This window comes from Genypterus blacodes, unplaced genomic scaffold, assembly GCF_046128005.1.
Source record: "Genypterus blacodes isolate CSIRO-AG114 ecotype Tasmania unplaced genomic scaffold, CSIRO-AGI_Gbla_v1 ptg000072l_1, whole genome shotgun sequence".
In the NCBI taxonomy this organism is placed as follows: Eukaryota; Metazoa; Chordata; class Actinopteri; order Ophidiiformes; family Ophidiidae; genus Genypterus; species Genypterus blacodes.
The window spans coordinates 1,761,819-1,885,069 of NW_027466882.1; the positions used below are offsets into that span (position 1 = coordinate 1,761,819).

General features: G+C 42.6%; 11 protein-coding genes and 1 long non-coding RNA gene across 12 annotated transcripts; all 12 read left to right on the plus strand.

The window, feature by feature from the left end:
• The first annotated feature begins 5,810 nt into the window (after positions 1 to 5,810).
• On the plus strand, positions 5,811 to 7,471 carry LOC143005817 (nuclear factor 7, brain-like). The gene has a single exon (XM_076157212.1). The coding sequence runs from the start codon at positions 5,875 to 5,877 to the stop codon at positions 7,306 to 7,308; it is 1,434 nt and encodes a 477-aa protein (XP_076013327.1). The 5' UTR covers positions 5,811 to 5,874; the 3' UTR covers positions 7,309 to 7,471.
• A 10,133-nt stretch (positions 7,472 to 17,604) lies between these two features.
• Positions 17,605 to 19,456, plus strand: LOC143005833 (zinc-binding protein A33-like). Its single transcript, XM_076157234.1, has one exon. It carries the CDS (start codon positions 17,694 to 17,696, stop codon positions 19,125 to 19,127), a length of 1,434 nt encoding a protein of 477 aa, XP_076013349.1. The 5' UTR covers positions 17,605 to 17,693; the 3' UTR covers positions 19,128 to 19,456.
• A 5,628-nt stretch (positions 19,457 to 25,084) lies between these two features.
• On the plus strand, positions 25,085 to 27,965 carry LOC143005799 (E3 ubiquitin-protein ligase TRIM35-like). The gene has a single exon (XM_076157186.1). It carries the CDS (start codon positions 25,215 to 25,217, stop codon positions 26,646 to 26,648), a length of 1,434 nt encoding a protein of 477 aa, XP_076013301.1. The 5' UTR covers positions 25,085 to 25,214; the 3' UTR covers positions 26,649 to 27,965.
• A 6,191-nt stretch (positions 27,966 to 34,156) lies between these two features.
• LOC143005822 (E3 ubiquitin-protein ligase TRIM35-like) lies at positions 34,157 to 35,897 on the plus strand. Its single transcript, XM_076157218.1, has one exon. The coding sequence runs from the start codon at positions 34,157 to 34,159 to the stop codon at positions 35,588 to 35,590; it is 1,434 nt and encodes a 477-aa protein (XP_076013333.1). The 3' UTR covers positions 35,591 to 35,897.
• A 10,121-nt stretch (positions 35,898 to 46,018) lies between these two features.
• On the plus strand, positions 46,019 to 48,709 carry LOC143005800 (E3 ubiquitin-protein ligase TRIM35-like). The gene has a single exon (XM_076157188.1). The coding sequence runs from the start codon at positions 46,175 to 46,177 to the stop codon at positions 47,606 to 47,608; it is 1,434 nt and encodes a 477-aa protein (XP_076013303.1). The 5' UTR covers positions 46,019 to 46,174; the 3' UTR covers positions 47,609 to 48,709.
• Positions 48,710 to 55,408: 6,699 nt separating this feature from the next.
• LOC143005789 (E3 ubiquitin-protein ligase TRIM35-like) lies at positions 55,409 to 57,374 on the plus strand. The gene has a single exon (XM_076157174.1). It carries the CDS (start codon positions 55,541 to 55,543, stop codon positions 56,972 to 56,974), a length of 1,434 nt encoding a protein of 477 aa, XP_076013289.1. The 5' UTR covers positions 55,409 to 55,540; the 3' UTR covers positions 56,975 to 57,374.
• Positions 57,375 to 62,012: 4,638 nt separating this feature from the next.
• LOC143005790 (zinc-binding protein A33-like) lies at positions 62,013 to 64,103 on the plus strand. The gene has a single exon (XM_076157175.1). The coding sequence runs from the start codon at positions 62,161 to 62,163 to the stop codon at positions 63,592 to 63,594; it is 1,434 nt and encodes a 477-aa protein (XP_076013290.1). The 5' UTR covers positions 62,013 to 62,160; the 3' UTR covers positions 63,595 to 64,103.
• Positions 64,104 to 72,401: 8,298 nt separating this feature from the next.
• Positions 72,402 to 113,369, plus strand: LOC143005706 (uncharacterized). The gene is made up of 2 exons (XR_012964084.1): positions 72,402 to 73,057; positions 112,403 to 113,369. It is a non-coding gene; the product is annotated as an uncharacterized LOC143005706 (long non-coding RNA).
• On the plus strand, positions 75,535 to 77,248 carry LOC143005797 (E3 ubiquitin-protein ligase TRIM35-like). Its single transcript, XM_076157182.1, has one exon. It carries the CDS (start codon positions 75,665 to 75,667, stop codon positions 77,093 to 77,095), a length of 1,431 nt encoding a protein of 476 aa, XP_076013297.1. The 5' UTR covers positions 75,535 to 75,664; the 3' UTR covers positions 77,096 to 77,248.
• Positions 93,314 to 95,414, plus strand: LOC143005809 (E3 ubiquitin-protein ligase TRIM35-like). Its single transcript, XM_076157196.1, has one exon. The coding sequence runs from the start codon at positions 93,470 to 93,472 to the stop codon at positions 94,901 to 94,903; it is 1,434 nt and encodes a 477-aa protein (XP_076013311.1). The 5' UTR covers positions 93,314 to 93,469; the 3' UTR covers positions 94,904 to 95,414.
• Positions 110,681 to 113,369, plus strand: LOC143005705 (E3 ubiquitin-protein ligase TRIM35-like). The gene has a single exon (XM_076157060.1). The coding sequence runs from the start codon at positions 110,837 to 110,839 to the stop codon at positions 112,268 to 112,270; it is 1,434 nt and encodes a 477-aa protein (XP_076013175.1). The 5' UTR covers positions 110,681 to 110,836; the 3' UTR covers positions 112,271 to 113,369.
• A 6,714-nt stretch (positions 113,370 to 120,083) lies between these two features.
• On the plus strand, positions 120,084 to 121,658 carry LOC143005821 (E3 ubiquitin-protein ligase TRIM35-like). Its single transcript, XM_076157217.1, has one exon. The coding sequence runs from the start codon at positions 120,201 to 120,203 to the stop codon at positions 121,632 to 121,634; it is 1,434 nt and encodes a 477-aa protein (XP_076013332.1). The 5' UTR covers positions 120,084 to 120,200; the 3' UTR covers positions 121,635 to 121,658.
• Positions 121,659 to 123,251: the final 1,593 nt, after the last annotated feature.

A 123,251-nucleotide genomic window follows, 5' to 3' on the forward strand; every position in this document is an offset into this window, starting at 1 on the left:
AGAAAGGTAGAGAACTCATTGCGCTCAATCGGCGGAGAATGAGCCACCTGAGGACCTGAATGAGAATGTACCTGTAGCTCCTTCAGAGACTCCAGAGGTTGCAATGGTCTCACAGCAGGACCAGAACCCCCAGCCAGTTTCTCGCCCCCATTCTCCTTCGCGTTACATGAGACGCCTGCCCCCTCCTCCAGGCTTCTACTTGCCAAAAGAGCATAGCTATGCACAGCAGCAAGTGTGGAGAACAGAGAAAGGAAAAGGAGGTGGAAATGGAGCCGTGAGAGCATCTTCCTTGGCTAACCAGGGGGAGGGTGAGACAGATGCACAATCTGAGGATATAAGGTTTCATGACGACAGATGTAGGGAACAAGGGGACTTTGCAGGGCATTTTCCTATAGATTCTTCTTCAGCTGAGCACTGAGTTTATTAGCTAAGGTCAAAATTGGCAAAACATTTACAATAGTATTTGGGGGGCCACAAATATGATAGTATTATATATACTATCATATATACTTTGTTTAATTTCTGTCAGGCTTACAGTGTGTACTGAAGCAAATGTGTTTCACATGGTTTGCCACATGAATCAGCTCACTAGCTGTTAGCAGTTGACATCATTTTAGCTTTAACACCAGTACATAAGATCATCTGGAGCAAGAAGAGCTCAGGCTTTGCTTCCATTGATAGAAAATAGAGAAACTATCATTGAAAACACAAATAAGCTTCTGTTTATGAACCACAGTCCTTTAAAGGAAACTTAAACATTATGTGTTTAACCTTTTTACTGCAGATGATATGATTATAATATGATTATTGATTTGAGTGATTAGATTTTCACTTTCCTATATTCAAAATAAACACGATTGTCTTAATATTGCACTTTATTCTGTATTTTAACACTAAATTCCTCTTATTGTGCAGCTACATGAAAGCATCAGTCTGCCGTCCATCTGCTGCCCTGTTGGTGCTTTACTCTGTGTGATTGCGCCCCCTGCTGGAGCTCCTTCTCTCTCTGCAGCGCCTTCTTTCCTGTCAGCTGCTCTGGAGGTGTGCTGCTCTGCTCCTCAGTGTTGTTCTTTGCTTTGGCTGATTTGTGGAGGTTTTCCCTGATTTCTTTCTACATCTGCATTTGCTGTCTGCACAGAGTCACAGCAGAGGAAACCGTCACTGCAGCTTTGACATTTTCATTCCAAATGTTAGTGAGACGTGCTGCCATGATGGATGCTTTAAAGGGAAATCAACAAACTAGAAGACTGACCTGTTGTTTCCTCTCATCAGGACCACGTCAATACATCCTGCTTCTTATACAGCTTCTTACCAAAGAAACTCATAATTCCACAGAGTATATTCAACATATTAACAATACTTTCATTTAAAATGAGTATCTGCTGAGGACAAATGTTCCTATTGGCGTCTCTCCGGCTGTCTGTGGCTGCAGGTCATGTGTGTGATGTAAACATGGGAAAGTGGGAGTAAAAACAAAGCAACATCTCCAGTGGAAAGTAGTTTGGAGGCGTCCAACAGTGTGGAAAGAGTCTCACCTGTACTGGTTCATTTCCTGCCTGCAGAGTGGGTCACCTTGCTGTTACACCAACATGCCTCAGGGTGTCGCCGCTGTGACTGAAATGAGTTTATGTGAATATTTATCTCTTAGTGGCACATTGTTCTATGTGAAAGGTCCTGAAGGTCATCAGAGCCAAAGAGGTTTGAGGCACAGAAGAGGCTCATTCCATCTGTAAACAAAATAATAAACTTTCATTATGCATCAACCCCACCATGGTTCAGAGCATGTAACACATGTCCCACACGGGCACTCTGGAGCTTTTAACCTTCAGATGCGTAAACAACTCAATAATACAAATAGTAAAAATAAAACAGTAAACTAGCGCTGTCTTGAAGTACCCCTCAAGTCTTTTGATTCAAAATGAAGATTTACCCACAAAGTCATGTATGTTATAGATTCAGGAACATTGTATCACTCTGAAAATGAAAGGATTGGGGGTCAATATTCATTGCTGCTCCCTGTTTTCCTATTATTAGGAACACATCCGGGCTGCCCGTTTCCCCAGCAGAGACTTGGAGGTCTTTGTCTTGGAGGTCGTCCCCCCTTGCCTCCTCTGCGGTGCGATGCAGGTGGTCTCCTCATCTTTGGAGCCTGTTGTTGTAATCGTTGCTATTGGGAATAGACATTGATGATGGGAGGGGGTTGGACAGGAGGTGGAGCAAAGGGTTGAGTGACAGGTGTCTCTTCACCTGACTGACTGTTCAGAACTGGGACTTGAAACTTTTTCTTATATTTGTTAGTCAGTTCACTAAGTTGTAGCTGAGCAAGTTTCCTTTGAATGTCTTTCTCCTGCGCCCTCATTCTCTCCTCGTCCTTTCTGTATTTTTCTATGGCATGTACCACATGGTCACAGAATTCTCTGTGCGACTTTGATGTCAGTCCCACAACGTCCTCCAATCTGCTTTTTACTGAGCTTGGCATGGCCTCTATCACTGATGTTCTGAACAGTGTGGTTAGTAGAGGGCTTCTCTCAGCTTCATCCTCAGTTTCCTGCCTCCATCAGATATTCTTTCCTCAGGGCCCCCCATAAGCCAGCTCCATATGGATTGAATTCAGTTCCATCGGCTAGTGGATCAATCATCCAGTGTGCGCCACTCATGCGCAAGACATTTTCCATCGTTGGTCATGGTCGGGCCCACAGTGCCTTAATGTCACCAAGAGCCAATATTTTGCCCACTGTCTCTTCTTCGAATGCTTTTATCCATTTGCTGGCCGCCTCATGGATGTTAGGAAGTCGAGCAATCAGCCCCTCAAGGTCGAGTGTTTGCCAAGGGATATACTGTCCCTGTGCCCCCTTTATCAATATTGGATATTGCCCAGGGTCATATCTGTCTGGAGGCCTTATTGCAGGTCTGTATCTAAGGTCATAATCGTTCTCTTTTCTTTTGGCCCCCTGTTGGCTTCCTGCAGCAAATGTAAGACTTCCTGCCACAATATCTCTCTTTTCTACTTCCAGAGGTCCTTCAGTCTAACTTCCTCGAGCTTCACTTCCTACTTTGCTCTGTCATATACTGTGTCTTCTCTTCTCCTCTAACATCTCTTCGCCCTTTTTCCAATTCTGTCTCTACTTCTATCTCTTGATACCTGATATGTTCCTGTTTTTTTCCACCTAGTTGGTCAAACTTCATCCAATATGCCTCTGCCTCTTCCTCTTTCAGAGCCTGGTTTCTCTCTGCAAAACAATCTAAGACTTTTGGTTTGACCTTTGTAACTTCCTTGTTCCTTTCTCTACTGTAAACTTTTGGAGTTGACTCTTTGTATTGGACAGGAGATGCTCTGTAAGGAGCTAAGTCAATGTCTCCTGAAACACTAGCTGTTTCTTTGTCTGCCTCGTCTGATTTCTCTCAACCTGTTCCTGTAATTTGTGCCTTCATCTTTGAACAATTTAATTGTCTCTTCCTCTTTCTCTCTCTTCTGTTGTCTTTTCTTGCCTTTGTCCGACGGTTTGTAGTCTTTTATTCTCAGTTGCATCTCTTCACATGCATTGACATCAAATGTGCCTCCAGCTGGCCAGGGACTGCACAGGTTTTGAGTTCGCTTTACCCATTTTTTCAGATGTTTTCTCTATGTCTTTTTGCTCAGGGGATATTTCATTCCCAAGAGGGTTACCGGTATCCCGTCCATTTCTGCTGTACGTATCAACAATTTCAATATTGTCTTTTGATGTTTTTAAACCTGGATAGGCTCAATTGCGTAGTTTTAGAACGGCAATAATTACAATTTGGTCTTATTCACTAAGTTAAGCAGCATACATGTTTCAAGCACAACTTATAGTAGTTATATGTCCTAAGTCACCTCTTCTTAAGCACTTATTCTGAATTCAGCATCTGGTAATACATTTAAATTAAACAATGCAACAATATATGCCAATACTGAATTGCAGCTCTCAGTTTATGTACAGAAAATGGTCAGACCTGACTCCAGAGAGTCTCAGATGGGGAGGAGGGAAGTCAGCCTCTCTCCTTTCTTCCTCTTTAGCAGGCCCGAGTGTGTGAGATCTAGGCACGCCCACTCGGTGGTATACGCCCCTCCTATGCTTCAGTCGGGCACAGGACAGCGCTGCGTACACATCTGTCTCAACACACTGGGTGAATATAGCAATACAGCAGAGAATATAGCAACAGTTAAGTTTCAGCTATTTTTCTACCCAGCAACAGCAGTGCTCCCGCAGCACACAACAAAACAACACTGCAACAGGTTTTTAACCGATTATGTTGCCAGAAGGAACATTCAACCATTAATTTTGCGGCTACTTTATGGTACAAGTTTTTACTAGTTGTACTTCTTCTACAATTTTCAGCTGCAAATTTCAGATTTTAATGTACTTCGTATTTGCAATGGAGCCCAAACTGGACACACACACGGCTCCCTATTGTTCTTGCAGTCACACACACAGGGACCACTTCCTCACTACACACATGCATTCAATTCTGTCAGCGCTGACCACACACATACCCACACACACTGCTATTGTCAATTTAAATATTGAAGGGACAGCAGTTGTAACAATTAACAACAGCTTATATGGCAATTCTAAGATTTCTAAGATTTCTGTTCTTTTGAATTACATTACATTACATTACATTACGATCATTTGGCAGACGCTTTCATCCAAAGCGACTTACATTACATTACATTACCAACCTTCGCAGAGGGGGGAGCAATTGAGGGTTCGGTGCCATGCTCAGGGGCACCTCGGCAGGGGCTCGAACCGGCGACCCTCCGGTTCTCAAGCGGAAGCTCTACCCACCTATCCCTCTATTTGTCCAAATTATTTGTTTACTCTGATCTATGTATCTCTGAATTAGTAACTTTAGTTAGGTCTCATTGAGAGGTGCGTGTCTCTCTCTTTCTCAGGGTCTCGGGAGACAAAACCCAAGCTCAAGTACTTAAACGGGACCTCTTATGCATTATCACTTACCTACTCTTATTGACCCCTAATTCTTCAACTTTTAACATCAACTTTTAGATTTTTGAAAATTACTTTAGTGCATTTAAAAAGTCAATTTCAATTATGCAGAAATATAGCAAGTTACCACATCTAAAATGCTCCAATTACTGTAGTTTTAATTCTGTAAGTTCACTTATATGTTCTAAAAGGTTTTCTGGCCTGGGTTGGCTGCTGACGTTCATAAATGGGCAAGTAGAGGCAAGGCAAGGCCTCTATGTTGAGGTCAGAGTTTGACGCTCGTATATCTAAAGCTAAAAGCAAATAAGATCAGAGGAGATTCATGTGGTTTATCTGGTGATCAGAGACACTTGGAGTCTAAAGTGCAGGATGATAAAAGCTAATTACATGAGCTGCAACTATGAGTGAGACTTTGATCATCTAATAAAGTCTGATGGTGTTTCTTATTCTGAGCCTCCTGACTTTCACTCACACATTCATGCAATTTACTCTTGTATGCTGAAAACATCAGATGCCAAATTTGGTTCAAGCAGAAATCTTCCACTTGCTGTTCATTTGTCAGTCTTCATCTCTCACAGTGATGAAGTCACCAGACAGAGAGGAGAGGTCTGCAGTGTTTGGGACCAGAAGTAAAAAGCTGAAGTCAATCCTGTCCACCCTGTCCCACAGCCTACAGGTCAGATCGTCCACGTGTTTTATTGGCTGCATTTGTAATGATTAATGATTAACTTGTGAAAGAGGAAGTGAGAATGAGAGTAGATTCATGCATTGTTGAACAGAGGATAGACGCCATTACAGGGAGTGAGATCTGCACTGAGAAACATCATCTGGTGGATTAAAAGAAGAAGATTTAGGGAACTTTGATTCATTGAGTGGATATTCAACAATAATTTGGGTGTGTGAGAAAATGGCAGAGAAAAATGCTCTTTTTGAACGTTTCCTGAGCTGTCATGTGTGTACAGAGACGTTCAGAGATCCTGTGACTCTGGGCTGCAACCACAGCTTCTGTTCCAGCTGCCTGGAACAATTCTGGAAACAAGCTCAAAACAAAAGCTGTCCGATTTGTAAAAGGAAATCATCAAAAGATACAATAGGAGTGAACTTTACTTTGAAGGAACTTGCCGACTCCTTTGTTGGGGAACTGAAGTTTGGGTCATCTGAGACTCAGAAAGAAGAGAAAGAGGAGGAAGAGGAGCTGGTGTGTAGGAAACATAAAGAAAAGCCCAAATTGTTCTGTAAGGACGAGCAGAGAGCTTTGTGTTCTGTCTGTGAGTTCTCACTCCATCAAAGTCACAATGTGGTTCCTATAGAACAAGCAGTCAGTGAGCTGAAGGACCAACTGGAATCTGACTTAGAGTCTCTGCAGGACAAGAAGAAGAAATACAAAGAAGCTAAAGAAACATACAATGAAATGTTTCAACACTCCAAGAAGCAGCTGATGTCCACAGAGAAGCAGATCAGAGCCCAGTTCAACAAGCTCCAGCAGCTCCTGAAAGAGGAAGAGGAGTCCAGACTGGCAGCTCTGAGGGAGGAAGAGGAGCAGAAGGGGAAGGTTATGGCCAGAGAGATGAAGATGATTGAGGAGAAGCTCTCCTCTCTCTCAGACAGTATCTGTGCTGTTGAAGAAGAGCTGCAGAAACACAACGTGTCCTTCCTCAGCAGTTACAAAGCCACTCAGAGCAGAACCAGATCCCAGTGCTCACTGTCAGATCCACAGCTGCTCTCAGGAGCCCTGATAGATGTGGCCAAACACCTGGGCAACCTGTCCTTCAGAGTCTGGGACAAGATGAAGGACAACATCACCTTCACTCCTGTCATTCTGGACCCAAACACTGCAAAAGGATCGCTCTATCTGTCTGATGACCTGACCAGTGTGAGACAGGGAGACACACACCAACAGCTTCCTGATAATCCAGAGAGAAACACTAAATATGCCAATGTTCTGGGCTCTGACGGCTTCAGCTCAGGGAAACACAGCTGGGAGGTGGAGGTGGGAGACCATCCTGCCTGGATTGTGGGTTTGGCTAAAGAGTCAGCTGACAGGAAGGGGGAGAGGTATCCTTCACCAAAATATGGACTCTGGTGTTTGCTGCATCGTAGTGGAAAATACACTGATGGACTTGGTGGGACAGTGAAAATGAAGAAGAGTCTCAAGAGGATCAGAGTCCAGCTGGACTATGACAGGGGGGAGGTGTCCTTCTACGACCCTGAAGACGCAACTCACATCTACACTTACAGAGACACTTTCACTGACAAACTGTTTCCACATTTCAGTGTTGGAGAAGCTGCTGATGCAAAGAGCAAAGAGCTCAAAATCTGTCAGACTCAGATTTCTCTGTGATTTTCTGTTTTGGTGGTGGAGTTAGACTTTTCATTATTCACTGTAGGAGAACTGAGATGAATGAAGTTTTATGACTTTGATCAACTTTATTCATGGGTTAAGTTTGTTTAAACATGAATGTCACGTTCTAAACTAAGATTATGTTTAAGGAAAAGGATTTTAAACTAATTAAGGATGAAATTATTTTAACATTGATATTGTTTTTCGTGTCTTATTTGTAGGTTTCAATCTGTGATCATTTGAGATTTAATCCAGAGAGAAACACTAAATATGTTGTGTTTTGCTGTCCAGGATGAAGATGTTGTGATGTAATCAGCTGTTTTCTGTTTACAGTGTGTGTGTGTGTGATGAGGCTGAGGTTCTCTCATGTTAGCTTGTGTTTCTCCATCCTGCAGCATTTAGAAAGGTTGAACGTCTGCTTGTTTCTCTGATGGAGGTTTATGATCCAGAGAAACATGAAGCACAAAGTCATGTGGAGGGTTGAGAGAAATACATTTGTCACCACTGTCACTGTTGAAATGTTTCATGGAAGTGAAATCATTTGATCTGTGCACAAATATTAAATCATCTCTTTCATCGTCTCTTTTCTGTGTGTATCCATAGTTACACAGTGCAACATGTTGTGCAAACGTATCTGCTGTAAACACACAGAGACGTTGACTTTCTATTGAAACTGTCATTTTATTGATAACACCTTAACACATTTTCTGTAAGTAGCAGAAACACGTGTAGCACGGAAGAGAACAGAGCAATAATCTGCAGAATCAGAGAACTAGAGGATGAATATGATCATACAGACCAAAGGGAGACAAAGGGGAAGAAGAGAGAGACACAGCAGAGAAACCAGAGAATCAGGCAATTCTGTAAATTCTGTCGATACAAAACTAAAATGAATCATATTCAGCTCAATACCTTTGCATAATGGTCTGGTAGATTTGTCTGTCTAATAACATCAGTCTGCTATTCAAATGTTGCTCTGATTGGTGCTTTACTCTGTGTGATTGCGCCCCCTGCTGGAGCTCCTTCCCTCCCTGCAGCGCCTTCATTCCTGTCAGCTGGATCAGAGTTCAACAAGTTCTCCTCCAACTCTCTCAGTGACGTTGAAGAAGCTGCTGCTCTGCACTGACATCATGGAGCCGTGTAGTAAAGCATGCTAAATAATCATCATCACATCCCCTCATAGTCATCTTCTAATCACTGTCATCTCATTATATCATCTAACCCTAACCAAAGTGGCAAAGGTGTGGTATACCAGCATTCAGTAGAAAAGGAAAACCAAACAGGAAAACACCAAAAACAAGTCGTCCTGTTGATGCAGAGAAAATGCAGCTATGATGGTATAGTTAGTTGCAGGTGTGTAATACTGTGTACGCCCTCGTTTTACATATGTGACTCTTATTATAGTGATGTTGAAGGCTAGTAAACACACTAAAGAAGAACAGAAAATCAACACCTTTGCACCGTACATGATACGTGATGATGACCTGAGTGGATCAAATCCATGGAGAAGATGAGCCAAAGGGAAAGTCCAAAACATTATAAATGTCAAGTTGATGAAGAAAATCAGCAGGGAACTAAAAATGATAATTCAAACAATGTTGGTCTGTGTTTCAGGTCACACATGCAGGATACAGATTGGGTGCACTCTCCTTTCAAACACACTGGTGGTGTTTTACATGGAGCAGTGTCCCAACCACAGACATTACATGAGCTGTACAATAGCAAAACCACAAAGAAAGAAAAGCAACAAAGAATCATTCACCACAATAAATAGATAAAAACAGAATCCAAATAAATATGAACCTGAGGACGAATCAACAAATCAACCAACCGCCCAGTCTCATACATCTTGGTCTGACCAATCAGGGCAAGACGACTGTGATGGCAGCCAATGGTGAGAAATGAAAGCGGAATTGAAATATCTGTTTTCAGCTCTGTGAAGTCCATGAGTTCATTCCCAACGACCCGGGCACAAGCACGTTACTGTGTATCACACAAAGTGTAACACAGGTCACAGAGCATGACAGTCCAAACACAAATCATGACAAATCATATCAAATCATGAGAACAGTTCAGTCCTGGGATGAAGGCAGAGGACTGATGTGTCCTCTGAAATAAAGCCTTCTGTTCCTAACCTTCCCCTCTAACATGACACATGCCTACCAAACTCAGAGCATGGATGTACTCTCACACACAAACACACACACACATAAGTATGCACACACCCACTGCACCATGTGAGGAGGGACTGTCCTTAAGTGAGGAACCAGATGACAAAGCAAACAGTCTCTTTCTGCTCTTTCAGACAAGCTCGAACATTTTGTTGCAGCTTTCTGTCAATTAAAAGAAAATCATAATGAAATTAGATTTTGAAATTATTTAAATGATTAGATTTGGGAATGTCTGATGTTTCCATTTCCATACATGCAATTTGTTGCGATTCCATTCTTCTAGATTTCAAACTTTGAATCACACCACAGTTTGAGAACCTCTGTTCTAAGACAATTGTACTGCAGTGCCGGGCAGTAAAATTAGATCAACTTATCTTCATAAATAAAAGACCAATGTATCATGTTTCAGCTTTTCAGTAATAATGAAGAAAACTTAAACGTTCAGAAACAATGAGATGGTAACAGGAAAGTCAACAGGTGGAACAGGACTTCTGTGTCATGTTCAAGGGACGCCTCAACAGTAGGACCTGTTCTGTTAGTCATTTTCAATGGAAGACAAACACACTGATTTAAGATCATACTGATATCCAACAGTTGTCTAGCAACAGCAGGAGCAGCCAACAGCCCCACCCAGGAGAAACAGGTTCCTTCAGTTCTACAAAGTCATTCCTTTTGAATAAGCAAAGCACAAACACACACACAAGCACTCACTCTCTAGAAAAAAACGCTTCTGTTCCTGAATTGAAGTGCATTTTGATACAAAATGTGAGTGTTGAGTGTTGGATATCAACATTTTGTAAATGTTTACACAAAAGACGCTTATTGAGCTGGTTTGGGTGGAGAATCAGCCATGTGGATAAATGTTATGAATAATGTAAAACACGAGTAGCTCTCTGAGGCAAAAAGGTTGGACACCCCTGCTCTACACTACAACTTTGGGAGGCAGTAGCTCAGTGGGTAGAGCTTCCGCTTGGGAACAGGAGGGTCACCGCTTCAAGTCCCTGCCGAGGTGCCCCTGAGCAAGGCACCGAACCCTCAATTGCTCCCCCCTCTGCGTAGGGTGTAATGTAAGTCGCTTTGGATAAAGGCATCTGCCAAATGATTGTAATGTAATGTACACTCACAACTCACATCCATGAAACACACCCCTTCCAAAGAAAAAACAAATGTTGACCATGAGTTTGGGTGCAGTAAAAGATAACAGACATGAAGCAAATTACAAAAACTGCCAATATAATTTTCCACTTAATAACCACACTAAAAAACAGCCACTGTTAATATTGGGACAAAATCATGCTTCCTTAAAAAGATAGAGGAAAACTTAAAAAAATATTCAACTCTATGTACCACTGGCATCAAATTTGAATTATATAAATGACATCATATAATAATAACATTAATATAGTAACGATAATAATAGATATGACATCAAACTTTACATACTGTATTTCCAGTGCACTGTTTTTGTCACTCGGGTGTGGACAGAGAAAGTTGGTGTGACAAAAAAAACTTGAGGGGAAGGGAGGTGGGAAGTACAACAGGAAGAAGGAATCACACTGAGGAGTGCTGAAAGCAAATTCAGAAGTTCCAATAAAATCTTGTAACGCAGACTTGAAAAGCAACATATATGGAATGAAAAAAAGTTTGAAGCATGTGCTGTAGATTTCCAGCTACAAACATTGCAGCTGAGCTTTGAAGGTTTGGAGTGAAAGTTATAACATGAGCATTGTGTATGTATTCAACCAACAGCAAGAAAAGGCAAAAGTCCAGCGAACAACCTTCAAATAAGCAACATCAGCTGTGCTAACCGCTGCCGTCATCTCGTTGTGGGAAACTAACAAACAAACAATTTCCAGGTGAACCTTTTTGAAACCATGATTGACATTTCTAATTTTGAAGAGGTTTTGTTTCTTTCTAAAGGTATAGGCTCATATTGACAAACTATGACAAACTACAATAAAAACATTCATATGTTAGAGTTGCATTTATTTATGCCACATATATATTTATCTATCAGGGCCAGTGTTATGTCTGTGTGTGAATGTGCTAAGTTTGGTTTAGTCCACACAGGTAAAGTCATGATAGCTGTGCAGCTGAGCCAAGCTGGAGAGGATTGTTAAGTGCACATTTTTTGCAGAGTTCCCACAGTGATTCACCCATTTTGGAGCTCAGAACATGAGGTTTGAACTTCTCAGTGGGAAGTTTCCGTGGGACGAACATCCAACTTATGAACCGATCTCATTTAGGCCTATATTACACACAATGGTATCACTGATTTTGTCGTAAATTACAGAATTTGATACTTCTTGCAATCCGTCTGAAGTTGACAATGGAAAGAACGTCTATAAAAGTCCAAATGCAGCTGATGGAACGTCAGTGTAGTTCGTGACACACTCACGTCAAAGTGAGGCTCTGTGGCTGCACAGCTCCACAATGTGATATGTTTAACACATTTTGAGATTCTAAATCATCTCAATTCTGGAATGAGATAATGAAAACCCCAGACTAGAGACATGAACACATACTGACACACGGCCCAACTGTGTGAACAAGCGTTCCGTTGTTTTGACTCTGTATTTAATAACAGTGTTTGTGAACTAACATATTACAAAATGAGAGTGAAACTAAACCACCACACAACCCTTTGACACCTTTACATGAAACTCTGCATCATGAGCCGTCATCTCTCTTTATAAACCCACAAAGTTCAAAGAAAAACAACTTCCGTTTAGTTCAATCTAATTACTCTACAGTTAGTATTCTCAGTGGCTCGGATGTTGTTTGTGTTTGTTGTCTGTGATCTCAGCTCCTTTAATAAGCAGAGAAGACAGTATTTTTACATCAAATCTTACATAGTACAGCTTTAGATTCAGTTTAGTCCCTTACATCACAGTACAGTGATCCGTGATTTTCACCAGGAAGTGCGCGATACAAGACATTTACAGGGTAAAATCTGAAAGTTGTGCTGTCACCACCATCTGCTGGTCACATTGTGATATTGCATAACTTCTGAATAAGAGGCTAGAGAAAGTGAAAGTGTATTTGTTGTCGCTGAACAGAGCCGAGACGCCATTACAGGGAGTGAGAGCTCACAAGACATTTGTGTTGAAGGACTTCAAAAACAAAGTTGGGACAACTTCAGTTTGGTGAGTTTTGCAGTAAATAGACAATCTGGATACCAGAGAAAATGGCAGAGAAAATTTTACTTGAAAGTTACCTGAGCTGTCATGTGTGTACAGAGACGTTCAGAGATCCTGTGACTCTGGGCTGCAACCACAGCTTCTGTTCCAGCTGCCTGGAACTATTCTGGAAACAAGCTCAAAACAAAAACTGTCCGATTTGTAAAAGGAAATCATCAAAAGCTAATCTCGGAGTGAACTTTACTTTGAAGGAACTTGCTGACTCCTTTGTTGGGAAACTGAAGTTAAGACCATCTGAGACTCAGAAAGAAGAGGAAGAGGAGGAAGAGGAGCTGGTGTGTAGGAAACAAAGAAAAGCCCAAATTGTTCTGTAAGGACGAGCAGAGAGCTTTGTGTTCTGTCTGTGAGTTCTCACTCCATCAAAGTCACAATGTGGTTCCTATAGAACAAGCAGTCAGTGAGCTGAAGGACCAACTGGAATCTGATTTAGAGTCTCTGCAGGACAAGAAGAAGAAATACAAAGAAGCTAAAGAAACATACAATGAAATGATTGAACACTCCAAGAAGCAGCTGATGTCCACAGAGAAGCAGCTCAGAGCCCAGTTCAACAAGCTCCAGCAGCTCCTGAAAGAGGAAGAGGAGTCCAGACTGGCAGCTCTGAGGGAGGAAGAGGAGCAGAAGGGGAAGGCTATGGCCAGAGAGATGAAGATGATTGAGGAGAAGCTCTCCTCTCTCTCAGACAGTATCTGTGCTGTTGAAGAAGAGCTGCAGAAACACAACGTGTCCTTCCTCAGCAGTTACAAAGCCACTCAGAGCAGAACCAGATCCCAGTGCTCACTGTCAGATCCACAGCTGCTCTCAGGAGCCCTGATAGATGTGGCCAAACACCTGGGCAACCTGTCCTTCAGAGTCTGGGACAAGATGAAGGACAACATTACCTTCACTCCTGTCATTCTGGACCCAAACACTGCAAACGGATGGCTATATCTGTCTGATGACCTGATCAGTGTGAGATATGGAGACACAAACCACCAACAGCTTCCTGAAAATCCAGAGAGAAACACTATATATGCCGATGTTCTGGGCTCTGAGGGCTTCAGCTCAGGGAAACACAGCTGGGAGGTGGAGGTGGTAGACCATCCTGCCTGGACTGTTGGTTTGGCTAAAGAGTCAGCTGACAGGGAGGGGGAGATGTATGCTTCACCAGAATATGGATTCTGGTGTTTGGATCATCGTAGTGGAAAATACACTGATGGACTTGGTGGAACAGTGAGAGTGAAGAAGAGTCTCCAGAGGATCAGAGTCACGCTGGACCATGACAGGGGGGAGGTGTCCTTCTACGACCCAGAAGACGCAACTCACATCTACACTTACAGAGACACTTTCACTGAGAAACTGTTTCCATATTTCAATGTTGGAGAAGTTGCTGATGCAAAGAGCAAAGAGCTCAAAATCTGTCAGGCTGAGATTTCTCTGTGATTTCACGTCACGTTATAAACTAATATTATGTTTAAAGAAAATGATTGTGGCAGTTTCCCCTGCCACTGGTAACGCACTACATTAGCACACCTCTCCATCATTCAATATACTGGCCACATGTTAGCCAGGTAGCATACTATAGTTAGTTTGGTGGGTGCACACACTGAGCTCCACGTTACATCTGAAGTTTCCTGTGCTAGTTACTTTCATACAGTTTGCAGAGTCACACACAAACACGGTTATTGTTTAGGGGTATCACTTTATTAGGTGAATATTGGAAAGGCCTAATTGTTTTCTTACCACAGTGCTTCCCGGTGCTGGGCAGGGATAAAGGACCCGAGCCTTGTTGTAGGCGGCCTTTTGTAATGCCTGAGTAGCCTGTAGGGAGCATGCTCAGTCCATCTTAGTGAACCCTAACCAATGTGGGGTTAAAAGGGGTTTGTAAGCTTATTTCTGGATTGAGTATGTGTGGTAAATAAGTGTGAACAGTATATAATGATTTCTGGTGTGGTAAATTACCTGTGGGGTTTATTGATTATGTGATTGATTCCAATTAAAGGTGGTACGGTCCAGTGGGACGGGCCAAGCCTTTAAATGGAGGAATTGTACACTGCCTCTGCAGTCAGAGAAGGGCTGTGGAGCTGTGTAGACTCAATGGTGGTTTGCGTGGTGCGTTGTAACTATTTGTTTTGTTTTCTTTTGTTTTGACGGATGAAATTTTGAGATACTTTTTGCTCACAAACTGCCTGGACTGTATTTGAAGGACAATAATCCACGTCATCTTTTGCTTCCAATGGACTCTGTTTTGGTGACTTTTTGGACATTTTAAGGTCAAACTACACCGTTTCCAGTTAGCCTCCAGGCTCACCACACTCGAGGGCGGAGTGTGACAATGATTTTAAAGAATTGAATTAGAAATGCAATTCTGTAAATACAAAACTGAAATGAATTATATTCAGCTCAATACCTTTGCATAATGGTCTGGTAGATTTGTCTGTCTAATAACATCAGTCTGCTATTCAAATGTTGCTCTGATTGGTGCTTTACTCTGTGTGATTGCGCCCCCTGCTGGAGCTCCTTCCCTCCCTGCAGCGCCTTCATTCCTGTCAGCTGGATCAGAGTTCAACAAGTTCTCCAACTCTCTCAGTGACGTTGAAGAAGCTGCTGCTCTGCACTGACAACATGGAGCCGTGTAGTAAAGCATGCTAAATAATCATCATCACCTCCCCTCATAGTCATCCTCTAATCACTGTCATCTTCATTATATCATCTAACCCTAACCAAAGTGGAAAGGTGTGGTATACCAGCATTCAGTAAAAAGGGAAAAACAAAAAGGAAAACACCAAAAACAAGTCGTCCTGTTGATGCAGACAAAATGCAGCTATGATGGTATAGTCAGTTGCAGTTGTGTAATACTGTGTACGCCCTCGTTTTAAATTTGTGACTTATCAGTAATAATGAAGAAAACTTAAACGTTCAGAAACAATGAGTTGGAAACAGGAAAGTCAGCAGGTGGAACAGGACTTCTGTGTCATGTTCAAGGGACGCCTCAACAGTAGGACCTGTTCTGTTAGTTATTTTCAATGGAAGACAAACACACTGATTTACAAACATACTGATATCCAACAGTTGTCTAGCAACAGCAGGAGCAACCAACAGCCCCACCCAGGAGAAACAGGTTCCTTCAGTTCTACAAAGTCATTCCTTTTGAATAAACAAAGCACAAACACACACACAAGCACTCACTCTCTAGAAAAAAACGCTTATGTTCCTGAATTGAAGTGCATTTTGATACAAAATGTGAGTGTTGAGTGTTGGATATCGACATTTTGTAATTGTTTACACAAAAGACGCTTATTCAGCTGGTTTTGGTGGAGAATCAGCCATGTGGATAAATGTTATGAATAATGTAAAACAGGGGTAGCTCTCCGACACTTTTATTTTGTCAAAGTAGCTCTCCGAGGCAAAAAGGTTGAAGACCCCTGCTCTGCACTCCTACTTTGGGAGGCAGTAGCTCAGTGGGTAGAGCTTCCGCTTTGGAAACAGAGGGTCACCGGTTCGAGTCCCTGCCGAGATGCCCCTGAGCAAGGCACCGAACACTCAATTGCTCCCCCCTCTGCGAAGGGTGGTAATGTAATGTAAATCGATTAGGATAAAAGCGTCTGCCAAATGATTGTAATGTAATGTAATGTACACTCAACAACTCACATCCATGAAACACACCCCTTCCAAAGAAAAAAGAAATGTTGACCATGAGTTTGGGTGCAGTAAAAGATAACATACATGAAGCAAATTACAAAAACTGCCAATATAATTTTCCACTTAATAACCACACTAAAAAAACAGCCACTGTTAATATTGGGACTAAAATCATGCTTCCTTAAAAAGATAGAGGAAAAACCAAAACAATTCTTCAACTCTAGGTACCACTGGCATCAAATTTGAATTATACAAATGACATCATATAATAATAACATTAATATAGTAACGATTATAATAGATTTGACATCAAACTTTACAAACTGTTCAGAACATGAGGTTTGAACTTCTCAGTGGGAAGTCTCCGTGTGACGAACATCCAGCTTATGAACCGATCTCATTTAGGCCGATATTACACACAATGGTTCATACTGATGAACGCCACACTTCAAAACATTGCGTGCCTAGATGCGTCTATGACTGATTTTGTCATAAATTACAGAATTTGATACTTCTTGCAATCCGTCTGAAGTTGACAATGGAAAGAACGTCTGTAAAAGTCCAAATGCAGCTGATGGAACGCCAGTGTAGTTAGTGACACACTCACGTCAAAGTGAGGCTCTGTGGCTGCACAGCTCCACAATGTGATATGTTTAACACATTTTGAGAGTCTAAATCATCTCAATTCTGGAATGAGATAATGAAAACCCCAGAGTAGAGACATGAACACATACTGACACACGGCCCAACTGTGTGAACAAGTGTTCCATTGTGTTGACTCTGTATTTAATAACAGTGTTTGTGAACTAATATATTACAAAATGAGAGTGAAACTAAACCACCACACAACCCTTTGACACCTTTACATGAAACTCTGCATCATGAGCCGTCATCTCTCTTTATAAACCCACAAAGTTCAAAGAAAAACAACTTCCATTTAGTTCAATCTAATTACTCTACAGTTAGTATTCTCAGTGGCTCGGATGTTGTTTGTGTTTGTTGTCTGTGATCTCAGCTCCTTTAATAAGCAGAGAAGACACCATTTTTACATACAAATCTTACATAGTACAGCTTTAAATTCAGTTTAGTCCCTTACATCACAGTACAGTGATCCGTGATTTTCACCGGGAAGTGCGCGATAGAAGACATTTACAGGGTAAAATCTGAAAGTTGTGCTGTCACCACCATCTGCTGGTCACATTGTTATATTGCATAACTTCTGAATAAGAGGCTAGAGAAAATGAAAGTGAATTTGTTGTCGCTGAACAGAGCCGAGACGCCATTACAGGGAGTGAGAGCTCACAAGACATTTGTGTTGTAGGACTTCAAAAAAGACTTGGGACAACTTCAATTTGGTGAGTTTTGCAGTAAATAGACAATCTGGATACCAGAGAAAATGGCAGAGAAAAATGCTCTTTTGGAAGGTTACCTGAGCTGTCATGTGTGTACAGAGACGTTCAGAGATCCTGTGACTCTGGGCTGCAACCACAGCTTCTGTTCCAGCTGCCTGGAACTATTCTGGAAACAAGCTCAAAACAAAAACTGTCCGATTTGTAAAAGGAAATCATCAAAAGATAATGCCAAAGTGAACTTTACTTTGAAGGAACTTGCTGACTCCTTTGTTGGGAAACTGAAGTTTGGACCATCTGAGACACAGAAAGAAGAGAACGAGGAGGAAGAGGGGCTGGTGTGTAGGAAACATAAAAAAAAGCCCAAATTGTTCTGTAAGGACGAGCAGAGAGCTTTGTGTTCTGTCTGTGAGTTCTCACTCCATCAAAGTCACAATGTGGTTCCTATAGAACAAGCAGTCAGTGAGCTGAAGGACCAACTGAAATCTGACTTAGAGTCTCTGCAGGACAAGAAGAAGAAATACAAAGAAGCTAAAGAAACATACAATAAAATGTTTCAACACTCCAAGAAGCAGCTGATGTCCACAGAGAAGCAGATCAGAGCCCAGTTCAACAAGCTCCAGCAGCTCCTGAAAGAGGAAGAGGAGTCCAGACTGGCAGCTCTGAGGGAGGAAGAGGAGCAGAAGAGGAAGGCTATGGCCAGAGAGATGAAAATGATTGAGGAGAAGCTCTCCTCTCTCTCAGACAGTATCTGTGCTGTTGAAGAAGAGCTGCAGAAACACAACGTGTCCTTCCTCAGCAGTTACAAAGCCACTCAGAGCAGAACCAGATCCCAGTGCTCACTGTCAGATCCACAGCTGCTCTCAGGAGCCCTGATAGATGTGGCCAAACACCTGGGCAACCTGTCCTTCAGAGTCTGGCACAAGATGAAGGACAACATCACCTTCACTCCTGTCATTCTGGACCCAAACACTGCAAAAGGATCGCTCTATCTGTCTGATGACCTGATCAGTGTGAGAAATGGAGACACACACCAACAGCTTCCTGATAATCCAGAGAGAAACACTAAATATGCCAATGTTCTGGGCTCTGAGGGCTTCAGCTCAGGGAAACACAGCTGGGAGGTGGAGGTGGGAGACCTTCCTCTCTGGACTATTGGTTTGGCTAAAGAGTCAGCTGACAGGAAGGGGAAGATGTATGTTACACCAAAATCTGGAGTCTGGTGTTTGTTTCATCGTAGTGGAAAATACACTGATGGACTTGGTGGGACAGTGAGAGTGAAGAAGAGTCTCCAGAGGATCAGAGTCCAGCTGGACTATTACAGAGGGGAGGTGTCCTTCTACAACCCTGAAGACGCAACTCACATCTACACTTACAGAGACACTTTCACTGAGAAACTGTTTCCATATTTCTATGTTGGAAAAGCTGCTGATGCGAAGAGCAAAGAGCTCAAAATCTGTCAGACTGAGATTCCTCTGTGATTTTCTGTTTTGGTGGTGGAGTTAGACTTTTCATTATTCACTGTAGGAGAACTGAGATGAATGAAGATGAATGACTTTGATCAACTTTATTCGTGGTTTAAACATGAATGTCACGTTATAAACTAAGATTATGTTTAGGAAAATGATGATAAACTAATGACTAAGGACTGTTGAATTAAGGATCAAATTATTCCAACATTGATTTTGTTTTTCGTGTCTTCTTTGTAGGTTTCAATCTGTGATCATTTGAGATTTAATCTAGAGAGAAACACTAAATATGTTGTGTTTTGCTGTCCAGGATGAAGATGTTGTGATGTAATCAGCTGTTTCCTGTTTACAGTGTGTGTGTGTGATGAGGTTGAGGTTCTCTCATGTTAGCTTGTGTTTCTCCATCCTGCAGCATTTAGAAAGGTTGAACGTCTGCTTGTTTCTCTGATGGAGGTTTATGATCCAGAGAAACATGAAGCACAAAGTCATGTGGAGGGTTGAGAGAAATACATTTGTCACCACTGTCACTGTTGAAATGTTTCATGGAAGAGAAATCATTTGATCTGTGCACAAATATTAAATCATCTCTTTCATCATCTCTTTTCTGTGTGTATCCGTAGTTACACGGTGCAACATGTTGTGCAAACGTATCTGCTGTAAACACACAGAGATGTTGACTTTCTATTGAAACTGTCATTTCATAGATAACACCTTAACACATTTTCTGTAAGTAGCAGAAACACGTGTAGCACGGAAGAGAACAGAGCAATAATCTGCAGAATCAGAGAACTAGAGGATGAATATGATCATACAGACCAAAGGGAGACAAAGGGGAAGAAGAGAGAGACACAGCAGAGAAACCAGAGAATCAGGCTGGAAACAGGGCGACGAGGAGGAAGAGTGAAAGACGACGAAGAGGAGCAGACAGTGTTGTCAGTGCAGCTTAGTGAGAGTGTGGAGGAAGAAGATGGCCCAGGTTCAGAGTGACCACAGTCACTGCAGCTCATCTCAGTGAAGCTTCATGTGACTGAAGGCAGCAGAGCCTCACTGAGCTCAGGATGACAACAACAACACAATATTTTGGCTATAAGAGATGAAAAGTGGAGAGATGAAGATCATTTCATTTAAACTGCAGGAGGGTTTCAATTCATTTGCATCCAGATTGAATGTCCTTATAAAGTTAAACGTTGTGTTTCCTGCTTGTTCAGTACATAAGATCATCTGGAGCAAGAAGAGCTCAGACTTTGCTTCCATTGATAGAAAATAGAGAAACTATCATTGAAAACACAAATAAGCTTCTGTTTATGAACCAGAGTCCTTTAAAGGAAAATTAAACATTATGTGTTTAACCTTTTTACTGCAGATGATATGATTATAATATGATTATTGATTTGAGTGATATTTGAGTTATATTCAATGCAAACACTGATAAATTAGAAATGCTATTCTAAAATGAATCATATTCAGCTCAATACCTTTGCATAATGGTCTGGTAGATTTGTCTGTCTAATAACATCAGTCTGCTATTCAAATGTTGCTCTGATTGGTGCTTTACTCTGTGTGATTGCGCCCCCTGCTGGAGCTCCTTCCCTCCCTGCAGCGCCTTCATTCCTGTCAGCTGGATCAGAGTTCAACAAGTTCTCCTCCAACTCTCTCAGTGACGTTGAAGAAGCTGCTGCTCTGCACTGACAACATGGAGCCGTGTAGTAAAGCATGCTAAATAATCATCATCACATCCCCTCATAGTCATCCTCTAATCACTGTCATCTTCATTATATCATCTAACCCTAACCAAAGTGGAAAGGTGTGGTATACCAGCATTCAGTAGAAAAGGAAAACCAAACAGGAAAACACCAAAAACAAGTCGTCATGTTGATGCAGACAAAATGCAGCTACGATGGTATAGTTAGTTGCAGGCGTGTAAAACTGTGTACGCCCTCGTTTTAAATATGTGACTCTTATTTTAGTGATGTTGAAGGCTAGTAAACACACTAAAGAAGAACAGAAAAACAACACCTTTGCATCGTACATGCTGCTATTTCTTCCTTTTTGGGTGTGGAGGGACATTTAACACCAACAAAGCTGGATCATTCAAGCATAAAGTGATCAATGTCCCACTCAGGCAGTGATGACGACCTGAGTGGATCAAATCAATGGAGAAGATGAGCCAAAGGGAAAGTCCAAAACATTATAAATGTCAAGTTGATGAAGAAAATCAGCAGGGAACTAAAAATGATAATTCAAACAATGTTGGTTTGTGTTTCAGGTCACACATGCAGGATAGAGATTGGGTGCACTCTCCTTTCAAACACACTGGTGGTGTTTTACATGGAGCAGTGTCCCAACCACAGACATTACATGAGCTGTACAATAGCAAAACCACAAAGAAAGAAAAGCAACAAAGAATTATTCACCACAATAAATAGATAAATAAATGAATACAGAATCCAAATAAATATGAACCTGAGGACGAATCACCAAATCAACCAACCGCCCAGTCTCATCCATCTTGGTCTGACCAATCAGGGCAAGACGACTGTGAAGGCAGCCAATGGTGAGAAATGAAAGCGGAATTGAAATATCAGTTTTCAGCTTTATGAAGTCCATGAGTTCATTCCCAACGACCCGGGCACAAGCACGTTACTGTGTATCACACAAAGTGTAACACAGGTCACAGAGCATGACAGTCCAAACACAAATCATGACACATCACATCAAATCATGAAAACAGTTCAGTCCTGGGATGAAGGCAGAGGACTGATGTGTCCTCTGAAATAAAGCCTTCTGTTCCCAACCTTCCCCTCTAACATGACACATGCCTACCAAACTCAGAGCATGGATGTACTCTCACACACAAACACACACACACATAAGTATGCACACACCCACTGCACCATGTGAGGAGGGACTGTCCTTAAGTGAGGAACCCGATGACAAAGCAAACAGTCTCTTTTTGCTCTTTCAGACAAGCCCAAACATTTTGTTGTGGCTTTCTGTCAATTAAAAGAAAATCATAATAAATTAGATTTTGAAATTATTTAAATGATTAGATTTAGGAATGTGTGCATTTTTCCATTTCCATACATGCAATTTGTTGCGATTCCATTCTTCTAGATTTCAAACTTTGAATCACACCACAGTTTGAGAACCTCTGTTCTAAGACAATTGTACTGCAGTGCCGGGCAGTAAAATTACATCAACTTATCTTCATAAATAAAAGACCAATGTATCATGTTTCAGCTTTTCAGTAATAATGAAGAAAACTTAAACGTTCAGAAACAATGAGTTGGAAACAGGAAAGTCAGCAGGTGGAACAGGACTTCTGTGTCATGTTCAAGGGACGCCTCAACAGTAGGACCTGTTCTGTTAGTCATTTTCAATGGAAGACAAACACACTGATTTACAGACATACTGATATCCAACAGTTGTCTAGCAACAGCAGGAGCAACCAACAGCCCCACCCAGGAGAAACAGGTTCCTTCAGTTCTACAAAGTCATTCCTTTTGAATAAACAAAGCACAAACACACAAACAAGCACTCACTCTCTAGAAAAAAACGCTTCTGTTCCTGAATTAAAGTGCATTTTGATACAAAATGTGAGTGTTGAGTGTTGGATATCGACATTTTGTAAATGTTTACACAAAAGACGCTTATTCAGCTGGTTTGGGTGGAGAATCAGCCATGTGGATAAATGTTATGAATAATGTAAAACAGGAGTAGCTCTCCGACACTTTTATTTTGTCAAAGTAGCTCTCCGAGGCAAAAAGGTTGGAGACCCCTGCTCTACACTACTACTTTGGGAGGCAGTAGCTCAGTGGGTAGAGCTTCCGCTTGGGAACAGGAAGGTCACCGATTCGAGTCCCTGCCGAGTAGCCCCTGAGCAAGGCACCGAACCCTCAATTGCTCCCCCCTCTGCGAAGGGTGGTAATGTAATGTAAGTCACTTTGGATAAAAGCGTCTGCCAAATGATTGTAATGTAATGTAATGTACACTCACAACTCACATCCATGAAACACACCCCTTCCAAAGAATTAGGAAAGGATGACCATGAGTTTGGGTGCAGTAAAAGATAACATTCATGAAGCAAATTACAAAAACTGCCAATATAATTTTCCACTTAATAACCACACTAAAAAACAGCCACTGTTAATATTGGGACAAAATCATGCTTCCTTAAAAAGATAGAGGAAAACTTAGAAAAATCATCAACCACTGGCATCACATTTGAATTATACAAATGACATCATATAATAATAACATTGTTATAGTAACGATAATAATAGATATGACATCAAACTTTACATACTGTATTTCCAGTGCACTGTTACTGTCGCCCATGTGTGGACAGAGTAAGTTGGTGTGACAAAAAAAACTTGAGGGGAAGGGAGGTGGGAAGTACAACAGGAAGAAGGAATCACACTGAGGAGTGCTGAAAGCAAATTCAGAAGTTCCAATAAAATCTTGCAACGCAGACTTGAAAAGCAACAAATATGGAATGAAAAAAGTTTGAAGCATGTGCTGTAGATTTCCAGCTACAAACATTGCAGCTGAGCTTTGAAGGTTTAGAGTGAAAGTTATAACATGAGCATTGTGTATGTATTCAACCAACAGCAAGAAAAGGCAAAAGTCCAGCAAACAACCTTCAAATAAGCAACATCAGCTGTGCTAACCGCTGCCGTCATCTCGTTGTGGGAAACTAACAAGCAAACAATTTCCAGGTGAACCTTTTTGAAACCATGATTGACATTTCTAATTTTGAAGAGGTTTTGTTTCTTTCTAAAGGTATAGGCTCATATTGACAAACTATGACAAACTACAATAAAAGCATTCATATGTTAGAGTTGCATTTATTTATGCCACATATATATTTATCTATCAGGGCCAGTGTTATGTCTGTGTGTGAATGTGCTAAGCTTAGTTTAGTCCACACAGGTAAAGTCATGATAGCTGTGCAGCTGAGCCAAGCTGGAGAGGATTGTTAAGTGCACATTTTTGCTGAGTTCCCACGGTGATTCACCCATTTTGGAGCTCAGAACATGAGGTTTGAACTTCTCAGTGGGAAGTTTCCGTGTGACGAACATCCAACTTATGAACCGATCTCATTTAGGCCGATATTACACACAATGGTTCATACTGATGAACGCCACACTTCAAAACATTGCGTGCCTAGATGTATCTATGACTGATTTTGTCGTAAATTACAGAATTTGATACTTCTTGCAATCCGTCTGAAGTTGACAATGGAAAGAACGTCTGTAAAAGTCCAAATGCAGCTGATGGAACACCAGTGTAGTTAGTGACACACTCACGTCAAACAGAGGCTCTGTGGCTGCACAGCTCCACAATGTGATATGTTTAACACATTTTGAGAGTCTAAATCATCTCAATTCTGGAATGAGATAATGAAAACCCCAGACTAGAGACATGAACACATACTGACACACGGCCCAACTGTGTGAACAAGCGTTCCGTTGTTTTGACTCTGTATTCAATAACAGTGTTTGTGAACTAACATATTACAAAATGAGAGTGAAACTAAACCACCACACAACCCTTTGACACCTTTACATGAAACTCTGCATCATGAGCCGTCATCTCTCTTTATAAACCCACAAAGTTCAAAGAAAAACAACTTCCGTTTAGTTCAATCTAATTACTCTACAGTTAGTATTCTCAGTGGCTCGTATGTTGTTTGTGTTTGTTGTCTGTGATCTCAGCTGCTTTAATAAGCAGAGAAGACACTATGTTTACATACAAATCTTACATAGTACAGCTTTAGATTCAGTTTAGTCCCTTACATCACAGTACAGTGATCCGTGATTTTCACCGGGAAGTGCGCCATAGAAGACATTTACAGGGTAAAATCTGAAAGTTGTGCTGTCACCACCATCTGCTGGTCACATTGTGATATTGCATAACTTCTGAATAAGAGGCCAGAGAAAGTGAAAGTGTATTTGTTGTCGCTGAACAGAGCCGAGACGCCATTACAGGGAGTGAGAGCTCACAAGACATTTGTGTTGAAGGACTTCAAAAACAAAGTTGGGACAACTTCAATTTGGTGAGTTTTGCAGTAAATAGACAATCTGGATACCAGAGAAAATGGCAGAGAAAATTGCTCTTTTGGAAAGTTACCTGAGCTGTCATGTGTGTACAGAGACGTTTAGAGATCCTGTGACTCTGGGCTGCAACCACAGCTTCTGTTCCAGCTGCCTGGAACTATTCTGGAAACAAGCTCAAAACAAAAACTGTCCGATTTGTAAAAGGAAATCATCAAAAGATAATGCCAGAGTGAACTTTACTTTGAAGGAACTTGCTGACTCCTTTGTTGGGAAACTGAAGTTTGGACCATCTGAGACACAGAAAGAAGAGAAAGAGGAGGAAGAGGAGCTGGTGTGTAGGAAACATAAAAAAAAGCCCAAATTGTTCTGTAAGGACGAGCAGAGAGCTTTGTGTTCTGTCTGTGAGTTCTCACTCCATCAAAGTCACAATGTGGTTCCTATAGAACAAGCAATCAGGGAGCTGAAGGACCAACTGGAATCTGACTTAGAGTCTCTGCAGGACAAGAAGAAGAAATACAAAGAAGCTAAAGAAACATACAATAAAATGTTTCAACACTCCAAGAAGCAGCTGATGGCCACAGAGAAGCAGATCAGAGCCCAGTTCAACAAGCTCCAGCAGCTCCTGAAAGAGGAAGAGGAGTCCAGACTGGCAGCTCTGAGGGAGGAAGAGGAGCAGAAGGGGAAGGCTATGGCCAGAGAGATGAAAATGATTGAGGAGAAGCTCTCCTCTCTCTCAGACAGTATCTGTGCTGTTGAAGAAGAGCTGCAGAAACACAAGGTGTCCTTCCTCAGCAGTTACAAAGCCACTCAGAGCAGAACCAGATCCCAGTGCTCACTGTCAGATCCACAGCTGCTCTCAGGAGCCCTGATAGATGTGGCCAAACACCTGGGCAACCTGTCCTTCAGAGTCTGGGACAAGATGAAGGACAACATCACCTTCACTCCTGTCATTCTGGACCCAAACACTGCAAACAAATGGCTCTATCTGTCTGATGACCTGATCAGTGTGAGACATGGAGACACACACCAACAGCTTCCTGATAATCCAGAGAGAAACACTCAATATGCTGAGATTCTGGGCTCTGAGGGCTTCAGCTCAGGGAAACACAGCTGGGAGGTGGAGGTGGGAGACCATCCTGACTGGACTGTTGGTTTGGTTAAAGAGTCAGCTGACAGGAAGGTGGAGAGGGATGGTACACCACAATATGGATTCTGGTGTTTGTTTCATCGTAGTGGAAAATATACTGATGGACTTGGTGGGGCAGTGAGAGTGAAGAAGAGTCTCCAGAGGATCAGAGTCCAGCTGGACTATGACAGAGGGGAGGTGTCCTTCTACAACCCTGAAGACGCAACTCACATCTACACTTACAGAGACACTTTCACTGAGAAACTGTTTCCATATTTCAGTCTTGAAGTATCTGCTGATGCAAAGAGCAAAGAGCTCAAAATCTGTCAGGCTGAGATTTCTCTGTGATTTTCTGTTTTGGTGGTGGAGTTAGACTTTTCATTATTCACTGTAGGAGAACTGAGATGAATGAACTTTTATGACTTTGATCAACTTTATTCGTGGGTTAAGTTCGTTTAAACATGAATGTCACGTTATAAACTAAGATTATGTTTAAGGAAAATGATTGTGGCAGTTTCCCCTGCCACTGGTAACGCACTACATTAGCACACCTCTCTATCATTCAATATACTGGCCACATGTTAGCCAGGTAGCATACTATAGTTAGTTTGGTGGGTGCACACACTGAGCTCCACGTTACATCTGAAGTTTCCTGTGCTAGTTACTTTCATACAGTTTGCAGAGTCACACACAAACACGGTTATTGTTTAGGGGTATCACTTTATTAGGTGAATATTGGAAAGGCCTAATTGTTTTCTTACCACAGTGCTTCCCGGTGCTGGGCAGGGATAAAGGACCCGAGCCTTGTTGTAGGCGGCCTTTTGTAATGCCTGAGTAGCCTGTAGGGAGCATGCTCAGTCCATCTTAGTGAACCCTAACCAATGTGGGGTTAAAAGGGGTTTGTAAGCTTATTTCTGGATTGAGTATGTGTGGTAAATAAGTGTGAACAGTATATAATGATTTCTGGTGTGGTAAATTACCTGTGGGGTTTATAGATTATGTGATTGATTCCAATTAAAGGTGGTACGGTCCAGTGGGACGGGCCAAGCCTTTAAATGGAGGGGATGGTGGTTTGCGTGGTGCGTTGTAACTATTTGTTGTGTTTTGTTTTGACGGATGCAATTTTGAGTTACTTTTTGCTCACAAACTGCCTGGACTGTATTTGAAGGACAATACACCACGTCATCTTTCGCATCCAATGGACTCTGTTTCGGTGACTTTTTGGACATTTGAAGGTCAAACTACACCGTTTCCAGTTAGCCTCCAGGCTCACTACCCACACTCGAGGGGGCGGAGTGTGACAATGATTTTAAACTAATTAAGGATCAAATTATTCCAACATTGATTTTGTTTTTCGTGTCTTATTTGTAGGTTTCAATCTGTGATCCTTTGAGATTTAATCCAGAGAGAAACACTAAATATGTTGTGTTCTACTGTCCAGGATGAAGATGTTGTGATGTAATCAGCTGTTTTCTGTTTACAGTGTGTGTGTGATGAGGCTGAGGTTCTCTCATGTTAGCTTGTGTTTCTCCATCCTGCAGCATTTAGAAAGGTTGAACGTCTGCTTGTTTCTCTGATGGAGGTTTATGATCCAGAGAAACATGAAGCACAAAGTCATGTGGAGGGTTGAGAGAAATACATTTGTCACCACTGTCACTGTTGAAATGTTTCATGGAAGAGAAATCATTTGATCTGTGCACAAATATTAAATCATCTCTTTCATCATCTCTTTTCTGTGTGTATCCATAGTTACACAGTGCAACATGTTGTGCAAACGTATCTGCCGTAAACACACAGAGACATTGACTTTCTATTGAAACTGACATTTTATAGATAACACCATTACACATTTTGTGTAAGTAGCAGAAACACGTGTAGCACGGAAGACAACAGAGCAATTATCTGCAGAATCAGAGAACTAGAGGATGAATATGATCATACAGACCAAAGGGAGACAAAGGGGAAGAAGAAAGAGACACAGCAGAGAAACCAGAGAATCAGGCTGGAAACAGGGCGACGAGGAGGAAGAGTGAAAGACGACAAAGAGGAGCAGACTCAGCGTTGTCAGTGCAGCTTAGTGAGTGTGTGCAGGAAGACAACAACAACACAATATTGGCTATAAAAGATGAAAAGTGGAGAGATGAAGATGATTTCATTTAAACTGCAGGAGGGTTTCAATTCATTTGCATCCAGATTGAATGTCCTTATAAATGTAAACGTTGTGTTTCCTGCTTGTTCAGTACATAAGATCATCTGGAGCAAGAAGAGCTCAGACTTTGCTTCCATTGATAGAAAATAGAGAAACTATCATTGAAAACACAAATAAGCTTCTGTTTATAAACCAGAGTCCTTTAAAGGAAACTTAAACATTATGTGTTTAACCTTTTTACTGCAGATGATATGATTATAATATGATTATTGCTTTGAGTGATTCGATTTTCACTTTCCTATATTCAAAATAAACACGATTGTCTAAATATTAAACTTAATTCTGTATTATAACACTAAATTCCTCTTATTGTGCAGCTACATGAAAGCATCAGTCTGCCGTCCATCTGCTGCCCTGTTGATGCTTTACTCTGTGTGATTGCGCCCCCTGCTGGAGCTCCTTCTCTCTCTGCAGCGCCTCCTTTCCTGTCAGCTGCTCTGGAGGTGTGCTGCTCTGCTCCTCAGTGTTGTTCTTTGCTTTGGCTGATTTGTGGAGGTTTTCCCTGATTTCTTTCTACATCTGCATTTGCTGTCTGCACAGAGTCACCGCAGAGGAAACCGTCACTGCAGCTTTGACATTTTCATTCCAAATGTTAGTGAGACGTGCTGCCATGATGGATGCTTTAAAGGTAAATCAACAAACTAGAAGACTGACCTGTTGTTTCCTCATCAGGACCACGTCAATACATCCTGCTTCTTATACAGCTTCTTACCAAAGAAACTCATAATTTCACAGAGTATATTCAACATATTAACAATACTTTCATTTAAAATGAATATCTGCTGAGGACAAATGTTCCCATTGGCGTCTCTCCGGCTGTCTGTGGCTGCAGGTCATGTGTGTGATGTAAACATGGGAAAGTGGGAGTAAAAACAAAGCAACATCTCCAGTGGAAAGTAGTTTGGAGGCGTCCAACAGTGTGGAAAGAGTCTCACCTGTACTGGTTCATTTCCTGCCTGCAGTGGGTCACCTTGCTGTTACACCAACATGCCTCAGGGTGTCGCCGCTGTGACTGAAATGAGTTTATGTGAATATTTATCTCTTGATGGCACATTGTTCTATGTGAAAGGTCCTGAAGGTCATCAGAGCCAAAGAGGTTTGAGGCACAGAAGAGGCTCATTCCATCTGTAAACAAAATAATAAACTTTCATTGTGCATCAACCCCGACATCGTACAGAGCATGTAACACATGTACGCCCACCTGGGCACTCTGGAGCTTTTAACCTTCAGATGCGTAAACAACTCAATAATACAAACAGTAAAAATAAAACAGTAAACTAGCGCTGTCTAAAAGTACCCCTCAAGTCTTTTGATTCAAAATGAAGATTTACCCACAAAGTCATGTATGTTATAGATTCAGGAACATTGTATCACTCTGAAAATGAAAGGATTGGGGGTCAATATTTATGGCTGCTCCCTGTTTTCCTATTATTATGTATTAGATTAAATTTAAAATGTTCCCACTTCTGTAGAATTTTAGTCATTTGTTCAGTTTTATCCCCCAGCCAATAAACATTTGTTGTTTTTGATGGTACGCTCATTTGAAGATTGATTCCAGAAGTGTCAATGTACAGACCTTGTGGTGAACACCAGCTTTTTCCTTTTAATTTACATAATCCATCTCTCCCTAACAAATTGACATGAATTTTAGAGCAGTTTGTCTTCCGTTAGTCTGTGTTGGGGTGGCTGATCACCAGAACCCCGTTCGGTCCAATTGGGAGATGGCCACGGGTTTGATGGGCAACTTTGGCGATTGTATCCGGGCTGCCCGCATCCCCAGCAGAGACTTGGAGGTCCTTGTGTCTTGGAGGTCGTCCCCCCTTGCCTCCTCTGCGGTGCGATGCAGGTGGTCTCCTCATCTTTGGAGCCTGTTGTTGTAATCGTTGCTATTGGGAATAGACATTGATGATGGGAGGGGGTTGGACAGGAGGTGGAGCAGAGGGTTGAGTGACAGGTGTCTCTTCACCTGACTGACTGTTCAGAACTGGGACTTGAAAGTTTTTCTTATATTTGTTAGTCAGTTCACTAAGTTGTAGCTGAGCAAGTTTCCTTTGAATGTCTTTCTCCTGCGCCCTCATTCTCTCCTCGTCCTTTCTGTATTTTTCTATGGCATGTACCACATGGTCACAGAATTCTGTGCGACTTTGATGTCAGTCCCACAACGTCCTCCAATCTGCTTTTTACTGAGCTTGGCATGGCCTCTATCACTGATGTTCTGAACAGTGTGGTTAGTAGAGGGCTTCTCTCAGCTTCATCCTCAGTTTCCTGCCTCCATCGGATATTCTTTCCTCAGGGCCCCCCATAAGCCAGCTCCATATGGATTGAATTCAGTTCCATCGGCTAGTGGATCAATCATCCAGTGTGCGCCACTCATGCCCAAGACATTTTCCATCGTTGGCGCCCCCATGGTTCGGGCCCACAGTGCCGTTATGTCGCCAAAAGCCAATATTTTGCCCACTGTCTCTTCTTCGAATGCTTTTATCCATTTGCTGGCCGCCTCATGGATGTTAGGAAGTCGAGCAATCAGCCCCTCAAGGTCGAGTGTTTGCCAAGGGATATACTGTCCCTGTGCCCCCTTTATCAATATTGGATATTGCCCAGGGTCATATCTGTCTGGAGGCCTTATTGCAGGTCTGTATCTAAGGTCATAATCGTTCTCTGTTCTTTTGGCCCCCTGTTGGCTTCCTGCAGCAAATGTAAGACTTCCTGCCACAATATCTCTCTTTTCTACTTCCAGAGGTCCTTCAGTCTAACTTCCTCGAGCTTCACTTCCTACTTTGCTCTTTCATATACTGTGTCTTCTCTCTTCTTTAGCATCTCTTCGCCCTTTTTCCAATTCTGTCTCTACTTCTATCTCTTGATACCTGGTATGTTCCTGTTTTTTTTCACCTAGTTGGTGAAACTTCAACCAATATGCCTCTGCCTCTTCCTCTTTCAGAGCCTGGTTTCTCTCTGCAAAACAATCTAAGACTTTTGGTTTGACCTTCGTAACTTCCTTGTTCCTTTCTCTACTGTAAACTTTTGGAGTCGACTCTTTGTATTGGACAGGAGATGCTCTGTAAGGAGCTAAGTCAATGTCTCCTGAAACACTAGCTGTTTCTTTGTCTGCTTCGTCTGATTTCTCTCAACCTGTTCCTGTAATTTGTGCCTTCATCTTTGAACAATTTAATTGTCTCTTCCTCTTTCTCTCTCTTCTGTTGTCTTTTCTTGCCTTTGTCCGACGGTTTGTAGTCTTTTATTCTCAGTTGCATCTCTTCACATGCATTGACATCAAATGTGCCTCCAGCTGGCCAGGGACTGCACAGGTTTTGAGTTAGCTTTACCCATTTTTCAGATGTTTTCTCTATGTCTTTTTGCTCAGGGGATATTTCATTCCCAAGAGGGTTACCGGTATCCTGTCCATTTCTGCTGTACGTATCAACAATTTCAATATTGTCTTTTGATATTTTTATACCTGGATAGGCTCAATTGCGTAGTTTTAGAACAGCAATAATTACAATTTGGTCTTATTCACTAAGTTAAGCAGCATACATGTTTTAAGCACAACTTATAGTAGTTATATGTCCTAAGTCACCTCTTCTTAAGCACTTATTCTGAATTCAGCATCTGGTAATATATTTAAATTAAACAATGCAACAATATATGCCAATACTGTATTGCAGCTCTCAGTTTATGTACAGATAATGTGGTGTAAACCAAACAATATTAAATGGTCAGACCTGACTCCAGAGAGTCTCAGATGGGGAGGAGGGAAGTCAGCCTCTCTCCTTTCTTCCTGTTTAGCAGGCCCGAGTGTGTGAGATCTAGGCACGCCCACTCGGTGGTATACGCCCCTCCTATGCTTCAGTCGGGCACAGGACAGCGCTGCGTACACATCTGTCTCAACACACTGGGTGAATATAGCAATACAGCACAGAATATAGCAACAGTTAAGTTTCAGCTATTTTTCTACCCAGCAACAGCAGTGCTCCCGCAGCACACAACAAAACAACACTGCAACAGGTTTTTAACCGATTATGTTGCCAGAAGGAACATTCAACCATTAATTTTGACCACTACTTTATGGTACAAGTTTTTACTAGTTGTACTTCTTCTACAATTTTCAGCTGCAAATTTCAGAGTTTAATGTACTTCGTATTTGCAATGGAGCCCAAACTGGACACACACACGGCTCCCTTTTGTTCTTGCAGTCACACACACAGGGACCACTTCCTCACTACACACATGCATTCAATTCTGTCAGCGCTGACCACACACATGCCCACACACACTGATATTGTCACTTTAAATATTGAAGGGGCAGCAGTTGTAACAATTAACAACAGCTTATATGGCAATTCTAAGATTTCTGTTCTTTTAAATTACATTACATTACATTACATAACATTACGATCATTTGGCAGACGCTTTTTATCCAAAGCGACTTACATTACATTACATTACCATCCTTCGCAGAGGGGGGAGTAATTGAGGGTTCGGTGCCATGCTCAGGGGCACCTCGGCAGGGGCTCGAACCGGCGACCCTCCGGTTCTCAAGCGGAAGCTCTACCCACCTATCTCTCTATTTGTCCAAATTATTTGTTTACTCTGATCTATGTATCTCTGAATTTATAACTTTAGTTATGTCTCATTGAGAAGTGGGCAAGGTGTGATTGTCCTGGTGCGTGTCTCTCTCTTTCTCAGGGTCTCGGGAGACAAAACCCAAGCTCAAGTACTTAAACGGGACCTCTTATGCATTATCACTTATCTACTCTTATTGACCACTAATTCTTCAACTTTTAACTTTTAACATTAACTTTTAGATTTTTGAAAATTACTTTAGTGCATTTAAAAAGTCAATTTCAATAATGCAGAAATATAGCAAATTTCCACATCTAAAATGCTCCAATTACTGTAGTTTTAATTCTGTAAGTACACTTGTATGTTCTAAAAGGTTTTCTTGCCTGGGTTGGCTGCTGACGTTCATAAATGGGCAAGTAGAGGCAAGGCAAGGCCTCTATGTTGAGGTCAGAGTTTGACGCTCGTATATCTAAAGCTAAAAGCAAATAAGATTAGAGGAGATTCATGTGGTTTATCTGGTGATCAGAGACACTTGGAGTCTAAAGTGCAGGATGATAAAAGCTAATTACATGAGCTGCAACCATGAGCGAGACTGATCGTCTAATAAAGTCTGATGGTGTTTCTTATTCTGAGCCTCCTGACATTCACTCACACATTCATGCAATTTACTCTTGTATGCTGAAAACATCAGATGCCAAATTTGGTTCAAGCAGAAATCTTCCACTTGCTGTTCATTTGTCAGTCTTCATCTCTCACAGTGATGAAGTCACCAGACAGAGAGGAGAGGTCTGCAGTGTTTGGGACCAGAAGTAAAAAGCTGAAGTCAATCCTGTCCACCCTGTCCCACAGCCTACAGGACAGATCGTCCACGTGTTTTATTGGCTGCATTTGTAATGATTAATGATTAACTTGTGAAAGAGGAAGTGAGAATGAGAGTAGATTCATGCATTGTTGAACAGAGGATAGACGCCATTACAGGGAGTGAGATCTGCACTGAGAAACATCATCTGGTGGATTAAAAGAAGAAGATTTAGGGAATTTTCATACAGTGAGTGGATATTCAACAATAATTTGGGTGTGAGAGAAAATGGCAGAGAAAAATGCTCTTTTTGAAAGTTTCCTGAGCTGTCATGTGTGTACAGAGACGTTCAGAGATCCTGTGACTCTGGGCTGCAGTCACAGCTTCTGTTCCAGCTGCCTGGAACTATTCTGGAAACAAGCTCAAAACAAAAGCTGTCCGATTTGTAAAAGGAAATCATCAAAAGATACATTAGGAGTGAACTTTACTTTGAAGGAACTTGCTGACTCCTTTGTTGGGGAACTGAAGTTTGGGTCATCTGAGACTCAGAAAGAAGAGAAAGAGGAGGAAGAGGAGCTGGTGTGTAGGAAACATAAAGAAAAGCCCAAATTGTTCTGTAAGGACGAGCAGAGAGCTTTTTGTTCTGTCTGTGAGTTCTCACTCCATCAAAGTCACAATGTGGTTCCTATAGAACAAGCAGTCAGTGAGCTGAAGGACCAACTGGAATCTGACTTAGAGTCTCTGCAGGACAAGAAGAAGAAATACAAAGAAGCTAAAGAAACATACAATGAAATGTTTCAACACTCCAAGAAGCAGCTGATGTCCACAGAGAAGCAGATCAGAGCCCAGTTCAACAAGCTCCAGCAGCTCCTGAAAGAGGAAGAGGAGTCCAGACTGGCAGCTCTGAGGGAGGAAGAGGAGCAGAAGGGGAAGGCTATGGCCAGAGAGATGAAGATGATTGACGGGAAGCTCTCCTCTCTCTCAGACAGTATCTGTGCTGTTGAAGAAGAGCTGCAGAAACACAACGTGTCCTTCCTCAGCAGTTACAAAGCCACTCAGAGCAGAACCAGATCCCAGTGCTCACTGTCAGATCCACAGCTGCTCTCAGGAGCCCTGATAGATGTGGCCAAACACCTGGGCAACCTGTCCTTCAGAGTCTGGGACAAGATGAAGGACAACATCACCTTCACTCCTGTCATTCTGGACCCAAACACTGCAAACAGATGGCTCTATCTGTCTGATGACCTGATCAGTGTGAGACTTGGAGACACACACCAACAGCTTCCTGATAATCCAGAGAGACACACTCAATATGTCACTGTTCTGGGCTCTGAGGGCTTCAGCTCAGGGAAACACAGCTGGGAGGTGGAGGTGGGAGACCTTCCTCACTGGATTGTGGGTTTGGCTCAAGAGTCAGCTGACAGGAAGGGGGAGAGGGATGGTACACCAAAATCTGGACTCTGGTGTTTGCTGCATGGTAGTGGAAAATACACTGATGGACTTGGTGGGACAGTGAGAGTGAAGAAGAGTCTCCAGAGGATCAGAGTCCAGCTGGACTATGACAGGGGGGAGGTGTCCTTCTACAACCCTGAAGACGCAACTCACATCTACACTTACAGAGACACTTTCACTGAGAAACTGTTTCCATATTTCTATGTTGGAAAAGCTGCTGATGCAAAGAGCAAAGAGCTCAAAATCTGTCAGGCTGAGATTTCTCTGTGATTTTCTGTTTTGGTGGTGGAGTTAGACTTTTCATTATTCACTGTAGGAGAACTGAGATGAATGAAGATGAATGACTTTGATCAACTTTATTCGTGGGTTAAGTATGTTTAAACATGAATGTCACGTTATAAACTAAGATTATGTTCAAGGAAAATGATTTTGAACTAATGACTAAGGACTGTTGAATTAAGGATCAAATTATTCCAACATTGATTTTGTTTTTCGTGTCTTATTTGTAGGTTTCAATCTGTGATCATTTGAGATTTAATCCAGAGAGAAACACTAAATATGTTGTGTTTTGCTGTCCAGGATGAAGATGTTGTGATGTAATCAGCTGTTTTCTGTTTACAGTGTGTGTGTGTGATGAGGTTGAGGTTCTCTCATGTTAGCTTGTGTTTCTCCATCCTGCAGCATTTAGAAAGGTTGAACGTCTGCTTGTTTCTCTGATGGAGGTTTATGATCCAGAGAAACATGAAGCACAAAGTCATGTGGAGGGTTGAGAGAAATACATTTGTCACCACTGTCACTGTTGAAATGTTTCATGGAAGTGAAATCATTTGATCTGTGCACAAATATTAAATCATCTCTTTCATCATCTCTTTTCTGTGTGTATCCATAGTTACACAGTGCAACATGTTGTGCAAACGTATCTGCTGTAAACACACAGAGACGTTGACTTTCTATTGAAACTGTCATTTTATAGATAACACCTTAACACATTTTCTGTAAGTAGCAGAAACACGTGTAGCACGGAAGAGAACAGAGCAATAATCTGCAGAATCAGAGAACTAGAGGATGAATATGATCATACAGACCAAAGGGAGACAAAGGGGAAGAAGAGAGAGACACAGCAGAGAAACCAGAGAATCAGGCTGGAAACAGGGCGACGAGGAGGAAGAGTGAAATACTCGGAGAGGAGCAGACTCAGTGTTGTCAGTGCAGCTTAGTGAGAGTGTGGAGGAAGAAGATGGCCCAGGTTCAGAGTGACCACAGTCACTGCAGCTCATCTCAGTGAAGCTTCATGTGACTGAAGGCAGCAGAGCCTCACTGAGCTCAGGATGACAACAACAACACAATATTGGCTATAAAAGATGAAAAGTGGAGAGATGAAGATCATTTCATTTAAACTGCAGGAGGGTTTCAATTCATTTGCATCCAGATTGAATGTCCTTATAATTGAAACGTTGTGTTTCCTGCTTGTTCAGTACATGAGATCATCTGGAGCAAGAAGAGCTCAGACTTTGCTTCCATTGATAGAAAATAGAGGAACTATCATTGAAAACACAAATAAGCTTCTGTTTATGAACCAGAGTCCTTTAAAGGAAACTTAAACATTATGTGTTTAACCTTTTTACTGCAGATGATATGATTATAATATGATTATTGATTTGAGTGATATTTGAGTTATATTCAATGCAAACACTGATAAATTAGAAATGCTATTCTAAAATGAATCATATTCAGCTCAATACCTTTGCATAATGGTCTGGTAGATTTGTCTGTCTAATAACATGTCTGCTATTCAAATGTTGCTCTGATTGGTGCTTTACTCTGTGTGATTGCGCCCCCTGCTGGAGCTCCTTCCCTCCCTGCAGCGCCTTCATTCCTGTCAGCTGGATCAGAGTTCAACAAGTTCTCCTCCAACTCTCTCAGTGACGTTGAAGAAGCCGCTGCTCTGCACTGACAACATGGAGCCGTGTAGTAAAGCATGCTAAATAATCATCATCACATCCCCTCATAGTCATCCTCTAATCACTGTCATCTTCATTATATCATCTAACCCTAACCAAAGTGGAAAGGTGTGGTATACCAGCATTCAGTAGAAAAGGTAAAACAAAAAGGAAAACACCAAAATCAAGCTGCATGTTGATGCAGAGAAAATGCAGCTATGATGGTATAGTTAGTTGCAGGTGTGTAATACTGTGTACGCCCTCGTTTTAAATATGTGACTCTTATTAAAGTGATGTTGAAGGCTAGTAAACACACTAAAGAAGAACAGAAAAACAACCCCTTTGCACCGTACATGCTGCTATTTCTTCCTTTTTGGGTGTGGAGGGACATGTAACACCAACAAAGCTGGATCATTCAAGCATAAAGTGATCAATGTCCCACTCAGGCAGTGATGATGACCTGAGTGGATCAAATCCATGGAGAAGATGGGCCAAAGGGAAAGTCCAAAACATTATAAATGTCAAGTTGATGAAGAAAATCAGCAGGGAACTAAAAATGATAATTCAAACAATGTTGGTCTGTGTTTCAGGTCACACATGCAGGATACAGATTGGGTGCACTCTCCTTTCAAACACACTGGTGGTGTTTTACATGGAGCAGTGTCCCAACCACAGACATTACATGAGCTGTACAATAGCAAAACCACAAAGAAAGAAAAGCAACAAAGAATTATTCACCACAATAAATAAATAAAAACAGAATCCAAATAAATATGAACCTGAGGACGAATCAACAAATCAACCAACCGCCCAGTCTCATCCATCTTGGTCTGACCAATCAGGGCAAGACGACTGTGATGGCAGCCAATGGTGAGAAATTAAAGCGGAATTGAAAAATCTGTTTTCAGCTTTGTGAAGTCCATGAGTTCATTCCCAACGACCCGGGCACAAGCACGTTACTGTGTATCACACAAAGTGTAACACAGGTCACAGAGCATGACAGTCCAAACACAAATCATGACAAATCACATCAAATCATGAGAACAGTTCAGTCCTGGGATGAAGGCAGAGGACTGATGTGTCCTCTGAAATAAAGCCTTCTGTTCCCAACCTTCCCCTCTAACATGACACATGCCTACCAAACTCAGAGCGTGGATGTACTCTCACACACAAACACACACACATAAGTATGCAAACACACACTGCACCATGTGAGGAGGGACTGTCCTTAAGTGAGGAACCAGATGACAAAGCAAACAGTCTCTTTCTGCTCTTTCAGACAAGCTCAAACATTTTGTTGCGTCTTTCTGTCAATTAAAAGAAAATCATACTGCAATTAGATTTCAAAATTATTTATATGATAAGATTTAGGAATGTCTGCATGTTTCCATTTCCATATCTTGATGTAAATGTAAGCAGCTTTTTAACCATAGCCATGTTTTTTGTCTGCTTGTCCGTTTTAGGAAGATTGCTCACTCGTTGAAAGAACAGCTGATTGACCAGGAGCCCATTCAAGAAGATACAGCTGAAGCTAGAGAGGTAGAGAACTCGGTGCGTTCATGTGGGGAGAATGAGCCACCTGAGGACCTGAATGAGAATGTACCCGTAGCTCCTTCAGAGACTCCAGAGGTTGCAATGGTCTCACAGCAGGACCAGAAACCCCAGACAGTTTCTCGCCCCCATTCTCCTTCGCGTTACATGAGACGCCTGCTCCCTCCTCCAGGCTTCTACTTGCCAAAAGAGCATAGCTATGCACAGCAGAAAGTGTGGAGAACAGAGAAAGGAAAAGGAGGTGGAAATGGAGCCGTGAAAGCATCTTCCTTGGCTAACCAGGGGGAGGGTGAGACAGATGCACAATCTGAGGATATAAGGTTTCATGACGACAGATGTAGGGAACAAGGGGACTTTGCAGGGCATTTTCCTATAGATTCTTCTTCAGCTGAGCACTGAGTTTATTAACTAAGGTCTAAATTGGCAAAACATTTACAATAGTATTTGGGGGGCCACATTTATGATGGTATTATATATATATTAACTTTGTTTAATTTCTGTCAGGCTTACAGCGTGTACTGAAGCAAATGTGTTTCACATTGTTTGCCACATGAATCAGCTCACTAGTTGTTAGCAGTTAACATTTTTGAAGAAGCTGTGTTGTTGGTTTATTACATTATGACATAAGTATCTATTACTAGATTATAATTGGCTTATATATATTATAACTGGACGTGAAGCATGTGATGTCATTTTCTGACCACACCTACAGGAGAGAAATGTAGGTTTTCCTTTGCTGAGTTGACATCATTTTAGCTTTAACACCAGTACATAAGATCATCTGGAGCAAGAAGAGCTCAGGCTTTGCTTCCATTGATAGAAAATAGAGAAACTATCATTGAAAACACAAATAAGCTTCTGTTTATGAGTCCTTTAAAGGAAACTTAAACATTATGTGTTTAACCTTTTTACTGCAGATGATATGATTATAATATGATTATTGATTTGAGTGATTAGATTTTCACTTTCCTATATTCAATACAAACATGATTGTCTAAATATTGAACTTAATTCTGTATTATAACACTAAATTCCTCTTATTGTGCAGCTACATGAAAGCATCAGTCTGCCGTCCATCTGCTGCCCTGTTGGTGCTTTACTCTGTGTGATTGCGCCCCCTGCTGGAGCTCCTTCTCTCTCTGCAGCGCCTTCTTTCCTGTCAGCTGCTCTGGAGGTGTGCTGCTCTGCTCCTCAGTGTTGTTCTTTGCTTTGGCTGATTTGTGGAGGTTTTCCCTGATTTCTTTCTACATCTGCATTTGCTGTCTGCACAGAGTCACAGCAGAGGAAACCGTCACTGCAGCTTTGACATTTTGATTCCAAATGTTAGTGAGACGTGCTGCCATGATGGATGCTTTAATGGGAAATCAACAAACTAGAAGACTGACCTGTTGTTTCCTCTCATCAGGACCACGTCAATACATCCTGCTTCTTATACAGCTTCTTACCAAAGAAACTTTATGTGAATATTTATCTCTTGATGGCACATTGTTCTATGTGAAAGGTCCTGAAGGTCATCAGAGCCAAAGAGGTTTGAGGCACAGAAGGAACTCATTCCATTTGTAAAGACATTGAGGAGAGCTCAGCAGGAGCTCATACTGGGCAAAGACATACACAAACTAAACTAGAGATGCAACATCTAAAAGGTTTTCTGGCCTGGGTTGGCTGCTGACGTTCATAAATGTGCAAGTAACAGATTATCTGAGGGGAATGACTGTGGTGGTGATTACAGCACTGTTCACTGTATATGCATAGAAAGCATGGAGAGGTGTTGAGAATGATGTTAAGTTAAATGAGGTTATTAAATAATGCAACATGTCCGTTCATTAAAGTGTGAACAGAGTGCGTGATCATATTTCTTGTTCTCTGAATGAGGCTTAGAAACAAGTCTCAGTTTCATCAGTTAGTATATTTTGCATTCCTTGGTTGGAAGCTTTACATTATAATGAAAGTCCTGTATGTACTTGACTCATCTACATCTGGAGCAGTGGCAGCTGGAGTCCAGTGGGTGCTGCTCCTCTGTGAGGCTCCACATTACAGTCATGATCAGTCACACTTTGAAACAGGAAGCATGAATACCAGGCTGCAGGGCCATTTGTCATGTTTAGGCAACAGGACTTCAAAGTGGATGGAATGAGTTGTGGATTTAATGATGATGAAGATGACATTATATTTCATTACGGTCATTTAGCAGACGCTTTTATCCAAAGCGACTTCCAATAAGTGCGTTCAACAAAGGTAGATAAAAGAACTTCAGGTCACAAGAAATCGTAAGTGCATTTCCTTCCAAAACCAACAGCTAAGAGCATAACTAGAGCTAAAATAGAAGTGCAATAAGTTAGGTACCAAGATGAATGAAAAAAAACGACAAATTAGAAAACAAATAAGTGCATCAGAAGAGCTAGGACAAAATAGGTGATGTCCTAAGAGGGCGGATCCGGGTAGTGTTTCTTGAAGAGATGGGTTTTCAGCCTGCAGCGAAAGATGGGCAGCGACTCAGCTGTCCTGACATCAGTCGTGAGATCATTCCACCACTGAGGTGCCAGAACAGTGAAAAGCCGCGACCGTGTCGATCGCAAGCAGGGGCCGCTGAGCGCCGGGGCAGCCAGCCGCCTGGAGGCAGCAGAGCGAAGTGGCACCAGAGCCTTAAACTTGATGCAAGCAGCTACAGGGAGCCAGTGAAGAGAATGGAGAAGGCAAGTGGTGTGAGAGAACTTGGGGAGGTTGAACACCAGACGAGCAGCAGCTTTCTGGACGAGCTCCAGAGGTCTGATGGCGGAAGAAAGGGCGCCGGCAAGGAGGGAGTTGCAGTAGTCCAGGCGGGAGATGACAAGAGCCTGGATCAGCACCTGCGCTGCCTTGTCGGTGAGGAAGGGGCGAATCCTCCGGATATTGTAGAGGAGGAATCTGCAGGAGCGCGTCACTGATGCGATTTTTGCCGAGAACGACAGTTGGTCGTCCAGGGTCACACCCAGATTACTCGCAGTCCTAGTTGACGTCACCACGGAGTCATCTATGGTGATGGCCAGGTCTCGGTGCGGGCAGCCCTTCCCCGGGAGAAACACCATCTCAGTCTTGTCAAGGTTGAGCTTCAGGTGGTGCCTCGACATCTCTGCCAGGCAAGCAGCAATGCGCGTCTCCACTTGGGTGTCAGAAGGGGGAAATGACAGAATCAGCTGGGTGTCATCGGCATAGCAGTGGTAGGAGAAGTTATGGGAGTGGATAACAGAACCAAGAGATGTTGGGTAGAGGGAGAAAAGAAGATGGCCCAAGACCGAACCTTGTGAGTGTTACCTGGTAAGAGTGACCTGTCTGGTAGGACGCGAACATGGAGAGCGCAGAGCCAGAGACACCCATTCCCTCCAGGGTAGAGAGAAGGATCTGGTGGCTCACCGTGTCAAATGCTGCAGACAGGTCCAGGAGAATCAGGACAGAGGAGAGAGAGTTCGCTCTAGCAGTTTGGAGTGACTCGGTCACTGCCAGGAGGGTCGTCTCAGTCGAGTGGCCCACCTTGAAGCCGGACTGGTGGGGGTCCAAGAGGTTGTTCTGGTGGAGGTACAGGGACAGTTGATTGAATACAGCACGTTCAACAGTTTTAGATAGGAAGGGTAGAAGGGATACCGGTCTGTAGTTCTTGATGTCTGAAGGGTCAAGAGTTGGTTTCTTTAGAAGCGGAGTGACTCTAGCAGTCTTGAAAGCAAAGGGGAAAGAGCCAGAAGCCAGAGACGTGTTGATGAGGTGGGTCAGGTAGGAAAGAAGATCCGGTGCAGCAGACTGAAGGAGAGAGGAGGGAACAGGGTCAAGAGAGCAGGTGGTGGGGCGGCTAGATGTGATGAGGTGAAGGACCTCCTTAGCAGAGAGGGGAGAAAATTGGGACAGAGAGGGAGGTGGGGAGGGAGAAGATGGAGAGGGTGGTAGAGACAGGACTGCTGGGGGGTGATGGAAGGAAGATCGGATGTCGTTGACCTTCTTGTCGAAGAAGTTGGCGAAATCGTCTGGGAGGAGAGAGGAGGAGGGAGGAGGGGGTGGGGGTTGGAGAAGGGATGAGAAAGTTTGAAAGAGTTTTTTGGGGTTGGAAGCAGAGGTTTGAATTTTCGTGCAGAAGAAGGCAGCTTTAGCAGCAGAGAGAGAGGAGGAGAAAGAGGAAAGTAGTGATTGGAAGGCATGAAGGTCCTATAGGAGTTTGCCAGACGACTGTGAAGGCAGCCAATGGTGCATAAGGAAATGAAAGTGGACCTGGAAAATCTGTTTTCATTCCCAACGACCCAGGCACAAGCACGTTACTGTGTATCACACAAAGTGTAACACAGGTCACAGAGCATGACAGTCCAAACACAAATCATGACAAATCACATCAAATCATGAGAACAGTTCAGTCCTGGGATGAAGGCAGAGGACTGATGTGTCCTCTGAAATAAAGCCTTCTGTTCCCAACCTTCCCCTCTAACATGACACATGCCTACCAAACTCAGAGCGTGGATGTACTCTCACACACACACACAAACACACACACACATAATTGCACACACACCAACTGCACCATGTGAGGAGGGACTGTCCTTAAATGAGGAACCAGATGACAAAGCAAACAGTCTCTTTCTGCTCTTTCAGACAAGCTCAAACATTTTGTTGTGGCTTTCTGTCAATTAAAAGAAAATCATAATAAATTAGATTTCGAAATTATTTATATGATTAGATTTAGGAATGTCTGCATGTTTCCATTTCCATACATGCAATTTGTTGCGATTCCATTCTTCTAGATTTCAAACTTTGAATCACACCACAGTTTGAGAACCTCTGTTCTAAGACAATTGTACTGCAGTGCCGGGCAGTAAAATTAGATCAACTTATCTTCATAAATAAAAGACCAATGTATCATGTTTCAGCTTTTCAGTGATAATGAAGAAAACTTAAACGTTCAGAAACAATGAGTTGGTAACAGGAAAGTCAGCAGGTGGAACAGGACTTCTGTGTCATGTTCAAGGGACGCCTCAACAGTAGGACCTGTTCTGTTAGTCATTTTCAATGGAAGACAAACACACTGATTTACAAACATACTGATATCCAACAGTTGTCTAGCAACAGCAGGAGCAGCCAACAGCCCCACCCAGGAGAAACAGGTTCCTTCAGTTCTACAAAGTCATTCCTTTTGAATAAGCAAAGCACAAACACACACACAAGCACTCACTCTCTAGAAAAAAACGCTTCTGTTCCTGAATTGAAGTGCATTTTGATACAAAATGTGAGTGTTGAGTGTTGGATATCAACATTTTGTAAATGTTTACACAAAAGACGCTTATTCAGCTGGTTTGGGTGGAGAATCAGCCATGTGGATAAATGTTATGAATAATGTAAAACACAAGTAGCTCTCCGACACTTTTATTTTGTCAAAGTAGCTCTCCGAGGCAAAAAGGTTGGAGACCCCTGCTCTACACTCACAACTCACATCCATGAAACACACCCCTTCCAAAGAAAAAAGAAATGTTGACCATGAGTTTGGGTGCAGTAAAAGATAACATACATGAAGCAAATTACAAAAACTGCCAATATAATTTTCCACTTAATAACCACACTAAAAAAACAGCCACTGTTAATATTGGGACAAAATCATCTTGTCACTCGGGTGTGGACAGAGAAAGAAAAAAAACTTGAGGGGAAGGGAGGTGGGAAGTACAACAGGAAGAAGGAATCACACTGAGGAGCGCTGAAAGCAAATTCAGGAGTTCCAATAAAATCTTGTAACGCAGACTTGAAAAGCAACATATATGGAATGAAAAAAAGTTTGAAGCATGTGCTGTAGATTTCCAGCTACAAACATTGCAGCTGAGCTTTGAAGGTTTAGAGTGAAAGTTATAACATGAGCATTGTGTATGTATTCAACCAACAGCAAGAAAAGGCAAAAGTCCAGCAAACAACCTTCAAATAAGCAACATCAGCTGTGCTAACCGCTGCCGTCATCTCGTTGTGGGAAACTAACAAACAAACAATTTCCAGGTGAACCTTTTTGAAACCATGATTGACATTTCTATTTTGAAGAGGTTTTGTTTCTTTCTAAAGGTATAGGCTCATATTGACAAACTATGACAAACTACAATAAAAACATTCATATGTTAGAGTTGCATTTATTTATGCCACATATATATTTATCTATCAGGGCCAGTGTTATGTCTGTGTGTGAATGTGCTAAGCTTGGTTTAGTCCACACAGGTAAAGTCATGATAGCTGTGCAGCTGAGCCAAGCTGGAGAGGATTGTTGAGTGCACATTTTTTGCAGAGTTCCCACGGTGATTCGCCCATTTTGGAGCTCAGAACATGAGGTTTGAACTTCTCAGTGGGAAGTTTCCGTGGGACGAACATCCAACTTATGAACCGATCTCATTTAGGCCTTTATTACACACAATGGTTCATACTGATGAACGCCACACTTCAAAACATTGCGTGCCTAGATGCATCTATGACTGATTTTGTCGTAAATTACAGAATTTGATACTTCTTGCAATCCGTCTGAAGTTGACAATGGAAAGAACGTCTGTAAAAGTCCAAATGCAGCTGATGGAACACCAGTGTAGTTAGTGACACACTCACGTCAAAGTGAGGCTGCACAGCTCCACAATGTGATATGTTTAACACATTTTGAGAGTCTAAATCATCTCAATTCTGGAATGAGATAATGAAAACCCCAGACTAGAGACATGAACACATACTGACACACGGCCCAACTGTGTGAACAAGTGTTCCGTTGTTTTGACTCTGTATTTAATAACAGTGTTTGTGAACTAACATATTACAAAATGAGAGTGAAACTAAACCACCACACAACCCTTTGACACCTTTACATGAAACTCTGCATCATGAGCCGTCATCTCTCTTTATAAACCCACAAAGTTCAAAGAAAAACAACTTCCGTTTAGTTCAATCTAATTACTCTACAGTTAGTATTCTCAGTGGCTCGGATGTTGTTTGTGTTTGTTGTCTGTGATCTCAGCTCCTTTAATAAGCAGAGAAGACAGTATTTTTACATCAAATCTTACATAGTACAGCTTTAGATTCAGTTTAGTCCCTTACATCACAGTACAGTGATCCGTGATTTTCACCAGGAAGTGCGCGATACAAGACATTTACAGGGTAAAATCTGAAAGTTGTGCTGTCACCACCATCTGCTGGTCACATTGTGATATTGCATAACTTCTGAATAAGAGGCTAGAGAAAGTGAAAGTGTATTTGTTGTCGCTGAACAGAGCCGAGACGCCATTACAGGGAGTGAGAGCTCACAAGACATTTGTGTTGAAGGACTTCAAAAACAAAGTTGGGACAACTTCAGTTTGGTGAGTTTTACAGTAAATAGACAATCTGGATACCAGAGAAAATGGCAGAGAAAATTTTACTTGAAAGTTACCTGAGCTGTCATGTGTGTACAGAGACGTTCAGAGATCCTGTGACTCTGGGCTGCAACCACAGCTTCTGTTCCAGCTGCCTGGAACAATTCTGGAAACAAGCTCAAAACAAAAACTGTCCGATTTGTAAAAGGAAATCATCAAAAGCTAATCTCGGAGTGAACTTTACTTTGAAGGAACTTGCTGACTCCTTTGTTGGGAAACTGAAGTTAAGACCATCTGAGACTCAGAAAGAAGAGGAAGAGGAGGAAGAGGAGCTGGTGTGTAGGAAACATAAAGAAAAGCCCAAATTGTTCTGTAAGGACGAGCAGAGAGCTTTGTGTTCTGTCTGTGAGTTCTCACTCCATCAAAGTCACAATGTGGTTCCTATAGAACAAGCAGTCAGTGAGCTGAAGGACCAACTGGAATCTGATTTAGAGTCTCTGCAGGACAAGAAGAAGAAATACAAAGAAGCTAAAGAAACATACAATGAAATGATTGAACACTCCAAGAAGCAGCTGATGTCCACAGAGAAGCAGCTCAGAGCCCAGTTCAACAAGCTCCAGCAGCTCCTGAAAGAGGAAGAGGAGTCCAGACTGGCAGCTCTGAGGGAGGAAGAGGAGCAGAAGGGGAAGGCTATGGCCAGAGAGATGAAGATGGTTGAGGAGAAGCTCTCCTCTCTCTCAGACAGTATCTGTGCTGTTGAAGAAGAGCTGCAGAAACACAACGTGTCCTTCCTCAGCAGTTACAAAGCCACTCAGAGCAGAACCAGATCCCAGTGCTCACTGTCAGATCCACAGCTGCTCTCAGGAGCCCTGATAGATGTGGCCAAACACCTGGGCAACCTGTCCTTCAGAGTCTGGGACAAGATGAAGGACAACATTACCTTCACTCCTGTCATTCTGGACCCAAACACTGCAAACGGATGGCTCTATCTGTCTGATGACCTGATCAGTGTGAGATATGGAGACACAAACCACCAACAGCTTCCTGAAAATCCAGAGAGAAACACTATATATGCCGATGTTCTGGGCTCTGAGGGCTTCAGCTCAGGGAGACACAGCTGGGAGGTGGAGGTGGTAGACCATCCTGCCTGGACTGTTGGTTTGGCTAAAGAGTCAGCTGACAGGGAGGGGGAGATGTATGCTTCACCAGAATATGGATTCTGGTGTTTGGATCATCGTAGTGGAAAATACACTGATGGACTTGGTGGAACAGTGAGAGTGAAGAAGAGTCTCCAGAGGATCAGAGTCACGCTGGACCATGACAGGGGGGAGGTGTCCTTCTATGACCCAGAAGACGCAACTCACATCTACACTTACAGAGACACTTTCACTGAGAAACTGTTTCCATATTTCAATGTTGGAGAAGCTGCTGATGCAAAGAGCAAAGAGCTCAAAATCTGTCAGGCTGAGATTTCTCTGTGATTTCACGTCACGTTATAAACTAATATTATGTTTAAGGAAAATGATTGTGGCAGTTTCCCCTGCCACTGGTAACGCACTACATTAGCACACCTCTCCATCATTCAATACACTGACCACATGTTAGCCAGGTAGCCTACTATAGTTAGTTTGGTGGGTGCACACACTGAGCTCCACGTTACATCTGAAGTTTCCTGTGCTAGTTACTTTCATACAGTTTGCAGAGTCACACACAAACACGGTTATTGTTTAGGGGTATCACTTTATTAGGTGAATATTGGAAAGGCCTAATTGTTTTCTTACCACAGTGCTTCCCGGTGCTGGGCAGGGATAAAGGACCCGAGCCTTGTTGTAGGCGGCCTTTTGTAATGCCTGAGTAGCCTGTAGGGAGCATGCTCAGTCCATCTTAGTGAACCCTAACCAATGTGGGGTTAAAAGGGGTTTGTAAGCTTATTTCTGGATTGAGTATGTGTGGTAAATAAGTGTGAGCAGTATATAATGATTTCTGGTATGGTAAATTACCTGTGGGGTTTATAGATTATGTGATTGATTCCAATTAAAGGTGGTACGGTCCAGTGGGACAGGCCAAGCCTTTTAATGGAGGGGATGGTGGTTTGCGTGGTGCGTTGTAACTATTTGTTGTGTTTTGTTTTGACGGATGCAATTTTGAGTTACTTTTTGCTCACAAACTGCCTGGACTGTATTTGAAGGACAATAATCCACGTCATCTTTCGCATCCAATGGACTCTGTTTTGGTGACTTTTTGGACATTTGAAGGTCAAACTACACCGTTTCCAGTTAGCCTCCAGGCTCACTACCCACACTCGAGGGGGCGGAGTGTGACAATGATTTTAAACTAATTAAGGATCAAATTATTCCAACATTGATTTTGTTTTTCGTGTCTTATTTGTAGGTTTCAATCTGTGATCATTTGAGATTTAATCCAGAGAGAAACACTAAATATGTTGTGTTTTACTGTCCAGGATGAAGATGTTGTGATGTAATCAGCTGTTTTCTGTTTACAGTGTGTGTGTGATGAGGCTGAGGTTCTCTCATGTTAGCTTGTGTTTCTCCATCCTGCAGCATTTAGAAAGGTTGAACGTCTGCTTGTTTCTCTGATGGAGGTTTATGATCCAGAGAAACATGAAGCACAAAGTCATGTGGAGGGTTGAGAGAAATACATTTGTCACCACTGTCACTGTTGAAATGTTTCATGGAAGAGAAATCATTTGATCTGTGCACAAATATTAAATCATCTCTTTCATCATCTCTTTTCTGTGTGTATCCATAGTTACACAGTGCAACATGTTGTGCAAACGTATCTGCTGTAAACACACAGAGACGTTGACTTTCTATTGAAACTGACATTTTATAGATAACACCATTACACATTTTCTGTAGTAGCAGAAACACGTGTAGCACGGAAGAGAACAGAGCAATTATCTGCAGAATCAGAGAACTAGAGGATGAATATGATCATACAGACCAAAGGGAGACAAAGGGGAAGAAGAAAGAGACACAGCAGAGAAACCAGAGAATCAGGCTGGAAACAGGGCGACGAGGAGGAAGAGTGAAAGACGACAAAGAGGAGCAGACTCAGCGTTGTCAGTGCAGCTTAGTGAGTGTGTGCAGGAAGACAACAACAACACAATATTGGCTATAAAAGATGAAAAGTGGAGAGATGAAGATCATTTCATTTAAACTGCAGGAGGGTTTCAATTCATTTGCATCCAGATTGAATGTCCTTATAAATGTAAACGTTGTGTTTCCTGCTTGTTCAGTACATAAGATCATATGGAGCAAGAAGAGCTCAGACTTTGCTTCCATTGATAGAAAATAGAGAAACTATCATTGAAAACACAAATAAGCTTCTGTTTATAAACCAGAGTCCTTTAAAGGAAACTTAAACATTATGTGTTTAACCTTTTTACTGCAGATGATATGATTATAATATGATTATTGCTTTGAGTGATTCGATTTTCACTTTCCTATATTCAAAATAAACACGATTGTCTAAATATTAAACTTAATTCTGTATTATAACACTAAATTCCTCTTATTGTGCAGCTACATGAAAGCATCAGTCTGCCGTCCATCTGCTGTCCTGTTGGTGCTTTACTCTGTGTGATTGCGCCCCCTGCTGGAGCTCCTTCTCTCCCTGCAGCGCCTTCTTTCCTGTCAGCTGCTCTGGAGGTGTGCTGCTCTGCTCCTCAGTGTTGTTCTTTGCTTTGGCTGATTTGTGGAGGTTTTCCCTGATTTCTTTCTACATCTGCATTTGCTGTCTGCACAGAGTCACAGCAGAGGAAACCGTCACTGCAGCTTTGACATTTTCATTCCAAATGTTAGTGAGACGTGCTGCCATGATGGATGCTTTAAAGGTAAATCAACAAACTAGAAGACTGACCTGTTGTTTCCTCTCATCAGGACCACGTCAATACATCCTGCTTCTTATACAGCTTCTTACCAAAGAAACTCATAATTTCACAGAGTATATTCAACATATTAACAATACTTTCATTTAAAATGAATATCTGCTGAGGACAAATGTTCCCATTGGCGTCTCTCCGGCTGTCTGTGGCTGCAGGTCATGTGTGTGATGTAAACATGGGAAAGTGGGAGTAAAAACAAAGCAACATCTCCAGTGGAAAGTAGTTTGGAGGCGTCCAACAGTGTGGAAAGAGTCTCACCTGTACTGGTTCATTTCCTGCCTGCAGAGTGGGTCACCTTGCTGTTACACCAACATGCCTCAGGGTGTCGCCGCTGTGACTGAAATGAGTTTATGTGAATATTTATCTCTTGATGGCACATTGTTCTATGTGAAAGGTCCTGAAGGTCATCAGAGCCAAAGAGGTTTGAGGCACAGAAGAGGCTCATTCCATCTGTAAACAAAATAATAAACTTTCATAATGCATCAACCCAACCATCGTACAGAGCATGTAACACATGTCCCACACGGGCACTCTGGAGCTTTTCACCTTCAGATGCGTAAAGAACTCAATAATACAAATAGTAAAAATAAAACAGTAAACTAGCGCTGTCTAAAAGTACCCCTCTTTTGATTCAAAATGAAGATTTACCCACAGAGTCATGTATGTTATAGATTCAGGAACAGTGTATCACTCTGAAAATGAAAGGATTGGGGGTCAATATTTATGGCTGCTCCCTGTTATCCTATTATTATGTATTAGATTCAATTTAAAATGTTCCCACTTCTGTAGAATTTTAGTCATTTGTTCAGTTGTATCCCCCAGCCAATAAACATTTCTTCTTTTTGATGGTACGCTCATTTGAAGATTGATTCCAGAAGTGTCAATGTACAGTCCTTGTGGTGAACACCAGCTTTTTACTTTTAATTTACATAATCCATCTCTCCCTAACAAATTGACATGAATTTTAGAGCAGTTTGTCTTCCGTTAGTCTTCGTTGGGGTGGCTGATCACCAGAGCCCCGTTCGGTCCAATTGGGAGCTGGCCACGGGTTTGATGGGCAACTTTGGCGATTGTGTCCGGGCTGCCCGCATCCCCAGCAGAGTCTTGGAGGTCCTTGTCTTGGAGGTCGTCCCCCCTTGCCTCCTCTGCGGTGCGATGCAGGTGGTCTCCTCATCTTTGGAGCCTGTTGTTGTAATCGTTGCTATTGGGAATAGACATTGATGATGGGAGGGGGTTGGACAGGAGGTGGAGCAGAGGGTTGAGTGACAGGTGTCTCTTCACCTGACTGACTGTTCAGAACTGGGACTTGAAAGTTTTTCTTATATTTGTTAGTCAGTTCACTAAGTTGTAGCTGAGCAAGTTTCCTTTGAATGTCTTTCTCCAGCGTCCTCATTCTCTCCTCATCCTTTCTGTATTTTTCTGTGGCATGTACCACATGGTCACAGAATTCTCTGTGCGACTTTAATGTCAGTCCCACAACGTCCTCCAATCTGCTTTTTACTGAGCTTGGCATGGCCTCTATCACTGATGTTCTGAACAGTGTGGTTAGTAGAGGGCTTCTCTCAGCTTCCTCCTCAGTTTCCTGCCTCCATCGGATATTCTTTCCTCAGGGCCCCCCATAAGCCAGCTCCATATGGATTGAATTCAGTTCCATCGGCTAGTGGATCAATCATCCAGTGTGCGCCACTCATGCCCGAGACATTTTCCATCGTTGGCGCCCCCATGGTTCGGGCCCACAGTGCCTTAATGTCACCAAGAGCCAATATTTTGCCCACTGTCTCTTCTTCGAATGCTTTTATCCATTTGCTGGCCGCCTCATGGATGTTAGGAAGTCGAGCAATCAGCCCCTCAAGGTCGAGTGTTTGCCAAGGGATATACTGTCCCTGTGCCCCCTTTATCAATATTGGATATTGCCCAGGGTCATATCTGTCTGGAGGCCTTATTGCAGGTCTGTATCTAAGGTCATAATCGTTCTCTTTTCTTTTGGCCCCCTGTTGGCTTCCTGCAGCAAATGTAAGACTTCCTGCCACAATATCTTTCTTTTCTGCTTCCAGAGATCCTTCAGTGTAACTTCCTCGAGCTTCACTTCCTACTTTGCTCTGTCATATACTGTGTCTTCTCTTCTCCTTTAGCATCTCTTTGCCCTTTTTCCAATTCTGTCTCTACTTCTATCTCTTGATACCTGGTATGTTCCTGTTTTTTTTCACCTAGTTGGTCAAACTTCAAGCAATATGCCTCTGCCTCTTCCTCTTTCAGAGCCTGGTTTCTCTCTGCAAAACAATCTAAGACTTTTGGTTTGACCTTCGTAACTTCCTTGTTCCTTTCTCTACTGTAAACTTTTGGAGTCGACTCTTTGTATTGGACAGGACATGCTCTGTAAGGAGCTAAGTCAATGTCTCCTGAAACACTAGCTGTTTCTTTGTCTGCTTCGTCTGATTTCTCTCAACCTGTTCCTGTAATTTGTGCCTTCATCTTTGAACAATTTAATTGTCTCTTCCTCTTTCTCTCTCTTCTGTTGTCTTTTCTTGCCTTTGTCCGACGGTTTGTAGTCTTTTATTCTCAGTTGCATCTCTTCACATGCATTGACATCAAATGTGCCTCCAGCTGGCCAGGGACTGCACAGGTTTTGAGTTAGCTTTACCCATTTTTCAGATGTTTTCTCTATGTCTTTTTGCTCAGGGGATATTTCATTCCCAAGAGGGTTACCGGTATCCCGTCCATTTCTGCTGTACGTATCAACAATTTCAATATTGTCTGTTGATGTTTTTATACCTGGACAGGCTCAATTGCGTAGTTTTAGAACGGCAATAATTACAATTTGGTCTTATTCACTAAGTTAAGCAGCATACATGTTTCAAGCACAACTTATAGTAGTTATATGTCCTAAGTCACCTCTTCTTAAGCACTTATTCTGAATTCAGCATCTGGTAATACATTTAAATTAAACAATGCAACAATATATGCCAATACTGTATTGTAGCTCTCAGTTTATGTATAGAAAATGTGGTGGTCAGACCTGACTCCAGAGTCTCAGATGGGGAGGAGGGAAGTCAGCCTCTCTCCTTTCTTCCTGTTTAGCAGGCCCGAGTGTGTGAGATCTAGGCACGCCCACTCGGTGGTATACGCCCCTCCTATGCTTCAGTCGGGCACAGGACAGCGCTGCGTACACATCTGTCTCAACACACTGGGTGAATATAGCAATACAGCACAGAATATAGCAACAGTTAAGTTTTAGCTATTTTTCTACCCAGCAACAGCAGTGCTCCCGCAGCACACAACAAAACAGCACTGCAACAGCTTTTTAACCGATTATGTTGCCAGAAGGAACATTCAACCATTAATTTTGCGGCTACTTTATGGTACAAGTTTTTACTAGTTGTACTTCTTCTACAATTTTCAGCTTCAAATTTCAGATTTTAATGTACTTCGTATTTGCAATGGTGCCCAGACTGGACACACACACGGCTCCCTTTTGTTCTTGCAGTCACACACACAGGGACCACTTCCTCACTACACACATGCATTCAATTCTGTCAGCGCTGACCACACACATACCCACACACACTGCTATTGTCAATTTAAATATTGAAGGGACAGCAATTGTAACAATTAACAACAGCTTATATGGCAATTCTAAGATTTCTGTTCTTTTGAATTACATTACATTACATTACGATCATTTGGCAGACGCTTTCATCCAAAGCGACTTACATTACATTACCAACCTTCGCAGAGGGAGGAGCAATTGAGGGTTCGGTGCCATGCTCAGGGGCACCTCGGCAGGGGCTCGAACCGGCGACCCTCCGGTTCCCAAGCAGAAGCTCTACCCACCTATCTCTCTATTTGTCCAAATTATTTGTTTACTCTGATCTATGTATCTCTGAATTAATAACTTTAGTTAGGTCTCATTGAGAAGTGGGCAAGGTGTGATTGTCCTGGTGCGTGTCTCTCTCTTTCTCAGGGTCTCGGGAGACAAAACCCAAGCTCAAGTACTTAAGCGGGACCTCTTATGCATTATCACTTATCTCCTCTTATTGAGCCCTAATTCTTCAACTTTTAGCTTTTCACATCAACTTTTAGATTTTTGAAAATTACTTTAGTGCATTTAAAAAGTCAATTTCAATTATGCAGAAATATAGCAAATTTCCACATCTAAAATGCTCCAATTACTGTAGTTTTAATTCTGTAAGTACACTTATATGTTTTACTTCTGTTGAATTCTCTTTTGATTGATTTTACTTACAGAACTTCTCCTAAACGTCCTCTCCTCCAGTTATATTGTTGTTATATATTTAATACTGCTATAGATCAATCGGACCCGCTGATATGGAAACTGCAATGTATTTTTGAAGAAGCAAACCAACCTTTTCACAGGAGAGCCGTTTCTCTCGTTGTCTTCCTGTGAGCCAGCAAATCTGATTTTACTCTCCTAGTGAGCCGCAGAGAGCTCATATAGTTTTTGTAGAAGAATCTCTTGTATAGTCGTTCAGGACCCCCGAGCTCCTTGAGGTTTCCAGCAAATAAGAAATGTTTTTACGCATTCCAAAGTCTCATTTATGGAACGTTTGACACCTTTGTTAAAATCATTCAAGATGCGTCTTCGGGTTAAAGACGACTGGGACTTCCCAGCATTTTGTTGCGCAATCTTCTCTTTCACACACACACACACACACACACACACACACACACACACACACACACACACACACACACACACACACACACAAGCCCAGCCTCGATTCTCCCTCTTCTCTAATCAGATTCTTTGTTGTGAGTTTTAACTCCACTGAACTTACCAACCAGACGACGGACCTCCAGGCAGCGGTGGGAAAACAGGAGTACATCACACACGGCCCAACTGTGTGAACAAGCGTTCCATTGTGTTGACTCTGTATTCAATAACAGTGTTTGTGAACTAATATATTACAAAATGAGAGTGAAACTAAACCACCACACAACCCTTTGACACCTTTACATGAAACTCTGCATCATGAGCCGTCATCTCTCTTTATAAACCCACAAAGTTCAAAGAAAAACAACTTCCGTTTAGTTCAATCTAATTACTCTACAGTTAGTATTCTCAGTGGCTCGGATGTTGTTTGTGTTTGTTGTCTGTGATCTCAGCTCCTTTAATAAGCAGAGAAGACAGTATGTTTACATACAAATCTTACATAGTACAGCTTTAAATTCAGTTTAGTCCCTTACATCACAGTACAGTGATCCGTGATTTTCACCGGGAAGTGCGCGATAGAAGACATTTACAGGGTAAAATCTGAAAGTTGTGCTGTCACCACCATCTGCTGGTCACATTGTTCTATTGCATAACTTCAGAATAAGAGGCCAGAGAAAATGAAAGTGTATTTGTTGTCGCTGAACAGAGCCGAGACGCCATTACAGGGAGTGAGAGCTCACAAGACATTTGTGTTGTAGGACTTCAAAAACAACGTTGGGACAACTTCAATTAGGTGAGTTTTGCAGTAAATAGACAATCTGGATACCAGAGAAAATGGCAGAGAAAATTGCTCTTTTCGAAAGTTACCTGAGCTGTCATGTGTGTACAGAGACGTTCAGAGATCCTGTGACTCTGGGCTGCAACCACAGCTTCTGTTCCAGCTGCCTGGAACTATTCTGGAAACAAGCTCAAAACAAAAACTGTCCGATATGTAAAAGGAAATCATCAAAAGATAATATCGGAGTGAACTTTACTTTGAAGGAACTTGCTGACTCCTTTGTTGGGAAACTGAAGTTAAGACCATCTGAGACACAGAAAGAAGAGAAAGAGGAGGAAGAGGAGCTGGTGTGTAGGAAACATAAAGAAAAGCCCAAATTGTTCTGTAAGGACGAGCAGAGAGCTTTGTGTTCTGTCTGTGAGTTCTCACTCCATCAAAGTCACAATGTGGTTCCTATAGAACAAGCAGTCAGTGAGCTGAAGGACCAACTGAAATCTGACTTAGAGTCTCTGCAGGACAAGAAGAAGAAATACAAAGAAGCTAAAGAAACATACAAGGAAATGATTGAACACTCCAAGAAGCAGCTGATGTCCACAGAGAAGCAGATCAGAGCCAAGTTCAACAAGCTCCAGCAGCTCCTGAAAGAGGAAGAGGAGTCCAGACTGGCAGCTCTGAGGGAGGAAGAGGAGCAGAAGGGGAAGGCTATGGCCAGAGAGATGAAGATGATTGAGGAGAAGCTCTCCTCTCTCTCAGACAGTATCTGTGCTGTTGAAGAAGAGCTGCAGAAACACAACGTGTCCTTCCTCAGCAGTTACAAAGCCACTCAGAGCAGAACCAGATCCCAGTGCTCACTGTCAGATCCACAGCTGCTCTCAGGAGCCCTGATAGATGTGGCCAAACACCTGGGCAACCTGTCCTTCAGAGTCTGGCACAAGATGAAGGACAACATCACCTTCACTCCTGTCATTCTGGACCCAAACACTGCAAACAGATGGCTCTATCTGTCTGATGACCTGATCAGTGTGAGAAATGGAGACACACACCAACAGCTTCCTGATAATCCAGAGAGACACACTTACTATGCCGATGTTCTGGGCTCTGAGGGCTTCAGCTCAGGGAAACACAGCTGGGAGGTGGAGGTGGGAGACCTTCCTTTCTGGTATGTGGGTTTTGTTAAAGAGTCAGCTGACAGGAAGGGGAAGAGGGATGTTACAATAAAATCTGGACCCTGGTGTTTGGTGCTTCATAATGGAAAATACACTGATGGACTTGGTGGGACAGTGAGAGTGAAGAAGAGTCTCAAGAGGATCAGAGTCCAGCTGGACTATGACAGGGGGGAGGTGTCCTTCTACGACCCAGAAGACGCAACTCACATCTACACACACAGAGACACTTTCACTGAGAAACTGTTTCCATATTTCAGTGTTGGAGAAGCTGCTGATGCAAAGAGCAAAGAGCTCAAAATCTGTCAGGCTGAGATTTCTCTGTGATTTTCTGTTTTGGTGGTGGAGTTAGACTTTTCATTATTCACTGTAGGAGAACTGAGATGAATGAAGATGAATGACTTTGATCAACTTTATTCATGGGTTAAGTTTGTTTAAACATGAATGTCACGTTATAAACTAAGATTATGTTCAAGGAAAAGGATTTAAAACTAATTAAGGATCAAATTATTCCAACATTGATTTTGATTTTGTAGGTTTCAATCTGTGATCATTTGAGATTTAATCCAGAGAGAAACACTAAATATGTTGTGTTTTACTGTCCAGGATGAAGATGTTGTGATGTAATCAGCTGTTTTCTGTTTACAGTGTGTGTGTGATGAGGCTGAGGTTCTCTCATGTTAGCTTGTGTTTCTCCATCCTGCAGCATTTAGAAAGGTTGAACGTCTGCTTGTTTCTCTGATGGAGGTTTATGATCCAGAGAAACATGAAGCACAAAGTCATGTGGAGGGTTGAGAGAAATACATTTGTCACCACTGTCACTGTTGAAATGTTTCATGGAAGTGAAATCATTTGTTCTATGCACAAATATTAAATCATCTCTTTCATCATCTCTTTTCTGTGTGTATCCATAGTTACACAGTGCAACATGTTGTGCAAACGTATCTGCTGTGAACACACAGAGACGTTGACTTTCTATTGAAACTGTCATTTTATTGATAAGACCTTAACACATTATCTGTAAGTAGCAGAAACATGTGTAGCACGGAAGAGAACAGAGCAATAATCTGCAGAATCAGAGAACTAGAGGATGAATATGATCATACAGACCAAAGGGAGACAAAGAGGAAGAAGAGAGAGACACAGCAGAGAAACCAGAGAATGAGGCTGGAAACAGGGCGACGAGGAGGAAGAGTGAAAGACGACGAAGAGGAGCAGACTCAGTGTTGTCAGTGCAGCTTAGTGAGAGTGTGGAGGAAGAAGATGGCCCAGGTTCAGAGTGACCACAGTCACTGCAGCTCGTCTCAGTGAAGCTTCATGTGACTGAAGGCAGCAGAGCCTCACTGAGCTCAGGATGACAACAACAACACAATATTGGCTATAAAGGATGAAAAGTGGAGAGATGAAGATCATTTCATTTAAACTGCAGGAGGGTTTCAATTCATCTGCATCCAGATTGAATGTCCTTATAAATGTAAACGTTGTGTTTCCTGCTTGTTCAGTACATAAGATCATCTGGAGCAAGAAGAGCTCAGACTTTGCTTCCATTGATAGAAAATAGAGAAACTATCATTGAAAACACAAATAAGCTTCTGTTTATGAACCAGAGTCATTTAATGGAAACTTAAACATTATGTGTTTAACCTTTTTACTGCAGATTATATGATTTACTTTCAATCTGATACAGATTTATATTTGTAAATTATTGATTTGACTGATAAGATTTTTACAACTTTCTTTATATTCAATGCAAACACTGATAATTTAGAAATGCAATTCTAAAATGAATTATATTCAGCTCAATACCTTTGCATAATGGTCTGGTAGATTTGTCTGTCTAATAACATGTCTGCTATTCAAATGTTGCTCTGATTGGTGCTTTACTCTGTGTGATTGCGCCCCCTGCTGGAGCTCCTTCCCTCCCTGCAGCGCCTTCATTCCTGTCAGCTGGATCAGAGTTCAACAAGTTCTCCTCCAACTCTCTCAGTGACGTTGAAGAAGCTGCTGCTCTGCACTGACAACATGGAGCCGTGTAGTAAAGCTTGCTAAATAATCATCATCACATCCCCTCATAGTCATCCTCTAATCACTGTCATCTTCATTATATCATCTAACCCTAACCAAAGTGGAAAGGTGTGGTATACCAGCATTCAGTAGAAAGGGAAAAACAAAAAGGAAAACACCAAAAACAAGTCGTCCTGTTGATGCAGAGAAAATGCAGCTATGATGGTATAGTTAGTTGCAGGTGTGTAATACTGTGTACGCCCTCGTTTTAAATATGTGACTCTTATTAAAGTGATGTTGAAGGCTAGCAAACACACTAAAGAAGAACAGAAAAACAACACCTTTGCATCGTACATGCTGCTATTTCTTCCTTTTTGGGTGTGGAGGGACATTTAACACCAACAAAGCTGGATCATTCAAGTATAAAGTGATCAATGTCCCACTCAGGCAGTGATGACGACCTGAGTGGATCAAATCAATGGAGAAGATGAGCCAAAGGGAAAGTCCAAAACATTATAAATGTCAAGTTGATGAAGAAAATTAGCAGGGAACCAAAAATGATAATTCAAACAATGTTGGTCTGTGTTTCAGGTCACACATGCAGGATACAGATTGGGTGCACTCTCCTTTCAAACACACTGGTGGTGTTTTACATGGAGCAGTGTCCCAACCACAGACATTACATGAGCTGTACAATAGCAAAACCACAAAGAAAGAAAAGCAACAAAGAATTATTCACCACAATAAATAGATAAATACAGAATCCAAATAAATATGAACCTGAGGACGAATCACCAAATCAACCAACCGCCCAGTCTCATATATCTTGGTCTGACCAATCAGGGCAAGACGACTGTGAAGGCAGCAGATGGTGGGAAATGAAAGCGGAACTGAAAAATCTGTTTTCAGCTTTGTGAAGTCCATGAGTTCATTCCCAACGACCCGGGCACAAGCACGTTACTGTGTATCACACAAAGTGTAACACAGGTCACAGAGCATGACAGTCCAAACACAAATCAGGACAAATCACATCAAATCATGAGAACAGTTCAGTCCTGGGATGAAGGCAGAGGACTGATGTGTCCTCTGAAATAAAGCCTTCTGTTCCCAACCTTCCCCTCTAACATGACACATGCCTAACAAACTCAGAGCATGGATGTACTCTCACACACAAACACACACACACATAAGTATGCACACACCCACTGCACCATGTGAGGAGGGACTGTCCTTAAGTGAGGAACCAGATGACAAAGCAAACAGTCTCTTTCTGCTCTTTCGGACAAGCTCAAACATTTTGTTGCGGCTTTTTGTCAATTAAAAGAAAATCATAATGAAATTAGATTTCAAAATTATTTATATGCTTAGATTTAAGAATGTCTGCATGTTTCCATTTCCATACATGCAATTTGTTGCGATTCCATTCTTCTAGATTTCACTTTGAATCACACCACAGTTTGAGAACCTCTGTTCTAAGACAATTGTACTGCAGTGCCGGGCAGTAAAATTAGATCAACTTATCTTCATAAATAAAAGACCAATGTATCATGTTTCAGCTTTTCAGTAATAATGAAGAAAACTCAAACGTTCAGAAACAATGAGTTGGTAACAGGAAAGTCAGCAGGTGGAACAGGACTTCTGTGTCATGTTCAAGGGACGCCTCTACAGTAGGACCTGTTCTGTTAGTCATTTTCAATGGAAGACAAACACACTGATTTACAAACATACTGATATCCAACAGTTGTCTAGCAACAGCAGGAGCAACCAACAGCCCCACCCAGGAGAAACAGGTTCCTTCAGTTCTACAAAGTCATTCCTTTTGAATAAGCAAAGCACAAACACACACACAAGCACTCACTCTCTAGAAAAAAACGCTTCTGTTCCTGAATTGAAGTGCATTTTGATACAAAATGTGAGTGTTGAGTGTTGGATATCGACATTTTGTAAATGTTTACACAAAAGACGCTTATTCAGCTGGTTTGGGTGGAGAATCAGCCATGTGGATAAATGTTATGAATAATGTAAAACAGGAGTAGCTCTCCTACACTTTTATTTTGTCAAAGTAGCTCTCCGAGGCAAAAAGGTTGGAGACCCCTGCTCTACACTCACAACTCACATCCATGAAACACACCCCTTCCAAAGAAAAAAGAAATGTTGACCATGAGTTTAGGTGCAGTAAAAGATAACATACATGAAGCAAATTACAAAAACTGCCAATATAATTTTCCACTTAATAACCACACTAAAACACAGCCACTGTTAATATTGGGACAAAATCATGCTTCCTTAAAAAGATAGAGGAAAACTTAAAAAATTCATCAACTCTAGGTACCACTGGCATCAAATTTGAATTATACAAATGACATCATATAATAGTAACATTAATATAGTAACGATAATAATAGATTTGACATCAAACTTTACATACTGAATTTCCAGTGCACTGTTTTTGTCGCCCAGGTGTGGACAGAGAAAGTTGGTGTGACAAAAAAAACTTGAGGGGAAGGGAGGTGGGAAGTACAACAGGAAGAAGGAATCACACTGAGGAGCGCTGAAAGCAAATTCAGAAGTTCCAATAAAATCTTGCAACGCAGACTTGAAAAGCAACATATATGAAATGAAAAAAAGTTTGAAGCATGTGCTGTAGATTTCCAGCTACAAACATTGCAGCTGAGCTTTGAAGGTTTAGAGAGTTTAGGGTGGTAAATGTAATGTAAGGCGCTTTGGATAAAAGCGTCAGCCAAATGATCGTAATGTAATGTAATGTTTAACACATTTTGAGAGTCTAAATCATCTCAATTCTGAAATGAGATAATGAAAACCCCAGACTAGAGACATGAACACATACTGACACACGGCCCAACTGTGTGAACAAGCGTTCCATTGTGTTGACTCTGTATTTAATAACAGTGTTTGTGAACTAATATATTACAAAATGAGAGTGAAACTAAACCACCACACAACCCTTTGACACCTTGACATGAAACTCTGCATCATGAGCCGTCATCTCTCTTTATAAACCCACAAAGTTCAAAGAAAAACAACTTCCGTTTAGTTCAATCTAATTACTCTACAGTTAGTATTCTCAGTGGCTCGGATGTTGTTTGTGTTTGTTGTCTGTGATCTCAGCTCCTTTAATAAGCAGAGAAGACAGTATTTTTACATCAAATCTTACATAGTACAGCTTTAAATTCAGTTTAGTCCCTTACATCACAGTACAGTGATCCGTGATTTTCACCGGGAAGTGCGCGATAGAAGACATTTACAGGGTAAAATCTGAAAGTTGTGCTGTCACCCCATCTGCTGGTCACATTGTTATATTGCATAACTTCAGAATAAGAGGCCAGAGAAAATGAAAGTGTATTTGTTGTCGCTGAACAGAGCCGAGACGCCATTACAGGGAGTGAGAGCTCACAAGACATTTGTGTTGTAGGACTTCAAAGAAAACGTTGGGACAACTTCAGTTTGGTGAGTTTTGCAGTAAAAAGACAATCTGGATACCAGAGAAAATGGCAGAGAAATTTGCTCTTTTGGAAAGTTTCCTGAGCTGTCATGTGTGTACAGAGACGTTCAGAGATCCTGTGACTCTGGGCTGCAACCACAGCTTCTGTTCCAGCTGCCTGGAACTATTCTGGAAACAAGCTCAAAACAAAAACTGTCCGATTTGTAAAAGGAAATCATCAAAAGATACAATAGGAGTGAACTTTACTTTGAAGGAACTTGCCGACTCCTTTGTTGGGAAACTGAAGTTAAGATCATCTGAGACTCAGAAAGAAGAGGAAGAGGAGGAAGAGGAGCTGGTGTGTAGGAAACATAAAGAAAAGCCCAAATTGTTTTGTAAGGACGAGCAGAGAGCTTTGTGTTCTGTCTGTGATTTTCCTCACCATCAAAGTCACAATGTGGTTCCTATAGAGCAAGCAGTCAGTGAGCTGAAGGACCAACTGGAATCTGACTTAGAGTCTCTGCAGGACAAGAAGAAGAAATACAAAGAAGCTAAAAAAACATACAATGAAATGTTTCAACACTCCAAGAAGCAGCTGATGTCCACAGAGAAGCAGATCAGAGCCAAGTTCAACAAGCTCCAGCAGCTCCTGAAAGAGGAAGAGGAGTCCAGACTGGCAGCTCTGAGGGAGGAAGAAGAGCAGAAGGGGAAGGCTATGGCCATAGAGATGAAGATGATTGACGGTACGCTCTCCTCTCTTTCAGACAGTATCTGTGCTGTTGAAGAAGAGCTGCAGAAACACAACGTGTCCTTCCTCAGCAGTTACAAAGCCACTCAGAGCAGAACCAGATCCCAGTGCTCACTGTCAGATCCACAGCTGCTCTCAGGAGCCCTGATAGATGTGGCCAAACACCTGGGCAACCTGTCCTTCAGAGTCTGGGACAAGATGAAGGACAACATCACCTTCACTCCTGTCATTCTGGACCCAAACACTGCAGCCAGATCGCTCTATCTGTCTGATGACCTGACCAGTGTGAGACAGGGAGACACACACCAACAGCTTCCTGATAATCCAGAGAGAAACACTAAATATGCTGAGATTCTGGGCTCTGAGGGCTTCAGCTCAGGGAAACACAGCTGGGAGGTGGAGGTGGGAGACCATCCTGCCTGGAATGTGGGTTTGGCTAAAGAGTCAGCTGACAGGAAGGGGGAGGGGGATGCTTCACCAAAATCTGGACTCTGGTGTTTGAAGCATCGTAGTGGAAAATACACTGATGGACTTGGTGGGACAGTGAGAGTGAAGAAGAGTCTCCAGAGGATCAGAGTCCAGCTGGACTATGACAGGGGGGAGGTGTCCTTCTACAACCCTGAAGACGCAACTCACATCTACACTCACAGAGACACTTTCACTGAGAAACTGTTTCCATATTTCTATGTTGGAAAAGCTGCTGATGCAAAGAGCAAAGAGCTCAAAATCTGTCAGGCTGAGATTTCTCTGTGATTTTCTGTTTTGGTGGTGGAGTTAGACTTTTCATTATTCACTGTAGGAGAACTGAGATGAATGAAGTTTTATGACTTTGATCAACTTTATTCATGGGTTAAGTTTGTTTAAACATGAATGTCACGTTCTAAACTGATTTATGTTAAAGGAAAATGATTTTAAACTAATTAAGGATCAAATTATTTCAACATTGATTTTGTTTTCTTGTCTTATTTGTAGGTTTCAGTCTGTGATCATTTGAGATTTAATCCAGAGAGAAACACTAAATATGTTGTGTTTTACTGTCCAGGATGAAGATGTTGTGATGTAATCAGCTGTTTTCTGTTTACAGTGTGTGTGTGTGATGAGGCTGAGGTTCTCTCATGTTAGCTTGTGTTTCTCCATCCTGCAGCATTTAGAAAGGTTGAACGTCTGCTTGTTTCTCTGATGGAGGTTTATGATCCAGAGAAACATGAAGCACAAAGTCATGTGGAGGGTTGAGAGAAATACATTTGTCACCACTGTCACTGTTGAAATGTTTCATGGAAGAGAAATCATTTGATCTGTGCACAAATATTAAATCATCTCTTTCATCATCTCTTTTCTGTGTGTATCCATAGTTACACAGTGCAACATGTTGTGCAAACGTATCTGCTGTAAACACACAGAGACGTTGACTTTCTATTGAAACTGTCATTTTATTGATAACACCTTAACACATTTTGTGTAAGTAGCAGAAACACGTGTAGCACGGAAGAGAACAGAGCAATAATCTGCGGAATCAGAGAACTAGAGGATGAATATGATCATACAGACCAAAGGGAGACAAAGGGGAAGAAGAGAGAGACACAGCAGAGAAACCAGAGAATCAGGCAATTCTGTAAATTCTGTAGATACAAAACTAAAATGAATCATATTCAGCTCAATACCTTTGCATAATGGTCTGGTAGATTTGTCTGTCTAATAACATCAGTCTGCTATTCAAATGTTGCTCTGATTGGTGCTTTACTCTGTGTGATTGCGCCCCCTGCTGGAGCTCCTTCCCTCCCTGCAGCGCCTTCATTCCTGTCAGCTGGATCAGAGTTCAACAAGTTCTCCTCCAACTCTCTCAGTGACGTTGAAGAAGCTGTTGCTCTGCACTGACAACATGGAGCCGTGTAGTAAAGCTTGCTAAATAATCATCATCACATCACCTCATAGTCATCCTCTAATCACTGTCATCTTCATTATATCATCTAACCCTAACCAAAGTGGAAAGGTGTGGTATACCAGCATTCAGTAGAAAAGGTAAAACAAAAACACCAAAAACAAGTCGTCATGTTGATGCAGAGAAAATGCAGCTATGATAGTAGTTGGTTGCAGGTGTGTAATACTGTGTACGCCCTCGTTTTAAATATGTGACTGTTATTTTAGTGATGTTGAAGGCTAGTTAACACACTAAAGAAGAACAGAAAAACAACACCTTTGCATCGTACATGCTGCTATTTCTTCCTTTTTGGGTGTGGAGGGACATTTAACACCAACAAAGCTGGATCATTCAAGCATAAAGTGATCAATGTCCCACTCAGGCAGTGATGACGACCTGAGTGGATCAAATCAATGAAGAAGATGGGCCAAAGGGAAAGTCCAAAACATTATAAATGTCAAGTTGATGAAGAAAATCAGCAGGGAACCAAAAATGATAATTCAAACAATGTTGGTTTGTGTTTCAGGTCACACTTGCAGGATACAGATTGGGTGCACTCTCCTTTCAAACACACTGGTGGTGTTTTACATGGAGCAGTGTCCCAACCACAGACATTACATGAGCTGTACAATAGCAAAACCACAAAGAAAGAAAAGCAACAAAGAATCATTCACCACAATAAATAGATAAATACAGAATCCAAATAAATATGAACCTGAGGACGAATCAACAAATCAACCAACCGCCCAGTCGCATATATCTTGGTCTGACCAATCAGGGCAAGACGACTGTGAAGGCAGCCAATGGTGGGAAATGAAAGCGGAATTGAAATAAAAGTTTTCAGCTTTATGAAGTCCATGAGTTCATTCCCAACGACCCGGGCACAAGCACGTTACTGTGTATCACACAAAGTGTAACACAGGTCTCAGAGCATGACAGTCCAAACACAAATCATGACAAATCACATCAAATCATGAGAACAGTTCAGTCCTGGGATGAAGGCAGAGGACTGATGTGTCCTCTGAAATAAAGCCTTCTGTTCCCAACCTTCCCCTCTAACATGACACATGCCTACCAAACTCAGAGCATGGATGTACTCTCACGCACAAACACACACACATAAGTACGCACACACACACTGCACCATGTGAGGAGGGACTGTCCTTAAGTGAAGAACCAGATGACAAAGCAAACAGTCTCTTTCTGCTCTTTCAGACAAGCTCAAACATTTTGTTGCGTCTTTCTGTCAATTAAAAGAAAATCATGCTGCAATTAGATTTCAAAATTATTTATATGATAAGATTTAGAAATGTCTGCATGTTTCCATTTCCATATCTTGATGTAAATGAAAGCAGCTTTTTAACCATAGCCATGTTTTTTGTCTGCTTGTCCGTTTTAGAAAGATTGCTCACTCGTTGAAAGAACAGCTGATTGACCAGGAGCCCATTCAAGAAGATACAGCTGAAGCTAGAAAGGTAGAGAACTCATTGCGCTCAATCGGCGGAGAATGAGCCACCTGAGGACCTGAATGAGAATGTACCCGTAGCTCCTTCAGAGACTCCAGAGGTTGCAATGGTCTCACAGCAGGACCAGAACCCCCAGACAGTTTCTCGCCCCCATTCTCCTTCGCGTTACATGAGACGCCTGCCCCCTCCTCCAGGCTTCTACTTGCCAAAAGAGCATAGCTATGCACAGCAGCAAGTGTGGAGAACAGAGAAAGGAAAAGAAGGTTGAAATGGAGCCGTGAGAGCATCTGACTTGGCTAACCAGGGGGAGGGTGAGACAGATGCACAATCTGAGGATATAAGGTTTCATGACGACAGATGTAGGGAACAAGGGGACTTTGCAGGGCATTTTCCTATAGATTCTTCTTCAGCTGAGCTCTGAGTTTATTAACTAAGGTCTAAATTGGCAAAACATTTACAATAGTATTTGGGGGGCCACAAATATGATAGTATTATATATACTATCATATATACTTTGTTTAATTTCTGTCAGGCTTACAGTGTGTACTGAAGCAAATGTGTTTCACATGGTTTGCCACATGAATCAGCTCACTAGCTGTTAGCAGTTGACATCATTTTAGCTTTAACACCAGTACATAAGATCATCTGGAGCAAGAAGAGCTCAGGCTTTGCTTCCATTGATAGAAAATAGAGAAACTATCATTGAAAACACAAATAAGCTTCTGTTTATGAGCCAGAGTCCTTTAAAGGAAACTTAAACATTATGTGTTTAACCTTTTTACTGCAGATGATATGATTATAATATGATTATTGATTTGAGTTATTAGAATTTCACTTTCCTATGTTCAATGCAAACATGATTGTCTAAATATTGAACTTAATTCTGTATTATAACACTAAATTCCTCTTATTGTGCAGCTACATGAAAGCATCAGTCTGCCGTCCATCTGCTGCCCTGTTGGTGCTTTACTCTGTGTGATTGCGCCCCCTGCTGGAGCTCCTTCTCTCTCTGCAGCGCCTTCTTTCCTGTCAGCTGCTCTGGAGGTGTGCTGCTCTGCTCCTCAGTGTTGTTCTTTGCTTTGGCTGATTTGTGGAGGTTTTCCCTGATTTCTTTCTACATCTGCATTTGCTGTCTGCACAGAGTCACAGCAGAGGAAACCGTCACTGCAGCTTTGACATTTTCATTCCAAATGTTAGTGAGACGTGCTGCCATTACATTACGATCATTTGGCAGACGCTTTTATCCAAGGCGACTTACATTACATTACCACCCTTCGCAAAGGGGGGAGCCCTTGAGGGTTCGGTGCCTTGCTCAGGGGCACCATGGCAGAGGCTCAAACCAGCGACCCTCCGGTTCCCAAGCGGAAACTCTACCCACTGAGCCACTGCCTCCCTGCCATGATGGATGCTTTAAAGGTCAATCAACAAACTAGAAGACTGACCAGTTGTTTCCTCTCATCAGGACCACGTCAATACATCTTGCTTCTTATACAGCTTCTTACCAAAGAAACTCATAACATATTAACAATACTTTCATTTAATATGAATATCTGCTGAGGACAAATGTTCCCATTGGCGTCTCTCCGTCTGTCTGTGGCTGCAGGTCATGTGTGTGATGTAAACATGGGAAAGTGGGAGTAAAAACAAATCAACATCTCCAGTGGAAAGTAGTTTGGAGGCGTCCAACAGTGTGGAAAGAGTCTCACCTGTACTGGTTCATTTCCTGCCTGCAGAGTGGGTCACCTTGCTGTTACACCAACATGCCTCAGGGTGTCGCCGCTGTGACTGAAATGAGTTTATGTGAATATTTATCTCTTAGTGGCACATTGTTCTATGTGAAAGGTCCTGAAGGTCATCAGAGCCAAAGAGGTTTGAGGCACAGAAGAGGTTCATTCCATCTGTAAAGACTTTGAGGAGAGCTCAATAGGAGCTCATACTGGGCAAAAACAAATGTACTTGACTCATCTACATCTGGAGCAGTGGCAGCCCGAGTCCAGTGGGTGCTGCTCCGGGGGGCGTGTGTGGCCGGAGGAGGACATGACTCCTCAGGCCACACACGCCCCCCCCCCCCCCCCGCCAAATTATTTCCGATAATCAGGTCAATACCATCTAGCGGCAGAGTTGGACGTACAGCGATAATAACTTCGCCATTCGCAAATCCAGACTGTAAGTGAATGGCACTGGAAACGGATGAAGGCCAATTCCCCGAATCAGAACACACTTCCCAGTGTCAGATAAAGAGGAGAAAGGCAAGGACGATTGACATATAAAACTCTCCGATGCTCCTGTGTCACGCAGTATTTTCACTGGCACTGTACGAGCATCTCCCACCATTGACACAACCCCCTCTGTAATAAAAGGAGCATAGTTAGACATGGTTGTTGCTTTAGGTTCATCATCCATTCTCTTTACATCCTGTACATTAGAATGCTCATAGTCAGTTTTTGCAGCATTCAACTGAAACACATTCACCTTTTGTTCATTTCCCAAATGCACGCCATGAATCGAAACCGCACAGCCGACATCCTTGACTTTGCTAGTAATTGCTGTAGGCCTACTCCTAAGAGCAAGCAAAGATGGACAATCCCTTTTCCAATGGCCCAAATGCCGACTATAATTACATTCATTGTCTGCATCACTGTTTCTATCAGTTCTGTTATGAGGCACAAAATCAGACCTTCTAGGAGGATCCGCATTGCGTCCGCACCTGCGCACCAACGTCGCGATGATCTCTGCGGTGGTCGCGGTCCTCCCTGCGATTGTCATAACGCTGTGAGTAGTCTCGCAAATAACCCAACTGATTCTTATGCGTCAACACACACACCTCGGCAGCTGTCTTCACTTTATGTTCGTTAAGATATGTAGCAATGCGTTCGCGCAATATGTTTTTGAATTGTTCCAACAGCATTAAATCACAGAAGCTATCAAATTCATCAACACTGTCTGCAGTGAGCCAACGATTAAAAACATTTGTGAGCTCTCTGGCTAACTAAGAGTGGGTTTGCCTTTCGAATTTCCTCAAGTTGCGAAAAACTTTGCCTATATGCTTCTGGAACAAGTTTATAACACTTCAGCACAGCCTCTTTTACTTTTTCATAACTTCTCCTGTCTTGAAACGACAAAGCCACAAATGCTTCTTGTGCACGGCCAATTAGAACAGTCTGCAAAAGCAGAGTTTTATTCTCACTACAATTTTGATCTGCAGCAACATCTTCAAATAAAGAAAAGAAAACATCGGGATCACACTCATTGAACTTTGGAAGGAACTTTATCATACTCCCCAAGCCTGAATGCTGAGCGGCCCCGGCACTGCCACTGCCTCTACCATCAGCTTCTAACCTAAGCCTGGTGCGCTCAAGCTCTCGAGCTTGCTCATGCTCGATACGTTTAAGTTCCATTTGAAGGAGTCGATGTTTCTCTCTTTCATGAGCCTCATGCCCCAACCCCCATTTCTTATGTTCCCTCTCTTGTTCCAGTTGATCCATTTGCAAAAGTTGTTTTTGTTCATCAAACGTTAATGCACTCATGTTCAGTAATGGTTCTCTTGACGCTGTCCACGGCGCTGGTGGCGTACGTTCTACAGGTGTACCCCCCGTCAATACCTGCTTCTCCTTTAAACGCTCACAAATAAACTCCACTAACTGTTCTTTATTAGATCTCTTTGAAATTGTCCACTCAATTAAATAATGATATGCCACAAGTATCAACTGTTCTTTTGTCAACGCTACCAATAAGCTCTCCGATGGAGCAGCCAAAAAGTCATTGTAGCCGCAAAGCAAAATACAGTTCAGTAGCGGAACAGACCAACCAGAGCCTTCCCCCTAAACATTTACCCACCACCAGTATAACCCATCTTCGCACTGAGTCCGAGGACCAGGATGATTCCATCATTCACTCACCAAACGCTGCTGGAGTCCGTACCGTCCTGACAGAAACCAATGCGGCCGGTTCTCCACAGCGGTGCCCTGGCCCAGAAACAGTGTCACAGCAGCCTATAACCCAGCGAGGAGACGCTCTAGAATGGGGATGACAAAGCTCTAAATGATTGATCGCTCCGTAGAAGAAAAGCATTCACCCTTCACAAGAACAAAACCAAACAAACCAAAAATTGTTACCAAATTAAATGCTCCCTTATTTTCCTCAAAACAAAGCTTGACCAAAGGATAATCAGCTCTGATCTCCCCAAAAGAAACAATCGGCGATCAGAAGACGGTAGGCCCAAACTACGGCCACCACGACTTCATTCACAAAAAATTCGCCAATCACGTGACTACACACCGCACTCAGCAGTTTAGTGGGAACCAGAGTAAACCTACCAAATTACCACCAAATTCAGGGTTACAATCACGGCTGGACGAGCCCCCATTATGTCACGACCACTTGGCTCAAGTGGAGCTGACATAAAGCAGAGAGACCAGGCTGATTGTGAAAGTATAGCAAACCTATTTATTAAAGTAACCACAAACAAAGGTAATCAATAATGAGAAGCCAAACCAAAAGTGCAGTGCATATCAGCAGGTGTAGTGCAGAGCAAAGGAGGTCAAAATGAGGAGCAAAGCTGCAGCCAGCCTTTCAGCGTCCGGCCAGAGTCGCAAAGAGAGAGGGCGAGCCGACGGGGAGGCCATCTTTTATCTCCCACTCAATCCGCCCAGTCATCAGCCTGGCACGGCCCATAGCGACAGCTCCCCTAGTGGCGGGGAGGAGGAACAACAGATCATAATAACAAGCCAGGCAAGCCAGGTAGAGGGGCACACCCAGCACGGCAAAGCCGGGCGTGACAAAACACAGAGTGAGAGCGACCAACCAGCCATCTGCTGAATCCAACACAAGCACAAACCTCACTGTGGTTTGAGTTCATGTTTAGTTTATGTTTTGTCCTTTGGCCTCTATGTTGAGGTCAGAGTTTGACGCTCGTATATCTAAAGCTAAAAGCAAATAAGATCAGAGGAGATTCATGTGGTTTATCTGGTGATCAGAGTCTAAAGTGCAGGATGATAAAAGCTAATTACATGAGCTGCAACCATGAGCGAGACTGATCGTCTAATAAAGTCTGATGGTGTTTCTTATTCTGAGCCTCCTGACTTTCACTCACACATTCATGCATTTTACTCTTGTATGCTGAAAACATCAGATGCCAAATTTGGTTCAAGCAGAAATCTTCCACTTCCTGTTCATTTGTGAGTCTTCATCTCTCACAGTGATGAAGTCACCAGACAGAGACGAGAGGTCTGCAGTGTTTGGGACCAGATGTAAACAGCTGAAGTCAATCCTGTCCACCCTGTCCCACAGCCTACAGGACAGATCGTCCACGTGTTTTATTGGCTGCATTTGTAATGATTAATGATTAACTTGTGAAAGAGGAGGTGAGAATGAAAGTAGATTCATGCATTGTTGAACAGAGGATAGACGCCATTACAGGGAGTGAGATCTGCACTGAGAAACATCATCTGGTGGATTAAAAGAAGAAGATTTAGGGAACTTTGATTCAGTGAGTGGATATTCAACATTAATTTGGGCGAAGAGAAAATGGCAGAGAAAATTTTACTTGAACGTTGCCTGAGCTGTCATGTGTGTACAGAGACGTTCAGAGATCCTGTGACTCTGGGCTGCGACCACAGCTTCTGTTCCAGCTGCCTGGAACAATTCTGGAAACAAGCTCAAAACAAAAGCTGTCCGATTTGTGAAAGGAAATCATCAAAAGATACACGTGTTTACTTTACTTTGAAGGAACTTGCTGACTCCTTTGTTGGGAAACTGAAGTTTGGACTATCTGAGACACAGAAAGAAGAGAAAGAGGAGGAAGAGGAGCTGGTGTGTAGGAAACATAAAGAAAAGCCTCAATTGTTTTGTAAGGACGAGCAGAGAGCTTTGTGTTCTGTCTGTGAGTTCTCACACGTGTCCTTCCTCAGCAGTTACAAAGCCACTCAGAGCAGAACCAGATCCCAGTGCTCACTGTCAGATCCACAGCTGCTCTCAGGAGCCCTGATAGATGTGGCCAAACACCTGGGCAACCTGTCCTTCAGAGTCTGGGACAAGATGAAGGACAACATCACCTTCACTCCTGTCATTCTGGACCCAAACACTGCAAACAGATGGCTCTATCTGTCTGATGACCTGATCAGTGTGAGACATGGAGACACACACCAACAGCTTCCTGATAATCCAGAGAGAAACGCTCAATATGCTGAGATTCTGGGCTCTGAGGGCTTCAGCTCAGGGAAACACAGCTGGGAGGTGGAGGTGGGAGACCATCCTCACTGGACTGTTGGTTTGGTTAAAGAGTCAGCTGACAGGAAGGTGGAGAGGGATGGTACACCACAATATGGATTCTGGTGTTTGTTTCATCGTAGTGGAAAATATACTGATGGACTTGGTGGGACAGTGAGAGTGAAGAAGAGTCTCCAGAGGATCAGAGTCCAGCTGGACTATGACAGGGGGAAGGTGTCCTTCTACAACCCTGAAGACGCAACTCACATCTACACTTACAGAGACACTTTCACTGAGAAACTGTTTCCACATTTCAGTCTTGAAGTATCTGCTGATGCAAAGAGCAAAGAGCTCAAAATCTGTCAGGCTGAGATTTCTCTGTGATTTTCTGTTTTGGTGGTGGAGTTAGACTTTTCATTATTCACTGTAGGAGAACTGAGATGAATGAAGTTTTATGACTTTGATCAACTTTATTCGTGGGTTAAGTTCGTTTAAACATGAATGTCACGTTATAAACTAAGATTATGTTTAAGGAAAATGATTGTGGCAGTTTCCCCTGCCACTGGTAACGCACTACATTAGCACACCTCTCTATCATTCAATATACTGGCCACATGTTAGCCAGGTAGCCTACTATAGTTAGTTTGGTGGGTGCACACACTGAGTTCCACGTTACATCTGAAGTTTCCTGTGCTAGTTACTTTCATACAGTTTGCAGAGTCACACACAAACACGGTTATTGTTTAGGGGTATCACTTTATTAGGTGAATATTGGAAAGGCCTAATTGTTTTCTTACCACAGTGCTTCCCGGTGCTGGGCAGGGATAAAGGACCCGAGCCTTGTTGTAGGCGGCCTTTTGTAATGCCTGAGTAGCCTGTAGGGAGCATGCTCAGTCCATCTTAGTGAACCCTAACCAATGTGGGGTTAAAAGGGGTTTGTAAGCTTATTTCTGGATTGAGTATGTGTGGTAAATAAGTGTGAACAGTATATAATGATTTCTGGTGTGGTAAATTACCTGTGGGGTTTATTGATTATGTGATTGATTCCAATTAAAGGTGGTACGGTCCAGTGGGACGGGCCAAGCCTTTAAATGGAGGAATTGTACACTGCCTCTGCAGTCAGAGAAGGGCTGTGGAGCTGTGTAGACTCAATGGTGGTTTGCGTGGTGCGTTGTAACTATTTGTTTTGTTTTGTTTTGTTTTGACGGATGAAATTTTGAGATACTTTTTGCTCACAAACTGCCTGGACTGTATTTGAAGGACAATAATCCACGTCATCTTTTGCTTCCAATGGACTCTGTTTTGGTGACTTTTTGGACATTTTAAGGTCAAACTACACCGTTTCCAGTTAGCCTCCAGGCTCACCACACTCGAGGGCGGAGTGTGACAATGATTTTAAAGAATTGAATTAGAAATGCAATTCTGTAAATACAAAACTGAAATGAATTATATTCAGCTCAATACCTTTGCATAATGGTCTGGTAGATTTGTCTGTCTAATAACATCAGTCTGCTATTCAAATGTTGCTCTGATTGGTGCTTTACTCTGTGTGATTGCGCCCCCTGCTGGAGCTCCTTCCCTCCCTGCAGCGCCTTCATTCCTGTCAGCTGGATCAGAGTTCAACAAGTTCTCCTCCAACTCTCTCAGTGACGTTGAAGAAGCTGCTGCTCTGCACTGACAACATGGAGCCGAGTAGTAAAGCATGCTAAATAATCATCATCACATCCCCTCATAGTCATCCTCTAATCACTGTCATCTTCATTATATCATCTAACCCTAACCAAAGTGGAAAGGTGTGGTATACCAGCATTCAGTAAAAAGGGAAAAAGGAAAACACCAAAAACAAGTCGTCCTGTTGATGCAGACAAAATGCAGCTATGATGGTATAGTCAGTTGCAGTTGTGTAATACTGTGTACGCCCTCGTTTTAAATTTGTGACTTATCAGTAATAATGAAGAAAACTTAAACGTTCAGAAACAATGAGTTGGAAACAGGAAAGTCAGCAGGTGGAACAGGACTTCTGTGTCATGTTCAAGGGACGCCTCAACAGTAGGACCTGTTCTGTTAGTCATTTTCAATGGAAGACAAACACACTGATTTACAAACATACTGATATCCAACAGTTGTCTAGCAACAGCAGGAGCAACCAACAGCCCCACCCAGGAGAAACAGGTTCCTTCAGTTCTACAAAGTCATTCCTTTTGAATAAGCAAAGCACAAACACACACACAAGCACTCACTCTCTAGAAAAAAACGCTTATGTTCCTGAATTGAAGTGCATTTTGATACAAAATGTGAGTGTTGAGTGTTGGATATCGACATTTTGTAATTGTTTACACAAAAGACGCTTATTCAGCTGGTTTTGGTCTGAAGTTGACAATGGAAAGAACTTCTGTAAAAGTCCAAATGCAGCTGATGGAACACCAGTGTAGTTAGTGACACACTCACGTCAAAGTGAGGCTCTGTGGCTGCACAGCTCCACAATGTGATATGTTTAACACATTTTGAGAGTCTAAATCATCTCAATTCTGGAATGAGATAATGAAAACCCCAGACTAGAGACATGAACACATACTGACACACGGCCCAACTGTGTGAACAAGCGTTCCATTGTGTTGACTCTGTATTCAATTACAGTGTTTGTGAACTAACATATTACAAAATGAGAGTGAAACTAAACCACCACACAACCCTTTGACACCTTTACATGAAACTCTGCATCATGAGCCGTCATCTCTCTTTATAAACCCACAAAGTTCAAAGAAAAACCACTTCCATTTAGTTCAATCTAATGACTCTACAGTTAGTATTCTCAGTGGCTCGGATGTTGTTTGTGTTTGTTGTCTGTGATCTCAGCTCCTTTAATAAGCAGAGAAGACAGTATAGACAAATCTTACATAGTACAGCTTTAAATTCAGTTTAGTCCCTTACATCACAGTACAGTGATCCGTGATTTTCACCGGGAAGTGCGCGATAGAAGACATTTACAGGGTAAAATCTGAAAGTTGTGCTGTCACCACCATCTGCTGGTCACATTGTTATATTGCATAACTTCTGAATAAGAGGCCAGAGAAAATGAAAGTGTATTTGTTGTCGCTGAACAGAGCCCAGACGCCATTACAGGGAGTGAGAGCTCACAAGACATTTGTGTTGTAGGACTTCAAAAACAACGTTGGGACAACTTCAATTTGGTGAGTTTTGCAGTAAACAGACAATCTGGATACCAGAGAAAATGGCAGAGAAAATTTTACTTGAAAGTTTCCTGAGCTGTCATGTGTGTACAGAGACGTTCAGAGATCCTGTGACTCTGGGCTGCAACCACAGCTTCTGTTCCAGCTGCCTGGAACTATTCTGGAAACAAGCTAAAAAAAAAAGCTGTCCGATTTGTAAAAGGAAATCATCAAAAGATTATGTCCGACCGAACTTTACTTTGAAGGAACTTGCTGACTCCTTTGTTGGGAAACTGAAGTTAAGACCATCTGAGACTCAGAAAGAAGAGGAAGAGGAGGAAGAGGAGCTGGTGTGTAGGAAACATAAAGAAAAGCCCAAATTGTTCTGTAAGGACGAGCAGAGAGCTTTGTGTTCTGTCTGTGATTTTCCTCACCATCAAAGTCACGATGTGGTTCCTATAGAACAAGCAGTCAGTGAGCTGAAGGACCAACTGGAATCTGACTTAGAGTCTCTGCAGGACAAGAAGAAGAAATACAGAGAAGCTAAAGAAACATACAATGAAATGATTCAACACTCCAAGAAGCAGCTGATGTCCACAGAGAAGCAGATCAGAGCCCAGTTCAACAAGCTCCAGCAGCTCCTGAAAGAGGAAGAGGAGTCCAGACTGGCAGCTCTGAGGGAGGAAGAGGAGCAGAAGGGGAAGGCTATGGCCAGAGAGATGAAGATGATTGAGGAGAAGCTCTCCTCTCTCTCAGACAGTATCTGTGCTGTTGAAGAAGAGCTGCAGAAACACAACGTGTCCTTCCTCAGCAGTTGCAACGCCACTCAGAGCAGAACCAGATCCCAGTGCTCACTGTCAGATCCACAGCTGCTCTCAGGAGCCCTGATGGATGTGGCCAAACACCTGGGCAACCTGTCCTTCAGAGTCTGGGACAAGATGAAGGACAACATCACCTTCACTCCTGTCATTCTGGACCCAAACACTGCAAACAGATGGCTCTATCTGTCTGATGACCTGATCAGTGTGAGACATGGAGACACACACCAACAGCTTCCTGATAATCCAGAGAGAAACACTTACTATGCCGAAGTTCTGGGCTCTGAGGGCTTCAGCTCAGGGAAACACAGCTGGGAGGTGGAGGTGGGAGACCTTCCTGAGTGGAATGTGGGTTTGGCTAAAGAGTCAGCTGACAGGAAGGGGGAGAGCGATGCTTCACCAGAATATGGATTCTGGTGTTTGGATCATTGTAGTGGAAAATACACTGATGGACGTGGTAGGACAGTGAGAGTGAAGAAGAGTCTCCAGAGGATCAGAGTCCAGCTGGACTATGACAGGGGGGAGGTGTCCTTCTACAACCCTGAAGACGCAACTCACATCTACACTTACAGAGACACTTTCACTGAGAAACTGTTTCCATATTTCCATGTTGGAAGAGCTGCTGATGCAAAGAGCAAAGAGCTCAAAATCTGTCAGGCTGAGATTTCTCTGTGATTTTCTGTTTTGGTGGTGGAGTTAGACTTTTCATTATTCACTGTAGGAGAACTGAGATGAATGAAGTTTTATGACTTTGATCAACTTTATTCATGGGTTAAGTATGTTTAAACATGAATGTCACGTTATAAACTAAGATTATGTTCAAGGAAAATGATTTTAAAATAATGAAGGATCAAATTATTCCAATATTGATTTTGTTTTTCGTGTCTTATTTGTAGGTTTCAATCTGTGATCATTTGAGATTTAATCCAGAGAGAAACACTAAATATGTTGTGTTTTACTGTCCAGGATGAAGATGTTGTGATGTAATCAGCTGTTTTCTGTTTACAGTGTGTGTGTGTGATGAGGCTGAGGTTCTCTCATGTTAGCTTGTGTTTCTCCATCCTGCAGCATTTAGAAAGGTTGAACGTCTGCTTGTTTCTCTGATGGAGGTTTATGATCCAGAGAAACATGAAGCACAAAGTCATGTGGAGGGTTGAGAGAAATACATTTGTCACCACTGTCACTGTTGAAATGTTTCATGGAAGAGAAATCATTTGATCTGTGCACAAATATTAAATCATCTCTTTCATCATCTCTTTTCTGTGTGTATCCATAGTTACACAGTGCAACATGTTGTGCAAACGTATCTGCTGTAAACACACAGAGACGTTGACTTTCTATTGAAAGTGTCATTTTATTGATAACACCTTAACACATTTTGTGTAAGTAGCAGAAACACGTGTAGCACGGAAGAGAACAGAGCAATAATCTGCAGAATCAGAGAACTAGAGGATGAATATGATCATACAGACCAAAGGGAGACAAAGGGGAAGAAGAGAGAGACACAGCAGAGAAACCAGAGAATCAGGCTGGAAACAGGGCGACGAGGAGGAAGAGTGAATGACGATGAAGAGGAGCAGACTCAGTGTTGTCAGTGCAGCTTAGTGAGAGTGTGGAGGAAGAAGATGGCCGAGGTTCAGAGTGACCACAGTCACTGCAGCTCATCTCAGTGAAGCTTCATGTGACTGAAGGCAGCAGAGCCTCACTGAGCTCAGGATGACAACAACAACACAATATTGGCTATAAAAGATGAAAAGTGGAGAGATGAAGATCATTTCATTTAAACTGCAGGAGGGTTTCAATTCATTTGCATCCAGATTGAATGTCCTTATAAATGTAAACGTTGTGTTTCCTGCTTGTTCAGTACATAAGATCATCTGGAGCAAGAAGAGCTCAGACTTTGCTTCCATTGATAGAAAATAGAGAAACTATCATTGAAAACACAAATAAGCTTCTGTTTATGAACCACAGTCCTTTAAAGGAAACTTAAACATTATGTGTTTAACCTTTTTACTGCAGATGATATGATTATAATATGATTATTGATTTGAGTTATTAGATTTTCACTTCCCTATATTCAAAATAAACACGATTGTCTAAATATTGAACTTAAATCTGTATTATAACACTAAATTCCTCTTATTGCGCAGCTACATGAAAGCATCAGTCTGCCGTCCATCTGCTGCCCTGTTGGTGCTTTACTCTGTGTGATTGCGCCCCCTGCTGGAGCTCCTTCTCTCTCTGCAGCGCCTTCTTTCCTGTCAGCTGCTCTGGAGGTGTGCTGCTCTGCTCCTCAGTGTTGTTCTTTGCTTTGGCTGATTTGTGGAGGTTTTCCCTGATTTCTTTCTACATCTGCATTTGCTGTCTGCACAGAGTCACAGCAGAGGAAACCGTCACTGCAGCTTTGACATTTTCATTCCAAATGTTAGTGAGACGTGCTGTCATGATGGATGCTTTAAAGGGAAATCAACAAACTAGAAGACTGACCTGTTGTTTCCTCTCATCAGGACCACGTCAATACATCCTGCTTCTTATACAGCTTCTTACCAAAGAAACTCATAATTTCACAGAGTATATTCAACATATTAACAATACTTTCATTTAAAATTGATATCTGCTGAGGACAAATGTTCCCATTGGCGTCTCTCCGGCTGTCTGTGGCTGCAGGTCATGTGTGTGATGTAAACATGGGAAAGTGGGAGTAAAAACAAATCAACATCTCCAGTGGAAAGTAGTTTGGAGGCGTCCAACAGTGTGGAAAGAGTCTCACCTGTACTGGTTCATTTCCTGCCTGCAGAGTGGGTCACCTTGCTGTTACACCAACATGCCTCAGGGTGTCGCCGCTGTGACTGAAATGAGTTTATGTGAATATTTATCTCTTAATGGCACATTGTTCTATGTGAAAGGTCCTGAAGGTCATCAGAGCCAAAGAGGTTTGAGGCACAGAAGAGGCTCATTCCATCTGTAAAGACTTTGAGGAGAGCTCAGCAGGAGCTCATACTGGGCAAAGACAAACACAAACTAAACTAGAGATGCAACATCTAAAAGGTTTTCTGGCCTGGGTTGGCTGCTGACGTTCAAAAATGTGCAAGTAACAGATTATCTGAGGGGAATGACTGTGGTGGTGATAACAACACTGTTCTACCTCATCAACAACTCATAACAAAGGAATAATGGAGAATGTATAGAATGTATATGCATAGAGAGCATGGAGAGGTGTTGAGAATGATGTTAAGTTAAATGAGGTTATTAAATAATGCAACATGTCCTTTCATTAAAGTGTGAACAGAGTGTGTGATCATATTTCTTGTTCTCTGAATGAAGCTTAGAAACAAGTCTCAGTTTCATCAGTCAGTATATTTTACATTCCTTGGTTGGAAACTTTACATTATAATGAAAGTCCTGTATGTACTTGACTCATCTACATCTGGAGCAGTGGCAGCTGGAGTCCAGTGGGTGCTGCTCCTCTGTGAGGCTCCACATTACAGTCATGATCAGTCACACTTTGACACAGGAAGCATGAATACCAGGCTGCAGGGCCATTTGTCATGTTTAGGCAACAGGACCTCAAAGTGGATGGAATGAGTTGTGGACTTAATGTTGATGAAGAGGAGCAAACTGTCACGACCACTTGGCTCAAGTGGAGCTGACATAAAGCAGAGAGACCACACTGATTGTGAAAGTATAACAAACCTATTTCTTAAAGTAACCACAAACAAAGGTAATCAATAATGAGAAGCCAAACCAAAAGTGCAGTGCATATCAGCAGGTGAAGTGCAAAGCAAAGGAGGTCAAAATGAGGAGCAAAGCTGCAGCCAGCCTTTCAGCGTCCGGCCAGAGCCGCAATGAGAGAGGGCGAGCCGACGGGCAGGCCATCTTTTATCTCCCACTCAATCAGCCCAGTCATCAGCCTGGCACGGCCCATAGCGACAGGGAGGCCCATATTAAGGGGACTCTGTCCAACGCTCCCAAATCACCAAAACATAATGAATAAATTCAATCCAAATAAACTGAATTCAAAATCACTGGAAACTCTCTATTCTGCACATTCACCCATCTAACAGTGTGGATACAACTGTACAACCCATCACCAACATCGCCATTCTCACCACCCGATCTTCACCACATCATCCCGCAACCACACAATCGATAATCAGGTGTTCAAACGGCGTGCCCACAGACTGAATGGGTTGTAGCGGCGCAGGTTTAATTGACGCATTTTGTTTACCTGCCAGTTGACAAGCTTTAACGTAACTCGCTACATCTCTTTTAATACGTGGCCAATAGAAATGCTGTAACACACGATTGTAGGTCTTTCTCACCCCAAAATGTCCAGACGCGTCCCCGTGCGCAGTTTTTAACACTAAATCACGGTACTCTACATTACATTACATTACGAGCATTTGGCAGACGCTTTTATCCAAAGCGACTTACATTACATTACATTACCACCCTTCGCAGAGGGGGGAGCAATTGAGGGTTCGGTGCCTTGCTCAGGGGCACCTCGGCAGGGGCTCGAACCGGCGACCCTCCGGTTCCAAAGCGGAAGCTCTACCCACTGAGCTACTGCCTCTCCCTCTCTCTACAGGCATCACCCCCCGCCACACCTGATCTGCCACATCTGTGTCTACATGAGGTGACCACCTGCGCACCAATCATTTATTCCGGATCACACACCCATGATCGGCTTCATCACTACCAGAGGCCAATGCGAAATACTTCTCAAGACTATGATCATTCTTTTGAGCTTTAATTAACTCTGGGACAAACACTTTGGCTGCACCAGTCTTAGATACATCAGACGGCTTCTCTATCTGCGCACGAGCCATTGCTCGCGTCACAGCGCAGGCAGTGAACACCCCTGGGTAATCTAGAAGACATTTGTCTGGCTCAGCTGATGCTGTAGCTACTGATTTGACAGCCGGAGGAGGACATGACTCCTCAGGCCACACACGACCCCCCCTCCCCCCCCGCCAAATTATTTCCGATAATCAGGTCAATACCATCTAGCAGCAGAGTTGGACGTACAGTGATAATAACTTCGCCATTCGCAAATCCAGACTGTAAGTGAATGGCACTGGAAACGGATGAAGGCCAATTCCCCGAATCAGAACACACTTCCCAGTGTCAGATAAAGAGGAGAAAGGCAAGGACGATTGACATATAAAACTCTCCGATGCTCCTGTGTCACGCAGTATTTTTACTGGCACTGTACGAGCATCTCCCACCATTGACACAACCCCCTCTGTAATAAAAGGAGCATAGTTAGACATGGTTGTTGCTTTAGGTTCATCATCCATTCTCTTTACATCCTGTACATTAGAATGCTCATAGTCAGTTTTTGCAGCATTCAACTGAAACACATTCACCTTTTGTTCATTTCCCAAATGCACACCATGAATCGAAACCGCACAGCCGACATCCTTGACTTTGCTAGTAATTGCTGTAGGCCTACTCCTAAGAGCAAGCAAAGATGGACAATCCCTTTTCCAATGGCCCAAATGCCGACTATAATTACATTCATTGTCTGCATCACTGTTTCTATCAGTTCTGTTACGAGGCACAAAATCAGACCTTCCAGGAGGATCCGCATTTCCACCAACCACCTGCGCACCAACGTCGCGATGATCTCTGCGGTGGTCGCGGTCCTCCCTGCGATTGTCATAACGCTGTGAGTAGTCTCGCAAATAACCCAACTGATTCTTATGCGTCAACACACACACACCTCGGCAGCTGTCTTCACTTTATGTTCGTTAAGATATGTAGCAATGCGTTCGGGCAATATGTTTTTGAATTGTTCCAACAGCATTAAATCACAGAAGCTATCAAATTCATCAACACTGTCTGCAGTGAGCCAACGATTAAAAACATTTGTGAGCTCTCTGGCTAACTCAGAGTGGGTTTGCCTTTCGAAATTTCCTCAAGTTGCGAAAAACTTTGCCTATATGCTTCTGGAACAAGTTTATAACACTTCAGCACAGCCTCTTTTACTTTTTCATAACTTCTCCTGTCTTGAAACGACAAAGCCACAAATGCTTCTTGTGCACGGCCAATTAGAACAGTCTGCAAAAGCAGAGTTTTATTCTCACTACAATTTTGATCTGCAGCAACATCTTCAAATAAAGAAAAGAAAACATCGGGATCACACTCATTGAACTTTGGAAGGAACTTTATCATACTCCCCAAGCCTGAATGCTGAGCGGCCCCGGCACTGCCACTGCCTCTACCATCAGCTTCTAACCTAAGCCTGGTGCGCTCAAGCTCTCGAGCTTGCTCATGCTCGATACGTTTAAGTTCCATTTGAAGGAGTCGATGTTTCTCTTTCATGAGCCTCATGCCCCAACCCCCATTTCTTATGTTCCCTCTCTTGTTCCAGTTGATCCATTTGCAAAAGTTGTTTTTGTTCATCAAACGTTAATGCACTCATGTTCAACAATGGTTCTCTTGACGCTGTCCACGGCGCTGGTGGCGTACGTTCTACAGGTGTACCCCCCGTCAATACCTGCTTCTCCTTTAAACGCTCACAAATAAACTCCACTAACTGTTCTTTATTAGATCTCTTTGAAATTGTCCACTCAATCAAATAATGATATGCCACAAGTATCAACTGTTCTTTTGTCAACGCTACCAATAAGCTCTCCGTTGGAGCAGCCAAAAAGTCATTGTAGCCGCAAAGCGAAATACAGTTCAGTAGCGGAACAGACCAACCAGAGCCTTCCCCCTAAACAATTTACCCACCACTACTATAACCCATCTTCGCACTGAGTCCGAGGACCAGGATGATTCCATCATTCACTCACCAAACGCTGCTGGAGTCCGTACCGTCCTGACAGAAACCAATGCGGCCGGTTCTCCACAGCGGTGCCCTGGCCCAGAAACAGTGTCACAGCAGCCTATAACCCAGCGCGGAGACACTCTAGAATGGGGATGACAAAGCTCTAAATGATTGATCGCTCCGTAGAAGAAAAGCATTCACCCTTCACAAGAACAAAACCAAACAAACCAAAAATTGTTACCAAATTAAATGCTCCCTTATTTTCCTCAAAACAAAGCTTGACCAAAGGATAATCAGCTCTGATCTCCCCAAAAGAAACAATCGGCGATCAGAAGCCGGTAGGCCCAAACTACGGCCACCACGACTTCATTCACAAAAAATTTGCCAATCACGTGACTACACACCGCACTCAGCAGTTTAGTGGGAACCAGAGTAAACCTACCAAATTACCACCAAATTCAGGGTTACAATCACGGCTGGACGAGCCCCCGTTATGTCACGACCACTTGGCTCAAGTGGAGCTGACATAAAGCAGAGAGACCGGGCTGATTGTGAAAGTATAGCAAACCTATTTATTAAAGTAACCACAAACAAAGGTAATCAATAATGAGAAGCCAAACCAAAAGTGCAGTGCATATCAGCAGGTGTAGTGCAGAGCAAAGGAGGTCAAAATGAGGAGCAAAGCTGCAGCCAGCCTTTCAGCGTCCGGCCAGAGCCGCAATGAGAGAGGGCGAGCCAACGGGGAGGCCATCTTTTATCTCCCACTCAATCCGCCCAGTCATCAGCCTGGCACGGCCCATAGCGACAGCTCCCCTAGTGGCGGGGAGGAGGAACAACAGATCATAATAACAAGCCAGGCAAGCCAGGTAGAGGGGCACACCCAGCACGGCAAAGCCGGGCGTGACAAAACACAGAGTGAGAGCGACCAACCAGCCATCTGCTGAATCCAACACAAGCACAAACCTCACTGTGGTTTGAGTTCATGTTTAGTTTATGTTTTGTCCTTTGGCCTCTATGTTGAGGTCAGAGTTTGACGCTCGTATATCTAAAGCTAAAAGCAAATAAGATCAGAGGAGATTCATGTGGTTTATCTGGTGATCAGAGACCCTTGGAGTCTAAAGTGCAGGATGATAAAAGCTAATTACATGAGCTGCCACCATGAGCGAGACTGATCGTCTAATAAAGTCTGATGGTGTTTCTTATTCTGAGCCTCCTGACTTTCACTCACACATTCATGCATTTTACTCTTGTATGCTGAAAACATCAGATGCCAAATTTGGTTCAAGCAGAAATCTTCCACTTCCTGTTCATTTGTGAGTCTTCATCTCTCACAGTGATGAAGTCACCAGACAGAGACCTGAGGTCTGCAGTGTTTGGGACCAGAAGTAAACAGCTGAAATCAATCCTGTCCACCCTGTCCCACAGCCTACAGGACAGATCGTCCACGTGTTTTATTGGCTGCATTTGTAATGATTAATGATTAACTTGTGAAAGAGGAGGTGAGAATGAGAGTAGATTCATGCATTGTTGAACAGAGGATAGACGCCATTACAGGGAGTGAGATCTGCACTGAGAAACATCATCTGGTGGATTAAAAGAAGAAGATTTAGGGAACTTTGATTCAGTGAGTGGATATTCAACAATAATTTGGGCGAAGAGAAAATGGCAGAGAAAATTTTACTTGAACGTTGCCTGAGCTGTCATGTGTGTACAGAGACGTTCAGAGATCCTGTGACTCTGGGCTGCGACCACAGCTTCTGTTCCAGCTGCCTGAAACTATTCTGGAAACAAGCTCAAAACAAAAGCTGTCCGTTTTGTGAAAGGAAATCATCAAAAGATACAGTTGTGTACTTTACTTTGAAGGAACTTGCTGACTCCATTGTTGGGAAACTGAAGTTTGGACTATCTGAGACACAGAAAGAAGAGAAAGAGGAGGAAGAGGAGCTGGTGTGTAGGAAACATAAAGAAAAGCCTCAATTGTTTTGTAAGGACGAGCAGAGAGCTTTTTGTTCTGTCTGTGATTTTCCTCACCATCAAAGTCACAATGTGGTTCCTATAGAACAAGCAGTCAGTGAGCTGAAGGACCAACTGGAATCTGACTTAGAGTCTCTGCAGGACAAGAAGAAGAAATACAAAGAAGCTAAAGAAACATACAATGAAATGTTTCAACACTCCAAGAAGCAGCTGATGTCCACAGAGAAGCAGATCAGAGCCCAGTTCAACAAGCTCCAGCAGCTCCTGAAAGAGGAAGAGGAGTCCAGACTGGCAGCTCTGAGGGAGGAAGAGGAGCAGAAGGGGAAGACTATGGCTAGAGAGATGAAGATGATTGAGGAGAAGCTCTCCTCTCTCTCAGACAGTATCTGTGCTGTTGAAGAAGAGCTGCAGCAACACAACGTATCCTTCCTCAGCAGTTACAAAGCCACTCAGAGCAGAACCAGATCCCAGTGCTCACTGTCAGATCCACAGCTGCTCTCAGGAGCCCTGATAGATGTGGCCAAACACCTGGGCAACCTGTCCTTCAGAGTCTGGGACAAGATGATGGACAACATCACCTTCACTCCTGTCATTCTGGACCCAAACACTGCAAACGGATGGCTCTATCTGTCTGATGACCTGATCAGTGTGAGATATGGAGACACAGACCAACAGCTTCCTGATAATCCAGAGAGAAACACTCAATATGCCGATGTTCTGGGCTCTGACGGCTTCAGCTCAGGGAAACACAGCTGGGAGGTAGAGGTGGGAGACCATCCTCACTGGACTGTTGGTTTGGCTAAAGAGTCAGCTGACAGGAAGGGGGAGAAGGATGGTACACCACAATATGGATTCTGGTGTTTGTTTCGTCAAAGTGGAAAATGCACTGATGGACTTGGTGGGAAGGTGAGAGTGAAGAAGAGTCTCCAGAGGATCAGAGTCCAGCTGGACTATGACAGGGGGGAGGTGTCCTTCTACAACCCTGAAGACGCAACTCACATCTACACTTACAGAGACACTTTCACTGACAAACTGTTTCCATATTTCGGTGTTGGAGAAGCTGCTGATGCAAAGAGCAAAGAGCTCAAAATCTGTCAGGCTGAGATTTCTCTGTGATTTTCTGTTTTGGTGGTGGAGTTAGACTTTTCATTATTCACTGTAGGAGAACTGAGATAAATGAAGTTTTATGACTTTGATCAACTTTATTCATGGGTTAAGTATGTTTAAACATGAATGTCACGTTATAAACTAAGATTATGTTTAAGGAAAATGATTTTAAACTAATGACTAAGGACTGTTGAACACAGGATCAAATTATTTCAACATTGATTTTGTTTTTCGTGTCTTATTTGTAGGTTTCAATCTGTGATCATTTGAGATTTAATCCAGAGAGAAACACTAAATATGTTGTGTTTTGCTGTCCAGGATGAAGATGTTGTGATGTAATCAGCTGTTTTCTGTTAACAGTGTGTGTGTGATGAGGCTCACTCATGTTAGCTTGTGTTTCTCCATCCTGCAGCATTTAGAAAGGTTGAACGTCTGCTTGTTTCTCTGATGGAGGTTTATGATCCAGAGAAACATGAAGCACAAAGTCATGTGGAGGGTTGAGAGAAATACATTTGTCACCACTGTCACTGTTGAAATGTTTCATGGAAGTGAAATCATTTGATCTGTGCACAAATATTAAATCATCTCTTTCATCATCTCTTTTCTGTGTGTATCCATAGTTACACAGTGCAACATGTTGTGCGAACGTATCTGCTGTAAACACACAGAGACGTTGACTTTCTATTGAAAGTGTCATTTTATTGATAACACCTTAACACATTTTGTGTAAGTAGCAGAAACACGTGTAGCACGGAAGAGAACAGAGCAATAATCTGCAGAATCAGAGAACTAGAGGATGAATATGATCATACAGACCAAAGGGAGACAAAGGGGAAGAAGAGAGAGACACAGCAGAGAAACCAGAGAATCAGGCTGGAAACAGAGCGACGAGGAGGAAGAGTGAAAGACGACGAGGGGAGCAGTCTCAGTGTTTCTAGTGCAGCTTAGTGAGAGTGTGCAGGAAGAAGATGGCCCAGGTTCAGAGTGACCACAGTCACTGCAGCTCATCTCAGTGAAGCTTCATGTGACTGAAGGCAGCAGAGCCTCACTGAGCTCAGGATGACAACAACAACACAATATTGGCTATAAAAGATGAAAAGTGGAGAGATGAAGATCATTTCATTTAAACTGCAGGAGGGTTTCAATTCATTTGCATCCAGATTGAATGTCCTTATAAATGTAAACGTTGTGTTTCCTGCTTGTTCAGTACATAAGATCATCTGGAGCAAGAAGAGCTCAGACTTTGCTTCCATTGATAGAAAATAGAAAAACTATCATTGAAAACACAAATAAGCTTCTGTTTATGAACCAGAGTCCTTTAAAGGAAACTTAAACATTATGTGTTTAACCTCTTTACTGCAGATGATATGATTTACTTTCAATCTGATTCTGACTTATATTTGTAAATTATTGATTTGACTGATAAGATTTTCAGAACTCTCTTTATATTCAATGCAAACACTGATAAATTAGAAATGCTATTCTAAAATGAATTATATTCAGCTCAATGCCTTTGCATAATGGTCTGGTAGATTTGTCTGTCTAATACAGGGGTGTCAAACTCAAATACTCCGTGGGCCAAAATAAAAAACTGGGCCTCAGTCGTGGGCCAGACTCCATATCTCTTGAAGAGTTGTTTTCCCTTCTCTCCGGGTATATAATGATTAACTTTTTCCTGTGGAAACATACTTAAGTTCAGCTTAAACATTAAGTCTGGAAAAAACACAGCTTAATATTATAAACACATGAGGAATCGATTTTCAAATAAGAGTAGCATTCGTTTCTTATTTTGATCTAAAAATAAAATTATTATTATGCCTCTCCATCTGTAACCTTTCAAGTTAATTTTCAATGGAAACGTTTTTTTCACATAACAGAACAACCCAAATAAAATTTCCCTCAATGAAAATCCAACAATTTAACTATTCTAGGTCAGGGAAGACAAAAGTGCAGAAAGAAATGCTCAGTTTGCTAAACTCTGATTTACTCTAATGCACACAGATCTATGCTGTCGAACATAGAGAGCATGTGAGCAGCTTGGGGACGGAGTTGGGGAATTGTGTCGGGGATGAAACGAGGAAACGGAGTCATACTTTGACTTGAGCGTGTCACTACAGTGGAGTTCAATCAGCTCCATTTGGAGGTTGGTTGATGCGCGATCCCCGTTAAATGCAAACGGATTATGAAGCACTCCAAACTACATTTCTGGGCTTCAAAGTCGGCAAATCGCCGCGTAAACTCGGCGCTGAGTACGTAGAGTTTTTCAGCAAACTGTGCACTTGACAACACGGAGGTAGAGATCTGCTCTTTCATGGTTTGGCGGCACGGAAACTGGCCGGAGTTTCCTTGCAGCGTCCTACACTCCCACAGGCACAATTTAGTTTGAAGAGCTCTCACTTCAGCGTACGTGTCTGTGATGACACGGCCCCGCCCCTGAAGCTGCAGGTTGAGCACGTCGAGGTGGCTCGTGATGTCAGAGAGAACGCACTCGCAGAGCATTCTGGGATGTGTAGTATTAGCGATGCATGCGCTATATACCAGAGGGCCAGCTCTAATAGACGTTTGACATGATCTCGCGGGCCAAATATAACTGCACTGCGAGATTTGTGCCAGATTTGGCCCGCGGGCCTGAGTTTGACACCCCAGTCTACATTTGAATAGTAGACTGATGTTATTAGACTCTAATAACATCAGTCTGCTATTCAAATGTTGCTCTGATTGGTGCTTTACTCTGTGTGATTGCGCCCCCTGCTGGAGCTCCTTCCCTCCCTGCAGCGCCTTCATTCCTGTCAGGTGGATCAGAGTTCAACAAGTTCTCCTCCAACTCTCTCAGTGACGTTGAAGAAGCTGCTGCTCTGCACTGACAACATGGAGCCGTGTAGTAAAGCATGCTAAATAATCATCATCACATTACATTACATTATATTACCACCCTTCGCAGAGGGGGGAGCACTTGAGGGTTCGGTGCCTACCTCAGGGGCACCTCGGCAGGGACTCGAACCGGCAACCCTCCGTTCTTAAGCGGAAGCTCTACCCACTCGACTACTGCCTCCCTCACATCACCTCATAGTCATCCTCTAATCACTGTCATCTTCATTATATCATCTAACCCTAACCAAAGTGGAAAGGTGTGGTATACCAGCATTCAGTAGAAAGGGAAAAACAAAAAGGAAAACACCAAAAACAAGTCGTCATGTTGATGCAGAGAAAATGCAGCTATGATGGTATAGTTAGTTGCAGTTGTGTAATACTGTGTACGCCCTCGTTTTAAATATGTGGCTCTTATTAAAGTGATGTTGAAGGCTAGTAAACACACTAATGAAGAACAGAAAAACAACACCTTTGCATCGTACATGCTGCTATTTCTTCCTTTTTGGGTGTGGAGGGACATTTAACACCAACAAAGCTGGATCATTCAAGTATAAAGTGATCGATGTCCCACTCAGGCAGTGATGATGACCTGAGTGGATCAAATCAATGGAGAAGATGAGCCAAAGGGAAAGTCCAAAACATTATAAATGTCAAGTTGATGAAGAAAATCAGCAGGGAACCAAAAATGATAATTCAAACAATGTTGGTCTGTGTTTCAGGTCACACATGCAGGATACAGATTGGGTGCACTCTCCTTTCAAACACACTGGTGGTGTTTTACATGGAGCAGTGTCCCAACCACAGACATTACATGAGCTGTACAATAGCAAAACCACAAAGAAAGAAAAGCAACAAAGAATTATTCACCACAATAAATAGATAAATACAGAATCCAAATAAATATGAACCTGAGGACGAATCAACAAATCAACCAACCGCCCAGTCTCATCCATCTTGGTCTGACCAATCAGGGCAAGACGACTGTGAAGGCAGCCAATGGTGAGAAATGAAAGCGGAATTGAAATATCAGTTTTCAGTTTTATGAAGTCCTTGAGTTCATTCCCAACGACCCGGGCACAAGCACGTTACTGTGTATCACACAAAGTGTAACACAGGTCACAGAGCATGACAGTCCAAACACAAATCATGACAAATCACATCAAATCATGAAAACAGATCAGTCCTGGGATGAAGGCAGAGGACTGATGTGTCCTCTGAAATAAAGCCTTCTGTTCCCAACCTTCCCCTCTAACATGACACATGCCTACCAAACTCAGAGCATGGATGTACTCTCACACACAAACACACACACACATAAGTATGCACACACCCACTGCACCATGTGAGGAGGGACTGTCCTTAAGTGAGGAACCAGATGACAAAGCAAACAGTCTCTTTCTGCTCTTTCAGACAAGCTCAAACATTTTGTTGCAGCTTTCTGTCAATTAAAAGAAAATCATAATGAAATTAGATTTTGAAATTATTTAAATGATTAGATTTAGGAATGTCTGATGTTTCCATTTCCATACATGCAATTTGTTGCGATTCCATTCTTCTAGATTTCACTTGAATCACACCACAGTTTGAGAACCTCTGTTCTAAGACAATTGTACTGCAGTGCCGAGCAGTAAAATTAGATCAACTTATCTTCATAAATAAAAGACCAATGTATCATGTTTCAGCTTTTCAGTGATAATGAAGAAAACTTAAACGTTCAGAAACAATGAGTTGGAAACAGGAAAGTCAGCAGGTGGAACAGGACTTCTGTGTCATGTTCAAGGGACGCCTCAACAGTAGGACCTGTTCTGTTAGTCATTTTCAATGGAAGACAAACACACTGATTTACAAACATACTGATATCCAACAGTTGTCTAGCAACAGCAGGAGCAGCCAACAGCCCCACCCAGGAGAAACAGGTTCCTTCAGTTCTACAAAGTCATTCTTTTTGAATAAGCAAAGCACAAACACACACACAAGCACTCACTCTCTAGAAAAAAAACGCTTCTGTTCCTGAATTGAAGTGCATTTTGATACAAAATGTGAGTGTTGAGTGTTGGATATCGACATTTTGTAAATGTTTACACAAAAGACGCTTATTCAGCTGGTTTGGGTGGAGAATCAGCCATGTGGATAAATGTTATGAATAATGTAAAACAGGAGTAGCTCTCCGACACTTTTATTTTGTCAAAGTAGCTCTCCGAGGCAAAAAGGTTGGAGACCCCTGCTCTACACTCACAACTCACATCCATGAAACACACCCCTTCCAAAGAAAAAAGAAATGTTGACCATGAGTTTGGGTGCAGTAAAAGATAACAGACATGAAGCAAATTACAAAAACTGCCAATATAATTTTCCACTTAATAACCACACTAAAACACAGCCACTGTTAATATTGGGACAAAATCATGCTTCCTTAAAAAGATAGAGGAAAACTTAAAAAAATATTCAACTCTAGGTACCACTGGCATCAGATTTGAATTATATAAATGACATCATATAATAATAACATTAATATAGTGACGATAATAATAGATATGACATCAAACTTTACATACTGTATTTCCAGTGCACTGTTATTGTCACCCAGGTGTGGACAGAGAAAGAAAAAAAACTTGAGGGGAAGGGAGGTGGGAAGTACAACAGGAAGAAGGAATCACACTGAGGAGTGCTGAAAGCAAATTCAGAAGTTCCAATAAAATCTTGTAACGCAGACTTGAAAAGCAACATATATGGAATGAAAAAAAGTTTGAAGCATGTGCTGTAGATTTCCAGCAAACATTGCAGCTGAGCTTTGACGGTTTAGAGTGAAAGTTATAAGATGAGCATTGTGTATGTATTCAACCAACAGCAAGAAAAGGCAAAAGTCCAGCAAACAACCTTCAAATAAGCAACATCAGCTGTGCTAACCGCTGCCGTCATCTTGTTGTGGGAAACTAACAAGCAAACAATTTCCAGGTAAACCTTTTTGAAACCATAATTGACATTTCTAATTTGAAGAGGTTTGGTTTCTTTCTAAAGGTATAGGCTCATATTGACAAACTATGACAAACTACAATAAAAACATTCATATGTTAGAGTTGCATTTATTTATGCCACATGTATATTTATCTATCAGGGCCAGTGTTATGTCTGTGTGTGAATGTGCTAAGCTTGGTTTAGTCCACACAGGTAAACTCATGATAGCTGTGCAACTGAGCCAAGCTGGAGAGGATTGTTAAGTACACATTTTTTGCAGAGTTCCCACGGTGATTCACCCATTTTGGAGCTCAGAACATGAGGTTTGAACTTTTCCGTGGGACGAACATCCAACTTATGAACCGATCTCATTTAGGCCTATATTACACACAATGGTTCATACTGATGAACGCCACACTTCAAAACATTGCGTGCCTAGATGCGTCTATGACTGATTTTGTCATAAATTACAGAATTTGATACTTCTTGCAATCCGTCTGAATTAGACAATGGAAAGAACGTTTATAAAAGTCTAAATGCAGCTGATGGAACACCAGTGTAGTTAGTGACACACTCACGTCAAAGTGAGGCTCTGTGGCTGCACAGCTCCACAATGTGATATGTTTAACACATTTTGAGAGTCTAAATCATCTCAATTCTGGAATGAGATAATGAAAGCCCCAGACTAGAGACATGAACACATACTGACACACGGCCCAACTGTGTGAACAAGCGTTCCATTGTGTTGACTCTGTATTCAATAACAGTGTTTGTGAACTAATATATTACAAAATGAGAGTGAAACTAAACCACCACACAACCCTTTGACACCTTTACATGAAACACTGCATCATGAGCCGTCATCTCTCTTTATAAACCCACAAAGTTCAAAGAAAAACAACTTCCGTTTAGTTCAATCAAATTACTCTACAGTTAGTATTCTCAGTGGCTCGGATGTTGTTTGTGTTTGTTGTCTGTGATCTCAGCTCCTTTAATAAGCAGAGAAGACAGTATGTTTACATCAAATCTTACATAGTACAGCTTTAAATTCAGTTTAGTCCCTTACATCACAGTACAGTGATCCGTGATTTTCACCGGGAAGTGCGCGATAGAAGACATTTACAGGGTAAAATCTGAAAGTTGTGCTGTCACCACCATCTGCTGGTCACATTGTGATATTGCATAACTTCAGAATAAGAGACCAGAGAAAGTGAAAGTGTATTTGTTGTCGCTGAACAGAGCCGAGACGCCATTACAGGGAGTGAGAGCTCACAAGACATTTGTGTTGTAGGACTTCAAAAAAAACGTCGGGACAACTTCAATTTGGTGAGTTTTGCAGTAAATAGACAATCTGGATACCAGAGAAAATGGCAGAGAAAATTGCTCTTTTTGAAAGTTACCTGAGCTGTCATGTGTGTACAGAGACGTTCAGAGATCCTGTGACTCTGGGCTGCAACCACAGCTTCTGTTCCAGCTGCCTGGAACTATTCTGGAAACAAGCTCAAAACAAAAGCTGTCCGATTTGTAAAAGGAAATCATCAAAAGATAATCTCGAAGTGAACTTTACTTTGAAGGAACTTGCTGACTCCTTTGTTGGGAAACTGAAGTTAAGACCATCTGAGACTCAGAAAGAAGAGAAAGAGGAGGAAGAGGAGCTGGTGTGTAGGAAACATAAAAAAAAGCCTCAATTGTTTTGTAAGGACGAGCAGAGAGCTTTGTGTTCTGTCTGTGATTTTCCTCACCATCAAAGTCACAATGTGGTTCCTATAGAACAAGCAGTCAGTAAGCTGAAGGACCAACTGAAATCTGACTTAGAGTCTCTGCAGGACAAGAAGAAGAAATACAAAGAAGCTAAAGAAACATACAATAAAATGTTTCAACACTCCAAGAAGCAGCTGATGTCCACAGAGAAGCAGATCAGAGCCAAGTTCAACAAGCTCCAGCAGCTCCTGAAAGAGGAAGAGGAGTCCAGACTGGCAGCTCTGAGGGAGGAAGAAGAGCAGAAGGGGAAGGCTATGGCCATAGAGATGAAGATGATTGACGGTACGCTCTCCTCTCTCTCAGACAGTATCTGTGCTGTTGAAGAAGAGCTGCAGAAACACAACGTGTCCTTCCTCAGCAGTTACAAAGCCACTCAGAGCAGAACCAGATCCCAGTGCTCACTGTCAGATCCACAGCTGCTCTCAGGAGCCCTGATAGATGTGGCCAAACACCTGGGCAACCTGTCCTTCAGAGTCTGGGACAAGATGAAGGACAACATCACCTTCACTCCTGTCATTCTGGACCCAAACACTGCAAACAGATGGCTCTATCTGTCTGATGACCTGATCAGTGTGAGAAAGGGAGACACACACCAACAGCTTCCTGATAATCCAGAGAGACACACTTACTATGTCAAAGTTCTGGGCTCTGAGGGCTTCAGCTCAGGGAAACACAGCTGGGAGGTGGAGGTGGGAGACCTTCCTGCCTGGAATGTGGGTTTGGCTGAAGAGTCAGCTGACAGGAAGGGGGAGGGGGATTTTACAATAAAATCTGGACTCTGGTGTTTGGTGCTTAATAATGGAAAATACACTGATGGACTTGGTGGGACAGTGAGAGTGAAGAAGAGTCTCCAGAGGATCAGAGTCCAGCTGGACTATGACAGGGGGAAGGTGTCCTTCTACAACCCTGAAGACGCAACTCACATCTACACTTACAGAGACACTTTCACTGAGAAACTGTTTCCACATTTCGCTGTTGGAAAAGCTGCTGATGCAAAGAGCAAAGAGCTCAAAATCTGTCAGGCTGAGATTTCTCTGTGATTTTCTGTTTTGGTGGTGGAGTTAGACTTTTCATTATTCACTGTAGGAGAACTGAGATGAATGAAGTTTTATGACTTTGATCAACTTTATTCATGGGTTAAGTTTGTTTAAACATGAATGTCACGTTCTAAACTGATTTATGTTAAAGGAAAATGATTTTCAACTAATTAAGGATCAAATTATTTCAACATTGATTTTGTTTTCGTGTCTTATTTGTATGTTTCAATCTGTGATCCTTTGAGATTTAATCCAGAGAGAAACACTAAATATGTTGTGTTTTACTGTCCAGGATGAAGATGTTGTGATGTAATCAGCTGTTTCCTGTTTACAGTGTGTGTGTGTGTGATGAGGTTGAGGTTCTCTCATGTTAGCTTGTGTTTCTCCATCCTGCAGCATTTAGAAAGGTTGAACGTCTGCTTGTTTCTCTGATGGAGGTTTATGATCCAGAGAAACATGAAGCACAAAGTCATGTGGAGGGTTGAGAGAAATACATTTGTCACCACTGTCACTGTTGAAATGTTTCATGGAAGAGAAATCATTTGATCTGTGCACAAATATTAAATCATCTCTTTCATCACCTCTTTTCTGTGTGTATCCATAGTTACACAGAGCAACATGTTGTGCGAACGTATCTGCTGTAAACACACAGAGACGTTGACTTTCTATTGAAACTCAACGTCATTTTATAGATAACACCTTAACACATTTTGTGTAAGTAGCAGAAACACGTGTAGCACGGAAGAGAACAGAGCAATAATCTGCAGAATCAGAGAACTAGAGGATGAATATGATCATACAGACCAAAGGGAGACAAAGGGGAAGAAGAGAGAGACACAGCAGAGAAACCAGAGAATCAGGCTGGAAACAGGGCGACGAGGAGGAAGAGTGAAAGACGATGAAGAGGAGCAGACTCAGTGTTGTCAGTGCAGCTTAGTGAGAGTGTGGAGGAAGAAGATGGCCCAGGTTCAGAGTGACCACAGTCACTGCAGCTCATCTCAGTGAAGCTTCATGTGACTGAAGGCAGCAGAGCCTCACTGAGCTCAGGATGACAACAACAACACAATATTGGCTATAAAAGATGAAAAGTGGAGAGATGAAGATCATTTCATTTAAACTGCAGGAGGGTTTCAATTCATTTGCATCCAGATTGAATGTCCTTATAAATGGAAACGTTGTGTTTCCTGCTTGTTCAGTACATAAGATCATCTGGAGCAAGAAGAGCTCAGACTTTGCTTCCATTGATAGAAAATAGAGAAACTATCATTGAAAACACAAATAAGCTTCTGTTTATGAACCAGAGTCCTTTAAAGGAAACTTAAACATTATGTGTTTAACCTTTTTACTGCAGATGATATGATTATAATATGATTATTGATTTGAGTGATTAGATTTTTACTTTCCTACATTCAAAATGAACACGATTGTCTAAATATTGAACTTAATTCTGTATTATAACACTAAATTCCTCTTATTGTGCAGCTACATGAAAGCATCAGTCTGCCGTCCATCTGCTGCCCTGTTGGTGCTTTACTCTGTGTGATTGCGCCCCCTGCTGGAGCTCCTTCTCTCTCTGCGGCGCCTTCTTTCCTGTCAGCTGCTCTGGAGGTGTGCTGCTCTGCTCCTCAGTGTTGTTCTTTGCTTTGGCTGATTTGTGGAGGTTTTCCCTGATTTCTTTCTACATCTGCATTTGCTGTCTGCACAGAGTCACAGCAGAGGAAACCGTCACTGCAGCTTTGACATTTTCATTCCAAATATTAGTGAGACGTGCTGCCATTACATTACAATCATTTGGCAGACGCTTTTATCCAAGGCGACTTACATTACATTACCACCCTTCGCAAAGGGGGGAGCCCTTGAGGGTTCGGTGCCTTGCTCAGGGGCACCATGGCAGAGGCTCAAACCAGCGACCCTCCGGTTCCCAAGCGGAAACTCTACCCACTGAGCCACTGCCTCCCTGCCATGATGGATGCTTTAAAGGTCAATCAACAAACTAGAAGACTGACCAGTTGTTTCCTCTCATCAGGACCACGTCAATACATCCTGCTTCTTATACAGCTTCTTACCAAAGAAACTCATAATTTCACAGAGTATATTCAACATATTAACAATACTTTCATTTAAAATGAATATCTGCTGAGGACAAATGTTCCCATTGGCGTCTCTCCGGCTGTCTGTGGCTGCAGGTCCTGTGTGTGATGTAAACATGGGAAAGTGGGAGTAAAAACAAAGCAACATCTCCAGTGGAAAGTAGTTTGGAGGCGTCCAACAGTGTGGAAAGAGTCTCACCTGTACTGGTTCATTTCCTGCCTGCAGAGTGGGTCACCTTGCTGTTACACCAACATGCCTCAGGGTGTCGCCGCTGTGACTGAAATGAGTTTATGTGAATATTTATCTCTTAGTGGCACATTGTTCTATGTGAAAGGTCCTGAAGGTCATCAGAGCCAAAGAGGTTTGAGGCACAGAAGAGGTTCATTCCATCTGTAAAGACTTTGAGGAGAGCTCAACAGGAGCTCATACTGGGCAAAAACAAATGTACTTGACTCATCTACATCTGGAGCAGTGGCAGCCCGAGTCCAGTGGGTGCTGCTCCGGGGGGCGTGTGTGGCCGGAGGAGGACATGACTCCTCAGGCCACACACGCCCCCCCCGCCAAATTATTTCCGATAATCAGGTCAATACCATCTAGCGGCAGAGTTGGACGTACAGCGATAATAACTTCGCCATTCGCAAATCCAGACTGTAAGTGAATGGCACTGGAAACGGATGAAGGCCAATTCCCCGAATCAGAACACACTTCCCAGTGTCAGATAAAGAGGAGAAAGGCAAGGACGATTGACATAAAATCCTCCGATGCTCCTGTGTCACGCAGTATTTTCACTGGCACTGTACGAGCATCTCCCACCATTGACACAACCCCCTCTGTAATAAAAGGAGCATAGTTAGACATAGATGTTGCTTTAGGTTCATCATCCATTCTCTTTACATCCTGTACATTAGAATGCTCATAGTCAGTTTTTGCAGCATTCAACTGAAACACATTCACCTTTTGTTCATTTCCCAAATGCACGCCATGAATCGAAACCGCACAGCCGACATCCTTAACTTTGCTAGTAATTGCTGTAGGCCTACTCCTAAGAGCAAGCAAAGATGGACAATCCCTTTTCCAATGGCCCAAATGCCGACTATAATTACATTCATTGTCTGCATCACTGTTTCTATCAGTTCTGTTACGAGGCACAAAATCAGACCTTCCAGGAGGATCCGCATTTCCACCAACCACCTGCGCACCAACGTCGCGATGATCTCTGCGGTGGTCGCGGTCCTCCCTGCGATTGTCATAACGCTGTGAGTAGTCTCGCAAATAACCCAACTGATTCTTATGCGTCAACACACACACCTCGGCAGCTGTCTTCACTTTATGTTCGTTAAGATATGTAGCAATGCGTTCGGGCAATATGTTTTTGAATTGTTCCAACAGCATTAAATCACAGAAGCTATCAAATTCATCAACACTGTCTGCAGTGAGCCAACGATTAAAAACATTTGTGAGCTCTCTGGCTAACTCAGAGTGGGTTTGCCTTTCGAATTTCCTCAAGTTGCGAAAAACTTTGCCTATATGCTTCTGGAACAAGTTTATAACTCTTCAGCACAGCCTCTTTTACTTTTTCATAACTTCTCCTGTCTTGAAACAACAAAGCCACAAATGCTTCTTGTGCACGGCCAATTAGAACAGTCTGCAAAAGCAGAGTTTTATTCTCACTACAATTTTGATCTGCAGCAACATCTTCAAATAAAGAAAAGAAAACATCGGGATCACACTCATTGAACTTTGGAAGGAACTTTATCATACTCCCCAAGCCTGAATGCTGAGCGGCCCCGGCACTGCCACTGCCTCTACCATCAGCTTCTAACCTAAGCCTGGTGCGCTCAAGCTCTCGAGCTTGCTCATGCTCGATACCTTTAAGTTCTATTTGAAGGAGTCGATGTTTCTCTCTTTCATGAGCCTCATGCCCCAACCCCCATTTCTTATGTTCCCTCTCTTGTTCCATTTGATCCATTTGCAAAAGTTGTTTTTGTTCATCAAACGTTAATGCACTCATGTTCAGTAATGGTTCTCTTGACGCTGTCCACGGCGCTGGTGGGGTACGTTCTACAGGTGTACCCCCCGTCAATACCTGCTTCTCCTTTAAACGCTCACAAATAAACTCCACTAACTGTTCTTTATTAGATCTCTTTGAAATTGTCCACTCAATTAAATAATGATATGCCACAAGTATCAACTGTTCTTTTGTCAACGCTACCAATAAGCTCTCCGATGGAGCAGCCAAAAAGTCATTGTAGCCGCAAAGCAAAATACAGTTCAGTAGCGGAACAGACCAACCAGAGCCTTCCCCCTAAACAATTTACCCACCACCACTATAACCCATCTTCGCACTAAGTCCGAGGACCAGGATGATTCCATCATTCACTCACCAAACGCTGCTGGAGTCCGTACCGTCCTGACAGAAACCAATGCGGCCGGTTCTCCACAGCGGTGCCCTGGCCCAGAAACAGTGTCACAGCAGCCTATAACCCAGCGCGGAGACGCTCTAGAATGGGGATGACAAAGCTCTAAATGATTGATCGCTCCGTAGAAGAAAAGCATTCACCCTTCACAAGAACAAAACCAAACAAACCAAAAGTTGTTACCAAATTAAATGCTCCCTTATTTTCCTCAAAACAAAGCTTGACCAAAGGATAATCAGCTCTGATCACCCCAAAAGAAACAATCGGCGATCAGAAGCAGGTAGGTCCAAACTACGGCCACCACGACTTCATTCACAAAAAATTTGCCAATCACGTGACTACACACTGCACTCAGCAGTTTAGTGGGAACTAGAGTAAACCTACCAAATTACCACCAAATTCAGGGTTACAATCACGGCTGGACGAGCCCCCGTTATGTCACGACCACTTGGCTCAAGTGGAGCTGACATAAAGCAGAGAGACCAGGCTGATTGTGAAAGTATAACAAACCTATTTATTAAAGTAACCACAAACAAAGGTAATCAATAATGAGAAGCCAAACCAAAAGTGCAGTGCATATCAGCAGGTGTAGTGCAGAGCAAAGGAGGTCAAAATGAGGAGCAAAGCTGCAGCCAGCCTTTCAGCGTCCGGCCAGAGCCGCAATGAGAGAGGGCGAGCCAACGGGGAGGCCATCTTTTATCTCCCACTCAATCCGCCCAGTCATCAGCCTGGCACGGCCCATAGCGACAGCTCCCCTAGTGGCGGGGAGGAGGAACAACAGATCATAATAACAAGCCAGGCAAGCCAGGTAGAGGGGCACACCCAGCACGGCAAAGCCGGGCGTGACAAAACACAGAGTGAGAGCGACCAACCAGCCATCTGCTGAATCCAACACAAGCACAAACCTCACTGTGGTTTGAGTTCATGTTTAGTTTATGTTTTGTCCTTTGGCCTCTATGTTGAGGTCAGAGTTTGACGCTCGTATATCTAAAGCTAAAAGCAAATAAGATCAGAGGAGATTCATGTGGTTTATCTGGTGATCAGAGTCTAAAGTGCAGGATGATAAAAGCTAATTACATGAGCTGCAACCATGAGCGAGACTGATCGTCTAATAAAGTCTGATGGTGTTTCTTATTCTGAGCCTCCTGACTTTCACTCACACATTCATGCATTTTACTCTTGTATGCTGAAAACATTAGATGCCGAATTTGGTTCAAGCAGAAATCTTCCACTTCCTGTTCATTTGTGAGTCTTCATCTCTCACAGTGATGAAGTCACCAGACAGAGACGAGAGGTCTGCAGTGTTTGGGACCAGAAGTAAACAGCTGAACTCAATCCTGTCCACCCTGTCCCACAGCCTACAGGACAGATCGTCCACGTGTTTTATTGGCTGCATTTGTAATGATTAATGATTAACTTGTGAAAGAGGAGGTGAGAATGAAAGTAGATTCATGCATTGTTGAACAGAGGATAGACGCCATTACAGGGAGTGAGATCTGCACTGAGAAACATCATCTGGTGGATTAAAAGAAGAAGATTTAGGGAACTTTCATTCAGTGAGTGGATATTCAACAATAATTTGGGTGTGAGAGAAAATGGCAGAGAAAATTTTACTTGAACGTTTCCTGAGCTGTCATGTGTGTACAGAGACGTTCAGAGATCCTGTGACTCTGGGCTGCGACCACAGCTTCTGTTCCAGCTGCCTGGAACTATTCTGGAAACAAGCTCAAAACAAAAACTGTCCGATTTGTAAAAGGAAATCATCAAAAGATAATACCGGAGTGAACTTTACTTTGAAGGAACTTGCTGACTCCTTTGTTGGGAAACTGAAGTTAAGACCATCTGAGACTCAGAAAGAAGAGAAAGAGGAGGAAGAGGAGCTGGTGTGTAGGAAACATAAAGAAAAGCCCAAATTGTTCTGTAAGGACGAGCAGAGAGCTTTGTGTTCTGTCTGTGAGTTCTCACTCCATCAAAGTCACAATGTGGTTCCTATAGAACAAGCAGTCAGTGAGCTGAAGGACCAACTGGAATCTGACTTAGAGTCTCTGCAGGACAAGAAGAAGAAATACAAAGAAGCTAAAGAAACATACAATGAAATGATTCAACACTCCAAGAAGCAGCTGATGTCCACAGAGAAGCAGATCAGAGCCCAGTTCAACAAGCTCCAGCAGCTCCTGAAAGAGGAAGAGGAGTCCAGACTGGCAGCTCTGAGGGAGGAAGAGGAGCAGAAGGGGAAGGCTATGGCCAGAGAGATGAAGATGGTTGAGGAGAAGCTCTCCTCTCTCTCAGACAGTATCTGTGCTGTTGAAGAAGAGCTGCAGAAACACGATGTGTCCTTCCTCAGCAGTTACAAAGACACTCAGAGCAGAACCAGATCCCAGTGCTCACTGTCAGATCCACAGCTGCTCTCAGGAGCCCTGATAGATGTGGCCAAACACCTGGGCAACCTGTCCTTCAGAGTCTGGCACAAGATGAAGGACAACATCACCTTCACTCCTGTCATTCTGGACCCAAACACTGCAGACGGATGGCTCTATCTGTCTGAGGACCTGATCAGTGTGAGATTTGGAGACACACACCAACAGCTTCCTGATAATCCAGAGAGAAACACTAAATATGCCGATGTTCTGGGCTCTGAGGGCTTCAGCTCAGGGAAACACAGCTGGGAGGTGGAGGTGGGAGACCATCCTTTCTGGAATGTGGGTTTGGCTAAAGAGTCAGCTGACAGGAAGGGGAAGAGGGATGCTTCACCAAAATATGGATTCTGGTGTTTGTTTCATCGTAGTGGAAAATACACTGATGTTGTTGGTGGAAGAGTGAGAGTGAAGAACAGTCTCCAGAGGATCAGAGTCCAGCTGGACTATGACAGGGGGGAGGTGTCCTTCTACAACCCTGAAGACACAACTCACATCTACACTCACAGAGACACTTTCACTGAGAAACTGTTTCCACATTTCAATGTTGGAGAAGCTGCTGATGCAAAGAGCAAAGAGCTCAAAATCTGTCAGACTGAGATTTCTCTGTGATTTTCTGTTTTGGTGGTGGAGTTAGACTTTTCATTATTCACTGTAGGAGAACTGAGATGAATGAAGATGAATGACTTTGATCAACTTTATTCATGGGTTAAGTTTGTTTAAACATGAATGTCACGTTATAAACTAAGATTATGTTTAAGGAAAATCATTTTAAACTAATGACTAAGGACTGTTGAACTAAGGATCAAATTATTCAAACATTGATTTTGTTTTTCGTGTTTTATTTGTAGGTTTCAATCTGTGATCATTTGAGATTTAATCCAGAGAGAAACACTAAATATGTTGTGTTTTGCTGTCCAGGATGAAGATGTTGTGATGTAATCAGCTGTTTTCTGTTTACAGTGTGTGTGTGTGTGATGAGGCTGAGGTTCACTCATGTTAGCTTGTGTTTCTCCATCCTGCAACATTTAGAAAGGTTGAACGTCTGCTTGTTTCTCTGATGGAGGTTTATGATCCAGAGAAACATGAAGCACAAAGTCATGTGGAGGGTTGAGAGAAATACATTTGTCACCACTGTCACTGTTGAAATGTTTCATGGAAGTGAAATCATTTGATCTGTGCACAAATATTAAATCATCTCTTTCATCATCTCTTTTCTGTGTGTATCCATAGTTACACAGTGCAACATGTTGTGCAAACGTATCTGCTGTAAACACACAGAGATGTTGACTTTGATCTTCTTAATATTGTTAACACATTTTAACCCCTTTATGCTTGTCAAATTGCACTATATTACCAGTACAGATTCCTTTTGATATTTTTCCATTAGTTGCTGTTTGAGTGAATCTCTACAGACTTATTATGGGGTAATCAAAGGCTTTTTCCATAGACACCTGAACTTCCTCTTTTCTCACGGTACACAATCTTATCTTTGTTTGTGATTCAAATTCTTATGGACATGTTTTTTACTTCTCATAAATGCTTTAGATTTCATTAATACTTGACAGAAAAGAGGAAGTTCAGTCCTGATCGCAAGCCATCAGGATTTAAAGGATTATCTCTTGGATTACTAGAGGGAGTTCGTGAGCGGACCTACCCAGGCTGGACTAGGAGATTTTTGCCCCAGCAAAGGATTACCCTGTATGGAATAGAAGCTGAACCATCTTCCAACCAAATTGCTGGGGACTTACAGTAGCTGATTTTCTCTGATGTCTAGGAAGCTCACACCACCCACAGGGAGAGGCGGCACGCCCATGTGCCACCCTCGGACCGTGGATGGGGCCGAGGGGACTCATTGGGCTCCTCCTCTGGGTGTAAAAGGACCGTTAATCAGGCCAGGTTAACTGCTCTCTCTCTCTCTAAAATTGAGTTATTATTTATTAGACCTCAGCTCACAATTTATACTAGATTGTGACAAGTTAGAACAAGATTAGTTCATTTTAATGTGTATGTGTGTGTGTTTGGAATGTAGTGATCGGTAACAATAATCTGTATAAGAGTTTAACATATAGCAAAGTGTATTATCAATTAATTTACACTGAAGGCAGAGTAGGAAACGTACTAGAAGTACATTAATAATTAGTTTGCATTAGTATCAAATTAGGGAAGTTAACAAGGATGTGTCAACCATCGAGTTACACTAGGATCAAAGTAGGGAAGTTACAAAAGTAAGTTAATAATTAGTTAACACTAGAAACAGAGAGTTGAACTTAACAAAAGTAAGTTAATAATTAGTTTACACTACAGAGTTTTGAAATTAATAGAATTATATTAATAACTAGTCCATACTAGAATCAGAGGTTTAAGCTTAATGGAAGAATCTTAATAATTAAATTACATTAAAATCAGATTAGGAAACTTGATAAAAGGTTATTGATAATTAAATAACAACTTGGATCAGATCAGCTAATAGTTTTATTAGTAGTCTGTGTATTCTTAATAGTTAATGATTAGCATAGGGATATATATGTGTGATTGGCTACAATGCTGTGAGCTTTGCCCCTGCTAATAAAAACCTGATAAAACGTGAACGAACGCGACCAGTTACGGTCACCGGCCCACACGGGTTATTCGGCCGGGGGTCAGCTAGGGGAAGCAGGGTAGACGTTCGGAGGAGGAGGGCAGTTAGCAGCTAGGCGAGTCTCCTCGCCACCAGCTTAATTAATCGCCAGTCAGATCTTTGTGAGAACCCTCTGAGGTAAGACCTCGGGGATACTGACGATTCGGACCCTTTAAACGGAGAGCAGTACTAATACCCCCCTGTTACTAGGGGAGACTTGCGGTCAGTCTGCCGTCCATCTGCTGCCCTGTTGGTGCTTTAGTCTGTGTGATTGCGCCCCCTGCTGGAGCTCCTTCTCTCTCTGCAGCGCCTTCTTTCCTGTCAGCTGCTCTGGAGGTGTGCTGCTCTGCTCCTCAGTGTTGTTCTTTGCTTTGGCTGATTTGTGGAGGTTTTCCCTGATTTCTTTCTACATCTGCATTTGCTGTCTGCACAGAGTCACAGCAGAGGAAACCGTCACTGCAGCTTTGACATTTTCATTCCAAATGTTAGTGAGACGTGCTGCCATGATGGATGCTTTAAAGGGAAATCAACAAACTAGAAGACTGACCTGTTGTTTCCTCTCATCAGGACCACGTCAATACATCCTGCTTCTTATACAGCTTCTTACCAAAGAAACTCATCATTTCACAGAGTATATTCAACATATTAACAATACTTTCATTTAAAATGAATATCTGCTGAGGACAAATGTTCCCATTGGCGTCTCTCCGGCTGTCTGTGGCTGCAGGTCATGTGTGTGATGTAAACATGGAAAAGTGGGAGTAAAAACAAAGCAACATCTCCAGTGGAAAGTAGTTTGGAGGCGTCCAACAGTGTGGAAAGAGTCTCACCTGTACTGGTTCATTTCCTGCCTGCAGAGTGGGTCACCTTGCTGTTACACCAACATGCCTCAGGGTGTCGCCGCTGTAACTGAAATGAGTTTATGTGAATATTTATCTCTTGATGGCACATTGTTCTATGTGAAAGGTCCTGAAGGTCATCAGAGCCAAAGAGGTTTGAGGCACAGAAGAGGCTCATTCCATCTGTAAAGACTTTGAGGAGAGCTCAACAGGAGCTCATACTGGGCAAAGTAGGACAAATTAGAAAACAAATAAGTGCATCAGAAGAGCTAGGACAAAATAGGTGATGTCCTAAGAGGGCGGATCTGGGTAGTGTTTCTTGAAGAGATGGGTTTTCAGCCTGCAGCAAAAGATGGGCAGCGACTCAGCTGTCCTGACATCAGTCGTGAGATCATTCCACCACTGAGGTGCCAGAACAGTGAAAAGCGGCGACCGTGTCGATCGCAAGCAGGGGCCGCTGAGCGCCGGGGCAGCCAGCCGCCTGGAGGCAGCAGAGCCAAGTGGTCGGGCGGGTGTGTAGGGCTTCACCGTAGCCTGGAGGTACGAAGGAGCTGTTCCTTTCACTGCCCTGTAGGCTAGCACCAGAGTCTTAAACTGGATGCGAGCAGCTACAGGGAGCCAGTGTAGAGAACGGAGAAGGCAAGTTGTGTGGGAGAACTTGGGGAGGTTGAACACCAGACTAGCAGCAGCTTTCTGGACGAGCTCCAGAGGCCTGATGGCGGAAGCCGGGGCGCCAGCAAGGAGGGAGTTGCAGTAGTCCAGGCGGGAGATGACAAGAGCCTGGATCAGCACCTGCACTGCCTTGTCGGTGAGGAAGGGGCGAATCCTCCGGATATTGTAGAGGAGGAATCTGCAGGAGCGCGTCACTGATGCGATGTTTGCCGAGAACGACATTTGGTCGTCCAGGGTCACACCCAGATTCCTTGCAGTCCGAGTTGACGTCACCACGGAGTCATCTATGGTGATGGCCAGGTCTCGTGCGGGCAGCCCTTCCCCGGGAGAAACACCATCTCAGTCTTGTCAAGGTTGAGCTTCAGGTGGTGCCTCGACATCCACCCCGAGATGTCTGCCAGGCACGCAGCAATGCGCGTCTCCACTTGGGTGTCAGAAGGGGGAAATGACAGAATCAGCTGGGTGTCATCGGCATAGCAGTGGTAGGAGAAGTTATGGGAGTGGATAACAGAACAAAGAGATGTTGGGTAGAGGGAGAAAAGAAGATGGCCCAAGACCGAACCTTGTGAGTGTTACCTGGTAAGAGCGACCTGTCAGGTAGGACGAGAACATGGAGAGGGCAGAGCCAGAGTCACCCATTCCCTCCAGGGTAGAGGGAAGGATCTGGTGGTTCACCGTGTCGAATGCTGCAGACAGGTCCAGGAGAATCAGGACAGAGGAGAGAGAGTTCGCTCTAGCAGTTTGGAGTGACTCGGTCACTGCCAGGAGGGTCGTCTCAGTCGAGTGGCCCACCTTGAAGCCGGACTGGTGGGGAGTTGATTGAAGACTGCATGTTCAAGAGTTTTAGATAGGAAGGGTAGAAGGGATACCGGTCTGTAGTTCTTGATGTCTGAAGGGTCAAGAGTTGGTTTCTTTAGAAGCGGAGTGACTCTAGCAGTCTTGAAAGCAAAGGGGAAAGAGCCAGAAGCCAGAGACGTGTTGATGAGGTGGGTCAGGTAGGGAAGAAGATCCGGTGCAGCAGACTGAAGGAGAGAGGAGGGGACAGGGTCAAGAGAGCAGGTGGTGGGGCGGCTAGATGTGATGAGGTGAAGGACCTCCTTAGCAGAGAGGGGAGAAAATTGGGACAGAGAGGGAGGTGGGGAGGGAGAAGATGGAGAGGGTGGTAGAGACAGGACTGCTGGGGGGTGATGGAAGGAAGATCGGATGTCGTTGACCTTCTTGTCGAAGAAGTTGGCGAAATCGTCTGGGAGGAGAGAGGAGGAGGGAGGAGGGGGTGGGGGCTGGAGAAGGGATGAGAAAGTTTGAAAGTTGAGTTGAGTTTTTTGGGGTTGGAAGCAGAGGTTTGAATTTTCGTGCAGAAGAAGGCAGCTTTAGCAGCAGAGAGAGAGAGGAGGAGAAAGAGGAAAGTAGTGATTGGAAGGCATGAAGGTCCTCTAGGAGTTTGCCAGACGACTGTGAGGGCAGCCAATGGTGCATAAGGAAATGAAAGTGGACCTGGAAAATCTGTTTTCAGCTTTGTGAAGTCCTTGAGTTCATTCCCAACGACCCGGGCACAAGCACGTTACTGTGTATCACACAAAGTGTAACACAGGTCACAGAGCATGACAGTCCAAACACAAATCATGACAAATCACATCAAATCATGAGAACAGTTCAGTCCTGGGATGAAGGCAGAGGACTGATGTGTCCTCTGAAATAAAGCCTTCTGTTCCCAACCTTCCCCTCTAACATGACACATGCCTACCAAACTCAGAGCACAAACACACACACACAAAGCAAACAGTCTCTTTCTGCTCTTTCAGACAAGCGCAAACATTTTGTTGTGGCTTTCTGTCAATTAAAAGAAAATCATAATGAAATTACATTTCGAAATTATTTATATGCTTAGATTTAGGAATGTCTGATGTTTCCATTTCCATACATGCAATTTCTTGCGATTCCATTCTTCTAGATTTCAAACTTTGAATCACACCACGGTTTGAGAACCTCTGTTCTAAGACAATTGTACTGCAGTGCTGGGCGGTAAAATTAGATCAACTTATCTTCATAAATAAAAGACCAATGTATCATGTTTCAGCTTTTCAGTGATAATGAAGAAAACTTAAACATTCAGAAACAATGAGTTGGAAACAGGAAAGTCAGCAGGTGGAACAGGACTTCTGTGTCATGTTCAAGGGACGCCTCAACAGTAGGACCTGTTCTGTTAGTCATTTTCAATGGAAGACAAACACACTGATTTAAGATCATACTGATATCCAACAGTTGTCTAGCAACAGCAGGAGCAACCAACAGCCCCACCCAGGAGAAACAGGTTCCTTCAGTTCTACAAAGTCATTCCATTTGAATAAACAAAGCACAAACACACACACAAGCACTCACTCTCTAGAAAAAAACGCTTCTGTTCCTGAATTGAAGTGCATTTTGATACAAAATGTGAGTGTTGAGTGTTGGATATCGACATTTTGTAAATGTTTACACAAAAAAAGCTTATTCAGCTGGTTTGGGTGGAGAATCAGCCATGTGGATAAATGTTATGAATAATGTAAAACACGAGTAGCTCTCTGCGGCAAAAAGGTTGGACACCCCTGCTCTACACTACTACTTTGGGAGGCAGTAGCTCAGTGGGTAGAGCTTCTGCTTGGGAACAGGAGGGTCACCGGTTCAAGTCCCTGCCGAGGTGCCCCTGAGCAAGGCACCGAACCCTCAATTGCTCCCCCCTCTGCGTAGGGTGTAATGTAAGTCGCTTTGGATAAAGGCATCTGCCAAATGATTGTAATGTACACTCACAACTCACATCCATGAAACACACCCCTTCCAAAGAAAAAACAAATGTTGACCATGAGTTTGGGTGCAGTAAAAGATAACAGACATGAAGCAAATTACAAAAACTGCCAATATAATTTTCCACTTAATAACCACACTAAAAAACAGCCACTGTTAATATTGGGACAAAATCATGCTTCCTTAAAAAGATAGAGGAAAAATCAAAAAATTCATCAACTCTAGGTACCACTGGCATCAAATTTGAATTATACAAATGACATCATATAATAATAACATTATTATAGTAACGATAATAATAGATATGACATCAAACTTTACATACTGAATTTCCAGTGCACTGTTTTTGTCGCCCAGGTGTGGACAGAGAAAGTTGGAGTGACAAAAAAAACTTGAGGGGAAGGGAGGTGGGAAGTACAACAGGAAGAAGGAATCACACTGAGGAGTGCTGAAAGCAAATTCAGAAGTTCCAATAAAATCTTGTAACGCAGACTTGAAAAGCAACATATATGGAATGAAAAAAAGTTTGAAGCGTCCAGCTACAAACATTGCAGCTGAGCTTTGAAGGTTTGGAGTGAAAGTTATAACAGACGCATTGTGTATGTATTCAACCAACAGCAAGAAAAGGCAAAAGTCCAGCAAACAACCTTCAAATAAGCAACATCAGCTGTGCTAACCGCTGCCGTCATCTCGTTGTGGGAAACAAACAAACAATTTCCAGGTGAACCTTTTTGAAACCATGATTGACATTTCTAATTATGAAGAGGTTTTGTTTCTTTCTAAAGGTATAGGCTCATATTGACAAACTATGACAAACTACAATAAAAACATTCATATGTTAGAGTTGCATTTATATATGCCACATATATATTTATCTATCAGGGCCAGTGTTATGTCTGTGTGTGAATGTGCTAAGCTTGGTTTAGTCCACACAGGTAAAGTCATGATAGCTGTGCAACTGAGCCAAGCTGGAGAGGATTGTTAAGTGCAAATTTTTGCTGAGTTCCCACGGTGATTCACCCATTTTGGAGCTCAGAACATGAGGTTTGAACTTCTCAGTGGGAAGTTTCCGTGGGACGAACATCCAACTTATGAACCGATCTCATTTAGGCCTATATTACACACAATGGTTCATACTGATGAACGCCACACTTCAAAACATGGCGTGCCTAGATGCGTCTATGACTGATTTTGTCGTAAATTACAGAATTTGATACTTCTTGCAATCCGTCTGAAGTTGACAATGGAAAGAACGTCTATAAAAGTCTAAATGCAGCTGATGGAACACCAGTGTAGTTAGTGACACACTCACGTCAAAGTGAGGCTCTGTGGCTGCACAGCTCCACAATGTGATATGTTTAACACATTTTGAGAGTCTAAATCATCTCAATTCTGGAATGAGATAATGAAAGCCCCAGACTAGAGACATGAACACATACTGACACACGGCCCAACTGTGTGAACAAGCGTTCCATTGTGTTGACTCTGTATTCAATAACAGTGTTTGTGAACTAATATATTACAAAATGAGAGTGAAACTAAACCACCACACAACCCTTTGACACCTTTACATGAAACTCTGCATCATGAGCCGTCATCTCTCTTTATAAACCCACAAAGTTCAAAGAAAAACAACTTCCATTTAGTTCAATCTAATTACTCTACAGATAGTATTCTCAGTGGCTCGTATGTTGTTTGTGTTTGTTGTCTGTGATCTCAGCTCCTTTAATAAGCAGAGAAGACAGCATTTTTACATACAAATCTTACATAGTACAGCTTTAGATTCAGTTTAGTCCCTTACATCACAGTACAGTGATCCGTGATTTTCACCGGGAAGTGCGCGATAGAAGACATTTACAGGGTAAAATCTGAAAGTTGTGCTGTCACCACCATCTGCTGGTCACATTGTTATATTGCATCACTTCTGAATAAGAGGCCAGAGAAAGTGAAAGTGTATTTGTTGTCGCTGAACAGAGCCGAGACGCCATTACAGGGAGTGAGAGCTCACAAGACATTTGTGTTGTAGGACTTCAAAAAAAACGTTGGGACAACTTCAATTTGGTGAGTTTTGCAGTAAATAGACAATCTGGATACCAGAGGAAATGGCAGAGAAAATTGCTCTTTTGGAAAGTTTCCTGAGCTGTCATGTGTGTACAGAGACGTTCAGAGATCCTGTGACTCTGGGCTGCAACCACAGCTTCTGTTCCAGCTGCCTGGAACTATTCTGGAAACAAGCTCAAAACAAAAACTGTCCGATTTGTAAAAGGAAATCATCAAAAGATAATCTCGAAGTGAACTTTACTTTGAAGGAACTTGCTGACTCCTTTGTTGGGAAACTGAAATTAAGACCATCTGAGACTCAGAAAGAAGAAGAAGAGGAGGAAGAGGAGCTGGTGTGTAGGAAACATAAAAAAAAGCCTCAATTGTTCTGTAAGGACGAGCAGAGAGCTTTGTGTTCTGTCTGTGATTTTCCTCACCATCAGAGTCACAATGTGGTTCCTATAGAACAAGCAGTCAGTGAGCTGAAGGACCAACTGGAATCTGACTTAGAGTCTCTACAGGACAAGAAGAAGAAATACAAAGAAGCTAAAGAAACATACAATGAAATGATTGAACACTCCAAGAAGCAGCTGATGTCCACAGAGAAGCAGATCAGAGCCCAGTTCAACAAGCTCCAGCAGCTCCTGAAAGAGGAAGAGGAGTCCAGACTGGCAGCTCTGAGGGAGGAAGAGGAGCAGAAGGGGAAGGCTATGGCCAGAGAGATGAAGATGATTGAGAAGAAGCTCTCCTCTCTCTCAGACAGTATCTGTGCTGTTGAAGAAGAGCTGCAGAAACACAACGTGTCCTTCCTCAGCAGTTACAAAGCCACTCAGAGCAGAACCAGATCCCAGTGCTCACTGTCAGATCCACAGCTGCTCTCAGGAGCCCTGATAGATGTGGCCAAACACCTGGGCAACCTGTCCTTCAGAGTCTGGGACAAGATGAAGGACAACATCACCTTCACTCCTGTCATTCTGGACCCAAACACTGCAGCCTCGTCTCTCTATCTGTCTGATGACCTGACCAGTGTGAGACAGGGAGACACACTCCAACAGCTTCCTGATAATCCAGAGAGACACACTAAATATGCCAATGTTCTGGGCTCTGAGGGCTTCAGCTCAGGGAAACACAGCTGGGAGGTGGAGGTGGGAGACCTTCCTCACTGGACTATTGGTTTGGTTAAAGAGTCAACTGACAGGAAGGGGAAGAGGGATGTTACAATAAAATCTGGACTCTGGTATTTGGTGCTTCATAAAGGACATTATACTAATGGATTTGGTGGGACAGTGAGAGTGAAGAAGAGTCTCCAGAGGATCAGAGTCACGCTGGACCATGACAGGGGGGAGGTGTCCTTCTACGACCCAGAAGACGCAACTCACATCTACACTTACAGAGACACTTTCACTGAGAAACTGTTTCCATATTTCAATGTTGGAGAAGCTGCTGATGCAAAGAGCAAAGAGCTCAAAATCTGTCAGGCTGAGATTTCTCTGTGATTTCACGTCACGTTATAAACTAATATTATGTTTAAAGAAAATGATTGTGGCAGTTTCCCCTGCCACTGGTAACGCACTACATTAGCACACCTCTCCATCATTCAATATACTGGCCACATGTTAGCCAGGTAGCATACTATAGTTAGTTTGGTGGGTGCACACACTGAGCTCCACGTTACATCTGAAGTTTCCTGTGCTAGTTACTTTCATACAGTTTGCAGAGTCACACACAAACACGGTTATTGTTTAGGGGTATCACTTTATTAGGTGAATATTGGAAAGGCCTAATTGTTTTCTTACCACAGTGCTTCCCGGTGCTGGGCAGGGATAAAGGACCCGAGCCTTGTTGTAGGCGGCCTTTTGTAATGCCTGAGTAGCCTGTAGGGAGCATGCTCAGTCCATCTTAGTGAACCCTAACCAATGTGGGGTTAAAAGGGGTTTGTAAGCTTATTTCTGGATTGAGTATGTGTGGTAAATAAGTGTGAGCAGTATATAATGATTTCTGGTATGGTAAATTACCTGTGGGGTTTATAGATTATGTGATTGATTCCAATTAAAGGTGGTACGGTCCAGTGGGACAGGCCAAGCCTTTAAATGGAGGGGATGGTGGTTTGCGTGGTGCGTTGTAACTATTTGTTGTGTTTTGTTTTGACGGATGCAATTTTGAGTTACTTTTTGCTCACAAACTGCCTGGACTGTATTTGAAGGACAATAATCCACGTCATCTTTCGCATCCAATGGACTCTGTTTTGGTGACTTTTTGGACATTTGAAGGTCAAACTACACCGTTTCCAGTTAGCCTCCAGGCTCACTACCCACACTCGAGGGCGGAGTGTGACAATGATTTTAAACTAATTAAGGATCAAATTATTCCAACATTGATTTTGTTTTTCGTGTCTTATTTGTAGGTTTCAATCTGTGATCATTTGAGATTAAATCCAGAGAGAAACACTAAATATGTTGTGTTTTACTGTCCAGGATGAAGATGTTGTGATGTAATCAGCTGTTTTCTGTTTACAGTGTGTGTGTGATGAGGCTGAGGTTCTCTCATGTTAGCTTGTGTTTCTCCATCCTGCAGCATTTAGAAAGGTTGAACGTCTGCTTGTTTCTCTGATGGAGGTTTATGATCCAGAGAAACATGAAGCACAAAGTCATGTGGAGGGTTGAGAGAAATACATTTGTCACCACTGTCACTGTTGAAATGTTTCATGGAAGAGAAATCATTTGATCTGTGCACAAATATTAAATCATCTCTTTCATCATCTCTTTTCTGTGTGTATCCATAGTTACACAGTGCAACATGTTGTGCAAACGTATCTGCTGTAAACACACAGAGACATTGACTTTCTATTGAAACTGACATTTTATAGATAACACCATTACACATTTTCTGTAGTAGCAGAAACACGTGTAGCACGGAAGACAACAGAGCAATTATCTGCAGAATCAGAGAACTAGAGGATGAATATGATCATACAGACCAAAGGGAGACAAAGGGGAAGAAGAAAGAGACACAGCAGAGAAACCAGAGAATCAGGCTGGAAACAGAGCGACGAGGAGGAAGAGTGAAAGACGACGAAGAGGAGCAGACTCAGTGTTGTCAGTGCAGCTTAGTGAGTGTGTGCAGGAAGACAACAACAACACAATATTGGCTATAAAAGATGAAAAGTGGAGAGATGAAGATGATTTCATTTAAACTGCAGGAGGGTTTCAATTCATTTGCATCCAGATTGAATGTCCTTATAAATGTAAACGTTGTGTTTCCTGCTTGTTCAGTACATAAGATCATCTGGAGCAAGAAGAGCTCAGACTTTGCTTCCATTGATAGAAAATAGAGAAACTATCATTGAAAACACAAATAAGCTTCTGTTTATAAACCAGAGTCCTTTAAAGGAAACTTAAACATTATGTGTTTAACCTTTTTACTGCAGATGATATGATTATAATATGATTATTGCTTTGAGTGATTCGATTTTCACTTTCCTATATTCAAAATAAACACGATTGTCTAAATATTAAACTTAATTCTGTATTATAACACTAAATTCCTCTTATTGTGCAGCTACATGAAAGCATCAGTCTGCCATCCATCTGCTGTCCTGTTGGTGCTTTACTCTGTGTGATTGCGCCCCCTGCTGGAGCTCCTTCTCTCTCTGCAGCGCCTTCTTTCCTGTCAGCTGCTCTGGAGGTGTGCTGCTCTGCTCCTCAGTGTTGTTCTTTGCTTTGGCTGATTTGTGGAGGTTTTCCCTGATTTCTTTCTACATCTGCATTTGCTGTCTGCACAGAGTCACAGCAGAGGAAACCGTCACTGCAGCTTTGACATTTTCATTCCAAATGTTAGTGAGACGTGCTGCCATGATGGATGCTTTAAAGGTAAATCAACAAACTAGAAGACTGACCTGTTGTTTCCTCTCATCAGGACCACGTCAATACATCCTGCTTCTTATACAGCTTCTTACCAAAGAAACTCATAATTTCACAGAGTATATTCAACATATTAACAATACTTTCATTTAAAATGAATATCTGCTGAGGACAAATGTTCCCATTGGCGTCTCTCCGGCTGTCTGTGGCTGCAGGTCATGTGTGTGATGTAAACATGGGAAAGTGGGAGTAAAAACAAAGCAACATCTCCAGTGGAAAGTAGTTTGGAGGCGTCCAACAGTGTGGAAAGAGTCTCACCTGTACTGGTTCATTTCCTGCCTGCAGAGTGGGTCACCTTGCTGTTACACCAACATGCCTCAGGGTGTCGCCGCTGTGACTGAAATGAGTTTATGTGAATATTTATCTCTTAGTGGCACATTGTTCTATGTGAAAGGTCCTGAAGGTCATCAGAGCCAAAGAGGTTTGAGGCACAGAAGAGGCTCATTCCATCTGTAAACAAAATAATAAACTTTCATTGTGCATCAACCCCGACATCGTACAGAGCATGTAACACATGTGCGCCCACCTGGGCACTCTGGAGCTTTTAACCTTCAGATGCGTAAACAACTCAATAATACAAATTGTAAAAATAAAACAGTAAACTAGCGCTGTCTAAAAGTACCCCTCAAGTCTTTTGATTCAAAATGAAGATTTACCCACAAAGTCATGTATGTTATAGATTCAGGAACATTGTATCACTCTGAAAATGAAAGGATTGGGGGTCAATATTTATGGCTGCTCCCTGTTTTCCTATTATTATGTATTAGATTAAATTTAAAATGTTCCCACTTCTGTAGAATTTTAGTCATTTGTTCAGTTTTATCCCCCAGCCAATAAACATTTGTTCTTTTTGATGGTACGCTCATTTGAAGATTGATTCCAGAAGTGTCAATGTACAGACCTTGTGGTGAACACCAGCTTTTTCCTTTTAATTTACATAATCCATCTCTCCCTAACAAATTGACATGAATTTTAGAGCAGTTTGTCTTCCGTTAGTCTGCGTTGGGGTGGCTGATCACCAGAACCCCGTTCGGTCCAATTGGGAACTGGCCACGGGTTTGATGGGCAACTCTGGCGATTGTGTCCGGGCTGCCCGTTTCCCCAGCAGAGACTTGGAGGTCCTTGTCTTGGAGGTCGTCCCCCCTTGCCTCCTCTGCGGTGCGATGCAGGTGGTCTCCTCATCTTTGGAGCCTGTTGTTGTAATCGTTGCTATTGGGAATAGACATTGATGATGGGAGGGGGTTGGACAGGAGGTGGAGCAGAGGGTTGAGTGACAGGTGTCTCTTCACCTGACTGATTGTTCAGAACTGGGACTTGAAAGTTTTTCTTATATTTGTTAGTCAGTTCACTAAGTTGTAGCTGAGCAAGTTTCCTTTGAATGTCTTTCTCCTGCGTCCTCATTCTCTCCTCGTCCTTTCTGCATTTTTCTATGGCATGTACCACATGGTCACAGAATTCTCTGTGCGACTTTGATGTCAGTCCCACAACGTCCTCCAATCTGCTTTTTACTGAGCTTGGCATGGCCTCTATCACTGATTTTTCTGAACAGTGCGCTTAGTAGAGAGCTTCTCTCAGCTTCCTCCTCAGTTTCCTGCCTCCATCGGATATTCTTTCCTCAGGGCCCCCCATAAGCCAGCTCCATATGGATTGAATTCAGTTCCATCGGCTAGTGGATCAATCATCCAGTGTGCGCCACTCATGCCCAAGACATTTTCCATCGTTGGCGCCCCCATGGTTCGGGCCCACAGTGCCTTAATGTCACCAAGAGCCAATATTTTGCCCACTGTCTCTTCTTCAAATGCTTTTATCCATTTGCTGGCCGCCTCATGGATGTTAGGAAGTTGAGCAATCAGCCCCTCAAGGTCGAGTGTTTGCCAAGGGATATACTGTCCCTGTGCCCCCTTTATCAATATTGGATATTGCCCAGGGTGATATCTGTCTGGAGGCCTTATTGCAGGTCTGTATCTAAGGTCATAATCGTTCTGTTTTCTTTCTGCCCCCTGTTGGCTTCCTGCAGCAAATGTAAGACTTCCTGCCACAATATCTCTCTCTTCTACTTCCAGAGGTCCTTCAGTCTAACTTCCTCGAGCTTCACTTCCTACTTTGCTCTGTCATATACTGTGTCTTCTCTTCTCCTTTAACATCTCTTCGCCATTTTTCCAATTCTGTCTCTACTTCTATCTCTTGATACCTGGTATGTTCCTGTTTTTTTTCACCTAGTTGGTCAAACTTCAACCAATATGCCTCTGCCTCTTCCTCTTTCAGAGCCTGGTTTCTCTCTGCAAAACAATCTAAGACTTTTGGTTTGACCTTCGTAACTTCCTTGTTCCTTTCTCTACTGTAAACTTTTGGAGTCGACTCTTTGTATTGGACAGGAGATGCTCTGTAAGGAGCTAAGTCAATGTCTCCTGAAACACTAGCTGTTTCTTTGTCTGCTTCGTCTGATTTCTCTCAACCTGTTCCTGTAATTTGTGCCTTCATCTTTGAACAATTTAATTGTCTCTTCCTCTTTCTCTCTCTTCTGTTGTCTTTTCTTGCCTTTGTCCGACGGTTTGTAGTCTTTTATTCTGAGTTGCATCTCTTCACATGCATTGACATCAAATGTGCCTCCAGCTGGCCAGGGACTGCACAGGTTTTGAGTTAGCTTTACCCATTTTTCAGATGTTTTCTCTATGTCTTTTTGCTCAGGGGATATTTCATTCCCAAGAGGGTTACCGGTATCCCGTCCATTTCTGCTGTACGTATCAACAATTTCAATATTGTCTTTTGATGTTTTTATATCTGGATAGGCTCAATTGCGTAGTTTTAGAACGGCAATAATTACAATTTGGTCTTATTCACTAAGTTAAGCAGCATACATGTTTCAAGCACAACTTATAGTAGTTATATGTCCTAAGTCACCTCTTCTTAAGCACTTATTCTGAATTCAGCATCTGGTGATACATTTAAATTAAACAATGCAACAATATATGCCAATACTGTATTGCAGCTCTCAGTTTATGTATAGAAAATGTGGTGGTCAGACCTGACTCCAGAGTCTCAGATGGGGAGGAGGGAAGTCAGCCTCTCTCCTTTCTTCCTGTTTAGCAGGCCCGAGTGTGTGAGATCTAGGCACGCCCACTCGGTGGTATACGCCCCTCCTATGCTTCAGTCGGGCACAGGACAGCGCTGCGTACACATCTGTCTCAACACACTGGGTGAATATAGCAATACAGCACAGAATATAGCAACAGTTAAGTTTCAGCTATTTTTCTACCCAGCAACAGCAGTGCTCCCGCAGCACACAACAAAACAACACTGCAACAGGTTTTTAACCGATTATGTTGCCAGAAGGAACATTCAACCATTAATTTTGACCACTACTTTATGGTACAAGTTTTTACTAGTTGTACTTCTTCTACAATTTTCAGCTTCAAATTTCAGATTTTAATGTACTTCGTATTTGCAATGGTGCCCAGACTGGACACACACACGGCTCCCTTTTGTTCTTGCAGTCACACACACAGGGACCACTTCCTCACTACACACATGCATTCAATTCTGTCAGCGCTGACCACACACATACCCACACACACTGCTATTGTCAATTTAAATATTGAAGGGACAGCAATTGTAACAATTAACAACAGCTTATATGGCAATTCTAAGATTTCTGTTCTTTTGAATTACATTACATTACATTACGATCATTTGGCAGACGCTTTCATCCAAAGCGACTTACATTACATTACCAACCTTCGCAGAGGGGGGAGCAATTAGGGGTTCGGTGCCATGCTCAGGGGCACCTCGGCAGGGGCTCGAACCGGCGACCCTCCGGTTCCCAAGCAGAAGCTCTACCCACCTATCTCTCTATTTGTCCAAATTATTTGTTTACTCTGATCTATGTATCTCTGAATTAATAACTTTAGTTAGGTCTCATTGAGAAGTGGGCAAGGTGTGATTGTCCTGGTGCGTGTCTCTCTCTTTCTCAGGGTCTCGGGAGACAAAACCCAAGCTCAAGTACTTAAGCGGGACCTCTTATGCATTATCACTTATCTACTCTTATTGACCCCTGATTCTTCAACTTTTAACTTTTCACATCAACTTTTAGATTTTTGAAAAATTACTTTAGTGCATTTAAAAAGTCAATTTCAATTATGCAGAAATATAGCAAATTAACACATCTAAAATGCTCCAATTACTGTAGTTTTAATTCTGTAAGTACACTTATATGTTTTACTTCTGTTGAATTCTCTTTTGATTGATTTTACCTACAGAACTTCTCCTAAACGTCCCCTCCTCGAATTATATTGTTGTTATATATTTAATACTGCTATAGATTAATCGGACCCGCTGATATGGAAACTGCAATGTATTTTTGAAGAAGCAAACCAACCTTTTCACAGGAGAGCCGTTTCTCTCGTGGTCTTCATGTGAGCCAGCAAATCTGATTTTACTCTCCTAGTGAGCCGCAGAGAGCTCATATAGTTTTTCTAGAAGAATCTCTTGTGTAGTCGTTCAGTACCCCCGAGCTCCTTGAGGTTTCCGGCAAATAAGAAATGTTTTTATGCATTCCAAAGTCTCATTTATGGAACGTTTGACACCTTTGTTAAAATCATTCAAGATGCGTCTTCGGGTTAAAGACGACTGGGACTTCCCAGCATTTTGTTGCGCAATCTTCTCTTTCACACACACACACACACACACACACACACACACACACACACACACACACACACACACACACACACAAGCCCAGCCTCGATTCTCCCTCTTCTCTAATCAGATTCTTTGTTGTGAGTTTTAACTCCACTGAACTTACCAACCAGACGGCGGACCTCCAGGCAGCGGTGGGAAAACAGGAGTACATCACACACGGCCCAACTGTGTGAACAAGCGTTCCATTGTGTTGACTCTGTATTCAATAACAGTGTTTGTGAACTAATATATTACAAAATGAGAGTGAAACTAAACCACCACACAACGCTTTGACACCTTTACATGAAACTCTGCATCATGAGCCGTCATCTCTCTTTATAAACCCACAAAGTTCAAAGAAAAACAACTTCCGTTTAGTTCAATCTAATTACTCTACAGTTAGTATTCTCAGTGGCTCGGATGTTGTTTGTGTTTGTTGTCTGTGATCTCAGCTCCTTTAATAAGCAGAGAAGACAGTATGTTTACATACAAATCTTACATAGTACAGCTTTAAATTCAGTTTAGTCCCTTACATCACAGTACAGTGATCCGTGATTTTCACCGGGAAGTGCGCGATAGAAGACATTTACAGGGTAAAATCTGAAAGTTGTGCTGTCACCACCATCTGCTGGTCACATTGTGATATTGCATAACTTCTGAATAAGAGGCCAGAGAAAGTGAAAGTGTATTTGTTGTCGCTGAACAGAGCCGAGACGCCATTACAGGGAGTGAGAGCTCACAAGACATTCAAAGGACTTCAAAAACAACGTTGGGACAACTTCAATTTGGTGAGTTTTGCAGTAAATAGACAATCTGGATACCAGAGAAAATGGCAGAGAAAAATGCTCTTTTGGAAGGTTTCCTGAGCTGTCATGTGTGTACAGAGACGTTCAGAGATCCTGTGACTCTGGGCTGCAACCACAGCTTCTGTTCCAGCTGCCTGGAACTATTCTGGAAACAAGCTCAAAACAAAAACTGTCCGATTTGTAAAAGGAAATCATCAAAAGATAATGTTGGAGTGAACTTTACTTTGAAGGAACTTGCTGACTCCTTTGTTGGGAAACTGAAGTTAAGACCATCTGAGACTCAGAAAGAAGAGAAAGAGGAGGAAGAGGAGCTGGTGTGTAGGAAACATAAAGAAAAGCCCAAATTGTTCTGTAAGGACGAGCAGAGAGCTTTGTGTTCTGTCTGTGAGTTCTCACTCCATCAAAGTCACAATGTGGTTCCTATAGAACAAGCAGTCAGTGAGCTGAAGGACCAACTGGAATCTGACTTAGAGTCTCTGCAGGACAAGAAGAAGAAATACAAAGAAGCTAAAGAAACATACAATGAAATGTTTCAACACTCCAAGAAGCAGCTGATGTCCACAGAGAAGCAGATCAGAGCCCAGTTCAACAAGCTCCAGCAGCTCCTGAAAGAGGAAGAGGAGTCCAGGCTGGCAGCTCTGAGGGAGGAAGAGGAGCAGAAGGGGAAGGCTATGGCCAGAGAGATGAAGATGATTGAGGAGAAGCTCTCCTCTCTCTCAGACAGTATCTGTGCTGTTGAAGAAGAGCTGCAGAAACACAACGTGTCCTTCCTCAGCAGTTACAAAGCCACTCAGAGCAGAACCAGATCCCAGTGCTCACTGTCAGATCCACAGCTGCTCTCAGGAGCCCTGATAGATGTGGCCAAACACCTGGGCAACCTGTCCTTCAGAGTCTGGGACAAGATGAAGGACAACATCACCTTCACTCCTGTCATTCTGGACCCAAACACTGCAAACAGATGGCTCTATCTGTCTGATGACCTGATCAGTGTGAGAGCGGGAGACACACACCAACAGCTTCCTGATAATCCAGAGAGACACACTAAATATGCCGATGTTCTTTGCTCTGAGGGCTTCAGCTCAGGGAAACACAGCTGGGAGGTGGAGGTGGGAGACCTTCCTGACTGGACTGTGGGTTTGGCTAAAGAGTCAGCTGACAGGGAGGGGGAGATGTATCCTTCACCAGAATATGGATTCTGGTGTTTGTTTCATCGTAGTGGAAAATACAGTGATGGACTTGGTGGGACAGTGAGAGTGAAGAAGAGTCTCCAGAGGATCAGAGTCCAGCTGGACTATGACAGGGGGAAGGTGTCCTTCTACAACCCTGAAGACGCAACTCACATCTACACTTACAGAGACACTTTCACTGAGAAACTGTTTCCATATTTCTATGTTGGAAAAGCTGCTGATGCAAAGAGCAAAGAGCTCAAAATCTGTCAGACTGAGATTTCTCTGTGATTTTCTGTTTTGGTGGTGGAGTTAGATTTTTCATTATTCACTGTAGGAGAACTGAGACGAATGAAGTTTTATGACTTTGATCAACTTTATTCATGGGTTAAGTATGTTTAAACATGAATGTCACGTTATAAACTAAGATTATGTTTAAGGAAAATGATTTTAAACTAATTAAGGATCAAATTATTTCAACATTGATTTTGTTTTTCGTGTCTTATTTGTAGGTTTCAATCTGTGATCCTTTGAGATTTAATCCAGAGAGAAACACTAAATATGTTGTGTTTTGCTGTCCAGGATGAAGATGTTGTGATGTAATCAGCTGTTTTCTGTTTACAGTGTGTGTGTGTGATGAGGCTGAGGTTCTCTCGTGTTAGCTTGTGTTTCTCCATCCTGCAGCATTTAGAAAGGTTGAACGTCTGCTTGTTTCTCTGATGGAGGTTGATGATCCAGAGAAACATGAAGCACAAAGTCATGTGGAGGGTTGAGAGAAATACATTTGTCACCACTGTCACTGTTGAAATGTTTCATGGAAGTGAAATCATTTGATCTGTGCCCAAATATTAAATCATCTCTTTCATCATCTCTTTTCTGTGTGTATCCATAGTTACACAGTGCAACATGTTGTGCGAACGTATCTGCTGTAAACACACAGAGACGTTGACTTTCTATTGAAACTGACATTTTATTGATAACACCTTAACACATTTTCTGTAAGTAGCAGAAACACGTGTAGCATGGAAGAGAACAGAGCAATAATCTGCAGAATCAGAGACCTAGAGGATGAATATGATATAGCAGACTCAGTGTTGTCAGTGCAGCTTTGTGAGTGTATGGAGGAAGAAGATGGCCCAGGTTCAGAGTGACCACAGTCACTGCAGCTCATCTCAGTGAAGCTTCATGTGACTGAAGGCAGCAGAGCCTCACTGAGCTCAGGATGACAACAACAACACCATATTGGCTATAAAAGATGAAAAGTGGAGAGATGAAGATCATTTAATATAAACTGCAGGAGGGTTTCAATTCATTTGCATCCAGATTGAATGTCCTTATAAATGTAAACGTTGTGTTTCCTGCTTGTTCAGTACATAAGATCATCTGGAGCAAGAAGAGCTCAGACTTTGCTTCCATTGATAGAAAATAGAGAAACTATCATTGAAAACACAAATAAGCTTCTGTTTATGAACCAGAGTCCTTTAAAGGAAACTTAAACATTATGTGTTTAACCTTTTTACTGCAGATGATATTATAACATGATTATTGATTTGAGTGATTAGATTTTTACTTTCCTATATTCAATGCAAACACGATTGTCTAAATATTGAACTTAATTCTGTATTTTAACACTAAATTCCTCTTATTGTGCAGCTACATGAAAGCATCAGTCTGCCGTCCATCTGCTGCCCTGTTGGTGCTTTACTCTGTGTGATTGCGCCCCCTGTTGGAGCTCCTTCTCTCTCTGCAGCTCCTTCTTTCCTGTCAGCTGCTCTGGAGGTGTGCTGCTCTGCTCCTCAGTGTTGTTCTTTGCTTTGGCTGATTTGTGGAGGTTTTCCCTGATTTCTTTCTACATCTGCATTTGCTGTCTGCACAGAGTCACAGCAGAGGAAACCGTCACTCCAGCTT

Coding starts and splice junctions, on each gene's coding strand:
- LOC143005817 (XM_076157212.1), top strand. CDS start 5,875: ATGGCAGAGAAAAATGCTCTTTTTGAACGTTTCCTGAGCTGTCATGTG.
- LOC143005833 (XM_076157234.1), top strand. CDS start 17,694: ATGGCAGAGAAAAATGCTCTTTTGGAAGGTTACCTGAGCTGTCATGTG.
- LOC143005799 (XM_076157186.1), top strand. CDS start 25,215: ATGGCAGAGAAAATTGCTCTTTTGGAAAGTTACCTGAGCTGTCATGTG.
- LOC143005822 (XM_076157218.1), top strand. CDS start 34,157: ATGGCAGAGAAAAATGCTCTTTTTGAAAGTTTCCTGAGCTGTCATGTG.
- LOC143005800 (XM_076157188.1), top strand. CDS start 46,175: ATGGCAGAGAAAATTTTACTTGAAAGTTACCTGAGCTGTCATGTGTGT.
- LOC143005789 (XM_076157174.1), top strand. CDS start 55,541: ATGGCAGAGAAAATTGCTCTTTTCGAAAGTTACCTGAGCTGTCATGTG.
- LOC143005790 (XM_076157175.1), top strand. CDS start 62,161: ATGGCAGAGAAATTTGCTCTTTTGGAAAGTTTCCTGAGCTGTCATGTG.
- LOC143005797 (XM_076157182.1), top strand. CDS start 75,665: ATGGCAGAGAAAATTTTACTTGAAAGTTTCCTGAGCTGTCATGTGTGT.
- LOC143005809 (XM_076157196.1), top strand. CDS start 93,470: ATGGCAGAGAAAATTGCTCTTTTTGAAAGTTACCTGAGCTGTCATGTG.
- LOC143005705 (XM_076157060.1), top strand. CDS start 110,837: ATGGCAGAGAAAATTGCTCTTTTGGAAAGTTTCCTGAGCTGTCATGTG.
- LOC143005821 (XM_076157217.1), top strand. CDS start 120,201: ATGGCAGAGAAAAATGCTCTTTTGGAAGGTTTCCTGAGCTGTCATGTG.